Source organism: Hippoglossus hippoglossus, chromosome 11 (assembly GCF_009819705.1).
Source record: "Hippoglossus hippoglossus isolate fHipHip1 chromosome 11, fHipHip1.pri, whole genome shotgun sequence".
In the NCBI taxonomy this organism is placed as follows: domain Eukaryota; kingdom Metazoa; phylum Chordata; class Actinopteri; order Pleuronectiformes; family Pleuronectidae; genus Hippoglossus; species Hippoglossus hippoglossus.
Window position 1 is genome coordinate 8,656,420 of NC_047161.1, and position 138,698 is coordinate 8,795,117.

At 41.4% G+C, this 138,698-nt stretch overlaps 16 protein-coding genes across 28 annotated transcripts in view; 6 read left to right on the plus strand and 10 right to left on the minus strand.

Moving 5' to 3' along the window:
• The first annotated feature begins 788 nt into the window (after positions 1-788).
• On the plus strand, positions 789-4,985 carry zgc:136493 (uncharacterized protein LOC692276 homolog). 5 transcript variants are annotated; one of them, XM_034600611.1, is made up of 7 exons: positions 789-896; positions 1,236-1,349; positions 2,324-2,702; positions 3,512-3,683; positions 4,142-4,320; positions 4,407-4,503; positions 4,594-4,985. In XM_034600611.1, the coding sequence occupies exons 3-7, from the start codon at positions 2,327-2,329 to the stop codon at positions 4,748-4,750; spliced, it is 981 nt and encodes a 326-aa protein (XP_034456502.1). In that variant the 5' UTR covers positions 789-896; positions 1,236-1,349; positions 2,324-2,326; the 3' UTR covers positions 4,751-4,985. The 5 variants fall into 5 exon arrangements, with proteins under 5 accessions (XP_034456502.1, XP_034456501.1, XP_034456506.1 ...); XM_034600610.1 differs by lacking the exons at positions 789-896; positions 1,236-1,349 and adding an exon at positions 1,580-1,626; XM_034600615.1 differs by lacking the exons at positions 789-896; positions 1,236-1,349 and adding an exon at positions 1,601-1,622.
• Positions 4,986-5,719: 734 nt separating this feature from the next.
• On the plus strand, positions 5,720-9,361 carry psmg2 (proteasome (prosome, macropain) assembly chaperone 2). Its single transcript, XM_034600471.1, has 7 exons — positions 5,720-5,928; positions 6,719-6,890; positions 7,318-7,376; positions 7,650-7,768; positions 7,854-8,033; positions 8,583-8,703; positions 8,924-9,361. The coding sequence occupies exons 1-7, from the start codon at positions 5,872-5,874 to the stop codon at positions 9,002-9,004; spliced, it is 789 nt and encodes a 262-aa protein (XP_034456362.1). The 5' UTR covers positions 5,720-5,871; the 3' UTR covers positions 9,005-9,361.
• Positions 9,362-10,204: 843 nt separating this feature from the next.
• Positions 10,205-20,450, minus strand: ptpn2b (protein tyrosine phosphatase non-receptor type 2b). 5 transcript variants are annotated; one of them, XR_004615357.1, is made up of 11 exons: positions 20,219-20,449; positions 19,641-19,731; positions 19,441-19,541; positions 18,387-18,485; positions 16,526-16,669; positions 15,669-15,878; positions 15,397-15,558; positions 13,924-14,132; positions 13,544-13,639; positions 12,846-12,997; positions 10,991-11,128 (listed from the first exon to the last, which is right to left on the minus strand). XR_004615357.1 is itself a non-coding variant. In XM_034599315.1 (10 exons), exons 1-10 carry the CDS (start codon positions 20,273-20,275, stop codon positions 11,107-11,109), a joined length of 1,191 nt encoding a protein of 396 aa, XP_034455206.1. In that variant the 5' UTR covers positions 20,276-20,449; the 3' UTR covers positions 10,205-11,106. The 5 variants fall into 5 exon arrangements, 2 of the variants coding, with proteins under 2 accessions (XP_034455206.1, XP_034455207.1); XR_004615356.1 differs by having other exon boundaries at positions 10,996-11,128; positions 12,836-12,997; XR_004615358.1 differs by having other exon boundaries at positions 10,996-11,128; positions 12,836-12,997; positions 16,526-16,663; positions 20,219-20,448.
• A 1,615-nt stretch (positions 20,451-22,065) lies between these two features.
• LOC117770187 (E3 ubiquitin-protein ligase RNF19A-like) lies at positions 22,066-41,899 on the plus strand. Its single transcript, XM_034599314.1, has 10 exons — positions 22,066-22,221; positions 30,693-31,553; positions 34,855-35,063; positions 35,280-35,424; positions 35,621-35,783; positions 36,531-36,645; positions 36,960-37,118; positions 38,081-38,300; positions 38,722-38,865; positions 38,979-41,899. The coding sequence occupies exons 2-10, from the start codon at positions 30,952-30,954 to the stop codon at positions 39,778-39,780; spliced, it is 2,559 nt and encodes an 852-aa protein (XP_034455205.1). The 5' UTR covers positions 22,066-22,221; positions 30,693-30,951; the 3' UTR covers positions 39,781-41,899.
• Positions 41,900-43,977: 2,078 nt separating this feature from the next.
• On the minus strand, positions 43,978-52,507 carry spag1a (sperm associated antigen 1a). 2 transcript variants are annotated; one of them, XM_034599317.1, is made up of 8 exons: positions 52,068-52,507; positions 50,129-50,228; positions 49,124-49,276; positions 48,130-48,287; positions 45,439-45,580; positions 44,927-45,053; positions 44,689-44,826; positions 43,978-44,212 (listed from the first exon to the last, which is right to left on the minus strand). In XM_034599317.1, the coding sequence occupies exons 1-8, from the start codon at positions 52,417-52,419 to the stop codon at positions 44,207-44,209; spliced, it is 1,176 nt and encodes a 391-aa protein (XP_034455208.1). In that variant the 5' UTR covers positions 52,420-52,507; the 3' UTR covers positions 43,978-44,206. The 2 variants fall into 2 exon arrangements, with proteins under 2 accessions (XP_034455208.1, XP_034455210.1); XM_034599319.1 differs by lacking the exon at positions 52,068-52,507 and adding an exon at positions 50,685-51,517.
• A 2,376-nt stretch (positions 52,508-54,883) lies between these two features.
• Positions 54,884-56,026, minus strand: polr2k (polymerase (RNA) II (DNA directed) polypeptide K). Of its 2 annotated transcripts, none has more exons than XM_034599272.1 (4): positions 55,948-56,026; positions 55,659-55,727; positions 55,202-55,294; positions 54,884-55,010 (listed from the first exon to the last, which is right to left on the minus strand). In XM_034599272.1, the coding sequence occupies exons 2-4, from the start codon at positions 55,717-55,719 to the stop codon at positions 54,988-54,990; spliced, it is 177 nt and encodes a 58-aa protein (XP_034455163.1). In that variant the 5' UTR covers positions 55,720-55,727; positions 55,948-56,026; the 3' UTR covers positions 54,884-54,987. The 2 variants fall into 2 exon arrangements, with proteins under 2 accessions (XP_034455163.1, XP_034455164.1); XM_034599273.1 differs by having other exon boundaries at positions 55,918-55,999.
• A 223-nt stretch (positions 56,027-56,249) lies between these two features.
• stk3 (serine/threonine kinase 3 (STE20 homolog, yeast)) lies at positions 56,250-61,012 on the plus strand. Its single transcript, XM_034599266.1, has 11 exons — positions 56,250-56,430; positions 57,271-57,351; positions 57,490-57,618; positions 57,873-57,987; positions 58,154-58,318; positions 58,426-58,593; positions 58,691-58,828; positions 59,028-59,153; positions 59,250-59,451; positions 59,997-60,190; positions 60,357-61,012. The coding sequence occupies exons 1-11, from the start codon at positions 56,408-56,410 to the stop codon at positions 60,513-60,515; spliced, it is 1,500 nt and encodes a 499-aa protein (XP_034455157.1). The 5' UTR covers positions 56,250-56,407; the 3' UTR covers positions 60,516-61,012.
• Positions 61,013-63,663: 2,651 nt separating this feature from the next.
• Positions 63,664-68,166, plus strand: rida (reactive intermediate imine deaminase A homolog). 2 transcript variants are annotated; one of them, XM_034599268.1, is made up of 6 exons: positions 63,664-63,823; positions 64,737-64,842; positions 65,594-65,648; positions 65,732-65,800; positions 67,265-67,320; positions 67,887-68,166. In XM_034599268.1, exons 1-6 carry the CDS (start codon positions 63,759-63,761, stop codon positions 67,941-67,943), a joined length of 408 nt encoding a protein of 135 aa, XP_034455159.1. In that variant the 5' UTR covers positions 63,664-63,758; the 3' UTR covers positions 67,944-68,166. The 2 variants fall into 2 exon arrangements, with proteins under 2 accessions (XP_034455159.1, XP_034455161.1); XM_034599270.1 differs by lacking the exon at positions 63,664-63,823 and adding an exon at positions 63,930-64,093.
• A 272-nt stretch (positions 68,167-68,438) lies between these two features.
• si:dkey-284p5.3 (uncharacterized protein LOC557830 homolog) lies at positions 68,439-73,833 on the minus strand. The gene is made up of 4 exons (XM_034599267.1): positions 73,444-73,833; positions 70,701-71,096; positions 69,150-69,194; positions 68,439-69,055 (listed from the first exon to the last, which is right to left on the minus strand). The coding sequence occupies exons 1-4, from the start codon at positions 73,532-73,534 to the stop codon at positions 69,042-69,044; spliced, it is 546 nt and encodes a 181-aa protein (XP_034455158.1). The 5' UTR covers positions 73,535-73,833; the 3' UTR covers positions 68,439-69,041.
• Positions 73,834-74,610: 777 nt separating this feature from the next.
• Positions 74,611-77,397, plus strand: rpl30 (ribosomal protein L30). Its single transcript, XM_034599271.1, has 5 exons — positions 74,611-74,720; positions 74,836-74,884; positions 75,346-75,491; positions 76,330-76,460; positions 77,296-77,397. The coding sequence occupies exons 2-5, from the start codon at positions 74,864-74,866 to the stop codon at positions 77,346-77,348; spliced, it is 351 nt and encodes a 116-aa protein (XP_034455162.1). The 5' UTR covers positions 74,611-74,720; positions 74,836-74,863; the 3' UTR covers positions 77,349-77,397.
• A 3,557-nt stretch (positions 77,398-80,954) lies between these two features.
• On the minus strand, positions 80,955-93,087 carry laptm4b (lysosomal protein transmembrane 4 beta). Its single transcript, XM_034599685.1, has 7 exons — positions 92,735-93,087; positions 91,269-91,386; positions 89,154-89,227; positions 88,917-89,039; positions 88,507-88,605; positions 85,765-85,860; positions 80,955-82,543 (listed from the first exon to the last, which is right to left on the minus strand). Exons 1-7 carry the CDS (start codon positions 92,825-92,827, stop codon positions 82,469-82,471), a joined length of 678 nt encoding a protein of 225 aa, XP_034455576.1. The 5' UTR covers positions 92,828-93,087; the 3' UTR covers positions 80,955-82,468.
• Positions 93,088-96,068: 2,981 nt separating this feature from the next.
• Positions 96,069-103,268, minus strand: mtdha (metadherin a). Of its 2 annotated transcripts, none has more exons than XM_034599683.1 (12): positions 102,831-103,268; positions 101,611-101,709; positions 101,327-101,438; positions 100,891-101,058; positions 100,587-100,643; positions 100,277-100,450; positions 99,777-99,857; positions 99,589-99,660; positions 99,357-99,487; positions 99,014-99,124; positions 98,796-98,895; positions 96,069-98,648 (listed from the first exon to the last, which is right to left on the minus strand). In XM_034599683.1, exons 1-12 carry the CDS (start codon positions 103,206-103,208, stop codon positions 98,581-98,583), a joined length of 1,551 nt encoding a protein of 516 aa, XP_034455574.1. In that variant the 5' UTR covers positions 103,209-103,268; the 3' UTR covers positions 96,069-98,580. The 2 variants fall into 2 exon arrangements, with proteins under 2 accessions (XP_034455574.1, XP_034455575.1); XM_034599684.1 differs by having other exon boundaries at positions 96,075-98,648; positions 99,777-99,854; positions 102,831-103,265.
• A 225-nt stretch (positions 103,269-103,493) lies between these two features.
• rrm2b (ribonucleotide reductase M2 b) lies at positions 103,494-107,953 on the minus strand. The gene is made up of 9 exons (XM_034599686.1): positions 107,793-107,953; positions 106,994-107,158; positions 106,642-106,758; positions 106,145-106,278; positions 105,368-105,462; positions 105,107-105,240; positions 104,437-104,541; positions 104,228-104,341; positions 103,494-104,012 (listed from the first exon to the last, which is right to left on the minus strand). Exons 1-9 carry the CDS (start codon positions 107,868-107,870, stop codon positions 103,860-103,862), a joined length of 1,095 nt encoding a protein of 364 aa, XP_034455577.1. The 5' UTR covers positions 107,871-107,953; the 3' UTR covers positions 103,494-103,859.
• A 669-nt stretch (positions 107,954-108,622) lies between these two features.
• On the minus strand, positions 108,623-112,330 carry LOC117770475 (nuclear transport factor 2-like). Its single transcript, XM_034599976.1, has 5 exons — positions 112,227-112,330; positions 110,307-110,427; positions 110,105-110,176; positions 109,903-110,001; positions 108,623-108,924 (listed from the first exon to the last, which is right to left on the minus strand). Exons 2-5 carry the CDS (start codon positions 110,409-110,411, stop codon positions 108,808-108,810), a joined length of 393 nt encoding a protein of 130 aa, XP_034455867.1. The 5' UTR covers positions 110,412-110,427; positions 112,227-112,330; the 3' UTR covers positions 108,623-108,807.
• A 1,117-nt stretch (positions 112,331-113,447) lies between these two features.
• bloc1s4 (biogenesis of lysosomal organelles complex-1, subunit 4, cappuccino) lies at positions 113,448-117,352 on the minus strand. Its single transcript, XM_034599975.1, has 5 exons — positions 116,987-117,352; positions 115,859-115,930; positions 115,633-115,734; positions 114,866-115,000; positions 113,448-114,506 (listed from the first exon to the last, which is right to left on the minus strand). Exons 1-5 carry the CDS (start codon positions 117,302-117,304, stop codon positions 114,408-114,410), a joined length of 726 nt encoding a protein of 241 aa, XP_034455866.1. The 5' UTR covers positions 117,305-117,352; the 3' UTR covers positions 113,448-114,407.
• Positions 117,353-119,728: 2,376 nt separating this feature from the next.
• The window catches only part of pard6gb (par-6 family cell polarity regulator gamma b), a 34,396-nt gene continuing 15,426 nt past the window's right edge, over positions 119,729-138,698 (minus strand). Inside the window, exon 3 of the mRNA XM_034599973.1 lies at positions 119,729-121,383. Within this exon, the coding sequence (XP_034455864.1) occupies positions 120,266-121,383 (1,118 nt within the window). The 3' untranslated portion in view covers positions 119,729-120,265. The remainder of the gene's footprint in view (positions 121,384-138,698) is intronic.

A 138,698-nucleotide genomic window follows, 5' to 3' on the forward strand; every position in this document is an offset into this window, starting at 1 on the left:
ACACACACACACACACACACACACACACACACACACACACACACACACAGACACACACACTCACACACTCACAGGGGTTCCTGTTCTCGACTAGAGAACCTGTCTTTCTTGAAATCTCTCATTGCATTAAATCAGCCCTCAGCCTCACTGTGCAGGTGACACATCCGGACACCTGCTGTGTTACCACTGTTGGTTTATAGCAGCTTCCCACAAATTCACAGCCAGACGACTCCCTCAGCATCAACCCCCAGGAGCTGGTAATGCAAAGAAAACTTCATTTTACACTGTGTGGACTGTGAGATGGTTCAAATGAAATCTGGGTCAATATTCATTGCTCAAATGCTTTTGATCTGGCTATGAGTGACCTCTGTGGTAAACAGTGCAAACATATAGGCACTAAATGTAAAATGGGCATGTTTTAAAAAAATTATTCCATTAACAGCTGTAATGGCACACTAAGCGTCCTGGAGAACTTGGAAGCTGCAGTTCTTCTGTAGATTCAGGCTGCCTCGCTGTCTCTTCATGTAATCACAGGCTGACCTCTCCAGCAGCATCAACCCCCAGGAACTGATAACTCAGAGAAAACTTCCTTAATTCTCACAAAAACATAAATAAATTGATGACACGTTGCCGAGGATTAATGTGTGGTTGCTGGTGCAGCTATCACAAGGAAGCATAATTAAATTAACAAGACTGGGGAGAGTTGGTGAACCATATGTAGTCAGTGTCATGTACTGTCTCTTTATGGACAGTGGGGTGGTAACTGACCCTTGATCCAAGTCTCAGGGCTTCGCTTGGTGCACCAATCATTGCCTTGCAGCTCCGGCTGAACCCAGTTCACTTGTGTTTAATGAATTCTCAGCCTCCTCTCCTTAAATCTTCATCTAAAGCTAAGGGTAGGTCACATTTGACCATAGAGCAGCTAAATGTCTTATTCTGCTCCCTCTTGATCCACAGTGTCGACTCCAGAATCAGGAAGCAGCAGCAGGGCTGAGAGAAGGTGAGAACTATTACTACTCTCATTGAAATTACATTTCAGATGCTATGATCAAATCATTTTCTCACTCATCACTTGTATGTGTGCTTGCATTTGTGCAGTTGACCCACGAGTGTCACATTAATCATTCATTCATCGCAGTTTGGCCTCTGGACTCTTTGCAGGAATGTATTGAGATGTATGCTTGTTGTGTAACATATTAAAATAAATGGTAAAACATTGACATATTATCTTTCAGAATGAGAAGTCTCTACTATATCCGGTGTGTGAGGAAACTGTTGGGCTCAACTCAAGCATCCCAGACTCTTAAAGGGACAAACCTGCACAGATCTGTAAATCGACTGCAAGTAAAGTTCAAATTGCACTGAACAGTTTGGCCATTAGATTCCATTAAATGTACTAATACTGGTACTCATACCTTTTTCATTTAGCTCTGTTACTGTATTTCTTTTGTCTGTCCTAACCTAAAGTCTTATTAATAGTATTATCATCATTGTTGTAGAGTTTTTACTTGTGTTTTTATTTTTCATGTCACTGTTCCCGCTGTTAGAAAGCTTTTATTTTGAAATCCTCCCCCTGAGTACTACTTCCTGGGTCAATCAGAGCGATATCAAAACACCAGCGCGTGAGTGAGTGTGGTCCGGTTCATTCATAAGTTCTGTGCGTCTTTACAAACCAGCTGATTTCTCTGTGAAGTGCGTCACCGGCTTTCATCAGTACGGTTAATCGATCAGTGTTTCACAGAACTGGTTCAACGGGTTCGGTTGTGGCTGTCACTCAGTGACGTGTCCTCATGAAGAGTAGATGATAAATACAAGAGAATAAGATACTGAATGTTTTACCTTGCAGGAGAAACTGTTATTTATTTTTTAAGTAAAACACAAAACCAGTGTATCTGGGGTTTTTGATCGGTTATTTATTTTTTATTCCGACAACAATAATCTGCAGTAAAAGTACAAATAAAACGACAAACATGTACTCAAGTAAAAGTGAACTTTTCTATTTGGGTAAAAGTAAGAACTTGCTTTTAAATATATTTAAAGTAGTATAAGTAAAAGTACTGTGGACTAAACCCTTGTGGCTGCTTCCTTTCATCAGTGATTCTGCTGAATCTTACCTGCCGGCTTTGATTGGATCACTGGAACAATTCCCCTCTCCTTATTGATAACTTATCATTTCTAATAAACTGGAAATATCATTAAATGTAGAAAAAACAACAGGAACATGAAATGCAATATAAAAGTCGACTTAAGTAAAGTACAGATGCATGAAAAATGTAGTTAAGAACAGTCATTTCCAGCTTGTTTCTCTCTCCTCTTGTCACAGGTCATGGACGAGGAGAAACCGTGGGCTCTGATCTCAGAGGTGGGCGAGCAGGGTTATCTGGAAGAAGTCACCGATGTAATGAAACAGCACTTCCACATCGTCTGCCACAGAGACTTTTCACAGAACCCTCAGCTGTACGGTGATAAAATCCAGGCCATGTTCGTGTGGAACGCTCAACCTGCAGCTGAGCCTTCGCTGCTCACCGCTCTGCCATCGCTGAAGGTGGTCGCCAACGGAGGAGTGGGCATCGACCACCTGGATGTGCCGTACATCTCCAGCCTCGGGGTGAAGGTGACCAACACGCCCGGCGTCGTGAGCGATGCCACCGCTGACATGGCCATGGCTCTGCTGCTGGCATCGGCACGGAGGGTTGTTGAAGGTGAGGTCAAAGGTCGACTGGATGGTGATGCCTGATAGTTTTTAGAGCAACTCTTTTATACACAGAGCTAGGAGCTGTACAGGGACATAATTAAAAGAAATCAATTTCAAATCAGAAAGTATACTTTAAAGCAACTTTTCAGATAAAATAAGAGATTATAAAGACTAGAATAAAAGAGGTACAAAGAAATAAAAAGGATAAATCGATTTAAAAATGCATTGAAGGAGAAAACTAATACAAATAAAGTAGGAAGTGTAAATGTTTTAAATAATTAAATAGAAAAAATACAATGACCTGGTCAAGTAGTTTCGTAATCTTTTAAAAAACAGTTTTTACATAAGTGTGTTAAAAGTAAAAACATAAAACATGATGTATTTTTAATGTGCGGAGGGAAAAACACTTTGGTTTGTCTGTGGAAACATTTGAAGATGTATCTAATTAATGAGTTAATAAATGCATAATATTGGTCTTAAAGTTAAGACAGATGTGTTTAATGTATATACGACTTTTTTAGTGATCAATCAGGTTTGGTTAGTTACTCAATTCCAGAAAGATGTTAAAGACTAAAGCACAAACCTCCGCCAATGACTGATGACTATTTTGTCACCATATTCCATGTATCCGCCCATTTATCTGGTGCTGCTTCTTAATGTATTGTCTTCTTCTTTGGGTCGTTTCCCAACACAAACTTTCATGGAAATCGGTTCGGTTGTTTTTGAGTTATCCTGCTGACAGACGGAAAAACGACCATCAAAACACAACCTCCTCAGCAGAGGTGATTTTAAGGGTTTCGATCCTTTTCTTCTTAGGTCACCAAGCAGCCGTTGACCCCAAGACGAGCCATTTACCACTATGCTTGATGGGATTTGAAGTCACAGGGGCCACTCTGGGGATCATTGGAATGGGAGACATCGGATACAAAATAGCTCGGAGGAGCAAAGGATTTGACATGAAGATCTTGTATCACAACAGGAACAGAAGGTAAAGGTTTCAAGACGTTAATTTAGAGACATATTTGTTGAAAAAGAAAACTGAAGAAAAATAGACATAAGTGGAATAAACATAGGATGTGTACAGCAGCTAAATGTACATGAATTTAAATTGTCTCTAATGACGCTAAACTCAAGACCCAAACAGTCCCACTCAAGAATAAATCAAATTTCAATTCCTAAAATAAACTATTCACAATTGTGTTAAATTTGCATATTATTTTATATCAAGCACAACATATCTTGAAACTTCATCTGTTGTGAAGCCAGAAAATAAAGGTGTAAAAAATGTATAATGTTTTTAATGATAAAATGTCAAAATGCAATAATGTACCTAAAAGGGTTTGAAAACTTGTGGATATATTACTGCTGACACCAGATATTTAAAAAATCCTGTAAATATCAAGTCAAAAAGACTGTTAACAATCACCCTTATTTTTGTTTGTCCAGGAGCGTTGAGGATGAGCGAGCGGTGGGAGCGAGTTACCGTCAGAACATGGACGACCTGCTGAAGGAGTCGGACTTTGTGATGCTGGCGGTCAACCTGACCCCTGAGACCACCAGCCTGATCAGCCACAGAGAGATGTCCCTCATGAAACCCACGGCGACACTGGTCAACATCAGCAGAGGTGAGGACGATGTTAATAGACCGAAGACAAACCTATGTTAAGGATGTTTCATTATGTCTAACGTTGTTTTTTTGTGTCTCACTCAGGTCTGGTTGTGGACCAGGACGCTTTGGTGAAAGCTCTGCAGTGTGGGACAATTGGAGCTGCTGCGTTAGACGTGACTCATCCTGAACCTCTACCAAGGTCTTGTCTGTCTCAAAGAACCCACACACTCACATTAAACATACAAAACTGATGGTTTGGAAATGAACTGCTCTTCTTTCTCTGGTGCAGGGATCATCCTCTACTCACTCTTCCTAACGTGCTGATCACCCCACACGTCGGCACCAACACTTACGCCACAACCAGACGGATGGTGCAGACGATGGTAGAAAGCGCTGTGGCTGCAGTGACAGGACAACCCATCCCCAATGAAGTCAAGCCGACATGAAAGTACATCATTTGTCTGAGTGTAGAAGCACTGAATTGTTAGTATTAGTGTCTCAACCAAGAAAAAGTAATGAAAAGTTATTTAAGATTCAGACAACTTTATTGATCCCAAGGACAGCAATTCAACAACATCCAATATGATACGTGTCAACAAGCACAGGTCAACAAACAAACAGAGGTCGGTGAAGGACATCAAGATAAAGATTAAGGAGGTAAAATAAAAGACAATAATTAGATGATAAATAAAGTGTGTTACATGCGTTTATGTGTTAACTGTAACACAAAAAACATAATAAAGCTGCCTGAAATCTTGAACACAATCTGTCGTGTCAGATCCTCACTGTTATTGACTGTTAATACAAAGCTTTCATAATATTTACATTTGTATGCATTTCCCCTTCAGGGTGATTTTCTAAATTCAAATCAAAATCAGTGCACATTTTTATGCAGCAGATAAAATACTGTATTTTGCACAAGTTATTTATATTCTTTTGCAGATAATTTACATATGCACATGTCATGGTGATATTATAGATGTATTTACATAGGTGGATTGTTACAAAACATTTTATTAGTAGTATTTTTTTGTATTTATGTCCTTTTGGCTTTGTATGTATTTTTCAGGATTAAAAACCATGCTGTAAGACAGTTTGAAGATATATACAAGTTATAATGACTATTATTGTTATTGTTATCCTTTTTTTCATTAAGATTGTGCTTCTTTCAGGAGAACACGTGAGTTGCACATCTTCACTGCGCAGTAAATCTTTGCGAAGCTGCGGTTTAACCGTGTATATCCCAGATTAAAATAAAAATAAAAACTAAATCTATGTCGAATATATTGACCACAAAAAACGTATTTAAAGATAAACACCGATTGTGAATGGTCGTTTAACTCTTTATCGTATTTATTTCTACCTGTTGTTTTTTTAAATAAAAATATACATCAGGCATCTACAGAGGCTACCAAAACGGGCGAATCATCAGCAGTGGACGGGGATTGTGACTCTAGAAGGACCGCAACACCGGGCATGAAAATAAAAGTGAATCCAGTCTGAAGAACTTCTAGTTTCAGTTAATTTATAAATCTCCGTGGCTCAGTTGGTTTCCCTGAACAGCGCCATGTTTATCTCCTCAGAAAACTCTCCTCCCTCCCTCAAAGATTTCACCCTCGTCATGGTGAGTCCGACATCCGGAAGAAAACACACAACATTTATCAAATCTGCGTTTTTAACAACCTGAGAACCAACTCAGTATTTCACTGGGAAAATGTCCTGTAGAGTGTCGTGTCTGTGTCTTTGTGTTACATATGGACATATTTCTACTGTCCTACAGTTTGTCTCGTTTGTGCAAGTCATGTAACTTTTAATTTATGTCACCGAGAAACACACATTAGCCTTAAGGAAGTTTTAAAAGTACAATTCATTCGATTTCAAATAATTGAACACAATTGATTCATCCGTTGTTTATTTCCTCAGTTAATAAATGAATTGTTTGGTTTTCACAACGTCCGTAAATACTGAGGAATAGAAATCACAGTTAAAGGTTAAAATGCTGTCAATGAATGAGTATGTTGTATTTATGATGATGGTTAAATGAAATTAAAGTGATTGAAGGTGAAAAAGAATATGAATACATTAACTTTTAAGGAGGAGCCATGTTTTAAAAGGAGCCCTAAGTGTTAATAATAATAATTCTAACCACCCTTGTTAGGTTTGCAATTCATGTTTATTCATCATGAATTCATCTGGTAATTATTTTCTCTGTGCATGTTTTAGTTGTTTAGTTTTTATAAATAAACAGTAAATAGTGAAAAACACCCATTACACTTACCTGGAGCTCAAGATGTCTTCATGTCGCTTGTTCTGTCCAGACCAACATTTTCTTTCCCTTTCCTGCCATTTAAGACAATAAAAGCAGCCACATCCTCACATGTTTTCAAAGCTGCTGTTGTTTGTTCTCCTTCCAGCCGGCGGTGGCTGTCGGCAACGTGGCTCAGCTGGCGGTGGACCTCATGGTGTCCACTCTCAACATGAAACGAGTGGGCTACATACACACAGACTGTCTGATCCCGATGGCCGGGAACAACCCGTACAGCACCTGCAGAGAGGACGCTGAGGAGCTGCACACCCCCGCAGAAGGTGGCGTCTTTAAGCCGTCACTATGTCGCCGCTCTCCATTGAGTCAATGTGCAAATTGAACCTGTGAAGTACACTTATTCATGTCCTGCTAATATAATTAATAACAATGACTGAAGTGTTTTGTGAACATCTGGTTAGCTATCTGCATAAACAGAAAAAAACAACAACACTGATCTGTGTTCTAAGTTTTCAGAGAAAAGTAGCTCTTCCATCTTTTCACTTGATTTGGATTAAGCTGTTTCTTTTGTTGACAAGTGACGATTGCTTTTCATTCTCATTAAATTGTTGTCAAGGACTAGAATAAAAGACTGAATGATGTTTCTTTCACACGTAGATGAAACGGTGACACTTTGAATAAACTGTGAATCAGGTCATCAGCAATGTTATTTGTAGCCACAGAATTAATCTGACTTTCTCTCATCCACAGTTTATACGGCGCCAGAACTGAAGTTGGCGGTTCTTCAGATCAGAGCGCCAATCATTCAGGTGAAACCACAGTCTGTTGCATCAGCTGATTCTGTCAACCTGTTTTCAAAACATTATATTTTTATGATCCAAAGCATTTTGACGTGGAAGAAAGTGACATGAAGAATATCTTTTATTTCTTCTTTTTGTGTTTGACATCTACGTTTTTAATCGTATAAGCTATTTTTTAAGGTATGTTTTAATTTCTATGTATTATGGAGTGTGTGTTTCCATGAAGCCAGACTGAATTATATATTATTATAAATGTAGCTCTAACCTTAATCTTAATTGCAGAAAAAATCCAAAAAGTTCCGTCAGTTGATCGTGTCTTGGATCAAAACCAGCGGCTTCTCCCGGACTGTGATTCTGTCCAGCAGCCACGCCTACCAAAGAGACGACCAACAGATGAAAGGGTAATAATAATAATAATATTCTTCACGTCATTTCTTTCCCTTTACATCTCAAGTCTAACAGAAATTGTATTTGCGTGCGTTGCAGCACTCCTCTGAGGTACCTGGTCACTCCCTCGCTGCTGAAGGTGAGTGCAGACGCCTTGAAGGAGTTGGGCTGGAGGGAAATGGAGCAGTTGCCGGCGTTCCCTGGACTGACGGACGCCAACGCAGAGTCGCGCCTCAGCATCCCTGGAGGAGGCATCACCAAAGGACTCTACACAGACAGGTAGAGTTAAAGAGCTGCATCAGCCGGCTGGTTAAATTCATACAGACCTCAAATCATGGTTGTACATGAATGAAATGGTTTCAGTCAAATTGTAATTTTTCTATGCCTACGTTAAAAATACAGCTGTAACTGATGTTTGTCTATTCAACATGAAACATGGTTCTATATAATTAACCAATTACAGCAACTGAACATGTGGGTTGAGCTGGTTATGTAGTATTCTGGTGTAATACATAAACTCATATTTACAAAAACTGGAGCCATAATTAAAGGAATCAAACAATCCAATGCGTCAGGAAGCTGATCATTTTTCTTTAACGCCATGTCACACAATATTGTTGGTATCTTTTCACCACAAAAACTTTGAAGAGCTATATTACAGATGCCTATACATTTCCAGCTGGTTATGGATGTTTCCTGTATTTAATTCAACATTCTTAAATTACTTATTTAGAAAGAATTAAATAACTGAAAGGATATGTTGTGCTTATAGGTTTTTATCTATATTTATCTGACCGTGTGTGTGTGTGTGTTGGATGTTGTGTTTAGTTGTGTGGAGGATCTTCCACTGGCTGTGATCCTGCTCTTCTGCTCAGAGGGCGACAACATTCCAGACGCTTTCACCCTAGTCAACCACCTCAATGACTGGCTCCACCTGCTGGACAACCCTGTAAGTGACACATTGGCGCAAACGAGACGTTTCATACTGCAGTGTTGTTTATTGTTCCAATAATCCACAGTGCAATAGGAAAACTAACCTGAAGAGACTTGAAAATTGAAAGAAAAGTATTATATCACAGTTACGGCAAAGCAAAAATGTCTATTGACTATATTTAACAACTTTAAGATTTAAAATATCTAATCATTGGTTTGTCTCCATCCTGTTTCAGAGCCAAGAGCCCAACAAATGGAAGATCCCACCGTCCTGGAGTCTTCTTTTTGGCAGCGGCATCCCTCCTGCAATGTTCTAATGCACGCTTGTTTATTTTGCTTATAATAATCCTACAGCAACAACATGTTTGCATTTTAGAAATCTGCTTATTGAAAGGTTTTTGTGTCTGATAATACCGGACGCTGTCTGCTAAAAAAATAATGAATTATTTTGAGTTCCCTGGTCTGAACAAATAACCCCATATTAAATTACACACTTATCAGTTTCCTTTAATTGAATCATATTCCTTAGATGTACAAATATTACATTATGTACAGGGTTTGACCCAGATGTGCACTTGTGGAATACTGTAAAAATGCAGTGTGGAATACTGTAAAAATGCAGTATTTGAATGTTTTTATTTCCCCCAATAAAAGATTTTTACATGAATCCAGTTTGAATGCTTTCACAAAGATAAAAGACTTTGTTTGTATTACGGTCACTGGACCTCGCCTCCACCTACTTAACCGAAAGTGGCTGGCCAGATGCCACGTTTTATTCCGAGCAGTCCCACCTCTCTGTAATTTGATTCCTCTCTACGACATGTTTTCACATCTTACATCGTGGTGACAGAAAATTAGAAGTGAGTCATACTTTGACCCTGTGCTGCTGTTCTGCCAAGTGTGTGGTTTTCCTGCCGTGTGAGAGAAATGTCCTGTCAGCTTTAATGAGGAACCATAAAATGAAAGTTTGGCTCAGAAAAGGAGAACTCCATCATCTCGTCCTAAATTCATCAGTAGCTTTAATACTTTTATTTACTTAAATAACTAAACCTCACTTGTCTTTAGTAAATTAAAAATCCCCTTTGGAGCTCATTGACATTGCTTAACTAAATGACTAAATATGGGAAACCTACTATGCCTCAAAGGCTGGTGAAATAAATGTGTATAAATATAGCACATTTATATAAACACTTAGTAATGCTGTACAAAAACCTAAGTGTAATCTTAAAATTGCAATCTGGGTGCGTGCCGGACTATTTCTTAGCAGAGAGCAGAAACCAACTTAATCAACTTAACTCTCACAACTAAATGACAAACCCAACCTGAACCTCAAGAACCAAGTTCCCTTCAAAAGCCCTTTGAAGGGAAGTCAGAAAATGAAGACTTTCGCCAAAACGTCCTTGTTCAAATAATTGCTGCTGTAATTTACATCCTCCTTTGATGATGAAAGTCTGAGGAGCTGCTTAACACAACATAAGATGCAGATTTGTGTTAAAGAAACAGTGAAACACAGTTTGTTACGTAAACTAGATGATACCAGTTGTATTTATTTTAGATTACTCTAAGAGAGAGAAAAGCTTAAGACAAATTCATTTAAAAAGGAGAACGAGTCATCAAATCATCCTTCTACTGTATTCAAATCTGTGACATCGTGTGCCTTTTTGTTTTTTTTACAAGCAACAAAATAAGTCTTTTTTTACACACATCTTTTAAAAAGAACACTATGTACATCGTGAAAACATTACATGCCACTGAATTTCTCATGTGGGAGGAGGCGGCAGAGCTTGTCGTTTGACCGACCCCCCCCCCCATCACTGTGAAAAACTTCAAGTAATCTCTTATAAAAAATAGAACATTTATCATTTTTGTCTCTGAAAAAGGATTTTCTAAAAATACACATATGAACACCATTACGAATTGGCAATGCATAGCCACTGCTATTGTCTGTCCTAATGTTGTCATTGCAAAGAAGCTTAAGATAGCAAGAGACAAAGCTGTAAATAAAAATATTAAAGCAAAAATAATGTTTTCCTGACTCCGGGAGCCGCGTGGGCGGCGGTTGAGGTGTGGGCTGCGAGGGGGGCTGGCGTGTTTGTCTTTTTTGAATGTGCGCTCTTCAAAGAATGTTAAAGTGTCGGCTGTAAACAGTTCAGAGAGGAGGAGGAGGAGGAGTAGTTATGGGAAAGCTGTGAGGAGGATGTGGGAGTGACATGTTGAATAATGCTGTTGGGCTGACACACGAAAGGAAGCGATGGAGAAAAAAAGAGAGGAGAGCTGGCTGTTGAGGTGGAGATGAGGAAGAGTGGTTTGGAGTCGAGGAAGAGGAGGACAGAGCTCCTTCAGAGGAGGGAGCTGGAGTTCCCTGCCGATGGTGGCTTTGCTGCCAGAGCTGTAGTCGCGTTGCCACAGGTGGAGGTGGTTAGCAGTCGCTGGTTTTCGCCCTGTCACAAGACACAGAATATTTCAAGAGGTTGAACTAGAGACTCTTTTCTACCGAAAGTGTGAGTAAAGCACAAGAGTGATCAAAGCAACTTGTGCCACAAAAAATCAAGTTAGCGTCAGGGGTAAAAACTTTAACCACAGGGAGTGTGAATCTAAAGGGGGGTGGGGGGGTCAGCTGATAGCAGGGGTGGTGGCAAAATCCAGCGTCTTAGATCACTTTGTCCAAATCATTAGATTGATTATCAGTGCAGCAAAAGCAGCCATTGTGTTTAAAAAGCAACATGTCACACTGTTCAGACGTTTTCAGCTGTAAATTTAACCTTTAAAAACATTTCTCTTTATAATCGTGCAAATAATTAGGTTTTTATTATCTGTAAGCTAAACTAGGACTTGTCTAAGGGTGATGTGGAAGAGTTGGTGGAGCTAGAACATTAAAACTACCCTGTCAAGAACTTTCAGACTAGTTCAAGTCAAATATGAAGCAAATATTCCCTTCTCTTCTGTTTCACATCTTTGTAAATAGAGTATCTTGCGTGAATTGATCCGTGTATGAGTTCTGGGAACTTAAGATGAGCACTGCCGTCTTTAAATGAGCAGATAATTAAAGGTTGTAAAAGTTGTAGCCCTAAATATCTAACATGATCAATTACAACAGGCATCAACATAAAGTTTCAATTGTTCAACAGGTCCTTCAGCATATTTAACATCAACAAAACCCATTATAGACCTGACTATAAATCTCCTGGTGACAATCAAACACCAACATTTAAATTCAAACTTCCGCACCGCCACGCGATGACCTCACAACACAACTGTGAAAGTTAGAGGTACCAGGAAAAAACTAAACAGGAACATGCAACAAACCTTCAACAGCTCCAGTTCATTTGATATGATGGACTGACAGCATCAACCAGGACAAGGATTTACTCTTAAATGTTTTTTAAAGGAGACGTATGATGCTCGTTCAGCTTTTTCTAGTGTTTTATAGAAGTTTTTGGAGCTCGTAAAAGGTCTGAAAAGTTAAAGTCTGTGGAAAACACAGATTGTGAAAGGCCTCATCAGTGATCCGGCCGATTCGATAACAAAGCCAAGAGAAGCGAGAGAGGAGGCCGCCATTTCTTACATGACTCTGAACATGAGCATAATATATCTCCTTTAAGGACTTAACTTAATACAGTTGTCAAGGGATCCTCAGCAATTCTACAGTTGTGTCTTATCCACCTTACTGGCCAACAAAATAGTGGTAGTTTCATGTTCAAAGCAGTGGCTGTTGATTGTAAACGTGTTTTGTGCTCGCTCACTCAATAACATTCAGTTAGAAATGTGCCACCAAATCCGACTTTACTGTTTGATGCACTGTGAAAATTAGCATCTTATATTATTCCAGGTGAACCAGATATTTTAGAGCTTCAACAACCATTAAAACCACGAGTGCACACACACACACACACACACACACACACACACACACACACACACACACACACACACACACACACACACACACACACACACACACACACACACACACACACACACACACACACACACACACACACACACACACACACACCATGCTAGAGTGCAGCCAAAATCAACACACCTCCAAACCGCAGGAGCCAAGCGATCACAAAGAGAAGAACAAAACCCCAAGAGAAAAACACAACAGACAGTACACACAGGCGCACACACGCGCACACACACACCTCAACGTACAAGAGTGGGAGTTCTTTTTAAAAGTTGTGGGCAAACTTCCTCCTCTAAATGTGCTCCTCGTGGTTGTTGTTGCTGTCTCAGAAGGGGGTAAAGATACGCTGCCCCCCGCTGGACAGGCCTGCTCTTGTCATGTGCAGCAAATGCAGCCCAAACTGTCCGAGAAGAACCACAACAGCAGAGTGAGACCTCGTCAGAAACGGTGCAGCTTTGGCTGTATTACTGGAACAATACTGACATGTCACACAACAAAGGGAAGGTTTCTGAGAAGTGACATAGTGAGCAGGTTTTTTTTTTTTTTTTTTGTGGAGGTGCAGTCAGCGAAAGAAGTGCTTCCTCAGGTCTAACTTTCTCCTGCCTTTATGAGAACATTAGTGCAAGTGGCAGAATGCTAAACTAGTGGCTTCACTCTTAGTGAAAGAGAGAATTAGAAATAAAATGAAGCCTCAGTTCTGCTACTAGCATGATGAGTCATGCTCTGGAAAGTCTGGATTCCCTCTGTGAGGTTAAAAGACATGAGGCTGGAAATTGACTCATGTCTTTTATGCATCGACATTGAGAGAGTTGTGGAAGACACTTGTCTGACAACAAAAGAAGTAGTGTAATGGTGAATGACAAATCCTCCTGGAATACAATAACAACATGATACCTGGTTCACGAAAAACAATAGGAGGTGGCTTGGATCCAGAGGATGTAATCACCTTTTTCTCTTCTTCTCTGACTCATTTGTCCTGGGCTTGCTTTGGGATGTCTTGGCCGTTCCTGATTTAGAGATACTGTCTTCTCTGCGTCGCTTGCTGCAAAACAATACAAGGGAAATGGGTGAAACAACTCTGTCCAGCAACATTATGACATCAAGAGGAAATGCGATGCCCTCCAGGCACCTGTAGGTAGAGAGAATACAGACGTTATATTGAAAGACGGAAATATTGGTTGAAAAGAGCTGCATTCTGGATCCGATTATGATCACAAATTCAAAGCAAATATATAAAAACTAAAAACTAACTAATGTCCTGAAATAAAATGGCTTTGGCTGATTACAATCAGTGCATCATCCACAGACTGTGCTGAGTGTACTGACTGTGTTGTGCTGCCGTCCAGCTCCTGTTCCTTGCAGGGGGACTGTGCAGGTACTTTGGCGTCCTGCCTGTAGTCTTCTCCTTCCTCCAGCTGACCCCCTCGTTGGCTGCCGTTGAGTCGCTCCGTCGGACATTTGGCCTGAGGCTGAGCGGAGAGCCGAGACTCTGACGACGGCTCCTGGTCTTCTCTGGACAACTCACGCCATCGGTTCTACATGGGGACAAGGACATTAAACAGGGAAGAGGGTCAAGTTTTACTACTGATGCAATAAATAAACACATAAGAATTTCAGAGGGATCCATCAAAGACTTTTATATTGCTTTGGATAATTGCATCAAATCAGGCCACCAGATCTTTATTGACACTGATTAAACCAGCCTACAGTTGGTTGATTTGTTTATAACAAGATTTGGGGAAATTCCTGTGTGATAACGTTTATTTGCCTTATTCTGCAAGATCGAGAAGGTCACATGCTAACAACACTGGAGCTTGAGAAACAGAAATCACTGCTAAGTCAATTCAGGACATTGACTCGTACAAAACACTGTGATCTGATACTTCCTTATTGACTTCTAACATTCTTGACTAAAGTCAAAGTCAAAAAATTATTATCCCATGAAGAGAGGCTTAAAAGGAAGGAAGGCACTGGCAGAGAAAAAGAGAATATGAAAGAATCCCATTGACACATTGTCAGTTTGTGTTTAGATCAGGATAAAGACCTTGTAATATATATGAAAGAAAATTACTATACTTTATAAAGACTAGTGGGTGAAACAAAATGGAGCCAAAGGGGTTAAAAACATGACAGTAGCATCAAATTTCCTGGAAGCACATGTAAAACGTGTCTTTCTCTTCCTGTCTTCATCTTACAGGAAATAGTTGAGGGCAGTGACATAAGGCAAAGATGTAAACACGAGGCTGTGGACAGAGGGTATTTTTCCATTCAATATAACACAAGACATATTTTTGGGACTTGAACCCCAGGGCAATAATTGGTTCTTTGCCTTTGATGCAGGAGGGTTTCAAGTTAAATTTAAGAACTTTTAAAAACTTTAGAAGACTGTAATGAATGAAAATGAAGACCTATGTCAATTACAAGAAATATGAGGGTATATTGAGGAAACTTAATGTAGGGTCTGGTCATCAGTATGAATGTGTCCTCTACTTCCTGTGAGTGAATTAATATAGTGAATCAAATGATCAACTGATTTAAATACCATGCAGCATAATCTTTCTTCTGTAAATCAACCTCAAGCATACAGGTTAAACAGAAACTCCATGTGATACAATCTCTTTTGTCAAAGGGGCATCCTGCTGTTTGGACATTTAAAAGCTGTCCCTGTCACGCACTGCCCTTAAGCTCTATGTCTCCCATAAACAAGGTCTTTGCATCTGTAGTTTCTTCAGGTGCTTGACATGACAAAGTACTTGTATGATTGGTTATATTCTGTGTTGGCGTGTGTGGTGTGGGTACCTGTACGGAGGAGTCTCCCATAATGTATTTGGATCCCTCAAGCACGGCCATGTAGGAGAAGCGTAGCTGGTCAGGGGTCTGGATCAGGCCCATGCGGTATTTCCTCATGTCCAACAGGATGCTTTTGATGTCCACTGATGACGAGTCTTTCCTCTTGTCCATCTGCAGAGGACAGCGGTTAAATTTGACTCAGCCAAACAAGATAAATTCTTAATCTCAAAATATCTGGTGACTCATTTGTTTCAAAGGGAAACTCCGGAGACAAGGCTTACCAGGACCAGAGATGTGTCCACTAATGAAAACGTCCCTGAGCGTCCGATTCCGGCGCTGCAGTGCACCACAGCCGGCCCGTGGTCGGCACCCAGCGCTCTTGACTCCCGCACCTTGAAAAGGAAGTTTAGGAAGGACGCCGGGGATTCTGGGACACCGAAATCCGGCCATGTGGTGTAATGAAAGTGGTAGATCTCTCTCTTCTCCCCTGTCTGTGAAAGGCAAAAAACAGAGGCTATATTAGTAGGTAGAAAACTAAAAAAAACGTATGTATTTGCAGTGAGACTCTCAAGACTGGTTTTATCAGTACTGGCTGTGATCAATGAAAATTATTTTAGAAATGTTTTGACAGTTGAATAAACGTTTACGACAGTTTCACTTTCAATTCATGCAATAAAACAGGCTCTAAAAACTTGACACATCAAAACAGCAAATTGGGACAAGTGAACTTCATTCTTGTTTTTCCTTGTGATCATTCAGGCATTATTTTAGGTAAGGTTTTATATTTTGTATGATTAAAGTAATCATTTACATTTTTTAAAACCAGGATAAAAAAAGAAAAAAGCATTTTGCACAATGTTGTTCATGTTGAGAAATCTGCTCTGCCGCATTATCTGCATCTCATTTGCATTTTCTCACCACCTCCACAACTTTAGCGTGCAAGATAGTGAAACTCGAGTAAGTATTTGTTGAATCTTTCTGAAAGTCAGGGCAAACAAGGATGATTTCAGGTCTAACAAGCCTCAGAAAACACAGGTTTGTGTGAAGCGTCTTGGTGAGACACTCCTGAAGCATTTCAGTTCTCCTTTGCCACCATTTACTGGAAGTTCCCCTCATGCTAAACAATCCTCTGGCCTACATTAATATTCTGCAGCTCCAACACTCTGGTGGTGTAGTAAGACTTGGTATCCTCTGACAACAGCGTGACCACGAAGCGCGTGTCTCTGAAGGCCATCTCCCTCTCCTCAGATGTGGGCCAGTACTGAGCACACTTTTCCTGTGACAGGAGAAGAAAACAGAAAAAAGACAATAAAAACCACCTGATACGTGCTTTTCACAGACATATCGGTATTTGCATATATGCAAGCTTATATTTTACAGAATAACCAAGGCAGAAACACATATTAATGATTTTTTAAAACCTAATCATTGTTATTCTTTTCGTTACATAAAGAAGCACTTAAGCTGGATTTCTTGAAAGAAAGACACTATATAAATTAATTTGATTAGTTATTGTTATTATCATTAATAATAGAAGAAGAAGTAACAATCGAGTCTAGCTTTGACAAAGTTAAGATTCAAAAAGCCAAAATGAATTCCAAAACAATTCCTCATTCTGTAGTACAACAAAAGTACCATTAATCTAACTTAAAATGTTCAGGTTGCAGAAAGTAATCTGTGAATATTGTGCTAAAAACAAATACTGTGACAGATACTTTATGTATTCCAGCAACCAACACCTCACCATTCAGTGTTTTTCAAATAAACAGAACATGAGCAGAGGGTGAGTTGATGATGGTAAGTCTATTATGCAAGCTCCCCTCTACAGGATTGGAGAGCTGGCCTACATAAAAGATCCTTGTGAGGTTAATGACATCAGTGGAGTAGGTGCTCTATCTTTCTTATTTCCAAGAAAACACAGTCAGAGAATCTGATTACGCAGCAAGACCCACTCCAGCTGCTTTACTAAGAGTTCTCAGCTGCTCTGGTCATTTCGCACAGCAGCGCATTGATTCACCCAATCCTCTTTGCCCTGCTCTCTCTCTCTCACACACACACACACACGTTGAGAACAGACCTGTCGGCCACAGTCAGACTGGCTAAAAACAACATCACATTTGGTCTTTGCACGCAGCTCTGTCGTACGTGTTTATTTGCATACAGTGCGGGGAAGTGAGATCAGATGTCAAGCGGTCATTCAAGTCACATGTAGAGACGCGTTCTGATGCCAGGTGTGAACTGACGAACTTAGCGCCGTCCACATGTGATCGGATTACCCCGAGATGGACGTTAACGCAGGCCTGAACAGGTCATCACATCACACGATCATTTGAGTAAAGCTGGGGTCAGATGACTGGAATTTCGGGCCGATTTAACCTCGTGAATCAAGAGGAGAAATCGGTTCTCGAGCCTTGACCAATACTGATGTTTGGCCGAGATCATATGATAGTGTTTTCATTCTTAAACCTCCCGAAACACAATCAGAATCATTGTACTTTCTGAACAAATCAACAACAGCCAATGAGAGACAGCGAGACCAGAGCAGCTGATAATGACCATTTTCTCATCCAGACTCCTTCAGCCTTCTGCTTTTATTTATTAACATTAGAGAAAGTTGTTAGGCTTTTAAAACTCCTGTGGCCTGACCCCAGCATTAAAGGAGTTAAAAGGTTGGAACTCATCCCTCTTCCTCATTCTGTGAACCTGCAGTAAAAACACTGAAATCAGTAATCCTGCTGACAGGACAGGGAAGCTCTGAAATAAACCTTTCAAACAAAAATCAAGGTAATATTTTGAAACAGCTGCATTAATAATTTAAAAGTCATCAGGCAGCAACCTCTGACAAAGAGCCATGACTGTATGAGCATGAATGATAGGTGTGCGATGATTGCTTGGGTCTAATTAGCATTTCTGCAGTCTCTGTGTGTGGGTGTGTGCACGCAAGACAAATGCCAGATGTCAAAGCAGACAATAAACTGTGTGTTTTATTTTGAACTTACTGAGCCTTTCTCTATGACCCTGTTGAGCATGATGATCGCCTTCGACTTCTGCTCCCAGATCATGAGCCAAAAATGGCCACAAGTGTTTCTGAGTGGGCCCTGTGGACAACACACATACAAATTTAACAGTCACATGGCGACGGTCAGACATGATAAGAGTGAGCCAAGAGGCCTTGACAGTATAAAATGGTGACAGTATAAAAACAGTGTCATTAAACAAGTATTGCTGGTATGTCTGGTAAGTTCAGTAGTGCAGACTGAAAAGTGTAAACAATCAAAACTTCGTGAAAGTTATTCGAGGAAATGTTTGCGATTACTCGGGTTATGAATGCGTCAACATTTTTTTAACTCCATTGTCTCAAACTTTGCAACTTCTTTACTTTTAGTGTATGAGACTATGAAGTTTAAAGTAGTAAATAATCATAAAAATGAAAAAGAGCAGAGGTAGTAACAAGTACGGTTTGAGAGATTCAAGGACACAGCATCAGAAGAATCACTCATCCACCAGCTCTATATGACCACATACACAACTTGCCAAAACTAAGCACACTCTCCATCCTTATACAGCAACTTTTTTGGTAACAAATTGATTTCTTAGTCACCACATAATATATCTGCATGGATGATTGTTCCCTCTGCCAAGGAGGTTTGGTTTCCACCCTTTCACCCTTCACTCTTACGAAGAACATGTCTGTTTCTTCGTAAGCAGGATTACTCAAAAACTTCTAAACAGATTTCCACCCAACTTGGGGGGGATGGGGCCTAAATTTTAGCGTGGATGTGGATTAGTTGAAAGGAGGATCACTTAAGAGGAGGATCCATGATTTTCTTATCACTCCAGGTATGAGCAGATACATGTAGTTAAGAGTATAATATATGTTACATTGGTTTTCATGTCAAATAAATAATTTAGATCATCAGACCACTTCTCTATTCTGGTTTTAAATATCTCCTATAAGAAGCAGACAGCCCTGTGTAGGACTGTTCAGCCTTGGTAGGAGGTATGTGCTCTACTTTGTGCTATTCTGGTTATTCCTTAATAAAAAAGTCTTGCCTGGGTCAATATGTAACTTCTCTGGGCCTCCTCCATCAGCACCAGGCTTGCGTTGATGTAGTCATTCTCCGTGTTCTCCAGCTTCACCCGACTGTGATCGACTGCAGGCGGGCGAGAGAGAGGGGACATTTTATTTGAGGAACAGTTGGAAATTGATGTGTGAGTAAACAGTTGGACCTGTCACACAGATGTTTACCCACATGGACTGACATCTCTGTATCTGTTGCGGTTGCGATTCTCTGGATACTTCGCCACCTTGTAGGAGCACTCGTGGGACTGATTCCTGATTTCCTGCAGAAAGGAAACAGGGTGTTTTTAGAAGCGTGGAAATCCTCATTGAGTTTTCTGTCAGGGGGCTCAACTGCACAGTCACACTGCAATCCCTACGCGAACGATGATAGTTTGATAGTGAAGTGACACAGCTCAGCCTCAGATCTGAACATCGTAACCTTTTAACGTTAAGATCCCGCTGAAGAGAATTAACGGTTGGAATTAATCACAACAGCCAGAAAAGTGAAAAGCAAAAATAAAGCAGCTGATCAGAAACAACCAACCAAATGCTCAACGTTAACGACACGGTCGCGTTTACGTTGTCATGTGTAGCAGCAACTTAGAAACATCTCAAACAGACATAAAACACTCACTTAAATAAAAACATCGCCGGTTAACACGCTACATGACAGTTATCGGAGCTAGCCAAAGTGTTAGCTTGCTATATTAACTGCGCGCTCCAGATACCGACTGTTAGCTTTCGTGCTAGCTATGCTAACAGACTTACTAAGTAGAGTTTCTGCCACCGGCCCTCGGAGTCTATGTCCTCGAACTCCTGGTCCATGTTCGCAGCGGGGCTGTCGGTGTTTTCCACGCGGGGTTGGTGTAGTTATCTGCCCGGCTTTCTACCTCATTACTTTCCCGCAGCGCTCCGGAGCTTTTTAGGGTCGAGGAGGCGACGCTTCCCTCTGTTAGCGACCTAAACGGCGACCGAGCAGGCCACGTGTGCGCATGCGCGAAGCCAGGTCCCTTCGGCGGCTGTCAGAGAGCGAAACAAAGATTTTCAACGAGCGACGCGATGAGTCACAGTCCGTGTGAGGAGAAATGAAAGAGTTCTTCTGTGTGAATGGATCGGTTTGTATTCTGACGTATTTGTTCTGATGCTAATGTTTAGTATGTGTCCAGTAATGCAATGCATGCACACATAATGCGTCCCGCTACTCCTCCCGCAGTTTTAGTTTGTCACCTTTGTTCTTTAATAATACTAATAATAAAGAACAAAGGTGACATTTTCTCCTTTGCAACTGTCTAAGTCGACATCAAAGATTCCTATGATCTCTGACCACTGACACTGTCACTCGCTCCTTTGAAGAAGGCTCCCAGCTTTCCGCTGTTTTTCGCAATTTACGAGCGAGTCTTAGAAGGTATTTTTTGTAATAATAATTTATTACACAAAGTTATTCTTAAAATAACAAACTAACCACTTTTTAGCTCCCGGTTTAAATGAATATTATTATTTTGCTTATGAATGTCAGAAAATCTTTTAAAATATCTAACTTACCACTTTTCACCTTCTATTGTATCATAATTTGAAGGCGAGTTTGAGACCAATGGAAAATCAGTTCTCCAAAAGTTCATCATGAACAAATCCTTGATAAACTTCCACGTAATTTGATTATTATAATAAAAAATTGATATTCAATTTAAATTGAATTGAAATATTATTGAATCCATTCATTTCACAGAGCACATTCTGAGGATTTTGCACATTTTCAAGTTCTTCTTAGTGTTAAGAAATCTGTTGTGTATGTCCCTTTATGTATGAGGAAGTACCATGCAATGACCACAACGTGGCAGTGTATCAACCAGTAGATATACAATGGTCAAGTCAGCAGTTGCTCTCAGGAGGAAATATTCCGATTGAGTTTAACAAATTAAAGCACAATTTTGATGGCACTCTGATGGAGCACAATTGTTCAGACTCGGCCCTACGGGACTGCTTCAGCACTACGGCCATAAGGATTTTTAACTCCCCAAATCTGGCATAAAAACTCTGCACCTTACCATATTTGCCTTATATATTGCACTACTTTTTTAGGTAGTGCAATATATATATATATACAAACATAGTAAACATCTTTTTTACTACATATATATATATATATGTATTTTTTTGTTCATTTTGTATATTTATATATATTTTAAATATTCTATTCTATATTTATTTTTGTTCATTTTATGCTTGTGTAATATTTTGAGCATTGCTAGAAGAGAGCCTGTGACCCAAGCATTTCAATTCAAAATAAACAAACACAATCGTACCAATTTACTGTTTGTAACTGTTATTATTTGTCTCTATTTTGTACTATGGCTCTGAGGTGCATTTAACAAGATGTTTACTATGTTTGTATTTCTTTTTCTACCATAGATTCCAAACTGTGAACAAGTCAAAACAAAAGTGTATTTTTCTGGTAGGAGCTTTGAATTTAAATTGGATAATAGTGACAATAACAAGTAATTCAATAATTTGTTTACTGTTTAATTGCAAAGTAAATACATTTTTTTACACTGATGTCTCCTGAAAACTTTGGTGTTTTATAGTGAAAATCCAGCCGGAACCCTGACGCGTGGCACCACAGTTCTCTGCCTTGACAGCAGCAGTCGGGGAATGTAGTCAGTTCGTCCTGCGAAGTTTCCTGTGACACATTCTTCTCCGGGCTCCTGGAGACGTGGAGGCAGCGGAGCTTCCTCTGTAGGGGACGCACGGCGCGAGCTGCTGGAAGCTGAACGGTGAGTGTTTCTGCATAAAATGACATTTAAAGCCAGAAGTCGCCATCGTTTGGTGAAGAGATGGCAACAAACGGGAACTTCCTCCTGTGCGGGGCTTGACGAGAGGCTAGCAGCGTTTAGCATCGTTAGCTTGTAAAGTCCCATCGTCGGGACTACAGGGGGCGGCAGGAATCCTCCAGCTTTTACCCTTCACGCGAAGTGTCCGCTAATTTAGACGCGGGTCGTGTTTTGTTGTCGATTTAATCATCTGACGAGCGGGTAAAAAAAAGCCACAGCTCCGCCAGGGAGAAACTCTCCGGGCAGTTAAAGTTGCTCACTTAGCTCCCTGCTAGCCAAATCGGGTTAGCTTAGCAGGCTAGCTGTTTAGCCAGGTGGAAAGTGTAAACAAAATGTGAAGTGGGACTGTGCCCAGCATCAGATGACGTCTCTTTTTTTTTAAACAGCCTTCTCCTTCATTGTTTTAATCGTGTCACTACTCGTAAAGCAGATTGTGTGTTGGAGGTCAGTGGGCTGTTGTTGGGTTTTTTATTTTCCTGGCTGAGACACAGTTTATCCTCGATATCGTCATGTGTTCGGTTTGTTTGCACTCGCGGTTTAAGGATCAACTTCTTTAAACGTTAAACATGCAAACCTTTTTACTTTTGTTCTTATAAATCTCTGGGTCACTTAACTCTCTTATTCTTACCTTTTATTTGTTTAGCGGTTTTTAACGCATTTGTCAATAATTGTGTGTGGTTAAGGTATAACCATGTAATGGTTTACAAATATTGCACGTTACAAAACACTCAATGTCTTTTGTAGCTGCTTTACAAATAACTGATTCGTTTTTAAAAGGACACTTATAAAAACATTTAATATGAATTATTAATCCTTGTCATCCATTTATGTCCCTTTTATTCTCTTAAATTTGGGTAATTTGTAAAGATTAGTGTGACATAAAAGTCTGTTTTATTTTTTAATGTTAATTACACTCAAATATATTAAGTTAATACTGGTTTTAATTTTTAATGGAGATGAGCTTCAGGTTACATTAATATTTCATTAAATGAGTTTGACTCGTGCTGTTGCTAAACACAAGTATCCTTCAGCAAATGGGAACAATCACCGACATTGTTTTTCTGTTGTCACTTTTATGGCACAGTCAACATGGGTTTTCCTGAGTAGATATCGTATCAACCGCTGGGCACAGTCCGTCTGTATTTACTGTGGGACTTTTACAGCTTGATCGCTTCATTTATCTACGCCGTCCTCACCTGAGCTTTTCTGTCAATGAGTCACGGTGCTTTGTTTCCTGCTAACAACCTGTTACTGTTTAACTGGACCAATCTCAGCCTCGCACTCAGCCAATGATACTGAAACAAAATTTCATGCATAGAAGTTTGGTGAAACTTCAGGATTCGAGTGTAACTGCCGTGTCATCATTTATCACCACATTGCTTAATTCCATGTTTTTTATTTTTGCTGCTGAAAGGACATTTGGAAACATTGCACAATGCCTTATATTGCTTTATATACTAGAATATCAGCCCAGAATTATACTTCTTTGTATTTAAATTCCTGTTTAAGCATTTTAATATACCAGAAACTGGTTTGTAAAGCCATCACCCGCCACCCACTCTCAGCCTAGTTTATGGTTAACTGACCTAAATTTGGTGACCACTTATGCAGGGGCCATCCGGTTCATAATGAAACGTCTTTTTCCCATTTACATGTCCACCTGTAAGATCGATATCAATTAGTAAATTCAGTTGTCAAATTTGAGAAATCCATGTTTAAATTCTTGAGGACGTTCTCTGATGTTCACCTTTATGGATGGAGAAGGTTTTTGCCATTATAGCCAATGAAAATATTTGATCTAAAGCTGTTTTTGTGTAATTCAGTGTCCAACGCTCCTCTGTCATTCATTTGACATCGACACACAAGACCAATGAGTTGTTATGCGAAGCAAACATTTGCTTTTTTGCAATAATCGACAAGCTCGGGGCCGGTTCTAGACTTTGACTGTTTGAGCTAGCAAACATTTGTGCACCAGGAACACATAGCGGACATTTAAACTTTGTTTTTGAATTCTTTAGTTACGATTGGTCTGTAAAATATGTGTGGTTTTGTTATGTGGGACCAATGAGAAGAAGTGTTCTCACAGTTTGTGGTTATCTTGACATTTTTGTAAACCTATCAGTAAACATGAACAGCTGCCCGGCCTCAAAGGCAACTGAAGATTTGACGATTTCAACATGATACGAGCTGACTAATAAGATCAAAAAGCTCTTTTCAGTTTCCCACACATCTCTTCAAATTTTCTAGTTGAATTAATTCAAACACTGTCAAATCAGTGGCTTTGATTAAACTGTGAGACGAGCGCTGTCGATGTCTCTTTCCTCCTTCATGTAGCACAGAATGGAGCAGGGCTGTCACCGCCATCACACCCCCCATCTGCCTCCTACTCCCCTGCTGTTTGGGGTGAAAAGCCTGTTGCAGTAGAGAGCGTCTGGGCGTGTCGTGGTCTGAGTGGGGCGAACGAGTGAGGTCAGGTCGTGATGTAATAGATATATCGTTATTTTGCACAGCCATGGATGGAGTGGATTCACCAACTACTTATTCGGTCTTGCTTGAAAATTAATTTAATCTAGCATTTGGTTCAGTGGTTTTCTGCAGGCAGTCATTATTCTAAATGGCTTGACTGTTCTGGTTAAGACGAGGACAGTTAACCTAAGTCTGTATTGAGTGTGGACCACAGCGATGCCACAGGATGGAACATTTTCCACTGGGTGATAAACTTACGACAACATCGGTGTTACGGATTAGGCCAAACATTTTAAAAGAGAAGACGTGTCCGCTCAATATGTGTAGAGCGACTCGGCTGCTCTGATGTGACTCTGCTGCTGCATGGAGCAGACATTTTCAGTTTAGAATTGTAGCGTCCGACTAAGTTAAGACAATTAGTTGGCCATATATATATATATATATATATATATATATATATATATGCAATTGGCATTTCCTCATACAAACATAAGTCTATTTCTTTATTTGGCACTAAATAGAGAAAATGCAAAATAATAAAACCTCATGTTCAATTAGCTTTTTTATATGATGTACCTTTTTTTTTTTTTAGTGCCATAAACAATTCATTTGCATCATCAGTTGCATCCTCACCATTATTGTCAGTGACATTTGAATAAAACTGTTGCCTCATCGTAATGTACCAGATACAGTGGAAAAGTACCCTCCTCTGTTGGCTTGGAATCTGACTGTTTAGTAAACAGTGCTAAAAGCAGCCTCAGAGGTATTCACTCCACTGTCTCCTGTCCCCACTATGTCCAACATCACACCTTATTATTATACTGGGGCTGACAGATGAAAGACTAAACAGAGATTCATTAAGCTACTTGGTTGTGACGATGTCCGGCTGACAGAAAGTTGGCCTGATGAGTGCAGGCCAGTCTAACAATAACTTTTTATTCCTATATGAACTTGTTCAGAGGAACGGGGCTTTAGAATATTGTAGCAGTTTAAAAACGCTGAAATATAACAGCTAGATAAACAAAAAATTATGTAAAAAAAGTGGAATTGTTTGTTGTCACTTGGCTGTTCCTCTGTACATAGTCGTAATAACTGGCTGCATTGTCATGATCAGGAAGTCTGTCCTCCAGCTGGAATGTCAGCGGAAATTAGTGTACGTGATGAACACTTTGCAGAAGAATACTTTGACTGGTTTGAAGTCGTGGAAGCCGCTCATTTCACGAGCGATTTCTTTGAAACTAGGAGTTTTTCAAAAAAATCCCACCGTCACCTAAATTTAGACTGAAGCGTTGAGAAACCGCAGAGCAGTTTTTTTCTTTATCGACTTCCCACCACAGAGCACTGACACGTTTATTTAACAACTATCAAATATCCTGCTGAGTATTTGTCACAGTTCTTTATTAACAAAAGTTTAAGCATATTGTTGTGTAGGTTCTATTAACATTTCAGATTCTAGTAACTCTCAAATATCGACATTGGATTAAGAAAACCAGTCTTGGACAGGTAGTAATCAAACGGCCGAATCACTGTTGCGTCTCCATTCTACATCCAACATAAGGAACCCAGGTTACACAAGTACCCTAAGGTTACAGTCTGACATATATACTACAACATCAACAACTGAATAGTCACTGTGACTTTCATTTAACTGTGAAATTAAAACATTTTACTTGATTTAAACCACATCATCTTGTTGTTGTTAATTTTTCTGGGACACTGAGAGATGACAAATCTAACTGTTGTGTGTTAATTGTTCAAGGAGACGGGTTTCAGGTCAGCTGAAGGTTATATATATTTTTACTGGAAAGAAATTGCATGCAGATGTCTTCACTGTGAGCCTGTTTTATTTAGGCTTCAGCTCTCCTGTTTACTTTGGAAATGATAAGCCTTGCGTGCAACATTGTTAGTGTGAATATTCAGGAAAGGATGTTTCTTTTGGAGACAGGCATGTTCTGTTTATGGCTTATTAATAGTCCGCAAAAAATTACAAATGGTGCTCGTGAAACTGGGTTAGACACAGCGGCGTGCAGTCATAGACGTGCAGCACAAATTGTTCCATTGCAATGTGGTTATACACCTTATTGTCACTTTGTGAAATTACAGGCGATGGTAACCTGGATTTATTTTGTTTATTGCAGTGCTGGAGCCAACATGTTATTGCTCAGTGGTCTGCAGGGCTAAACTTGTTAAAACCATTACTGCTTTAGACTCAGGTGACACGTTTTGTTGCTATTTTTCCCCTCATCCATCTTGACACACAGATTATAGTGTGACTTCCTAAAAAACCTCAACTTGGTGACCTTGCATTGACCCGATTCTCCAGAAGAAAACCACCGGTTTGAATCATATTACAACGGTAATCATGATAATAGCATCAGCCGATGCAAACTCTTTGTAGAGCGGACGGAAGGTTGAAACCGTTTAATCTGCCGCGGTAGGCTTCGTGCCCTGGGGTTGTCTCAGGAACTGGGACAACATCCCAGTGTGTGAGCCGTGGTTGCATGTGATTGCCTTAGAACTTGAATACATGCATGTACATACACACAAAAACACAATCGCACACTGACCACAGTCACATGGAAAGTCCCAGTCACTCACTCTCAGTCAGTACAGAGCTGAGGCTTTTCCAGTTTAATTACTCCTGGGGAGTGTAATTTCACATCGACTTGTGGGTTGCTTGAAATTGCTCCTCAGTCTTGTTAAAGTTTCCTCTCATGAACGTGATTTGGGGGTTTGGACTTTTATGATGAGCTTTGTTATGATGTGGAATTATAGTGTGAGGACATCATACTGCAAAGTTATCTTCATGCCTCACCAAACCAAGCATCCTCTGTTTCCTTGGTCATGATACAGCTCAGAGCCAGGGCACTCAAGTGTAGATTGTAGAGATCGTTCTACTTGACTGAAGGTATTTAAAGATTAAAGATGTTACCTGATAATCTGAAGATCCTATCTCATAAAGGTTTACAGGCGTCTTGTCTCCACCACGAGACACAATGTGTCCAGTGGCATCAGAAGGTGGTTTCCCACCAAAAGATCCAGGAACATTTAATGTCCTGAGAAACAATGACCTTTTCATTTCCCTCGGGTGAAAGTTCCTCCAGCACATGGTGATTTGTGTTTCCACAGCGGGGCTGAAGTCGTGTGACTATTAGAAGAACTTAGTTGGCTGACGTATTAAAAGCACAATCATTTTTGTGCAATGCAGAAAAGAACAACAAAGCCTGAACTTCTGGTCCATCAGGTCTAAAAACTCCAGCTGATCCATTTAGATTATTGCTGGGCACAAACTAAAAGCAAAACTAAGTGTTTGCAGACATGTAACAGCGCAGAGAGAAAACAGTCAGTTGACATTCGGTGCTAGAAGCCAAAATCAGGAAGTTCATGAGACTTAAGAAAGTACAGCTTCCCGAGCAGGGATGTTTTTCTTTTAGGAGTTGAATCCCCGATGAATTTGATTCAGCCCTCGGTTTCTATGGTATAAACTCTGATAGAGGAACTGAGATTTTCAAAAAAAATTCCTTCTCCTCAGGGAAACTCCGGTATTGGGACTTTTTTTTGCCCCAGGGAGCTTGGCTCAGGGCCCTGATACAACTTGAGTTAAATGATTGAGTGATAATCCTTTATCGTCTGACGCATGTAAAGTTTGTCTTGCCTCACAGCAGCAGCTCCATTTACAACACTAGACATACTAAGGATACACACCATCCAGTCATTTCTTTCACTTTGTTTAACATGGCATGATAGGGCATTAGCCTTGGCGGAGGCACGCACTCTCCAAAGTGGCCTTCTAGGTACTTTTAGGATCGACTGGTGAACAAAATGTGCTTCAGTCTGACATTGTTAAACGATTATTCACCAGCCTTCAAATGTAACTGTGGAATCCTGAGTCATAGTGTTTCTCAAGGGGGTTTTCCAAAAAGTCTTTGACCAGCTTTTTTAAATTTGGTGGAGCAGTTTTGACTTCAAAGTAAAACTACTTGTACCACGTAGTACTACAGTACTGTATGACAAAAGTAAAAAACTAAACAAAAGGATTTGTCTACTGCCTCCAAATGACTTCAGACACTATGTGGACATACTCCATGTGATCTTTCCAGGACAACAGATGGCCGACCACACCCAAGTATTTGTATGACCATAGCCGTTTGATTTTGAGTTTTATTAGAATCAGATGCATTACACACTGTCTGATGTGTCATCTCATCACCACACATCACCTCGTCTTACCCCTATCGCTGAAATTTCCGATGTGCTGACTTTGGTTTTCAAATGTGACTTTAAAACTTTCCTAGTCATTTAAAACATTATTCTTTACAACTTGGCTTCGACGCTAATGGCTCGATGAGATGCAATTATGGTTGACAGGCTTTTTAATTCACGTTTATCTTTAGAACACAGTTAACTATGCACATTCCTCCAAGGCTTTTGGAACGACGAGGCCATTTCTCTCGTTTTTGTTGTACACGGAAGTACAGATATCTTCCTTTTATGCTGGAGGCCATATTTAGTGCTTCTCAAATGTGTCAGCAGCCAGTTTAGATGGATCACATTTTACAGCCAGCATCAGATGGACTCTCGAGTGCACATGAAGTGACCACTTGTGATAAGATCCTGGGGAAACTGATCACTGCTCGACAGAAAAAACCAAATCAACACCTAGCTCTATGTTATTCTATTCTTATTTTTACATGTATTTATTCTGCCCTTGAGCTACTAAAACTAGAATTTCCTCAGTGGGGATCAATCAAGGATTACCTATCTAACTTATTTGGATGATATCGAAGGGGAAGGACACTCAGCTTTATTAAATGTCCAGAGAAGTGAAGTTCTTTAAAAAAAAAACTCTTAACACAGAAGTAGCTGTAATAAAAGTTAACTTCTGCCTGCTTGACATCACGAGGAAAGAAGAACCGCAGCCAGTCAGCCAGGTTTTTAGCTTATGAGACTGAGCCTTTGCGAGATCGCTGCCCCTGTTGAGATTTACTGTCGTCTTGTTAATTAGCCACGTCTTGGTTTCCTTGGTGCACACACAAGCAGAGAGAGAAGTCGGACAAAGTGGACATACTAAACATACATTGAATGTTTCGAACTGGCCTAAAAAAACAAACAGGTATTTAAAGGAAAGTCTGTCATAGCTTACGTGCGTAAAGCAGGTTTTTTTTTTTACAACTGGAATCTTTGTGTTGTAAAAAGGATGATGCAATTTATTTTCAACATCTGTTTGGATTTAAAAACCTTGAAAACACACTTTCCTCTGTTCAGTTGTCTTATTGGCTACTGCAACTAACTATTTATCCTGTTGACAGGTTAACCTGATTAAACGCACATATACTGCACTTTGTACATTATGGCGGCAGCACAGCCTCGGGTGTCACTGATGAAATCCGAGGTTGTGTCCCTTTCTGAAATGCAGGGAATTTGTTTGTCAATACTTGAAGTTCCCTCGTATGTCTAGTGTGGATGTAGGTCTGCACTACAGAAACTCTGCCCCCCTCAAATGATGAGTTATCCTGAAGTTGTTCACATCGTAAAATACGAACATGTGGGAGCACTTGAGTGTAGAGGTGCGGCCGCACAGCTGTGGCCACATCTGAGATCTATCGTGGAAGATTTGGACTTGTTTTGTCCAACACTTGACTAATGCACACTCTGGGGAAAGCCTGCAGTTGTGTATGCAAGCAGGCTAATATGCGTACGTGGGAGACATGCCTGATGAAAATGTCTGCACTCTGCAAAACCTAATTCAAGGGATGTTCTTGCTTTATAGACTTTGCTGATTAGATTTTATCATATCTTAACTGTCGTATCCCCAGGAGAGAAGTTGTTTAGCTTCCTAAAGAACAGGTTTTGCATTTTGTTTCTGTTTTTGCAGCAGCGCATTAAAAGTTAATGCATTTAGCTGTGGTTCGGTACCTTATTTTCTGTTGTTCTTCTGTTTCTCTCAGGTTGGTGTCCCATATCTGAGCATCTACATCCTCGCCCCTGCATCACTGTGGTTTACACCTGGAACAGACCACACCACGGTCTTCAAAACCTCCTATACTAGTTTCAAGCCGCAATGTCCTAGCTAACAGCTGCCCCGCTCCCTTCCCCAATCACCCTGTCCCTTCAAACCCAATCCCTCTCCCCCCTCCGCTCTGCCTCATCTCCTCTCCTGATGTGGTAATTTCTGGTGCTAACACCAACACAGCTCCTTCTTGCACGATGAGCAGCCTGCACCAGCAACATCATGGCAGCACAGGCTCAGAGAGAGATCTTCAATCTGCCACCTCCTCTGTCAGCCTCCCTTCGATTAGAAAGACCCCCAAGAAGCGCCGTCTGTCCCTACACGCGCTGTTTGGTCGGCGGCGGCGACCTGACCGCGACCCCAAGCGCAAGACCAGGCCTCTGCAGACTGGATCTGGAGTGGATGCCGTTGTCAGCACTGAAGTTGTGCAGTCAGAGACTTTCCAAGATAAAACCTCAGAACACTCTATACCGGGCGTAGCGTCAACTTCATCAGTATCAATATCAGAGAACCTGGAGTGCCCCCTGTGCCTGCTGCGCCATGGACGCGACTGCTTCCCGGACATCATGACCTGTCACCATCGCTCGTGTGCGGACTGCCTGCGACAGTACCTGCGCATTGAGATCTCAGAGTCTCGCGTCAACATCAGCTGCCCCGAGTGTGCGGAGCGCTTCAATCCTCATGACATCCGCATGATCCTGGGAAACAGAGCCCTCATGGAGAAGTATGAGGAGTTTATGCTGAGGAGGTGGCTGGTGGCTGAGCCTGACTGCCGTTGGTGTCCTGCCCCGGACTGTGGGTAAGAAAATGGGATTATAAAGTTCACTCGGTGACTAACATATTTGAACAACCTGATTTCTACATAAAAAATTACTTACAAATATGAATAACGCCAAGCAGCAAAACGTACAACAATTTATTTAATCTATTTTATCCAATCTGCCATAAAGGTTTCCGGTCTGTGAGATTATTTCCACAAAATCTTAACATTTCAGAATCTGTGTTCCACTTACCTTATGCTTGATGTTCTGATATAACCAACACACGGGTCCCAAAATAACAGTAAGCAGCAGCATCAAGGAAACTCACAGGCTGTAATCTGTCCTTTTGAAGCTCACCCAGGCTTTTGCATTGATGGCGTGTGTTATAAATAACTCGTAGAAGTGAGAGAGCTGTGTATTCTGTCAGCCGAATGAGTCATCCGTCATTTTTGTGCTGCTAATAGAATGTAGAGGGATTTTAAATACACAAGTATATTTACCAGTGAATAGGGGCTCCGACGCAGTTTGAATAATATGAATACATATTCAAATTGTAAAACAATAAAACAAGTCATAAATAAGCATATTTACCAAAGTGGATTCCGAAGACAGATTGGGGTTTGGTTAATTAGAGACTCGATATGGTCTGAAGGTGTGAATGTGTGTGTGAAAGGTTGTTGATGGACGGATGGATAAAATGAGGTTCTGCAAAAATTCCCTTAGCCACTTTATAAAAAATGCACATTTGACTCGCTTGTTACTTTTCAGTTAGAAATGATTTATTTCTAACTCAGACCCTGTCACATGGAGGTGACGGTGGAGCTGAGGGTCAGTTCAGGGTCATGTGTGTTTGGTAGAGAAGCAGAAGTTTGCTCAGAGCGGCCCCAGCTGAGGCTGACATAACACTGTCCCTGCTCAGTAGGTCACTCTGCTTCATGTTGCTCATTGCCCCGTGTACTTGTGCTGCTCATCCACACTTGCACCCGTCTGTGTTTTTTTACCGCAGGCGCTTGTTGGACTGGTTTAATTAACACTACATATGTATTCATCAGCGTTGTGGTTCAGTCGCGCCCTTTCCCTGTCTTAATGATGGCTGAATTCAGAAATGGTTTTACCCTTCACTCCCTCTCATGGCTTTGTCTCATCAACACTGCTGACCCTGTCTGTTCGAAGAATGGCTCTTTCATAAGCTTGTTCCAGCTCTTCTTGCTCTATTCCTCCACACAGTTCAGCTCTGGCTCCCCGCCCCACTCTCCACTGCTTAATGCCCTCGCTGATGATTCTCGTGTAATTGCACTCATGAGTTATTGGGCTTTGTTGTTCAGCTCTGCGGATATTAACTCCCAAGAATCCTCTGCATGAGGAAATAAATCCTATCTATGCACAGGGAGTCCTGACCTTGCAGTGGCGTCATACAGAAATGTGTTGTTACACTGAAATATATATATGTGAGATAGTTTTAACAGCAAAAGGTCGACTTGGAATCTCTCCCATCCAGTTACAACTGTCAAACACCATTTGGCATCAGTTTGCTTCACCAAGGTGTTACTGCAGACTGTCTGCAAACTGTCTGTACGGAATGTTTTTTAGCTTCAACACACACAACGTCCCCACAACTGGACTGTCGAATGTAATCTAGCAGGGTGGGCACTGTGAAATTATAATGTATTATTAATAATAATAATAATAAAAAAATAAGAAGAGGTTATGTTGAGTAAACTGATCAGTGCTGATACCAGAAACCATGAAACCACCAAAAATATGATGAGTAATTATTATATTGTTTATAATGAATTTCTATCAGAGCATTTTATGTACTCCAATCTTACTTTAGTTTTATTAATTTGTTACAGAGGAAGGAAGACACTTTGTGGTGGCAACCTATTAAAAGAAAATAAAAACATAATTTTGCTCACTAAAAATCAGTGCTCGAGTTTTCACTCTTTTAAAAAAGTGTAATCGAGCTTGTATGCTTTTATAGGAAATATTACATAATGTATGAGCCAAACCATGCAGACATTGACAGAAAGAAGGTCATGATGGGTCATGTTTTCTAATATAAATTCTGAGTCACTGCTGACACACACTGACCAGCTCTGTTATAATTTAACTCACTGTTGCTTGTCTAGTATCACCTGAGCATGTCTATTTGATTAAATGCTTATCTCATTTGAACTAAGATCTTTTCCCAGTTAGAAGGTGTGTGTATGTGTGTAGATGGACCAACAGACGTGGTGTGTGTGTGTGTGTGTGTGTCAGCTGATGCCATCATTTCTATTTGTTCTAAATCTTTTCCAGGGCGTTTGTGCTGACTTGAATACGCAGCTCTTTGTCGCTGTAGAAATGAAAATAAGTCAATAGAATTTTTAGCCGTAGATTCTGTGGTGTAGCATACAGGGTCTGAGTGGATCAGCTGACGGCTTCATACACACACACACACACACACACACACTGGGCCTCTGTCTCACTATAGAACTGTAACAAATTGTCCACTTTATCCGTCCACAAGTGTTTGTTTTTCCTTATTGCCTGGTTCAAATTTTCCCATGATGCCTCTGCTGTGGGAGCCTGAATGGCCACAAGAGTCACAGGGTTTAGCTGAGGTTGTCATTATATATACATACATATTATATTTATAGACCAGGTGCTCTTTGGGCCTTCCCACAGTATCTATGGTGTTTGTTTCAACAACAAAACTTTGAATGTCTCATTTTATCCAAACCAGTGAGACATAAGTCGCTTTATGAGTCAGAAAGCGACTTAGTTCTGCCTTTCATTTTACTATTCAAAAAATAATACGGTCATTTATTTGAAGCAATAATAGTGTGAGGTCATGAATGACTGCTGCAACAATGGATGTTTGTGGTACCTGTTTGTCAAGCTGCGTTAGAGTTGTGTGCTTACAATAATAAAGCAGTTATTGGAAATTCCCTCTCCGCTCCATCCTGCTGTGCAGTTTTCAATAACAGCTTTTCAATTGGGTGTTGCAATGATTGATGAGCGACACCATGGTGACATGCGCTCATGCAGAAATGATTGTGCCCGTATTGATTTACTGTAACAGAGCTTATAGGTGGAATCATCATGGAAAGTATGTAGCAGCTAATTTCCTGTGTTTACGTAACCAACACATTCCTGACGATGTTCATGTCACCAACTGTGAAATCTTGTATTTATGCACGTTAGATATTTTACCCACCCAGTTTAATTCTCCTGCACTGTTCCTGTACTTGTCGTTTTACCCCTGCTGACCCCTGGTGTCGTGCTGCACTACTACACCCGTGCACTCCTACTGGCAACTATTTAAAAAACACATTGTCTGTATTGTTCCTCTCTCAGTTATGCCGTCATTGCGTTTGGCTGTGCCAGCTGCCCAAAGATCACCTGTGGACGTGAGGGCTGCGGGACAGAGTTCTGCTACCACTGCAAACAGCTGTGGCATCCCAACCAGACGTGTGACACGGCACGGCAACAGCGGGCCCAGCACCTCCGGCTGAGGAGTTTCAGGTCCTCGTCCCTCAGCTACAGCCAAGAGAGCGGAGCTGCAGGTAGTTTAGAAATAAAGGCCCTTAATGCAAATGCACATGGACTAACGTGGCCAGTTTTTAGGAATTTACACACATAAAGAATTATCACGCACATCTGTACCTTCAGCTGACGCATCACATTTCTTTGATTCTCGTAGTCGAACATTAAAGGTTTCACAGTACACAATATGCACTGTAAAAGTCTGCCCTGTATTAACCTCTATCATCCTCCTCTAGGTGATGACATCAAGCCATGTCCTCGGTGTGCCGCCTACATCATCAAGATGAATGATGGGAGCTGTAATCACATGACCTGTGCTGTATGTGGTTGTGAGTTTTGCTGGCTCTGCATGAAGGAGATCTCTGACCTGCACTATTTAAGGTGACACAAACATAAAGTTGATGAAAACTGCCCTTTTACCTTTCTGTGTTTCAGCTGACATTTGACTTCTTTTACATTAGTTTAAGTTCTTATTGTTTTAGTGTATAATATACTCTCTCACACATGCATGCATTTCTGTCTCTCAGTTTTCCCCTGACAAATCTTCTCCTCTCTTTCTCTCTCTCCATCCTCTCAGTCCGTCAGGCTGCACCTTCTGGGGAAAGAAGCCCTGGAGCAGAAAGAAGAAGATTCTGTGGCAGCTCGGCACACTGGTCGGAGCTCCTGTGGGTATCGCCCTTATTGCCGGCATCGCCATCCCCGCAATGATCATTGGCATCCCAGTCTATGTGGGCAGAAAGGTGAGAGCTACCTCCAGACAGCTTAGGAACATGTAATAGGGGAACAGAAGGTACAATTGTACTTGTAGAGTTGATTTTTAAAACCCAACTAACTGTGGACACAGAGTTTTTCATTCCAGCATCTTAAAACTTTGTCTGTTTTACGTACTTGATGCCTTTTTGACTTGTTTGTAAACCGAAAGCGAGACGAGGGAAAGAAAGAGATGATTATTTTTCTGATAGTGTGTACAGGAGGGGCAGGCAGGGTAGAAAATAACCGTGCTGGAAACCAAGAGATGTGAAATCACTGAAACAGATTGGTTGACTAAAGGCCCATCGACACCAAGAACGATAACCATAACAATATATTTTAAAGATCAGATGTGGGTGGCTGAGTCAACACCACAACTAAAACGACATCAACAGGTGTGAATCACATTGTGAGAATTGCTTTCACTGCAATTTGATGAACGAAAGAAACACTTTCAGTCAACAGCCCAAAAACACAAATACAAAAGACAGTGAAAATAGATCTGAATTTACTGGGGATCACATGTGAACCTGTTCAACGTGGCAGATGAGATTCTGGAGAGATTCATCATTGAATAAAATGTGTATAATCTAATCCAGTTTGTTATGAAGCCATATATCAGTTTTAAGATGTGAGGAACATGACATGGACAATATGATCTTTTGTTGTTTCGCAGTCACATCTTCTCATTTTGTGATTGAACCCTTTAAGGCAATAAACACATCTCCTCCCCTCAGATCCATAACCGCTATGAGGGCAAGGACATCTCCAAACACAAGAGGAACCTGGTGATCGCAGGCGGTGTGACGCTGTCGGTGATCGTGTCGCCTGTGGTTGCTGCCGTCACTGTTGGTAAGAAAGAAGTGTTTTTGTTCTCTCTCTCTCTCTCTTTTCCCCTCTTGTCTTTCTCCACCATCTGTTTCTCAACTACACTTAAATTATTTACAGGGTTTCGTTTTCTCAGTGGCTCAGTAGTAGAAAGTGAACACTGTGGAAAAGCTTCACCTGGGGTTTTGAATTGAATTGTAACATGTCATCTTTCTCAAAATGTGAAATGTTTTTAGTGTTTGGTGAGGAACATGTTATATACACTGTATTTGGAGTCTACCACTGACCCACAAGGAAACTTCTGCTTTTAAAGTGAGTGTTTACGTTGTGCTGTGTAGGCATCGGTGTTCCCATCATGCTGGCTTATGTCTACGGAGTCGTCCCCATCTCACTGTGTCGGAGCGGCGGCTGTGGAGTGTCAGCGGGCAACGGCAAAGGGGTGCGAATCGAGTTCGATGACGAAAATGACAACATAGGCAGTGGAGCTGCAGCCACAGGTAAGTCTACTGGTAAACCGACGAGGGGAATTTGAAAGTGATATAGTGAGTCTGCCAAATATATGCAATCAAAACATGTTGGGTGAAAATAAAACTACAAACACAGGAAGGTAAATAATGATCTGCTTCTATACGTATCAAGTTGTTCTCTTTAATTCATAAACATGTAGTTGCTGTAGACTGGCGCATGTGACCTTTTTCTTAAGGTCTAAAATAGAAACGGAGTATCTGGAAAACACCGAGAGTTTTTAGCAACCAGGAGGTTTGGTATGTGTTTGCATTGGCATGAAGAAGCACACTTGCGTCAACGCCCTTTGTCTGCTCATGCAGATTATTCATAGCCCACAAAATGCCAGCACTGTTGATGTGAGAAGCCGATAAGTGTTGGGAGTTGTGTGATGGTGTCAAACGACTGGTGCAGTGTCAGTGGTTTCTCCTGTCAAGTGTGTGTTTGTCAGCATCAACCTGGCGGCTGTTTGAGGTTGAGCCCTCTTCTCTCACCTCGTCGGTGCTTGAGGAAAGGGACCACGTTTCTCACAGCTTCTCTGAATGATAATTAAAAATCCACGAGACAGCAGGGAGGTGTGAGACATGGCGGCACTTATTCACACCTTAGAATTCATCAATCTGTTGTTTCATGACTCTAAGTAAAGGCGGTGAAAGTAAAGTCACTGGTTAAAGTTAAAATAATAAACTCAATTTATCTTCTGCTTCTTTTTAGCTTTTTTTTCAGCTTGAATCATTGAAGTCATTGTGCATTTACAGTCACTGAATACAAAAATACTTAAGATTTCTCAAGCAATTAATTGTTTTCCCTCACGGTCATGTGGTGTCATGAGTGTCATGCTTTGATCAGGGTCTGTGGGTTCATAGGGATCATCTGTGAAGTTATTTTTATCAGACACGCCCGTCTGTAAATTCAATGAAATTACTAAATCCCTTTTCCGTCCTTTCCTCCACAGACACGACCTCGGTGGCAGAGACGCGGCTCAACAACCCCAGCCTTGGCGATGGTGCGAGCGTCGGCGGTCTGACGGGCCTGAGCCTCAGCGTCAGCGGGAGCCACATGGAGCGCTGCGGCATGAGCTCGGCTCAGCGTGACAACATGAGCGACAACGCCAGCACCACAGCGCTCGCCGGGACCAGCATCACTGGCAGCCTGTCGGGCAGCTGCTACAACAGGTGAGAGACTCAACCTCATTGTCTCTGCTTTGTTATACATTCTTATGGTTTAAATTACAGCCACGGAAATTGATTGAATAATAAACATGCGCTTGATTTTGATCCGAACAAATGTTATTATATGACTTATTTCATGCAGGTGTATTTAGGATTTTATAATAACTTTTAAAAAATAGCCGTTACAAAGTGCTTCAGAGGGACGGCCAAATAAATTCAAGAAAACAAAACAGCAAAGACAACAAGCAAAGTAATACAATATGGTGTTGAGTCATAGACAAATAAAACATATACATAATTTAAATGTTGAAAAGAAAGAAAGGGGTAAAAGAAACATAAGTAACTTATACATTGTCGTTCAATCATATTTCACTTGAGTTCATGTTGTTGTCTCGTGGTATTAAATGTTTTGTTCTCTCCCCAGGATGGAGGTGCAGGCTGACGTCCAGAAGGAGCGCTGCAGTCTGAGCGGAGAGTCGGCCACCGTCAGCCTCGGGACAATCAGTGACAACGCCAGCACAAAAGCCATGGCAGGATCCATCCTTAGTGCCTACATGCCTCTGGAAAGGTCGGTAGTCAGAACAGAAAAGATATTCCTCCTACAAGCAGCAAGTTTTCACAGTGTTAAAAAAAATCTTATTATAATACTGTTGGTTAAATGTGAGTGGTTTTATTTTGCAGAGACAATAGTCTGGAAGTTCAGGCAGACGTGGAGTCCAAGCAGGAGAAGGTGAGATACTGCAGCGCCAGCAGCAGCCTGGATGAAGCTAGCTGTAGCAGTAGCACCGCTGGTCTCAAAGGAGCTAGCGGTGGCCCGTGTTCATGTCCGTCCACCTGCTGCTGCGCTCAGCAAGACAACCACTGCTGCCCCTCACCTCCCTGGACGAAGGAACCCTCCACGTCGGGGGGCAAAAAGAGCAAAGGAAAGCTCTGGAAAAGAGTCAGCGGCAGCAAGGGAGAAAGAAGAATGAATGAAACACAAGGAGATATGGATGCTCAGCTCCTGGAGCAGCGCAGCACCAACTCCTCCGAGTTCGATTCCCCATCCCTGAGCGGCAGCCTGCCCTCAGTGGCCGACTCGCACTGTAGCCACTTCTCGTCCGAGCTCAGCTGCTCAGACCCCGAAACCTCAAGACCAGCTCATCCCCTCTGCTCCGCCCCCATGGACCCCCACGCTCATCACGCCGCTGCCGCCGCCTTCATCGACGTCGCCCTCACACCCATGCCTGAGGTAGAGAACGACCGCCTGGAGCACTATCCGTCTCAGCGCAGCCACGTGGCCTTCACGCACCGTCTGCTGTCCGCTTCTCCACCCGCTTCGCCAAAAGAGGGAAGCAGCGGGACGTTTCTGTACATCAGCGAGGAGAGCGTCGGTGCCATCGCGGACCCGGAGGTGGAAGAGAGCGCGACAGAGGGCAGCAATAACACTGCAGCAGAGCCTGAGAGCCCGACGAGGATTCACTGTGTACAAACAGATATCTGAAGCTTTGTCACCGGTGCTCGCTCAGTTATCAGCCTTATCACCTAATTTCACTCTTAAACCGAAGCAGCCGATTCTTCTTTGGAAGCTGGTGGTCGAGTTTAATATTATACGATATTTGTATCTGCTGCGAAGCAGGAATATTACGTGAATGTGAGACTGTAGAGTTACAGAGAGGTTTGAGGTGGAGAGAGATTTGTGAATAACCAAGTGAACGGGAGCACAGTCAAGTCAGAGCAGGTCGTTGGGTGCCATTTAGAGGCACGGTGTGTGAAGCTGGAGCAGCAGGGCCTATAGGAGGTAGCGCTGAATGTACGTGGACAGGTGTAAAGCAGGTTATCAGGGTGGTGAGATACTACAGGAGGCTGTTAATCTACCCAGCTATTCCCTGAATTATTGTCTGAATCCAGCCTCCAGTTTTTACCCCTTTCTCATACTTGGAAGAAAAAAACTGAAGCTGGAGAGCAAGTCAAACATCTGATATTCCTTTCAAAAGTAAACTGAGCTGCTATTATAAATAAAGCGTCACCGGCTTTTCTCCTTCGTCACACCTGCAAAAGTCTGATTCCCTCCAGGGTTTTTGCTTGAATCAGGGAGGGAGACGCCATCACTGTGGTCCACCGCTGTGCCACCGCTTCATTCTGTGACTTCTTAATGGTGAGAAACACCACAGGTTAAAGGATTGTTCGACCCTCTGTCAACTCGAGCGTCTAAACCTCAACCTGAGCGGGACCAGTCCGTACAGTAGCATATTGTATTTTTTCCATAATCATCTATAAAGAAGTGATTATTATTATTGCTTTTGTTTTAAAATGTGACCCGTATGGTTTTTGGTCTATGTTTTTGCTTTATTTTCCATTTTGGGAAAGTTGTTTTTTAATGTTAAAGCCCTGTGTTGGGTCCAGTAAAAATGGTTTTGAGTAAAATCGGGCGGGAATTAAGTTGAAAGACTCGAACTGTAGCCCTTCATTTTTATTTGAAGTTAGTTTTTAGACTGTCTGAAGTGGTAAAAAATATTTGTGGTTGCAAATGTAACCAATTTTTCACTACATTTATTTTTCACAGCCATTTTTAGTATTTCATTTAATTTGAGAGGCGTATTAAACAAAAATTCCATTTACATTATTCCTTGTAAACTGAGAAATGCAAAAAAACAAACTTACCGTCTTTATATTAGTGTAGCATTTCTTAAACATCACTTAAACTGGAACACTGTCCAAGTGACATGTATTTGCAATAAAAAAATAAAGCTTTCAAGATGTGTCCGATCAAAGAAACACATCTAGACTTATTTCCAAAAAACAGTTTCTTGTGCCACGAGAAACTCTTCTTTAGTATTAGAGCACATACATCTGTCGGTGGTTTAATATTCACTAATGAATGTACAGTAATAATGTTACAACTTTGATTCTCCCTTATTAACATCTGAATCAAAATATAATTTTTTTTAATCAGACCGCCGGTCTTTTCTTAATGATTGATGCAAATAATTTTGTATTTGATATCTGTTGGACCCACAGTGCCTTTTCAGGGGGGAAAATCCTTTGTATAGCGTTTTTATTTTTACTTTCATTTCCTCGTTCTGTGTGTCTTCAAATGATAAACATAAAAATCATAAGAAAATGACAAATGTGAAAAGGTTTTCCATTAAATCCACTTTAATACATGATGAGTTCAGTCCATGAAGTTAAAGAAAAAAAGACACCAGCTGACCCGACAATGCAACAGTGGAGTGAAATCTAGTTTGGGGGCATTACTTTAAATCTTTACCACCAAAATGTGTGGAGAACATTTCTCTTAAGTAGCCAAAGTCTCCGAGTTGGTAGAGGCAATAAAACCCTTTTTATCCAAAGCAAGTTGCAGCACAAGTATCTGAGTGAGGTGAACTAAACTACTTCTGTGTTCAGCAGCTGCAGGAAATTCCCACCTCATTTATGTGAATGAAAAAAATGTTTGATTCCAGTGAGTTTTATATTATTATTTGAAGACGAGTACCAGGTCTATTTTTTAACTTGGTCAAAATCAGCGTATGCTATATTTCGAAAAGTATATATTTCCTAATTATTTGCTTTATAATGTGCATGTTAATGCATATCCTTAAACAATAAAATCCTCAATCAAGCTTTGTTGTCTATTTGTTTTTTTTTGGACAAAGAATTGTTGCAGCTGGAGCAGTTTTGGTGAAAAGCATAAACATAACTATATTTAATTTTGACTCGTTTCCTTTTAGCTGAGCATTTGGTTACATCTTCAGAACTAAATGAACTTTTAATAAGACGGGCACATTAAAGCGTACACATTGCACTTTATTATTTACATCTGCATTCAATCTATTTACATACAGTACATGCTTTTACATTCCAAGAAGCAAGACAAACAATGTCTGGAACGCTGGAGCCTCGTGTCAAGTGTTTTCACTTATAGTTGTTATTTTTATGCTTTTATTTGGACAACCAAAACCAGAAAATGAGATAAAACCAGGAAGTTTGGGTTGGACATGGAAACGTCGATATCAGGAAGCAGACGTGAAATAAAAGCGGTGGCACATTGTGCTGTATAAACTTTCCCACTGTTGAAAACCCGATCCCTCACACAGGAGATTTTAAGTGTAGTTAATCACTGGGCGGAGCTTTGTTAACTCCAGAGCGGATCAGGTACAGCGAGCGTTACCAGAAACAGAACCATGTCTCTGTGGAGGCTTTTAAAATGCAGTCAGATCATAGACTGTATAAAGATGGACGATACCAAATCATCTTTATCACCCCCCCCACAATGGCTGGCTGCAGTATTGGTCATAAACACCCACCTCCTCCATGTTAGTTGATGGAATGTGGACCAAACTAAAAATTCAAAGTACACAACAAATACATTTTCTCAAAGAGGTTTTCTGTCGTTTTAGGTAATTCTTATCAAGCAGATGTGTGTTCAAGTTTTCACATTTCAAATAACTTTGGTTTTAATTAGTGTTTTCAGGCCCAAAAATTAGAGAAAATGTCATGATTGACAGCCGAGACTGACTTGCTATTGGTCGGGAGCACGTGTTGCGGCTTCGCTTCATGATCACTACTGAGCAGACTCAGGATTCAAATGATGTCAACAGCACAAGATGGCGGCGTCCGTTAATCTTTGTACAGTGGGAGGGAGGTTGACATCAGGTTGTCATCCATCTTTATATAAACCAGCCATTTGATTATTTATCATTTTGAACTCGAACCGAGGGAGCAATTAAAGAAAAATGAAGTTCAGTTAATTCCGACTGAAATTAGGCTCCAAGGAACTTAACACTCATTAAACTTTAAAGCAGAATCCCTGACTTCAGCCACTTAAGCTTCAGGAGTTTAACACTTTTGCTTGGAGTGGAATCAATACTTTGAATCTGTAGAGACGTATATAATCACTGTTTAGTCCTGTGATATGAATGTGTCTTAGGATGTTGTTCTTATAGGATTGTGTGCCGGGTTCTATGAATACAACCCGAACATGTTGCTTTTGTCCTCGTTGGAGTTGGGAGGTTGTGGAGACATTAGTTATAACAGGTGAAGCAGGAGATTTGTCAACGTTCACGACTGAACCTGAGACCTACGGTAAGTCGTACAGTACACGAGAGCATATTTATCTAAAACCAGGAAAAGCGACAACCTCTTGATTGACTTTAACACCGAGCGAATGCACTGAGCTCCTAATCGATTGGATATTCTAACTTAAATGACTATTTTACCATCTTGTAATTCCAGTGAAGTCAGTGGTTTATAGTGAGTTGTTGGCTTGTCTTCTTGAATTAGCAGCAGATGTAATAATCGTAAACGGTGACATGTCTTGCATCGCAGCTGGAAGAGTTTGAACCCTGGTTACATAGAGAACGTACCAGATAATGACCTATTGACCTTTTTACATCTTTCTTTGCCTTTCGTTATCCTGACAATAATTTGTCATGAGCTCAGTGAATCACTTTGAAACCAAACACAACGTCTTTAAAAACAATTCAGAGCAAAACTTTCTTGGCGTATTTCATCCCAACCCGGTAGAAATCTCAATAAGGCACTCGTTATTACACACCCTCTCTTTCCTCATTTGACTCAAACGAAGAACAGTGCTCGGCAGCCTGGTACATGAATCTGTATGTACAGTATATTACATCATAACGAGAATGGTTTTATAGTGCAAGCAGGTCAAGTTTTATGACAATAGCCTTTTAAAAAAAAAAACAAAGCTGCCCTCATTACGTAAGGTTGTGCGCTCAGAAGTTATGGTGTGGTTTTGAACACACGTTGCAGATGGTGCAGAGCTCAAACGGTGGTCGTTCTGAGGAGCCCGTCCCAGGAATGACTTACTCGGGTTGATGGCTTTAAAAGTGTTTTTCTTCCAGGGCTGCTACAGTGCAGTGAGAGTCCACATCTGCTTCGTTCCTTTGCCTCTTGATCCACAAACATCAAACCTACAGAGGACATCAGCAGATGTTAGCCTTCCTGGAGGTTTCATTACCTTCGCCAAGGAGGTTGTGTTTTCATTGCCATTTATTTGTTTGTCTGACTATCAACAGGATTACTCCAAAATAACTGAACCAATTTCCATTAAATTAGGTCGAGGCGTGTGGCATGACCCAGGGAGGAACCCGTTAAATTCTTCAGTGGCTGCAGATATTTTAATTTTATTCTCTATAACATGGGGAGATGAGGCGTCAGCCAGGGGGGAGGTATATACTCTCTGAGCACCCTTCTAGTTTGTTGTTTGTTGTGAGATCATGTGTAACGTACTTGAAATACGACCTTGTCGGGTGTGGGTTGCGGTGAGATAAATGTTAGAGCTACCAACATAAAATCCAGCCAGCAGCAAAGAAATGCAAATCACAGCTATAGTAGTGTGTGTGTGTGTGTGTGTGTGTGCGTGTGTGTGTGTTAAAGGCTCTCTCACCCTTGGTGTGTGTGCAGTGTTGTCCATCAAACTCTGTCTCAGTAAACCTGTCACCGCCTCAAGCTCCTGCTCGGCCTCCCGGACATTTGGATCCATCTGGAGGACTTCCTGGAGGTCAGTGCTGGCTGACAGATAGTCCTGGGTTTGTGACACACACACACAATAAATTAAGATATAATTAGATGTGCAAACGCTGCTGCTCCAATATCTTAAAAAAAAAAAGAAGAGTGGCAGGCACCTGTAAACCTTTGTGAGCCAGTGCTCGTCTGTAGAAAGCTTTCTTGTTCCCCGGCTCCAGCTGCAGAGCAGAGTCACAGTCCTCCTTGGCCTCTTGAAAGCGATTCAGTTTCAGGAAGCAAATGGCTCTGGAATCAAAGTGTCAGGATTTAGCTACAATTAATGATATGTTGGACCAAGCTATCTTCATATGAGCAATCACACATGAATATTATTTGGCCTGGTATAAGCCCGATTTAAGAAGGCTTCTTGTATCCTGTAATGTTCTACCTGTCACACGCTGATACATCCTTGTTTTATTTATATGTTCTCTATTATTAATGCCTCAATCTGCAAAGTCATCAGCTTCTTTCTTATATGCAGGAGTCTATAATTAAAACTACAACCTCTTCTCAAAACACAGGTTACATTTAACTTTTAATGAACTCTAGTCCAGGAATCAACCAATTCTAAAATGTGTGATAAAATTGAAAAGGCTTTAGGTTTTACACACCAGGGCTGTTTCATTCTTACCTGTTTGTGTAGAGTGAACATTCGTCTGGTTTTAAAGCGAGACATTCACTGTACTTCTCCAGAGCCTCCTGGAAGTTGCCGTTCTTCACCAGATCGTTGCCTTTCTGTTTCAGTAAAGTAAACTGGGACTCTTTTTTCCTGACTGTTGAAAGAAAAATGTGTTCAACACTGAACCCGCTGAGGGAAACTGCAGTGATTTAATATCTGTCTGTAGAACAGTCAATATCCCTTTGATTGATCAAAAACAGATGGCAAGATGACAGAACTAGAGCTCATGGATGGATTACACACAACAGAAGAAAATCGTATTGGATGCGTTTGTCTTTAAAGAAGCTTCTCACATCAGGTCAGCACACAAAGTTTTTCATAGTAAGGTCAATAAAGCCATCAGTCAATCAGCAGCAGTCTAAATGAACCAGAGGAGTCAACTCCTGCTTACTGAGCGCTCCACTGTGCTGAGGAAGCCACTATGTCCAATGAGTTGGGGGGGGGGGGGGGGGGGACACACACACACAGGCACTCACTATGGATCTGTGTGTGAAAACTACACACAGATAATCCAGGCTGGGCCTTTATCAATCGACCCAGTTATTGATATAAAGTCTAAATTATTTATCCAGTGGGACCAGACAGCTGACTCAACAAGGTGTCGAATGCTGGCTCATGTTAGTCATACACACACACTGACAATAACAACACGTCTCGGACTTTCTATTCCAAAGATCCCTTTATAACTGAGCAAATAAAACCCCTGAGTTACAGTTCAACACGGCAACTGTTGTATGATAGTCAGTCTTTCCTTAGTGTGCCTGTTTATGAACAATAAAATAAAAAAACCACACACTTGTGGGATGTGAAATAAGTGGCGACACAATAAGCCTCTTGCTCTGGCAAAGGGAAGGATAAACAGAAGCAGGCATCAGGAGAGCAATATAATTTTAATAAAACCCTCAGCTAGACCTCAGCGCTGTGTCTGTGTCTGGTTAAAGCCCAACGCTCTCCTGCATCAGCTTTTTACAAGAAAGCACCAGAGCAAATTAACTTAGGTCCTTCCCTGGTGTAATTCTACAGCCAATCAAGAGCTTCACCGTTGTTTTGTGGGACTTACATTTCACAGATTTTACAGGGAATAATTCATGAATCTTGATTGAATAATATCAGGCATGTTCAGGAAACTGATGTCTTTGAGATTGAATTCAAGGGGACTGAGGTATGCGCTTTACTGAGTATCTATGATTTCATTTTGTGTATTATTTCTTTCCATGTTTTGGTCATCAACATTAGTTAATTAGGATGTTATCACTGTAATTTCAATGTTTTATGGATAAATAAAATGAATGTTGGACTGAAGCTTGTAATCACAAGCTTAAATGTGGTGTTATGTAGTAAATGCCCAAAAACTGATTAGTAACTGGGTCAGAAAATAGATTTTCTTCAGTTTCAATATAGAACTAGAACAAATAAACTATTATCCTCCAGGGAGCATTTTCTACATAAACAGAGGCTATATTATCTTAACGTCTATCTGTTTGTTTTAAACTGTTACAATGTTAAGTGTTGTGAATCTAACTGTAATATTTTAAATAGGGAAATATATCAAATACAAAGCAGTAGTATCTAATAGATTGATAATTAAGTCTTAGAATTCCCCCTCTTGACTAATCAAAAAGGCAAAAGTCTGCCTTATATAAACCGCTTGCTATACATATGGAAGATAAGGTATAGATAATAAAATGGTGCATATTTGCAGTGAAAATAGGAACTCACCACCACGTTGTTTTTAACACTGACAACAAGTTTCTATCTCCCCAGCAACAGCAGTGGGCTATTCTGAGATTAACACTGTACTTGTAGGTGCTATAGTCCTTAAGGGTGTATGTATATGTGTCTGTGTGTCTGTCCTGTCCTTTATCAGTGTTAAGAGTTAAATCCTGTCTTTGGCATTTCTGCATGGTGAATACAAATAAGATGTATGTGCTGGTGTGTTTGTGTTTTTATAGCTGTGTACTACACTGCCTGTTTTTAAATATATTAAATATATATTATGTAATGTATGAGACATGTCTTGTGGTCTGTGTGAGCAGCCGACAGGAAACCTGACCTGGATTGTTCCATTACAGCAGCATTACGCTCTGTGGAGATCGCCTTCCCCCTCTGCATTATTGATTGATAATCCACCACACACACACACACACACACACACACACACACACACACACACACACACACACACACACACACACACACACACACACACACACACACACACACACACACACACACACACACACACACACACTGTCACTCAGCAGGGGTGCCTTCACTGAGCCCATGACCGACTTCTGCTGCTGCTGATGGCTTATGATTCCATAATTCAATGCTATCATTTCAAACAACCTCAATTCATTAGGTAAGATTTGAAAAAACAATACATTATTTCATCCACATAAGAAGAAAAATAATAATCACTTGCATTTTATGTCAAAGACCAGAGAATGTTTTTACCTCTTTTTAAAACCAGTAAATCACAATTATATAGTGAATGCTATAATTGCTTCATGTATGCTGTGTAACATACATGTGTGTGCTTGTGCATGATTGAAGGGAAAACTAGGAGGCTACCACCCCCTTAACAGATGTTCACATTTAAAGCACACGCGTATGTAGTTCACTGGATGTGATGTCACTCACCCTCGTCCTGAACAACCCTCGCGGCTCGAGCCTGGGCCAGCTCAATGCTGACTGGTTTCTGTCTGTGCTGCAGCTGGACAGACAGAGGGACGGCAGGGATCGCTGGAAGATTCTCCCTCCACTCGGGCCCTTCCTCCTCGATCAGCATCTTAGTGATTCTGGCAGAAAAAGACAAGGAGAGCAAAAGATGAGCACAGGAATGGCTCAAGTGTTGGTGAATGTTTGTATTGTATTTGTATTTGAATTAATGCCGCGGCCACTACTAGGTTACGTGATGTTTCTATACTTGGCGAATGGGCGCTCGTCATGTTCCTGAACGTGTTGTCTCAACACAGGGCTGCAGTCCACAGACTAAGTGGCAGCCATCACCGCTACATGCGAGTGTAATCATTCATTTGCTTCCATGGCTGCTACAGAAAATAACAGACTGCCCCATTTCAAAGACTTTTAAATGCAGCATTATTTGTGGTCACAGTGAGGTTAGGAGAAGTTTAGCCCTCGTGCCCTCCTCAGGTGCATCCTTCCAGGGACAGAATTAGAATATTTATATTTTTTCATCTACTCTGTAGTAGAGACCAAAGGTTTCCTGACCACTTCCCATGATTATTAACGCTACAGCAGCGGATTTCAGGAGGAAATTCTGATAAGAACTGCTAGATCCACAGAACCAGACAGGATAATAAGATTTTAAAGGATTATCAATTATGTCCAATGGAGACTGGTGTAAAAAAGAATGCATTCAACACAAGCGTGTCTGTTTGGCCCAGTGGAGTCAAAACATTATGTCTTGAGGTTGATAAATATTATATAACTAAAATGAATGAAAATGCAGTGCAAGCTAAAACAGAATGTGACATTATAATGTGTTGGGAAAAAACACAACTTCCCCTTTCGAATGAACTCGGAAACTGCAACGTGTAAATAGCTCCTCTTCTTTCATAAGGTTACATAAGCCACACGAGGGTGGTTCACTGTTAAGCTGAGTTGAGCTGACCTGTGGACGCTGTCATGAGCCGCCTGCACCCCGGTGTCCATCTGCAGGACGGTCTTATAATCCACGTAGGCCTTTTTGTAGCGCTCCAGTGACTCATAGGCCATGGCCCTGCGCAACAGGGGCTTCACGGAGTAGGGCTGCAGCTCCAAAGCCCTAAGAGGATCAGAAAGACGCAGAGACAGAGGATCAAACCCTCCACGCCTGCACAGGTGTGGCTGGGATGATCTGAAGCTTTCCATTCATAAACATGTGAGGGAGTGTTGGAGACAGAGATTCCTGAAGCCTCCGGAACCAACAGTGACAAAACAAACCCTGTGGATCCAAAACTATTCCATGAAACATTTACAACTATTAAAGATTTTGTGGAAATGCTGAACAACCTTGTGTTTGAGCTTGTGGCTCTGTGCTAAGCTCCGGTCTGTGACAGCCACGGTGATGGTATTATAAACTAAGCACAAAGCAAATGTCCCTTTTCTTCACACGCAATAAAGATCTCCTGTCTGCTATTATGCAATGTGTGGAAAAGTACATTTTAATTTGTTGTCTGTGTATTCTCTTGTGAGGATAAAGTGAGGATCTAAGGCAGCATAATCATGACCTGCAAAAGGATAATACATTGCAAGTAATCCCTTAATGTGTTTGTATGAAATAATAATGTCTGCCTTCAAAAGTAACTGAAAAAGCATTTGAGGTCAATTCTTCTTTAAATGATTTCTTAGACTATTTGAGTAACATGTAAGGAATTCAATGCAATCATAAACTCATTACACCTTTCAAAACACAGTTCTCCATCACTTCTGAATGTCAACAGAAAATTTAATTATTGTTTACCTAATAAAAGAACTACATAGGAAAGCAATGTCCACACACACACACACACACACACAGACACACACACACACACACACACACACACACACACACACACACACACACACACACACACACACACACACACACACACACACACACACACACACACACACACACACACAGATCACGTACTTGGTGCAGTCCTGTATGCAGTCTTTGCTGTTTCCGTCCTTCAGGTAACATGCAGCTCTGTTGGAGTAGAGGATACACACGTCTTCTGGACTATCAATGCCTGCAGGGAAACAACAACAACCACTCAACTGGGAGACCAGATAGAAAAGGAACACAGTCATCAGTGAGCTCAGTGTAAAAACACTGTATAACAGCTTCCCTTGAGAAAATAAAGATGGTATCCTCAGCGGTTTGGACCAGGAGCTCCGGGCTACAGTGAAATCAAGTCAACACAGACAGTTCTATTTAAAATCATTAGACTGTCCAGAGATGCTGAGAGGGGGAACGGTAGACAGATGAATGGATGTGTCCTTCTGGCAGAGTCATTTTCTTCTCTGTCCTTTCTTTCCTGAGCCTCCATTGCGGTTTCACAACACTTAGCAGAACATCATTCACTACGCACTGCTTCAGTCCTGGAACTAACGTCAGCAGTGATCATACTGCTCTAGATTTGTAATGTTTCTACTAAAAAGCACCAAAAAAGCCAATCTCACACATTGTTGTCAGTCCATCTCACCTGAAGCATCCTTCTCTTGTGTCACAATAGGTCGAGTCTTATTGTTTTGTCTCCGGTGCTGCAGAAAAAGCCATGACTCTGGCCAGTTGTGAAAAGTTGGCCGCTTGCTCTGAAGCATGACATTCAATCTTACCTAAAAGCTCCCTGCACCAACCCATGACTTCTCTCTACGGTCAGTGGTTCTGTCTTGTGCCAACATTCCACTTCATTCATCAATCACTCCTCGTGTTTTAGATAATGTTGGTAAATGTTCGGCTAAAAAGGAAAGATTCCCAGTTCTCCAAACAGACCAGTGACATAACTGAGAAGTGACCTGCACATACTATGCTTCAGTTATTACATAGAGATAGAATTGTGCAGCATGCAGACATTGGCATGATGCATTCATAGGACATGGGACACTGTGGACCATGGAGACAAATGACACTAATTCAACCTTTTCCTATAATTCCCTTCCCGATAATACACAGATGCTAGAAGATGCTTCGTTCTCTGACACTGTGCCACTCATCTGTTGTTGTTTCTACATTATAACACTTATTGTCCATCAGATGTTGCTTCTGAAACAGAGCAGATTAAAGTATTTATACTGTAGTACAATCTTTTTTTTTTAAAGTAGAACATTAAATACGCAGCTGGAGAATTCTATCGATTAAAAATTTACAGCAATTTTGTGATTGTTAAAAAAATATTTTTTGCCGTTTGGGCACTGTGATCAAACAAGTACTTTGAAAAAGTCAACTTTGGATTTATAGAATAAAAAATTCATCATATAACAACTACTAGGTTGTGACATTTCACGAACCTGAGCTATTATTAATTTATTTCAAGGTCCAGTGTGTAAGATTTAGGTGAAAGAGATCTATTTGCAGAATATAAAATAATCCTAGTAATGTTTTCACGAGTGTGTTTCATCTTAAATATACGTATTGTTGTTTTCTTTACCCAAGAATGGGTCCTTTATATTTAAATACTTTATATTTACATCGGGAGCTGTTCCTCTCTAAGGAGGCCGCCATGTTTTTTACAGTAGCCCAATCACCTTTTGAGTTTTTATGACAACTGAATGCTACCACAGGTTCTCCCTCATGTTTGGAAGGGGAGGGTGAGGTAAGGGGTGTTCAGCTGCAACATGCTACTCCACCACTAGATGTCACTACATTCTACACACTGAACCTTTAAGAAGATAATAGCTAGTTGTTAGCACGCAAATGGTATTGACACAGACAATGTCAACGGGCTCTTTGCGCTTCTTTTAACCGCTCAATTATGTACGTCAGGCTTTAAGAATGCCCTCTACCACAAATGCCCGAAGGTACAAACGTGTTATGACCACAAGTATCCGTCTCTCTGACGACAACAAACTGCTCATGTCTTCCCCACCTGCTTCAGCACACCCACAAATAGCCTGTGTGTACTTTTCCAGGGCGTCTCCGAACTGTCCGTGTTTATAGAGGTGGTTCCCCTCGTTCTTGAGCCGGCCCAGGTGAGGAGGAAGGGCCCCGGCAGGAGCGTCCAGGTAACTCGTGTCCACCGCAGGTCTGTCCCGCTCCTCCTGTCCTCCGGCGGCGTCTGTCCCCCTCCGAGTGCCATTGGCCACCCCCTTCTGCGAGGGTCTCTGGCCGTGGGGGTTGTCCGCGGCGCCTCCGCCCCGGCTCCTCGTCCCGCTTCCCGCTGAGGCCTGATCCGATCGCGGTGCTCCGCTGCCGGAGGGTTTCTCCTGCGCGTTCCCCATGGCTGCTCTCCCTCCGCAGTGAGATCAAGCTCTTCCTGCTTCTGCCTCAGAGCTGCGGCTTCATCTGAGCCTGTGCAGGGGATTTCTGCTGCGACCGCCCCCTGGATGACACGTCGCGTGTGACGTCACCGATCGGCGGCGATGCAGTGCTGCAGCAGGACAGGACGGATGGGATCACAGACTGTTTGTATGGGACTGATGGGACATGTCTGATGGGACAGATCCGATGGGACTGATTGGACGGATCCGATGGGTCTGATGGGACAGGTCCGATGGGACAGGTTTGATTGGAGAGATCTGATCTGTTACCCTTTTAGTATCATCAGTCGGCGGATACTTAGACAAGGAATGTTCTATATTTTTTTATCTGAAAATCTGGCAACCAAAATTCCCATTGTCAAAACTTGGCAACTATATTTCAAACTATAGCATCAGAGGTTTGTTATTATTCCAAAATGACAGCTCTTGTGGGACTGATGGGACGGATCTGATGAGACAGCCCCAGATCAGATTTCACTAAAAAATCTCTGGGTCTCTCCGGTGGCTGGAGAGACCCACAGGAAAACAGACAGAAAGATTAGAAAAACGACTGGTGGAATGGCCAAATTCAAATACATAACACAATACATATTAAGATTTAACTATATTATAAATAACCAATTATTAATGGGAAAATAAACATTCCACTTTACTATATTGTTTCATGCTCTTTTATTGCCATTGGAGAAGTGAAAGAACCAAATTTGAGCTCCCCATGCCTTCGAAAACAAGAAAAGGTCTTCTAAATAAAACGTTGGCTTTTTAAGCCTTGTAATATAATCCTGTTTATTTATTTTTAATGTTCCTTTTGCCTTATTTTATCTGTAAATAACTGGACTATATGGACTTCAAAGTACTAATGAATTATGAAGTAATAATGCTTGTAAATACTACCATTCGGGCCATTAGTGCAGTTATACTGATGGCTCAGTTCTACTACAAGTGTAGTACAAGTTATTAGAGTATTATGCAGCTGTAACGTTAGCATGTACTGGTAGAATATGTACCTCCACATTATTTTATCTGGCTTGTTGGTGTTATTTGTTCTATGTAAAGCCCTTTATGATATTGTCAAGAAAAGTGCTAAATAAATAAAGTACTATATAAAAAAAGTTAATTATTTTGATCATTAATGTGTATTCATAGTAAAACAAATTATAATGGGTACATCTGTTTCATCTCTGGGAGAAGCACAGTTGTACATGACAAAATGAATGAGCTGCTTCGGTGTGCTTGCTTAGCACAAAGCATGTTGTGAGTATCACCTGTGTTTTCATGAGAAATCAAAATGGCCGCTGTAAATAGAAAAATGTTGTTGTTGGAATGAATCAGATAAATAATGTCAAACTCCAACTTGTGGTAAGTCTTTGTCAAAAATTCTTATAGACTTACATTTTTTTAGCTTGTAGGTTACTTAGATAAAGTATAAGGCTTAACTAATTAATCACTGTAAATCCGTGAGTGTGGCTCGCCATCTGGTGACCTGTGTGTGAGCACCTGCTCCCAAAGGCCACAGATTCAACTTCATGTTAACTCTTCCGGTTAAAGAAGTGCCTGCTATACGGACCCATGAAGCCACTTTAGAGGTTTGTATTATTTAATATACCACGATACTAATAAATTAAATAGACAAAATAAGAGAAACTGTCCCTTCATTCAACAGCACAACAAACCTCTGCTTCCATAATGACCATGAAGTTTGATCAATATCTCACTAGTTTCAACACAAACTTAATATATAACGGTTATATATGCCGTGAAAGGTTATATTTATTGCACTATTGACTGCATTAGTTTTGGTGAAGTATATATATATATATATATATATATATAAACTGCCACCGAATAATAGTTGGACTCTTCTTCCTCAAAAAAGCCACTGGTGGATCTTTAATCTACTCGAAGTTCAAATTAAATAGTTGACAAGAGTTGATTGAAATTAAAAATATTACAAATTATAACAAATCTTCATCAAAATAAAAAACTAAAAAACTTTCATTGTTTGAATGCAAACTTTAACAAACTTATTTCATGTTACCTCATTCAAACTATTGGAAAACACCTCCTAAATGCCCCTTTGCCTCAGCCGCTCTTTCCAAGTGTATAGAAAAACCTTCACATCTTCAGGCAAAGTTAAAATGCCAGTTAGGTTTGTCGATTCTGAACTCCTGTAGAAACATGTTGGTGCAGCATGGCAGGAATGAATAGAGAAAATGTGCAACTGCCAATTTTGCATTAAAAAAACTAAATATCTCAACCTGCATTTTCCTGTTTCTGCATTCATCTATTTGTTACCAGTTATATGTGAAAAAACATTACATCAAAAACAGTGAAAACAGTTTTGTTCTGTGAAAATTGTGTTTTTAATAAACCAAATCTTTCATCCATAACTCCTGAGTAAAAAAATAATGGGTGGAACATAAAAGATTTTCAACATCATTCAGAAATGTCTGAATGTCTGTTTATTTACATCCAAACAAACTACAAAAATTACACACAGCAATAACAAAACAGCTGATCTCATCTTCTTCATCTGGCATCGAAAACAACCACTGAAATCAGTAGTTAAGGAAATGTACACATTCTCGGTTCATACATGATTTTGGCTTCCAAATGTGAGCATTTCTTCAAACCATTACACATCTGTTATCCTTTTAATATCATCAGTCAGGGATACATAGAAAATATTTTCATTTATAAATCTTAGCACGCGCGTGCGCACGCACACACCCTTAAAGGATACATCTCTTTGTCCTCTTCTTATACATGATCCTGTAACCGCACTCTCTGCATCGGATTGGATCACGGGCCTTAATTTCATTTTCCGTGTGACACTCTGCAATTTAAGACAGAATACTATTAGACATAGAAAAACAATGCAGACTCAAACACTTCAAATTGCTTCACATCTGAATGGTGCTAGATAAATAAACCTGCTTTGCCTTAACTTGAATGAAAAACAAATGTTGGTTCGTGCAGTGTGGGCAGAGCTTTATATGACATAACAATAACAACTGAATTCATAGTAAATAACTGGACTATATGGACTTCAAAGTACTAATGAATTATTAAGTAATAATGCTTGTAAATACTACCATTCGGTCCATTAGTACAGTTATACTGATGGCTCAGTTCTACTACAAGTGTAGTACAAGTTATTATGCAGCTGTAACGTTAGCATGTACTGGTAGAATATGTACCTCCACATATGTAGATCATGGGCTGCTGCTTGGGTGGTTGCACATCTTTCGGTGTTTCCATTTTGGATCCTTTAAGACAAAAATGTACGTGTTAGCATCACCACAGCATGCTAACACATATACGGCATGGTTAGCTTGAACAATCACAACCGGAAGTCCCAATGAGACGCAAAGGCCTTTAGGAAATCACAACATGTCTTGGGTGTGTAGAGAAAATGTGAATCTCGTGGGAAGGAATCCACAAAAAACCACTTCTCACCGTTTTAACACATCAACAGAAGCTGTTTACCTCTTTTGCTCACACACCGCTGCCTGTGTGCGCATGCGTACACGCGTCCAGTCGACCTCCAAGCAAAGTGGACTGTGATTGGTCAGAAAGCCCCTCTCTCGTATATGACACATTTTCTGCTTCTGTACCAGACAAAGCCAACATTGTGGATATATAACAGATCAACTTGTATAACAGCGGTTTTTAAATGGGTTTATTAATCGTATATTATTCACGGATTCAAACTTTGTAGACATGGAAGCTGCGGTGTTTTGGTTTCGCTCTCCCGCAGGACAGGGGGCGCTGTGGTGAAAGAGCATCCCCAGACGGCCCATCATCTGACGGACGCTCAGCTGGCCCTCCACCACTTTTCTTCACAACAACGACTCAGTCGACAATGTTCACATCGTGACTAGTGGCCCCCAAACTGTTCTAACTCACCACCAGCCCTCTGCCTTTATATCACCTGAAGCTGTACGACATGGAGCCAGCGGCGCCCAAAAGGTCTGTGTTCATTCTGCTGCTTTAAAACGAGGGTTTAAGCTGATAACTAGCTAAAAGGGCTAACGTAGCTGCCGTCGCTTAGCAAGCTAGCTGGCCGATGCTAACTTCGCTTTACCGGTTTTCTCTCAGACTTTACGTTAAAACGACTCAACGGGTTCAACGAGCCCATTTCACCAGAATCACAAACAACTGTTTTGGAACATCTTGTGGGTTTCAGGCCTGTGTCGTGGTTTCTGTAACTTTTAGTGAGCTGTGTTCTTTTGAATCAGACATGAAGGGAGGGAGTGTGAAGTGTCACAGGCAGGGACATCACTGAAGTCCAGGGATAAACCTCCCTGTGGGACCTGGTGGCTTTGGTTTAGTTTTTGCTCTCATGTGAACACTGGTTGTCTCAGTTCTCACTAAAGAGGAACTGAGAGCTGGGTGAGCTTGTATCTAGAACATGATGAATCTTAAATGTGTTTCCTATCTCAGAGGCTGCTTTACATTCAGTTCTAAGGTTTAAGATTGGGTAAATCTATCTCAACATTTGTCCTTGATAAATGCTAAATGAAATTTTGGGATGAACCAATTAATCAGCGAATTGATGAATAGAAAACACACCATCAATGAATTGCGAATACTTCAATAATCGCATAAGAAATGTATCAAGGTAATTAAATATTCTAAATATCTGTTGGTTTCAGATGATCAAATTTAAGAATTGGCCACACTTCTTTTCTTTTTTGTTACACACAATATCTTTTGGAATCTAACTGATGGTCCAATGAACAGTTTCACTACTTGTTTTCAGTTAAACTATTATACAGAGATTACAAGTGATTTGTTACATTTTTACAGCAAGCTGAAAAAGCTGAGTGAAGACAGCCTGACCAAACAACCGGAGGAAGTGTTTGATGTGCTAGAGAAACTTGGAGAAGGGTAAGACGATGCCGTCATGACTCGCTTCCATTTTAACTTGTGCATGTTTTGACTAAAACAGTTAAATGGACCTATTTTGTTGTGTATTACATGTTGTTAATATGTCCAAATTTAACAATCTGTGATTTTTGTGTTTAGTTCCTATGGCAGTGTTTTCAAAGCCATTCATAAGGAGTCAGGCCAGGTCGTGGCCATTAAGCAGGTTCCCGTGGAGTCTGATCTGCAGGAGATCATCAAGGAGATTTCCATCATGCAGCAGTGTGACAGGTGGGATGATGAAGCAGATTTACCCAAATCCCTGCATTTACTATGTATATGAACACAAAAATTAATTATTGCCCTCAAAGTATGATATTTGCAACCATGTTCAATTGTATTTTAGGTCTAAATTGTATTTAACCATGGTACTTTTAGCTCCTTCAGTATTTACAATCATCTGTTGTCTCACTTCTGCTCTTTTTGTCTGAAACGAAACTTTGTCTTCTCTTTTGATCACCACTGTGTTTTGCGTTTCCTTCTAGCCCTTATGTGGTGAAATACTATGGAAGCTACTTCAAGAACACAGACCTGTGGATTGTCATGGAGTACTGCGGAGCTGGCTCTGTCTCTGACATCATCAGACTGCGCAACAAGACGGTGGGTGCTCACAAAGTTACAGGTTCTAACGGCCTCTGTGGTCAGCCTGTGTGTGATTTATATTATACAGTATATTCTATATTAAGGTAACATTGAAGTTTTGTTTAAAAGTTACATAGGACACATGTTGACGTAACACTGACATTAACCACATTCTTATCCTCAGTTGACAGAGGAGGAGATTGCCACCATCCTGAAGTCCACTCTGAAGGGTCTTGAATATCTCCACTTCATGAGAAAGATCCACCGGGACATCAAGGCAGGAAACATCCTTCTTAACACGGAGGGACATGCCAAACTGGCAGATTTTGGAGTAGCTGGACAGCTAACGGTAACTTTAAAATTCATGTTGATCATTCACTGATTTTGTGAACCCATATGAGGTGATTGATAATTTAGTATGTATTAATGACACCGGTGTTTATTTTCTCTCTGAAGGACACCATGGCAAAGAGAAACACCGTGATTGGTACTCCATTCTGGATGGCACCAGAGGTGATCCAGGAAATTGGCTACAACTGTGTGGCTGACATATGGTCCCTGGGTATCACTTCTATAGAGATGGCAGAAGGAAAACCTCCCTATGCCGACATCCATCCCATGAGAGTGAGTGAAAACATAATTTATCCAAGAAGTGGGTCCTCAACCTAACTTATTCTTTAAGTCCACCTGACTGTCTTGTATCCTCTCTGTGTTTCTTCAGGCGATCTTCATGATCCCCACCAACCCTCCTCCAACATTCAGAAAGCCTGAGCTTTGGTCAGACGAATTCACAGACTTTGTCAAGAAGTGTCTGGTCAAGAATCCAGAGCAGAGAGCAACTGCGACCCAGCTCTTACAGGTTCGAGGAAGACATACGCACGCCTGCAGAGATATAAACATATGAGAGCTTTGGGTGTACACGCTTAAAGACTTGATTCCGTAGAAACATATTTATAAAACCCAACTAAAAGATGTATAGGTATGTGTATTTGTTATCACTCAAAATTAAAATATAGAGCACACAACAATCCTTTTTTTTGTTTTCTTTCAACATCCAGCACCAGTTCATCAACCAGGCCAAGCCAGTCTCAATTTTGAGAGAACTGATAACTGAATCCATGGAGATGAAAGCCAAAAGGCAGCAGGAGCAGCAGAGAGAGCTGGAGGAGGAAGATGACAACTCTGTATGTATAACGAGACACTGTTCCACTCAGAGTAACCGTGGGAAACCACCGTTGTGTATGTGAAGGCTGCGTGTCTAATTGTCTCGTGTCATCCAGGATGAGGAGACTGAGGTGGACTCTCACACTATGGTGAAGTCGGGCACAGAAGGTGCAGGGACCATGCGGGCCACCAGCACCATGAGTGACGGAGCACAGACCATGATCGAACACAGCAGCACCATGTTGGAGTCTGACCTCGGCACTATGGTCATCAACAGCGATGATGAAGATGAGGAGGAAGACCAGGGCTCCATGAGGAGTGAGCGCACACATGTTAACTTAATTATTGGGAATTACATAAGTGGAGCAGAGATGAGAGAAAATATACAATAGTTCCACAAAAAGTTGGTAGGAGAGGAACAAGAGAAGTTCTGAGACAAACCTGTGATCCAGGGGCAAAGTAACAAAAGTTGTTTGTAGGAGAACAGGAAAGAGGATGTTCACATTATCAGGATGGATATGAAGTTTAAAAGTCTTTTGCTGTAGGTCAGTGAGGCATCCATATGTCTTTGGTTATTTTAAAGCACTTCTGTATTATTAAGTGCCAAGTCTGATGTGCTGTTCACAAGTCAGAGCTTACGTTCCTGTTATTTAATGGGTAGTTATATTGTAAGTATGTAGAGTATTTCTTTAAAACCCCAACAATCATAAACTGCCAACATGTTTTAATACACAAATAGTTTGTCTTCAAAATAAAGCTGTTTTCAGTGATTCTAAGAAATAATGTGGATATTGTTCTATTTCTGAAAAACAATTAAATACATTGTGTTAAGTTTGAACTTGATCCTCTTTTCTCCTCCACAGGGCACGCCACCCCCCAGCAGCCGATGCGTCCATCCTTCATGGACTACTTTGACAAGCAGGACTCCAACAAGGCAGCCCAGCAGCAGGAGAACTACAACCACAACCAGCCGCAGGAGCAGCCTGGCTACCACATTCAGTCCAAAAACGTCTTCCCTGACAACTGGAAGGTGCCTCAGGACGGAGACTTTGACTTTGTGAGTAATGTCTTCCACGAGCCTGTGGTGGTATTATTGTACTGAAGGGGGGGTTACTCATAGTGGAAGTCGGTGTACAACAGTGGTAAAAAATAGCAGAAGCATTTCTTGCAGTATTTAACACAACAAGACACTAAATATGACTCCTCTCTTTCCTGTCACCCAGTTAAAGAACCTGGACTTCGAGGAGCTCCAGATGCGTCTGAGTGCCTTGGATCCCATGATGGAGCGGGAGATTGAGGAGCTCCGGCAGCGCTACACGGCCAAGAGGCAGCCCATCCTGGATGCAATGGATGCAAAGAAGAGACGGCAACAGAACTTCTGAGTGATCCTCCCTGTCACCTTCACACCCTGGTCTGGGACTCAAAGCCACAAAAAACACAAAACGTACGTCCTAATGACTTGAAGGAACCAAGATGACCCCACTGTCTTTATTTGAAGTCGACTGCTGTTCTGACATAGTGGCCTGTGACTGAAGAGAGATTCTTCTTTCATTCTGGCTCCTGGAATCCACACTAACAAGCCTTGTTTCTACACTGTGTCCAGATGCTGTTCCTTCAATTTTAATCTTAATTTAGTTTCTGCAGTTCTGTAAAGTTGCGTCTCCTCAAATGAGGCTCAAGTCTGCGGCCAAAGATAAAACTAAGTCCGGAGATCACACATCCGGATGTGAAAATTATTGATTTCCCCTCCTCCAAACAAATTTCCCTTTCACGTCACATAGAAAAGCGTCTTGGGGAGTCACCATTGAAACACACGGAGGGACCTCTACCATGACAACCAGGCCAGCACTACACCAAGCCTCAGGTTCAGGTGTGGACATCAACAAGTGGTCTTTTTTTCCTCAGACTTTCAAACTGTAAATAAAACATAGAGCCTACTTTGGAAATACCTGCAACAAAAAGCTATGGAGGTTCATCCATGACCAAAGACAATCAAGGTGATGCTTCAGTTGAGAATGCCTTAAAAACATATTTGAAACCTGGTTTTCAAAATAAGCAATGTAGTGAAACAACCAAGTCGTGGGGTGGTCGAATACGTCCTCTCTTGGAGACGAGTTGGACTCTGCAAATGTTTGTCAGAATGGACAGAGATGACAAATCGTTTGGTGAAGAGTAGATTGTGTGTTTTCAGTTGTTTTGTGGACCAGAAAATTCTAAACTTATTTCAGTATAGTCTTTTATCATTATTATCATTAATTTAATTTAATTGTTTTCCAATTTGATGTTCTGGGCTTCTTTATCACAGCCAATGTACTTTCAGTCTATACTGACGGATAACATGGATCTTAGTGCCTCATAACTCACACCGGCATCCTTCTGGCACACATTCACCCACTCTACATGAATTTACTTAACAGATGTATTTCTTTTTAATGCAAATCGTCACAGAAAGTCAGAAGAATTATAATTCCCCTTCAAGCTTAAGCATTCCTGAACAACTTATGACTGTTTTAATTTCTGTGTTAAAAAAATGATATTGAGCTGTAACAGTGAAGAAAGCAGCCAGTAGCGTGACTTGTAATTGGTTAATTGGCTGTGGTTCACTTCAGGAGTTAAAAAGACTCAAGTGATTGACTGATGCTGTTTACTTAATGAAAAAAAGAGCGGCTGCACCAGCCTCATATCTCCTGTCTGAGTTTCAGACATTAGATTATTATTTTCTTTTGCATTGAGATAATTTCAGCAAATTTCCCTGCAGCTTATCTGTACGTGGGTTTCAGCAGTTATGAATTCGATTTCCTGACATATCGAGTGTGTGGTGTCATTAATGAAGATATGTTGCTACAACTTGTATTTACAGACAAATATTCAGCGTGTTGACCGACTGATGTGAAATTGCGATGATACCAACCTATGATACATTTGTTCTCTTCATGCAGGAAACATGTTTTCGTGTTGATGTCTGGTTTTGATTTGTCACACTAATGCTAATTATGACACTTTGAATGAATCCAGACTGTGGTCGTCTGCAGGTTGCTGTTACATTTGAATGTTGATAATACGATACTGTTATAAATAGACCTGTTACACTGTCTTACTGCGTCTTATATGATGGACAATGGGCGGAAATGTCAAACTCGTGAATCCAAATTTCACTCACCACTATCTATTAATGATCATGTTTGTACTTGTTTTTGTATCGTTTTTCTGCTTTAACTTGAACCTCTTTCACAATACTCATTACTATTCTTGCCATTGTTTTCATGAATCTAGTCTGCAGCACATTGGCAACACAAGCATTCACTCTATTTATTTAACGTTTCAACCTCTTTATTTTCGTGACACTGGTTTAAATATAGAAGCTGATTTGGCTGTTTAATATTTGGATCCTCTGTCAGATATATTGTGTGTTAGACTATGCATGTTTATAATTATCTTTGCTCTGTAGTGGAATGCTTTTATATTAACTGCACAGGTAAGAGTATTGTTTATATGGAAGATTGATTATTTTCACAGCTTTTAACAATTATTGAATAAAAACTATCTGCTCTGTAAAAAACGAAAAGCCCCGTTTGAAACATGACATTGTTCAGAATCGGCCATGTTCTGTATCTGAAATCACTTCCTTTTTTTAACTATATAGAAACATGATTTTGTCTTCATTTATGAATTGAGGTGTAGGGTGGAATGTAAGCATTTACGTTTGAACCACTTAATTTATTTTGTTTGTAAGACTTTATAATGTTTTGGAAAAGTGCAAGAAATAATAAAAGTTACTTATAGTTAACCTGAACTGCAGTGAAATTATTTTTTATCTTGAATTCATACGTGGAGAACTGAACCTCTGAGCTTGACTCAATAGAGCGTATACCTCTGTCAAGGCTGAACAATTCTGCACATGATTGTCTTGTACTAATAGAAGAATATTAAAGGAAAGTGGATTCTAAAAAACATGTAACATATTTTACTTAACTGTGTATATTTGCTCAAGAGAAATAAACCTCACACAGTAAAATATGGTTTTAAAAAATAGTACCTACCCTGTAAAGCTCTTGTGAAATTTGGATCTGCAAATTTTCTCATAGATATAAGCCCATAATATATCCTGAAAAAATGCCCTAAGTTGCAGTGTTTAGGAAAGTAAAAAAAAAATTGATTCCATAACTTCATCTACATACACACCTTAATTGTATTGGTTCTTTCCACGTCCAGACTCCATTTCTTCAACCCACCAACCAATTAACCAACCACCCACCAATTAACAGACCAAACTAACCAACCAGCTAACTAACTGTCTAACTGACTGACTGACTGACAGACTGACTGACTGACAGACAGGGGTTCAAAAATAACCTCCTTTGGTCATAAAAACATCAGAGTCCACAGGACAGAACACCTGTTGTATCGTAACTCTTTGAGCACAAGCGCACATGTGTTTTTCATTTCCACACTGTTCCCTACAGGAATCGCCTGTAAAAAATGCCGCGTGCTCCTGTCAGCGGACATTACGGTAAAGTTTATGGCAGCTGTTCCTTTTATTCCCTGCTTGTTCCGCTAGTTGTTGCGCAACACGTCATTCACTGCTTCTCACTGTGGAACAGGAAGAAACCACCAGACCAGGAAACATGTCTGCGCTCGTTAGAAAGATCATCAACACCGCATCGGCCCCGGCAGCCATCGGCCCGTACAGGTAGGACCAGAGTGTTAACATGTGCGTTTAAATGTGTTGACACGTGGTGAGTAGGAAATGTTTGAATGGGTCCGATGTGTGATCGGAGCAGGGGCGGATCTCTGCGATCAATAAACTGACCGAGTGTCAAAGGTTAGGTTGCAGCAGCAGAGCAGGAGAAGAGCTGCAGAGTAGAGACACCGGTAGAAGTCACAGAGTAGAAACTATGGCCTCCCTCCGTCGACAGACCCCTTACACACCTAAAGCTCCAATCAGACAGGGAATATACAGGTAAGAATTCACGTGCTCTGAAAAAAACAACTCTAATCTGATATCATATTTAAACAAGGTACCGTTTTGGTTTGTAATAAATAAATGTATATGTTTCCATTTGTCTGAAATCCTAAATCAATGTCTATTCCCATGTCAAGTCAAGTTTATGTCTTGTTCTTTGATTCAATCTGAGTGCAAATGAAGGGGTGTTGCTGCTGTGACCAATCAGCTGTCAGGGGGAGGAGACAGATCAGACTGAATTCAATGTGCTGACCGCTGATCATCTGTTGTTTTCAAGGGGAACAAATCCACCTTCATTCACTTTGGATAGAAGTAGTTGACTAACTTACCTGTTTAGTGTCTGATGTTTTATTCTTATTTTTATGTTATAAAGTCTTACACAACAACCACATGTGTGAATGGGGTCGTGGTATTAGATTGTGAAATGCAGATAAGATTTAAATGAGGGGTTGAGATGTGGATACAACAGAGACAAACAAAGTCTGTCTGCTCAGCATATTTGGTAAAGATCAGTATTTGTGTATTTATGTTTTAATACTTATATGGACCTAGGAGGCTGAAATATAGATAATCTTAACAGTACTTGTAGTAATAAAATAGCGCTACAACTTTTATCGTGTGTGTATGTGCGTGTCTTCAGTCAGGCGGTGGTTGCGGACAGAACCGTGTACATCTCCGGTCAGCTGGGGATGGACGTGGCCTCAGGTCAGCTGGTGGATGGAGGAGTCCAGGCTCAGACCAAGCAGGTGAAGCTCACAGGGACTGATGATGATGATGATGATGATGATGATGATGTAATGATGATGCAAGTAGAACCAAAACGTTTGAAGTACAATAGAATCCTCTCAGTACTACAGCACATGAGAGGCAGCAGAATGACTCGAGGTGACTATAGTTCACATGAGCACTTGTTATTATCTCTGTGAGAGTGGAGACGTTACATCTTATCTCAGTGCCAGGGTCAGGAAACAGGTTGGCACCTCACAACTCAAGAGATAACATTTAATCTGAAACACTTCAAGGCCTCTGAACCGCACAGGGGAGACAGACATAATATACATAATTTTATACTTCTACATACATGTTTGATGTATGGATTTAGCGCTGATATTTATGCTTATATCATGTTCCAATATTTGTTTCAAAAGTTGTTTCATTGGTTTCTGATTTTAACGTCTACAATTTTTTTTCATTCAGAAAGACGTGTACTTCAGCTTGAAAAGTGCTGTTTACATTAAATGTTCATTCTTATGGCATATTTTTGCCATAATACTTCTCCCAAATGAATATTTCAAAAGCCACAACCACATAAAAAATTATCAGAGGGTCAAAGATTAGAATGTAAGTCCTCGGTGGTGGCATCTTTTTAAATCAAACATTAAAATCAAACAGATTGGCTGTTTATTTAAAGGTCTGATCGTCACAAATAAAGAACATGGAGACGTAAAAGGTGAGATTGAGTATTGACTGACCTCCCTCCCCTCTCTCACCCCTCAGGCTCTTATCAATATGGGGGAGATCCTTAAAGCTGCTGGTTGTGGCTACACCAACGGTGAGATCCAAACACCACCAGACGGTTTTATGTGTTTCACTGTTTTTACAACAAACTAAACAACGTGAACTCTTTTGTTTCAGTGGTGAAGACGACTGTGCTGCTCGCTGACATAAATGACTTCAACAGCGTCAATGAGGTCTACAAGACATGTGAGTAAACGTGTAAACACACACGCTGCCTGTAAGGCAATGCAACAGAGCAGAGATTAATAGATTTTGGTTTTCTAATGGAACTGACGTGTTTTCTTCATAATCACGATCTTCTAAATATAAAAAAAGCAAACTCATGGGGGCAGCATTCAACCAAGACAGAACTGCTGTCATGTCATTGGTCCATCATGACAACTTTAAAATCACCTTTATTCACTTTACATGAGACTCTGTGAAGGTGAGGCTGCTCTCTAATAGGAGGAGGTGGATTCCAAGCCTCCATGTCAGGGAGAACGTCAGCTGCTGAAGTGACCTTGAGCAAGGCACTCAGTGTCCAGTGCTCCAGGAGTGATCACTGGTATTTGACCCTGAGCTTTGAGAAGAGAAAACACACATTTCTCTCCCAGGACGTCACTTGAAGTTGAGTGTAGAGCCAAAGCAATTTATCAGTTGGCCAATAAAAAGACGTACTGTTATCTGCGTTTATGTAAATTTTCTGACTTCAAATGATGATTTATGTTTTCATTTTAACATGGAAGAGCAGAATAGTTGTTGAAAAATCCTCCTACATTTAAGTACATTTTAGTTGAAAATCACTGGCATTTTGCTTTGATTTAAAGATTTATAATGTTAAAACAAAACCCACCAATATAATTTACTGATATATTCTAAGTAAACCATGTAAAAGCCTGTAATAATTCCGGCGGCACGCTCCACCCATCCTACCTGTGAGCTGATGAGCTGATACACTGGCTCATATTCCACTGACATCTCTCAGAAAATAGCTGCTGACAGGTTTGGCAGTCAGCTGACAGGTTTGGCAGCCAGCTGACAGACGGACTCACTCGGCTCTTCCTCTGCTGGACGAGAGCAGCGTCCTCCTCACGCTCGGGCCGCTCGTTTCCTCCTGCATCACAGCAGACAGGTGTAATGGAAGCTGCGGTGCCCAGTGAGTCGTAAATGGACACGCGGCGTGCAGGCCCACAGGGGAAACTCAACCCCTCCTGGCGAGCTTCGCTGAACGGACCGTTGCCTCTGCTACAGGGCCCGAGCTCCGTCCCTCCTCCAGACTCTACTCAACCCTAAACCACAGGCAGGGAACTTTCCCTGACCCTGATAAGAGGAGGAGAGCACACGTGTCCACAGTGATACAGTCGTGTTGATTTTGAGTTTTCAGGCTGAAAGTTAAGAGTCACTTTAAATACATTCTAGCCTGCAGCCAAAGTTTTGTCTTATCACTTGTATTTCAACCAAAAAACCTAATTTGTAGATTTATTTCTCTTATAAAACTGTCCAACAATTAGCACTCAAACCTTCCTCATATCCTCTCACAACTACACTTAATCACTGAATTCATTAAACCTCAATCTAGTGCTTAACAGTTTCCCCACTTTTTAACAGGTTTTAAATGGATAGTTTGTAAGTTATAAATTCAGTTGTTGATTTGTGTTGTTTTCTCCCCAGTTTTCAGCAGTAACTTTCCAGCCAGAGCTGCTTACCAAGTCGCTGCTCTCCCCAGAGTGAGTACAGACAGAACCCGTGTTATCACATCAGAACTGCAGCACCCGGTGACCCCGTGTAGATCTGCTATTAACATCCGTCCTGAGGTCCGATCACTCCGACCACATTCGTCTGTGGCCTGGTGCGCATGTGACCACATTCTTTTCGCTGTGTGAATGCAAATGTTTCCTGGACCACATGTGTAGGATGAACTACTCAGCTGATGACCTTTGACCTGCTACAGTTTCACAATGAATCAGAAGTATTTTTTTTACTCTTCTCAGATGAATTAGTCAATTGGATTTTGGCCACAACCTCAGCACTGATTACCAGTAATCACCTCAAACAAGGTGAAAACAACAGAAATGATGGTAGTGATTATTTGCATGTAGAGCAGGGAAGTGAGATCCAATCACAAGTGGTCACAGGAAACACATTCTGGACGCCAGGTGTGAACACATGAACTTAACGCTGACCACCCGAGTTTGGATCGCTCTGGATGGATGTTAACAGGCAGATGTGAGCATACGTGTCAAAATCTTGACACGCTCAGTAAACCACCATGTTTCTCTGTCTCCGTCTTCAGGGTGGACTGGTGGAAATCGAGGCGGTGGCTGTGGTCGGTCCTCTCTCAGACTCCTGACTAACCGGCCCCATCACAAACAAGTTATAGTCCAACCGCCAAGTGGCCTTAGAGTTGTGCTGCAGAGGCCTTGTTGTATTTCCACACGACGCATTAAAGAAGTTATTTTCTGTTGTTGCCTCTGTGGCTGGTTGTCTGCAGCGATTTAGCCTTTTGAGTATCATATCAATGGAAAACTACTGATCTTCACATTAAAATTCTTACAACAACAGAGAACTAAACATCTTACCAGACTTTAGATTGTGGTCTAAGGTCATTTCAAACTGTGCATGAAACCGAAATGATTATTAACATTCCCTCGGCCTCAGTGGACATATTAGATGTCATATAAACCTTCTGTGATGCTGTTTTTGGTTTAATAAACTCACTTTCTCTTAGTTTTGTTCCATTGAAATATTTGAAATAAATGAAATTTGAATAAATAAATGACCATGAATTTGTTATTCTCACAATATTCATATTTCCTTTAGCACATAAAGAAAAAAGTACTTGTGATTTCAATTTATTGTGGCTCTTTTAATTAATTAAGTCAATAGCTTATGACAGATTTCAGGTTTACTTTCCAGAGAGAAATCATGACACATCAGAAACAAAACAAAAAAACTCGAGTCAGGAACTTGTAAAATCAGTGCTCATTAAACCTGCAGCGGGCCAGCTCTTCATATTCATTACAAACAGGGTTGTACAATCAAAGCCAGCACCTCAAATTGAATATTATTTCATAAATCAAATATAGATTTGGCTTTGGTTTCAGTAGAATTATATAGTTTAGTAGAAAACAACAGAATAAACTCTTCAGGTTAAAGTTAGATTACAGACGTCTACTATTATGAATGTAGACATTTTAATGAATAATTTGATTAAACACACTTAAGTGCTGCAGATCTGTTCAGGTTACGAGCAGAACTACAGGAGGGGGAAGAAGGCACAGTGATGACTGAGGAACCCTGACTGAAAGTGGTCACCACAGGGTCTGCATCTTGGCAACAAGGCGATGTCTGTTTCACACACACACATTTACTCATACTTTCACTCACACATACGAACAAGTGAAGAACCCTGCAGGCGATTAATCTTTGCTGGCATCCAGATTGTACTTCACTCACTGGGAGCTGGAAACAAGAAAGAGGGGAACATGTTCAGATTGTACAAACTGTGTGTGTCTGTGTGTGTGTGAGACATTGTTGAAACTGCACATGTACTCACCTGGTGCCTCCTCTGAATCAGTCTCTGTGGCCTCTGCTGCTTTTTCTGTTAAGGAAGAAACACAACAACAGCAAACATGGTCACATTTAAACGTGTGGAGGTTTCCTGTCATCTCTCTACTGTCCACTATCAATACAGGCTTAAAACCCCCCCCCCCCCCCAAAAAACTTGAGTCCCTAATTACAAAAGATTTTGAGACCACATATTTCAGATTTGGAGCCTGGTCTGAAAATTCACGGAGCTGAACGTCTCCTTAAACTGAAACATGAATTATGTCGCCACATTTAAATCCAAAGTTGTGCAATCCCAGCATCTCTCCTTCAATCACATGCTTCATTGTCAGTTTTCCCTCAAAGGTTTGTGATAACAGATTATCTTCAAAAAATATATATAAAAGAAATGAATCCCATCCCTGACTGCTAACACATCCAGAGGTGGAGGCAGTGCCATGTCCGGGTCTGTTAATGTGACACCTGATCCTCCCTCTCCATTGGCTGTGAAATGGAGGCTCAGCGGGACCTGACATCGCTCGTCGCCGGCGGCAGCCCTGTGTGTGTGTTGGCATGCTCCAGTTTCTCTGTGGACTCCAATTGCACCTTATTGACACACACCAGTGACAACAAAGTCTTCGCAACACACACACACACACTTGCACTCTCGGCAGTGGCCACTCAAACACGGCTGTGGTCAAGGGTGAGTCAGGTTGGACACCGTAGGGGGTCGAGAGCAAGTGAAGACAAAGGTCAACGAGAGTCCAAGTTTCAACCTCAACAAGAGTCGGTCCCTTAGCAACAGATCGCTCCCGGTTAAACAAAGTGTCGCACGTAAACCAATGTTTTCAGGAACAATCATGCAAATTAAATTTAAAAAATCACGGGATACCAGAAACATCTTCGTCACTGATGATACGTTTTTCTCTGCTGCCCTTAAATGAAAGTTACACTTGATATATTTTACATAACAACACGGCCTGGAGGAAAAACATGCCACAAAACAGGTTTTCAGACAATCCTCCCTCAATCAAACACCACTGACGACAACAAAATAAAATAACGTAATTCATAAAGTAAAGAAAAAACGTTTCATTAATTCACTGTGACCTGAATACAAGTGCGATGTGTTGAGGCCGCTCCTTTAAGACTAAACAAATCATTACATGTGTGACTTATAAACACATTCCTTTGGCCACTGGTGTGTTCATTAAAGGACAAAGTGGCGCGTGTGTGTGTGTTGTTGGATACCGCCTGGTTACCGGCATCGCGGTGATACCGGGGAGGGACGAGCGGGCGTTCTGTACCTGGATGCGGTGGCAGCCTGTGTTCACTGGGTCACCGTGCAGGAGCTTCCCTGTGCGGTGCTCAGGTTACTGCTGGTCAATGGAGACATTTGCTCCCTAATAAGTTCCTCTTCCCTCAGTGGGACACGTTATTGTTTTATAGCTCTAGTTGCAGATGCAGATCATGATCTCAAGAGGAAAAATAGCCTAATCTCAGGTGGTTTAGACGAATGTCCTTGACCTTTAACAAGGCTTTTCAGTTCACTCCAACCCACCTTGCTCTGGAGCTGCAGCTGGAGGTTCTGAGGAGCTCACTGGTGTCTCAGTGGTGCTGTCTGCTGCTGGTTCTGGTGCTGGTTCGGCTGGTTCTGCTGGTGCGGCTGGTGCTGGTTCTTCTGGTGCGGCTGGTGCTGGTTCTGCTGGTGCGGCTGGTGCTGGTTCTTCTGGTGCTGCTGGTGCTGGTTCTGCTGGTTCTGCTGGTGCCTCTGCAGGCGGACTGGCAGCTGCAGGCTGAGCGTCCTCTCCTGCTGGTGGAGCTGCACTGGTGTTCTCTGCAGATGCGGCAGCTGCAGCAGGTTCATCTGCAGGTGTAACGTCGCCGCTAGCAGCAGGTGTTTGGTCCGGGAGAGTTTCACAGTCCTCGGCTACATTGCCATTCTTGTTGGCCGCCCCTGTCAGTATGAACACAGTGTGAACACAGCACATGAGCCAAACAAGACAGTTTGAAACTCAATCAGATTCATCGTAGATCTAAGACTGCAGTGAAATCTTCAGAATTCTTGTTTAAAACAATCAGGTCTGATCTAAGAATGTCAGGTTTTAAAGTTCTGCAGGCTTCATCTGTGGAATATAAGATTGTGTGACTCAGATATTTTAATTTGAGAATGAATTAGGTTTTGTGCTATAATTTAAGATTAGGGTTAAATGAAAATAACCTTATCTGGTGCCTGACAAATGACTCCTATCAGCCTCCAATGGTTGAACTCCAGTCTCTAACCACTGGACCGTGCAAAGCTTCCACTCTCACCCATATAGAGGAGCTCATAGCATTGGGTGCAGTTCTCTGAAAACACAATTATACCTGTATATCCCTGAAACAACTGAAAGTTAAAATTATGGCGTAAAGAGACAAATAATAGGAGCCACAAAGAGTTAAAGATGATATGGATTGTTGTTAGTAACAGTGGCTCTGTGAACACGTTGCTGTGGGTTATATACCTGTATATGATCTATCACTTATTTTTTTCGTAAGGATTTGCATTGGAAATATTTGAACTAATCTCTAAAGTCTTGACCATTGACATGTTTTGCATAAGGCACAGAGAGTTCCTTTAAATAGAAATTATGTCATGAAAGACCTGAGACACAAAAAAAATATATAGTGACTTTTGGCAATTTTGGCAAAGAAAGATTCTTGCAAATTTGCCTCCAATTTCTGCAGCAAATGTGCCTCAGTAAACACTTTTCTTAAGCCTGTAATTTAACAGTACTATGATACAAACTTTTAAAGTTATGTTTGTTAAGAATAAGTGTGTCCGCTGGGGGTGCAGCTGACTGAAGGCCTCCTCTCTTCAAGTGTTAAACTATCTAGTTCCTCAAAATGAATAAACCTTTGGTTAATAAATGTCATCCTGTTTGCTTTCTTGGAAGTGATAAGCAGCGTCAAGAAAAGGAAATCAGCCTCATGCAAATAGAAGGACACATCCTGATAAATTTCCATTTGACCTCTGAGACAATAGCAACAGTGTCACCAGGTGTAAGCGGTTTCCATCTGACCTCAGATACAGCTGCCAACACGAAGCTCAGTTAGACAGAAAAACAATTTCTCCCAGCTGCCATTGGCCAATTTATTGTGATTCAAATTCATCGAGACTCAGCAGTTTATGTTTTTGTGTTATTTCTAAGTCTTTTATTTTGTATATTTTGTCCATCTCTTGTGTTCAGCGAGACGTTTGTGTGGATACTGCTGTCTGTACTTCAAATTGCCCAAAGGGGACAATAAAGATGTCTATGAATTTGGTCAATAAACCCAAATATAGAGACTTGCAAGTGAAATCTGAGGCTCTGACATCCTCAGCCAACAACAACAACAACAACAACAACAACGTGATACTTTATCGTAACTGAAACTCTCCTTTAGTGTTTCACCTTGCTGGACGTCAGACACTTATTCTGCTTATTTTTAAAGAACTTGAAGTCACATTTATTGCTGATTCAAACAATGCATTACATTTTCCCACACTGTATTTATCAGTCCCTCCTCATCACCACAGCCGGGTCCGTCTCTGAGCCACTACAACAAAGGGGTGCCTAAAGTGGCTTCTCTATTTCCTGTTGAAACTGTAGACTGTCATCAAATCTGCCTTCACGCCACTGTCTCTCTCCGTGGAGGACGGGGCCAGAGACCAGTGTTAAACAATGGCAATACACTTTCCCATCCTGTCCCTGTGGAGCCGTGACTCAGTAAAAATAAAGACACCAGACACTGTACCCAGAGGATTACACTGATGTTCATTTGCATGCAGACTGTGCCAGAGCAGTGTTCACTACAGTGTAACAGAGGCAGCAGTGAACTTCCAGGACCCAGACATCTTAGCATGTAATTCAAGGCATCTACTGCTTTTATCAATACATGTATTGATACAAATACTAATAATTATCGATATATAAATATAATATAACATAATCATAATAAATCCCATCAAACATTGATAGACATTAACATATACACACGATACAAAAAATATGTTATTTTACATACTATTTGTGACACTACAGAAAGTCAAAAAGTTTTGGATATAGGCAATCGTTACTTCCACATATATTTGACGGCATTTTTTACATTTTACACCATTATATTCAGTTAAAAGTCCCTAAAATACTTGTTTGGCCACTTAAAATATGTTTGCAATGAATGGTACCGGTCTGCCTAGATGCAATTATCCAAATATCCCATAACAATTATATGATTTTTTTTTTTTTTATATATATATATGTAAGTTTTAAATCTTACGTCACCTGTGGTGCTGGTCCCGTTGCTCTCCTCGGGCTTCACACTGGGTCGAGTCGTGTCCACAGCTGAAGTTTGGGAGCTGGTGGAGCATCCCATCCTGCCCTGTGCGCACAGAGGACTGGATGAAGAAGTTCAGAGTGAGGGGGTGAGGCTGGAGCTGCGCTGATGACGTGGTGCATTAGATCTCTCTCTGTCCCTGGCAATTGAGAGGAGTCCCAAACTGTGGCCGGTGAATCCCCTGGAGGAGAAACCTGAAAGACTTGGCTGGTCGTGCCGTCAAATTCCTCTATCCTCCCCCGCGTAATTGCGCACCGTGGGTCCTCCTCGTGTCGCGGACGCACGTTTCTAAACAGGGCTTTTTGTTGTGTTCTGTAACTGAGGCTGTTTCCAAGAGGCTGGCGCAGGGAGAAAAATACATTATTCAGTTAGTGTGAGCAGCGGCCACCTCTTGGGGCGGAGAAAGTGAAGCTGGTATTTTCCTCACCAAACCAAAGCAGCAGGTCCAAACATGACCAATTGTTCCCTTGATTAAACATCTGAATCCAGAGTTAATTGGGGAGGGAACAGCAATTTTCACTTATAAGGAAAATCCCTGCATTTATAATTTCACTGAAATACAAACGATTTAGCAGGAAAAACCTAAACTTGACTTGCAGAAGCTCACGACCCCTGGTAGATACAGAGTTAGCTTGATTTATAATTATAATAAAAAACATATGTCGTGTAATGCTGTGGAATAAAGAGTACATGAATAATGGTCAATACTAAAATACACAATAATAACATATTATTAATGTGTTGTGGAGTGGAGTCACCAAGTTGTATTAAATGGAAAAACTCAAGTACAAAACCCTTAAAACTGTTCTTACTTTTAAGATCTAGATTACTATTTTACATCCAAGCACGTGATGACACATGACCTCATCAACAGTACATACAGTAAAATAACTCATCTGACTGCAGACGTATCTGCTCTTTCATTTGTATAAAGTTTTGAATGCAGGAGACTGAGATAAAACATTATTTAATAGAACATTATTTTATTTCCACCCTATTGTTTTATAGCTGTAATTCTTCTGTATCCACTATGGTGTTTATTTCCTCACATTACGGTGTTTGTGTAGTTTTGTGAAATAAACCGGTTTGATCGACTAAACATTCACACACATGTGCAGTGAGCGTCCTGCGCAGTAAACCTCTGCGCAGCTCCTCCGACCAGATAGCGCCGCAATGCACCCTGGTCCTTCCTTTCTCTCCGTGGCCATATTGTCGAGTTCTTACCGTAAGACGAGCTCTGCGTTTTTCTCAATAAAACACCGATTTCCCTGCTTCTGCTCACTCTGTGTTTTCACCCACACGTTAACCAAAGTCTCCTCCTCCCCCCCTGTCGCCCGCAGGTTGGCCTGTCCGGACTAAACCGCAAACATGGTGGCCGCAAAGAAGACGGTGAGTGTCGGGGGAGCTCGGGCCGGGCCGCACGCTGCTTCACGTGGACGAGTTATCTGTCATGGGGCCTGTTAGCCAGCTAGCAGCGCGACAGTCCTCTTAAACTACGTTAAACCGCGTATATTTAAAGTTACGTTACTGCGGCTGTAAAGATTCAAAGGAACACGTCGCTGTTATTTATCTGCTTTATTGTTTATCCGCATGTTCTCCCTGATCTAAGCTAACTAGCTAAATCCAGACGTTAGCAAAAATGCTAGAAAAGTAGCAACGAGTCCTACAAATGCTCTTTAAAAACTAACTTGACACGCCATCCTCGTTGTGTCCACTCGGTTAAATGTGATATTTAACGTCAACATGTCACTCGTTTGTCTCTTTGAGTTCACCGATAGTCGAAGAGGCTAACGTTAGCCGTGTAGCTCAGGTGTTGACCCGACTGTGCATCTCCCTCCCGTTTTGTGCAGAAAAAGTCCATGGAGTCCATCAACTCTCGTCTCCAGCTGGTGATGAAGAGTGGGAAATACGTGCTGGGCTACAAGCAGTCCCAGAAGATGATCCGGCAGGGGAAAGCCAAGCTGGTCATCCTGGCCAACAACTGCCCGGCCCTCAGGTCAGTAGTCACTGCAGTTTACAACATCTGGGCTTGATGCATGGAAAGTCACTATTTAGGAAATGTTGTATACATTTGTAAAGCAAATGTTATATTGGTAACATCAGTGTTGTAAGCAGGAGCTGTGTCAAATATCAGATTCTTAAAATGAAGGGAAGAAGATGTCCATGAGCTATAGTCCAACCCTACAGCCATTATTAACAGTTCATCATCTCATGTTTGAACTAGTTATCAACATCTGGCTGCTTATTGCAGAATTTGGGCTTTTAGTTAGTTGATCTCAAATTAAAACTGTCCATTAGGACATCGTACTGCTTTTCCATTTGCAGTTTTCCAGTGCAGGAGGTTACAAGCCGCCAATAGAAACATGTTTGTTCCAGGTCGCGAATTGCCTTGTTTTTATTCACAATATGGGTCATTTAAAGAAGAGTCTTGATCCAAAGTAAAACCAATGGACGCTGTTAAAGAGTCAAATGGCGTTGGTTCTGTGAGCTGCCTGGACTTCGGTCAATGTATTATTTACATGTCTCACAATGACCAGGCTATGACATTTTACATTATGCAAACTGATTATAATGGATTACATGCTGCGTAACAGAGTTCTGATGTTGGTTGAATTCTAAGTAATAAAAAAACCTTTTTGTATCAACACAAGTTAGTAACTAGAGAGAAGTTTCTGTTTTCTGTCATCAGAGGTTCTAAGATGGATGGATAGTGTTACTTTTCTGCACATTTGATGCCTTTCATTTGTATTCCTTCTCCGTATTAATTAAGCATTTTTTCTAATGTGTATTTGCTGCTGTGACTCACATTACCTTTGTCTCTCTGCTGCGTTCAGGAAATCTGAGATTGAGTACTACGCCATGCTGGCCAAGACCGGTGTCCACCACTACAGTGGAAACAACATTGAGCTTGGTACAGCCTGTGGTAAATACTTCAGGGTGTGCACACTGGCCATCATTGATCCTGGTGAGTACCTGCTGTCCAACACCATATGATTTGAGCCTCTTCTCCTGCTGATTTCCCAATGCAGGGGGTCCATACTAGAATATTAAAAGGGACTAATGGGGTGTGGAGTGTGCCAGTCACTGTCTGGTAGCAAAACTGATGCAGCAAAATTAGCTTAGTGCTACAGGTCCCAGTGAGACTCATTGACACAACTGAACAGCAATTAAAAGAGGAATCACTGACAAACCAGTTTTCAATCACACCACAATGTTTCAGTGATCCATGCTAGAGTCTGCATATCTATCAAATGAGCTAGTATCTAGTACATTTGTGTGTTTATATACATATATACACACACACATTCAGCACATACTCTGTAATATTGTGCTGACTTGTTTACTTCTGTTTGGTCGATTAACTGCTGGCATTGAAACAGATATGTGAACCATGATAGATGATATCCGTGCATCATTACCACTGGAGAGCAACTAAACTTATAACACCTGTTTTCACACAAGCTCATTGCACCTCAACAAATGTGACTTTAATATTTATATCATTATATAAAACACACTTTAATTTCCTGTCACTTGGTTTCCTCTGCGAATTTTTGCGCCTGTTGGCCCTGCTCACAAAGTGGTCCAGTGCAGGACTAGTGGTTCGCTAGATGAACGCCAGTCGGAGCGCTCGGTTGAGCTGCCACTGTTTTCTGGCTGGTTCACGACTGCTCCGTTGGTCACATCTCATAATGTCAATATTACCCATCTACGCTCAGTATATAATTGAGTTAAGTTTTACTGTGTACATGATGATTTATTTCCACCCACTGACTCTTTGTTCATCTTTTCCTCTTCAGGCGATTCTGACATCATCAGGAGCATGCCAGATCAGCAGCAGCCACCTCAGTAGAAACGTTCCCCAGCCCCGTTGTCATAAATAAAGTCGGAGTTAAACAGATCACACTGGTGTCGTTTTTATTTCTAATCAATCCATGAATTCCACACGTGTCTGTCCTGCCGTTGTCCGCCAGAGAGCAGCAGGGTGCTCTCACTCGCCTACTTAGCATTAGAGGCCTGTGTGAGGGATTTCCTCTCCTGCAGTTGTTTACATTGTGAGCCTGTTGACAGAAAACAGGCAGTGATGGGAACTGAATTTTAAACCGCAGCGCTTTCTTCAAAGACTTCTGACAGAGCAGGATGACGGGATTATCAGTTCATGCGTCGACCATCGTGATCCGCTCCACTTGCTGCTCATCACGTCGTCACAGTTACACAACACTGATATTTGAGTGTTTCTTTCTCACTTACATAAACCGTGGGGATGACCCTCAACTGTATCGTCAGCAGCCTGTTGACTGTAATCGAGTAAGGGCACTTCTCTTTCAGAGGTATTAAAGGCTTTGAAGGGTGACAGCCGCCTCTGATGTCGTCCGACGTGTGCGTGTGTGGAGATAGAGATTTATGTATATGCACTGATAAACTTCTGAGAAACCTAGGAGCAAATTCTTTTTTGTACCTGCTGATCAAATCTATCACAATCTTTTCTTTGATCAAAATTAAATTGGCGGTATTTGTAAAGAAAAAACTTTTAGTTTTAGTTTTGAGTCTCATACTCTTTAAAACCACATTAACATATATAAACAGGGTTTGTTTTAGATATTTGAAGCTAAAGTAATTCTGTTACTCCATTACAATGCAAAATGTCTTCACTTAGTGTAGAAGTTTGCCTTTTAAATCCTTGAATGTTGATTTCCTTGTCATAATCACTGCAACAACCCACATCAGTGTGTGTGGGACACTTGTTGGCTGTGGACTAATAGACATGGCGATGCTCCTGCCTACTCGTGTATATACAACTAGTGTTCGAAGTATAACACTCATGTCCGACAGAGGCAGGTGCATCAACCCAGACACGACTGTTAGCTGCCCATCATCCATCGAGTGGTTTGGCCCAGTTTTTCCACTCACTGGTTCCCCTAAGCCTTTTTCTTCATTCCCAATTAAATCGAATGAAACCGCCCCAGGTCATCTGGATCACGTGCTGCAGATTCCCCCGCTCCAAATAAAGGACAATATCTGAGGTATGTGGCAGAAAAAATAACATCTGAATCTGCAAATATGAACAATCTCCACAGACACTCAGCAGATAACAGCCCTTCACATTTGTTGAGCAATTTGGTTTGGACTTATTTTATTAGTGTAGTTTATTTAATTTCAATTGAAATAGTTTGAGTTATAACTCATTTATTTGATCTGTGTAAAACAAAGTAGAAAATCCCAAACACGAAGCAATAAACTGTCACTTCAGTCAATTTAGTTTTCAACATTTCTCACTACAAACTAAATAACATAATTATATCTTAGTGGACATAAGATGTCGTATACTTAATATTCTCATACAAAGTTATTGATCATTAACCTCTACTCATAACAAGGCAAGTTTAGTGTTGATTCTATGTTTTATTATTGTAACTTTCTTTTATTGTTCTTGTGCATTAGTTTCAAAATAAGAACTCATTTAAAAAAACATTTTAAAAGTTTGATTACTTGATTGACTGATAGTTATTGTAAGTAGTTGCTTTTGTCAAGTTAAAATGTTTGTTTGTTGTAAAATCACAGCAGAATCTCAATATTCTAATGATAGATTTTGCCTCAAGTCCTCTTTCACAATCATCCCCCTCTTTTTAAAAATCTGATCTCATGGTCAAACCCTGTCTCTGCCTGCATCATTAAATCCTGCAAGAAAAAAAGAGACTAGATATGACCCACTTGTTTTGGGTTTGTTAGTTTTCTTCCCGCCCCCCCCCCCCCCCCCCCCTCTCGGCCCCGTCCCACAGGCAGAAAAGTAGGTGAGCGTGTCTGTCTGGTCGCCCACTGTCAGACCCAAGGTAATGCCAGCCTCCATTTTGAGGCGGGTGGGTAAATCCTCGCTGATCTGCCAGCTTGTTCATCCGCATGGGGGTGAGGGAGGGATTCTGAATCTCTGTGAGGGCAGTTGGACGCACGCACAGGCCACCATGAAACCCAAATAAACATACACTGAAACTTTACTGTCTCTAACAACTGTCTCCTTGAATGAATGGTTGAATTCAACATGTTTTAATAAGAAGGTTTAGAGCTTTGTGTTCACTAGTTTACCACTAAGAGAGAGAATGTCTGAATTAACTGGAATAAAACATCAATGCACTGGTTCTATAATGAACTGGGATGAATTTCTTGGCACTGAATGAATCCACAGAGTGAGTAAAGTAAAATACAAATAATTTAAAATAATAACATAATTAAACATTATATTCTATGTTCTCTTTATTTTATTTTCCATTTTCATTCAGAGACAATTCAGTAAGTCAGGTTCCTCATTAACAACATGTGATACTGTTTTATTTGTATGTCAACGTTGATGTATGACTTATACGTTTTAAATTAATGTTATTATCATGGAGACGTATTGTTTCTTCTCCTGAGTAAATGTTTACTCATTTCTTCATGGATTCTGAAATCATACTCATGTTTTTTTTTTATCTGATTTTACATTTAGCTTTTTCTTGTATTATATCTGTATTATTTCCGTGTCACGGCAAACCTTTGTACCCTCTCACATGGGATTACAACTGCTATTAATCTAACATGCCCTGGTAGTACGGGTACAAAATCTGAAGACAACAAACAAAAATGAAAGATTACATAATATAAAAGATTATATGCGCAACTGTTTTATGCTCTATGTTAAAAAACGTTTGTCAACAATATAATAATAAATTGTGCAATGAAAAGACCCTGAGAATCTGCCAATCTAAACAATCTAAATTTAATTTGTTCTTTTCAAACATAAATAACTCAATAAATAAATCCAGCAGCAGAAACATGTTAATTTTGCTTTTTATTATTCAGAGTTGAAGACATGAGCTCATCCAGATCCAACAAGAGGGACGTGTGTGAGTGGAAAACAGACGGACAACGGTCTTTGAGCGATTCTAATAAAAAATGAGGCATCAACCATCCACTCGTCCACATACAAGCTTTTTTCCTTTTTTCCTCTAAACTTGACACAACTCCAATCAAATCTGTCAAAGCTCTGCGGCTTCTCAGTGTAAATAAAAATTTAAAAAAATGTTTTGGAAGCTTGTATCCTCCAGACGGGGGGCTGATTTCGTATTAGAACCACTTAGCTGGGAAAACACAAACATGTCGGTTTTGCAGTGGCGCTGACTTTAAAGTGCAATTTTATTTTTCAGCTTTGTTGGATTTGCAGAAGTCATAATTCACACAGGGACAATCATGAAGGGGCCAACAGGGGGCTACGTTACCACCCACAGTATTAGTATCAAGTGGAAAAACTACTTCATGGTACATGTATTTCCAGCTCTAACACGTTATTGAATGCACTATTGCATAGTAACTTGTTTTCTTCTGTAACAAACTACTTGGGAATTATTGGAAAGAACATGATTATTATTGGTTCCATTATTATTTCTAATAATACTCGACTGATTGCCTAAATTGTTCCAAGCATTCGCACTGTTGACTAGCTCCATATAGTGTGTATAGATTGTGTGCTACTATGCAATGCTAAATCAATGCTTTAGATCCCCATCCATCGTCACCAGCACAGGAAATAACACAACATGATATCACTGCATGTGCAAAAAAACAAACATGTCACTACATATAAAGGAAGTTACATCATACAGCTCGCAGGCAAGCGCACACACACACACACACATTTTAAACATACACACGCATACGGTCTGTACAGCAGCACGTCACGCCGTCTTTATAGGAAAATGCCCTCAGTCCAGCTAAGTTAACTCAAATGATCCCATTACAGACCATAATTCAATCAATAATCAAACCGATAAAGACACAGTCAATGCTTCTGCTTCTGCAGCTGCAACTCAACAAGGACACATGTTCACACATTAATGTTCACACACACACACACTTCTGTTTCATGTGTATTGCCTCTTTTTGGATGTGAATCTGTTGTGTGTAGATGTCTGTGTGAGTGTTTACATTAAGTCTCTTGAGATCTCGGAGAAGTACACGAAAAAACGGGCAGGAAGGCAAACTGGAATACATCGTGACTGAATTCGGGTGAACGAGGTTTTCACTGGCAGTCGATGGGCGACAGGTTTTTACAGAAAAGCGTGTTACATGGGTGAGAGGAAGACGTCGTTATTGGTCGAGGAACCTTTTCCGATACGAAGTCCCACAGGACAAGCTACATCAGTACACGGATGATATTGTAACCACACCAGGACAGACAGCCTTTCACTACTCGCTTCTTTTTCTCTCCGTTTTTACTGTTATACAAAAAAAGTCATACAAAAATACCCCAACATTACATTCAATGAAGGAAATTTGTCAATTTCTGAAAAAAGTGCTCTTGCATAACTGATCATGTATGTCGCTTTCCTTCTCACGCTCTCTCTATCTCTCTCTTGCTCTCTCTCTCTCTCTCTCTCTCTCTCTCTCTCTCTCTGCACCATCTCTCTTCAGGTAGTTTGTTTCTATACAAAGACCACGAGGGAGATTCACAGTATCGGGGGTTAACAGTTGGTGGCCAAGACCGGTGGGTGCACGTTTCACTCAAAGAAAAGTGCAAATTAGGTTGGGACAGAGTGTTCAGGGGCGTGCAAGAGTTCTGATGCTGCCAGGAGTCAGCAGCTGCCAAGAGGGAGGGAGGGAAGGGAGGGGAGTGAGGGGAGGGAGGGAGGGAGGGTGATGGTCAGGGGAGCTGTTGGTCTTGAAGTCGATGTCCTCTGGAGAGGACAGAGGAGAAAAGAGGGGAGGACAAAACGTCACAACAAGTAGGGTGGAGGATGGGGGAGGAGGGCGGGGCAGAGTCGATGGCGATACTGGCTCGGCGTCACTAATCTACAATTGGCAGGAATCCAAGCTGAAACCAGCATCTAAGACATTGTTTCTCCTTGGTTTTTCAACATGTTCCAGGGTCCTACTGTCGGAGAGAGATGTGATGGGTGTACGGAGGGGCTGTGGGGGTGAGGGGTCCAGCGGCGAGGACTTCACTCACGCCTCCATATACTGGGGAGGAGGCTCCTTGGGCGGGAGGGCGATGGCTTCCTCGTATGGTGGCAGCAGAACCTGAAATTTAACAGAACAAAAAGGAGGCTCAGTCCAAACCAGTGAATAGTTGAAAACATTTAACTATCCTCCACAAATTAATTGTATCCTATTGTGGGAATCTCTCAGGGATATTGTGCACATATTTATGGAAGTAAATACAATTTACGAAACAGTAATAGGAAGTGATTTCAGACTCAGCCTTAAAGCTAATTTATGCTCAACACTAGATATGTATACGGAAACGGACGGAGCCTTCTGTACGTATTCTGCATTAATTCTGTCCGTATTTGTGCACGTCTTCTGAAAGCTTACAGACAGGAACGACTGACAAAATGGTGCAGTACCACCAGAAATCGTGGGGAGGGCAGTGCAGCTCGTAGTGCAATCGAGACAAACATAGGAGACGAGGAAGAAATGTCAACAATGGTGGAACTTTTTGAGGAGAGACATTAAAATGAGTTTGTTAGAAACTAGAGGAATCTATAAGACAGCATCACAACCTTGTCCAATGTCGACATGTTTGTTGTTGTCGACTCCGCGCTGGATGTATTGCTTAGCAACCACACCAACTTAAAGGACACATGGAAGTATGTGGGCAGTGACGTATCTCTGATTATACGTAAAGGCAGCATAAATGAGCCTCTAGCCACTGTTGCATGTTTCCCCCTGATTCATTCGAGCTCTTTATACTGCATCCGTATAGAATAAATTACTAAAGGCAATACACCCACACACACACACACACAGAGGCCAGGCTACGTTCACCCTTAGCGAAAGTCTTTCTCTGTAAATGGTGTTATAAAACCAGCCCTGCTGCTAATTCAGTGAGAGAGAGAGAGAGAGAGAGAGAGAGAGAGAGAGAGAGAGAGGGAGAGGGAGAGAAAGAGAGAGAGAGAGAAAGAAAGAAAGAAAGTGAGAGAGAGAATATTCTCGGAGGGGATGGAGTTGTGAAACAGCCAGAGAGGCCCGGCGAACATATCACAGGCTGGATTTGAAATGAAGTGGACAAGCAGACTATTATGTAACATGTCCAGAAGAGAGAGAGAGAGAGAGAGAGAGAGAGAGAGAGAGAGAGAGAGAGAGAGAGAGAGAGAGAGAGAGAGAGAGAGAGGCAACGGACGGGAGGAGGAGGGGGGAAAGTGAGAGAGCGAGAGAGAGAGAGAGAGAGAGAGAGAGAGAGAGAGAGAGAGAGAGAGAGATGACCCTTGTGCATTTTAATGGCATTTATATAAAAGCGGGACAGATAAGCAGCTGGGTACTTGATGTGTGATGCAGTAAAAAGCCATTTAGACACACTGACGGATTTCTAATAGTAAAAATAGATGGAGCGTTCTATTCATTCATCACTATGTGTGTGTGTGTGTGTGTGTGTGTGTGTGTGTGTGTGTGTGTGTGTGTGTGTGTGTGTGTGTGTGTGTGTGTGTGTGTGTGTGTGTGTGTGTGTGTGTGTGCGTGGAGGAAGGGAACTCAATGATGATGTTTAAACTGTTAGATGCTGTTTGTTTCTCTCATTAAAATCCATGTAGCTTGTGCTGCTTATTGGTGGATTTAAAAATAAAAAAAATCGGACTTGTATTTTATTACATCATCAATTTTGTGGCTCTGTACTTAAATATTAAAATAATAAATAATATCAGGGTTAGACTGTTTTCATTATAAATTCTGACTGAGGAAAACACAACTTCTCGCTTGCAGCGGACGAAACCCACTGGCACATACCCAGTATTTGCTCAAAGGCCATATGATACACAACGTGATATCAGACCCTGCTGGATTAGCTCCTGCCCGTTGAGTCTGTTTCGTAAGGTGAAAAATACGTCATCAGTGAAGCCGGGCCGCGGCAGCACAAGGACGAAGTGACAGAGCGATGAAGTGCTGCGACGACAGAGGGTGTGAGACAGATTAATGTCTTATGTATCTGTGTTGAGGATTACAGACGGACAGACAAATGGAAACCGTGACTGTGCTAAAGCCTCTCAGAATCCCAGAGTTAACGCTGAGGGACGGACACCCGGGCTCTAAGCAGCTGGCCAATCACACCTCAGGACGACCTACAGCACTGTACTGTACCAACAACACCAAAGTCACGTCACGGACTGACGCAAACTGCTCAACAACAGAATCCAGAGCCTGGACTAGACTGCAAACACTGCAGAGTCTATGCTATTCTACCACTGATACACAATAAAGATGGATTTTATACATTTAATCACTTTTAATAAATCCTTATTTCTTGCTTGCATTACTATTGAGTGACACATGTAAAAACATTTATACCTTTAGGTTCTCGCTCATTAAATTTCTACTGTGGCAAGAATTAATTCCTTTTAAATGACTACCTATGCTGTCTTCACTTGTACATGTATTTAGGGACTGTGGTATTATATCTATTCTAGTGGTTGAACAGCAGGACCCACTAACCAGAACCTCATGGATACTAAGACATGGGATAAAACAGTAGTGTTTGGCCCATATGGATTTTTGGGGGCCGACGCCATTACCGATATTAGAATTAAAGGTTCAGTCTGTAAGATTTAGGTGAAAGGGATCTATTGGCAGAAATTCAATATAAAATAATCCTAGTGGTGTTTTTTCGCTAGTGTATAATCATCTAAATTGTACGACTTGTTATTTTCTTTACTCTAAATTTAAATACTTTAAATTTACATCGGGAGCAGGTCCTCTCGACGGAGGCCGCCATGTTTTTACAGTCGTCCAAACTGGACAAACTAAACTAAGAGACAACTGAAGGCTACCACAGGTTCTTTTTCATGTTTGGAAGGGGAGGGTGAGGTGAGGGGTATTCAGCTGCAACATGCAACTTCACCACTAGATGTCACTAAATTCTACACACTGAACCTTTAAAACAAAATTTCTCTCTATTTTTCAAATCTAAATTGCTGCTCTAAGCACATTACAGCTAAACTAAATGTTATACCTACCTTGTACATTTAGAGGTATCAACTCATTGAACTGCAATAACATACAAAAGTAAATATGGTCTATATTTTAGTATTTTATCATTTCAGTATTTTACATTGGGCCTAGCATTTGCTACACCGTGTTAAAGTTAACGTGCTACACTAAAACCTCTACCTCTACTGAACCAAAAGCTTGTAAGTGAAAACCATTAAAAAAATCAATGCTGTGCAAATGCACTTATATTAAAAAGAGAGGATGGGAGGATTTTCAGTGTGTCCTTGAGGTAAGGGAGCCGGCGGGTGGAAGTGCGGACTCACCGTGGTGTCGTTCGTGGTGACGTAAACCAGGACCTCCGTGGTGCCCCTGCCGCTCACATATCTGTAGCAGTTCCACACACAGCCAATCAGGTAGGCCTGAAAATACAGAGAGGACAAACAACGACCTTTAGAAACACGGTCTCCACTTTTCATTATGATCTCATCCATTCATCAAGGTTAAAGATGATAATGATGATGACAGCAGACATGCATCATATCAACACTTCATAAAGCCTGTGACATGTCAGCTGCATCCCAGGCAGGTAAGGACTCACGGCAATTCAATTCAGTTGTAAAAGTATACGGGCATTTTAATGAGTGGTCCAACCACCCAACGCTTTACCAAAAGCTACTTATCAGGCATTTCTTGCCTCACTAAGGCTGTGCCTGCACTGAGGTTTAGGTTTGTCTGACTTGGCAGAGGAACAGGAGGTTCATTGTGCATATGTGTGAGCAGCCTGCTGCGTCGGTACCTCTGCCAACCGTAAGAGCAACCGCCGGACCAGGAAGCCCAGTGGACTGCTAACGAATCACTTTACCATCTGCTGAGCCGACCTCTTCACTGGGATGCCAACTGTAAACTGAGGTTAACGTATCCCCGACAGTAACGTACGCACAATTACACCTTTAAAGCAGACCACTAGTAAAGTTGATAAAACATATAACAGTGTTCAACTTGTAATTTTGATCATATGAAATAAAAAAAATGTTTTTGTCATTTGTCAAAGGCACAAAGCGTAATTCTTTTGTGTGTTTTTTCAGTGAAATAAGATTTTGTTTGAAAGGTCCAGTAGTGTTTTTTGTCAGAGCTGTTTTCAGACATGAGAAAATGTACGAAGAACTGTTTGTCTTTCACATATGAAGAACACAGCAGGATATTGTCCAAACGTGTTTACAACACCAGCAAAATGTCCGTAACATTCAGACGAGGGGTGGCGCTCGGATAGAGGACACAGGAGGCCGGACATGACTGCTGAGCAAATCTGGTGTTTTTGTTCACTACACATTTGCCTTATTACATACAGCCTCACCAGAAAGCTTCAGGAAAATGTCTGAAAGCAGCTTACGTCAAACAGTTTATCTTTTTATTCATCCAAGCTTTCTATCGACTGCATCTAAATCTTTGTATCTGCTCTCTGTTTCTACCCTCTCTTCTCTTTCCGGGTCTCCTTCTTCCTGACTGTCTTCATCCGTCATTCATGTCACATGCAGTTGAATGGAGGATGTTGGCTGCAGCAGGAACTTCAGCAGGTGCTGCCTCTGTGCCGAGAGCTCAATGCGTCCTTCAGCAGATTTCAGATCTGGTACTTTTCCAGGCGACTGACTCAACTATCATCATGAAAAGGAACAAGACAGGAGCCGATACATTGTATATGCAGCGCATCGATAAATATGGGCTTCTATTGATTTCCCTTGGCAAATGTCAAGATTACGCTCCGAGCAGGAAAACATCTACATTTGATCTGTGATATAAAATTTCGGAGCAATGTGCAGTTAAATGAGCCCAGATACACACACTGTGCAACAAAGCTCTCTGTCTGAGTCAGTTATAACTCTTCTCTCTCTGGGAGTCCAGCAGTTTGTCTTCCAGTGGCTGCTTCCCATCATAAAGCCTGGCTCTGGATGTCTGCCGAGAACATTTCCAATCTGAGCTCAGGGGAGAAACAACTTGATTTGATTGTACAGATGACTGCAACTTCATATCCCATCTCGTCCCAGAGCCCCAGAGCGGAACTGCGCCGGGAGAACCATCCATGCATTAAAGGGGAATTAGCTTGACAGGAGTTGGTTTCCTGTTGTCCCCGACCCACTGCTCTCTGGCTGTGTGATAATCTCATGAAGAACATTGATAATGGAAATGTTCGCACTGGCACAGTCATTATACACGCCATATGGCTCGTACTGCTACGAGATGAGCACAGTGTGAAGCTTAATTGCCCTAATCAAATTGCAATATGATGAGCAGATCTATTAAAAGAGGCAGTTTTAGAGGGAACCGAGTGAGTGTGTGTGTAATCTGTGACGGTGTGTTGCTTACATCATTATATTCTACAACTTTACATTTTTCTATGCATCTCTACAGTGTTAGACATCAGTCACATGGCTGCGTGACATTTAGAATATTGCCTTGCAGTTGTATCTTGTCAGTCAAGTTGCAGTTTATATTCCTGACGGTCCAGACTTATATAATGTAGTGAATAGATGCAAGGACTTTAATGAAAGGCATTAGGTGCATTATTATAATTTGTGTATTATAATTAGCACAATCTTTTGGGTTATTGCTAAGAAATCTCTTTTGTGTGGTCACCTTGACCTTTGACTATGAAATTCTAATCAGTTCATCTTTGAGTCCAAGTGGATGTTTGTATGAAAGGTAATGAAATTGCCTCCAGGTGTTCCTGATGCATCACACACCATAAACAAATCACTCATCAGTTATGTCGTGTTCCAGAGAATAGGATGGATATGAGGGCACAGTGATCTTAGCCTTTGACCTCTGAAATCAAATCAATTCATCTCTGTGTCATCCCTGAGTCTGAGTAAACATTTTGCCAAATTTGAATAAATTCCCCCGAGGTGTTCCTGATATTACGCTCACAAGCATGGGATGGATGCACAGAAAAATAAGCCAAAAACGTAAGGCCTCCGGTGCTCGGCTGTCACCGGCACGGACGCATGAAAAAGACCAACACTAGGAAGACTGGGAGAACCTGGAGTGATACGGGGATTCTGTGGGCTTACCTTGAAGGAGAGGATGCAGCCAATGAAGACGAGGACTGCAAAAACTAGGCACATGTTGTTGGTGGACATGATGTCCTCTTTGTAAGGGAATGTCCCCGGCTGAAACAAGAGAGAGAGAGAGGAAGATAGATTCAAATAAATAAACAGACAGGAAGTAACAATGTGGCCTTTGTTAAATCAGACAAAACACAACCTTTAAATCTTAAACAACTAAAGAGTCTAAATAGATCTGCATAAATAAGACCTGTGAAAATGCCTGGGGCTTTCTTTCACTGAACCAGCACAATATCCTGAATCTATTAAACATTCAATTAAAAAGCCGTAAACTCTTTGTTGAAATGTTTTGCACCGACGAGCACGAAGTTGTTTGTGTAGGTGTTTTATTTGTGAACATGTAAAATGCTCCTCACCAGCTGCTGGAGGTAGTCCTGCACTGTGTTGGGATAAACCACCACACTGATGGCTACCAGTGTGTTAAGGGCAAAGTCGAAGATTTGGTAGCAGAAGAATGGAATGATCCAAGCAGCATGTTGCTATAAAAGGAAAGATAAATAAGACAAATATTGAGAAACTCAAACAGCATACAGTGAATAAATCTGTGACTGATCGTTGTCAGACCAGTGATTGAATGTCTCTTGTTTATTTACCTTGTAAGCACCGTACGTTGCCATGCCACATATAAGAATCATGAGTAGGGATATCGCAGTAGCGATGCAGATATCTGCAGAGAGACAAACACAACAAGGTGAGAGCAGATCATCGGGTTTTCCAGTGAAAGAAAGAAAACAGCAGGAAAGTAACACGTCATTTCACTGGAACCTTGAATCCACTGATGTAATCACAAAGTCTCTGTGAGGATTTATACAAAACAAAGCACCCTGGTAACCTCACTATTTTTAGCATCCAATCTGACTCGGACAAAACATGTTCGACACGTGAATAATTGTTATGCAAGGTGCTAAATCTGACAAAAATGCAACACCCTTCTCAGATTCACATTACAGCCGCGAAAAAGACTGTTGAGGCCCCTGTGGCACTCGAGACAAGATATTTATACGTGTCCAGGTTGGTGAAAATGATCCCACATCACTACTCATCAAAGTCAGTTCTTGCTGTGGGATAGCCGTATCTGTTTTAGTTTCTGTTAACCAGAAAAAAACACTTTACAAAAGGACTTTTGCAAAACACAAAAGGGTGAATGCAACTTCGGTATCTCATCACGACATTGGGTTTTTTCTGTTACAATCAGCAACAGTGATTATTAAAGCAGATACTGTGCTAAGACCCAGGAAATGATGGTTCCCTTTAATCTTAATCCCTTTCCTCACACAGAAACACATGTTTACACATAATTGATATAAACAACACGTGTATACATAAATGCACCGCCATGCATTTCACCCCCACACACATCATCCACAAATTCTATTTTTAATTTCAGGATTTCTGTGCATATAATTATAGTGATATTTTTGACGACAGCTCATCTCCATCCATCCCCACTGTCACTATGTTTGACTGACGCTGCACAAGCGACAACGCTGTCCGAGGGCGAGCCAGTCAAGATGGCCGTTTTAATCCGATGGAGAATTAGAGCAGTCGTTTTAATCAGAGTAGCCAGTGACAGGGTCTGTGGTGTTCCAGAGGCGACTGTGATGATGATAGCTGCCGGAGGGGAAGCACTGAAAATACACATGCGGTCTGATTTGTTCTTTACGGTGCTGAGCCTACTCAGCTGTGTCTGTGCTGACAGCAGCATTCTGGGAAAAGACGTGGTGGGCAGAAAAGAGAGGTGGTTTTAAAGACGCTGAAACACGCGGGGCTACATGGACACGCTGCTGGTTTTAATGACCTCTCTCTGGATATACAACCAAAAGAATACTGTTATTGAACCATGCAATGAGATGATGATGAATGATACACTGAGATTAAATTATTGTAGTATTTGCTTCTGCACTGTTGCTTCCCTTAAATAAGTGAGATGAATCTGTGCTGGAATAAATGGAGACACCACAGCAAACACCAATGTCGGACTTTACACAGACTAACCTCTGGATTTATGTATCAAACAAACAATCAATTTGTCTTTTAATCTATATTTTTTATGTTAAACTCCACTGGAATGTTTGAGTAATCAAACACGACTTTATTTAATTAATTAACATTCATGAAACAGTGAATCATCAAGAGCTCGATGAGAAGAAGCAAAATAAGAGTTTGCATAAGCGGATTATTGGGAACAGGCAATATGGGTTTAAAAAGAACTACAAAATAGTTACAAGCCATCTGGGTGAAATCTAAAACTAAAGAACAGAGCAGACCTTCGCAGGAGGAATACAATCTGGAGGACTCATCTTAAATGGGTGGGTTGAATAATGGATAAACACTGAAAATGCTTCTTTTAAGTCTGCAACTAACAATTATTTTAATTATTTAGTCAGTAACTTTTGCCCATCACAGTTTCCCAAACCCAACGCTAATGTCTGTAAGTTAAATTTTTTGTCTCACTGGTCTAAAACCCAGAGAGAATCACCTAACGGTTATAAAAACCCGACAGATCCTCACAGTGAAAAAGCTGGAACGAGCAAATGTTTAACACTCAATTATCAGAATGGCTGCTGATTAATTTTGTGCTGACAAATGGTTTCATTCATTTAAGATAACAAACTGCTTCATTGAGGACATTTAACATAATCTATCATCCCACGAGATCATTTAAACCAAACTGGACATGCAACAATGAGGGGATTAGCTGCACTCACTTGCATCGTCCATGACATCGATGTCAGTTCCCAGCTCAGAGCTGGTAAGGTGGTAGCGGTACTGAATTGGGTCGTTGAGAGCCGACAGCAATATGAGTAGGACCACTGCATTGATGAGCTGTGGGAAAACATTGAAAAAAAAAAAAATCGATATTAACAATATATTTCATAGTGAAGTTGCCCATCTTTAAAATCTTGGGTTGATTTTCCAGGCACTAAGTTTATTATACTTTTAGAAATTCCTTTCGTGCATGTGGCATTTGTTAAATCAAATAAAAGACAAACCTCAAACAATGTAAAAGTTCATAGTAAATCATAATTAGAGATACAAAGATCCTATCAGTGCAATTGTGGCTACATGTAACAACAAAGACTGTTGGTTGTATTTCTGTTTTCTTTTTTTTTATTTCGTATTTACTTATGATAAAGTTTATGAATAAACTGTAAATAATCAAGTCTTCGTTACATTACTTTATCATCAGGGTTAGATAAACCACATCTTAGGAATCATTGAATACAAGGGACATTCACCATCTTGTCCTTTATTATAAAATCAGCTGATATATCACTTTAGTATCGGAAACCTTTTTGGTATCAACAATCAATCCCTTCAAAAATATTCATATCAGGCTCTAGAAAATAGTGGAAAATATTATGAACAGAATTCAACTAGACATTCAATTAACCTGGTTTGTTGAATCAAGAGCCCATAATTGAATTTAACTTAAAATCCTAACAGAAGGAGACATTGCTGTAATGTTCAGATGCAGTTGTGTTGCAGCGTTTATCCAAACAATTATGATGAGAACAAAAACAAGAGCAGAGTCTTCTACTTGTTATATCTCTTATATCTGTGGAGGTATTCCTTTGTGTGTTTATCAGACCTCTGCTCACATTGGGTTAGAAAGTCAGTGGACTGCCGCTCACTGAAGGTCAGGGATTTACCAGGCTTACTGAACTATGTTTAAAACTTCAGGTGATCCCGTGGGTTAAAAACAGAGAAGTGACTCTATATTTAACCTGTTCAAGTGTAGGACGAATCAAACAGGGATTCACTGCTGAGCTTTTTACATTCCATCACAACAACAACAACAACAACAGAAATCAGCCAAAAGGGAAAGAAAACAGCATGGGAGCAAATTGTGAATTCTAAGATATAATATAAAATAATAAATACATGAGAATAACCGTGAAAAATCATGTATTATCACGGTTAAAGACCAAAGAGCAGAGGCTGCAGTTCAAATGTGTTGTTTTGATGTGCAACAGAGGACATTGCTCAAAATGGCAAATGAGAGCAGAAAAACAGAAAAACAGCAGCAGCAGCTAAACTTAGCTTCTCTTCGCTTTAAACCCAACGACAGCTCGTTCTGTCGCATCCCAGCGCTCGTGTCACATTATGCGGCCATAACTGCAGATATACGAGTCTGATACGTGGGTGATGAATGGTGAGAAACGCCACTTACCATGTACCATATTCCCAGAATGATGGTGCCCGTCCGGACATGGCAGCACAGGCAGCAGCTCGTCGAATACCAGCGGTCCCACGGCGAAATCATCTTCTCTGCTTTGTGTTTGTTTTGTTATCCTGCAACGACTTTTCAGGCTATTTCATGAAGGCTGCGGAGGATTCAAAGACTCGAGCCCCTGCGACGAGAGAGCGAGAGAAAGACGGGAATGTCTGCGTCCTTGGTGCGATGGAGGAGGAGGAGGAGGCGGAGGAGGAGGAGGAGCGGCCACATCCAGCGTATGTTCCCCACGTCTCCGCGAGCGGACTCCCGGAGAACACACGGCCGCTAATCTGGCTCATCCCCGGGTCATGTGACCGGCGGAGGATTTGAGGGGAAGGATGGAAAATGTGTCAGTGACGGGAAACAACATGTCGGTGCTTCTCTGGCGTCTTTCTCTCACACACAAGCTTTTACTTTTTGATTGTTAGTAACGAAGCATTTTTTTAAAGTTTCCTCCATCATGTTGGGGGAACTGGAGTTAGGACAGGGCCGGATGAACCTCCCTATGAGGGGCCTGGGGCAACGATTGTTTTTGGGCCCCTCTTAAACATCAATATACAGTTTCATTATTTCCTTAGGGAGGTTAATTCAATTTATGATCAATTACTTAGAACACAGTAAGGAGAACGTGGGAAACCACACAAAATGACAGATTTAACAGATTTTAATCTTAAAATCGTCAGAACACACACACTTGACAATTTGGCTAGAGCGTAAGACCACACATTTACTGTTTGTAGGAAACAATTTCACAGTGGCTTTCCAGAGAAGATTCTTCTTATTCAGTGTGCGGTTGGCAAAACACTTGTAGGTGCAATTACTGCCACTTTCTGAACAGTCTGAGAGTGGAAGACCCAGAAGAAACACAAATACAGAGGAGTATGCATAATCAGGTTGGTGATGCTTCCCCGTCAGCTCACTCTCAGTGGCTATTGGTTTCTGTCTGAGCCGATTATTGTAAATATTAAACATGTTTGAATGTGAAGCATGCAGAATGTGGGAGACAGGGAATCAAACCACCTGGTTAGTGGACGACCCGCTCAACCTCCCGAGCCAAGGCCACAGTTAGAATGTTTCACAACTAGTTATCAGATGACAGTTCCCTCAAAGGTGCCTTAAAACAACTCCACTGTCCACACAACACTTGTGCTCCAATGAAAATCGCTCATGAATCTTTGTAGAGGCAGCTTTTTTAGGTTGTTTCCAGTGATGAGACAAAAGCAGATGTGAAAGTCACATGTCACTATGGATTCAAACACAGCACTTACCATGTGAGGAAATTTGCCAATGGCAGCAGTATTATCTGTCCCCAATGTAGGACTGGGTCACCACTCAGTCAAATTGGATTTACTGTAACTTTGTCTGGATCTGTGGGAACATGCGACCTTCATGATTTCCGCAGATACGGTGTTGACATGTTGACACGATCAAAGATTGATGTGTTTCATTGCAGCGTTAGAACCAGAAGCCGTCTCTCTCTCTGTCAGTATACACATCCCGCCCCCGGCCTGACAGATGGGCCGGTGACCACAGCTCTAAGCTCTGGTCTGTGGACCGCATCATCGTCACATTAGGGGATTTTCCTCCACTGCCATGACTTAGCAGCCTGTCACCTTTTTAAATGCAATTTGAAGAGCACACCTCAAACCTATGGTGCTTCCTTCCAGCCTTAATGATTTTCCATACAGCAGCTACAGTGAACATTTAAATGATCAGTTAGACATATTTGCGTAACTATTCGGAGGGATCTGACATAATGACCGGAAGTTCAAAGCCCCATAATCCTTTTTTCCCAGACCTGCTGGAGAAACATAAATCCCACACCCAGCGTTTGGGTGCACAGATATGTCAGTTGGGCTGTGTAACGTCACCACGCTTCATTGACTTGTTTTAGGGATTATGTGGGTTTTAGATACAGCGACTTCAGATAGATCTTTTTTTCAATACAGCATTAGCAGGTGATATTCATAGCAAGGCTTTGAGTGACCACAGGGCCTTCCATTACAGAGTGACCTTCATTATTTATACATCTGCCTTTCGTGCACTCATGCAAGAAACAAACAACGAGCGAGGCAATCCATAAGCAATGAAAAAAAAAAAAAAAACGTGATATCCCTCTGAAGTAAGGCTGAATGGAGAGGGACCCAGAGATTGTGAGAGATTAAAAACTGGTAAATCCGAAATGAACAGAGATAAGGGATGGAGAGAGAGAGATGAGGCGAAGGAGGTCAGGCGCTGTAAAGCGTGCCATGCGACTGCCCCCGCCATATTGACTGGGGCAGTGGTTTGGCCTCGGGATGGGTCACTGCGACCGGGGCCGAGCTCAGGCCTGGCTGCTGACACAAATTTGCCTCACACCATATAGTGGATCCTCGTGGTATTAATCACAGATTCAGGATCAGTTTGACAGAAGACCTGAAAACAAAATGTCAGTGGACAGGGAGACAGCACCGCTTCATATCAGTGTTGGTCGTGGTGAATTCTGCTAATACAACATGCCTCCAATTAATACCTGAAGGTTAGTTTGGAAAGAAAACATAATTTTAAGTGTTAAACCATCACTGTTCCATCAGAATAACAACACATTTGATGTAACTAGCCTGAGGAGCACTGGTTGTTAAACTCATTAAACTAGAAATCCGGCCGTGTGGTTGTATGTCTCTACAAACCAGTGCAGTTTCAGTGCACATTCATTTTTTCCAGACACATCTGAGGTCACTGGGACCTTTGACCACTGAAATCTACTCAGTTTATCAGTAGTGATAAAGTAGTAGTGGCAAAAAAGGGTTTGTGAGGTCAGCCTGACTTTTGACCACCAAAATCTAATCATTTCATCTTTGAGTCCAATTTAATGTTTGTACCAAATTTATAGAAATTCCTTTGAGGTATTCTTAAGATCTTGTGTTCATAAGACCACAAACATGTTTTGCAAGGTCACAGCGACCTTGATCTTTGACGACCAAAATCGGTCCATACTTGAGTCCAACTGAGAGCTTTCACCAAATGTGAAGATATTCCCTCACAATGTACCTCAGATATCATGTTCATAGGAATTGCATCAACATATGTATGAACAGATGGAAAACCCCAAAACAACATGCCTCTGGCTACAGGCTGTTGCCAAAGTAAAGGCAAAATACTTAAAATTATTCCATTACATTCAAATGCTCTGAGAAGCCTTTTAAGTATTTTAAGTAATCAATCCATGATCTATTCCGCGTATTCTTTGAGGGTTAGAGATTCATGCTTCAGTCCCTGAGAAACAAGAAATACAAGCCTATGACAAAGTGATATCAAGCATTTCTGATTTATTTTTCATTTTTACCAAACAAACATAGAAATATCATTTGTTTCTCCTCATTAAACAAAATCATTCACAAAAAAAGACAAGTATATAAATACATTGATTGGATCATTTTTAATAATCTGTAAAAATCAATCCAAAAAAAATAAAAGATGCCTGAAGCCACACCAAAAAAATCATTTTGTTCTATCTGGTCTACAAACAATTATGTACCATGGCCAGCTGTGGCGCTCTCCCTACCAACAACAGACTCCCACAGAAAAGCTGCAATTTGTCTCCTTTGACAAAGCTATTACACTATATACATTGAGTGGTAAGCTATTCCAGGAGCAAGTATCAATAGTTAAAGCAAGAGATCATTCCTTGAATTTCATGTAGAGAAGAACTATTATCAAAGTCATGCACGATGAAATTACTCCTGACATCAAAACTTGCAATTAGATGGAAACTATTTTAAAAAAGGACGCAAATGTTATACATCTACAGATTAAGGCAATGGAATTACAAGAAATTCCTTTTGTAAATGTGTAATTGTGTGTGTATATGAGTGTGTGTTTCCTAAATCCAACTGCCATGTGGAATTAAAGCTGCTCCATACCATATCTCTGTGTATGTTTTCATTCTCAATTTACACCAAGAAACAAAAGTTACAAGTTTCACATTCCACAGAAAAAGGTAGTAAAAAAAACCCAAACAATCCATTGACATCAAAAGGAAATCAATGCAGCCTTTTGCACAGTGCAATCACAGAACTGGAAAAAGCCCTTACAATCTGTACATATGGCATGGCTTTTTCTAGCACAAAAAAACGGAAGATAGTATCTCTGAAAAACCAGGAGAGAGAGAGAGAGAGAGAGAGAGAGAGAGAGAGAGAGAGAGAGAGAGAGAGAGAGAGAGAGAGAGAGAGAGAGAGCAGGAATCGGGTTTCAATCTCTAGAAAAATCAACGCGCAGTCTCGTCAGATGAAGACGGACAAGCTCAGAATGGTAAACGTAAAAGGGACAATAGTCGATAGTGCTACTGCTCTCTGGGATCATCACACTACTCCTGAACGTTACACTGCCTCCTAGTGGTTCACATCCGTTACTGTGCTCTCGGCTGAAGAGTCCCAGTGCCAATTCAGAATCTGTTTTATAAATTAAGCTAAATTATCTGATGAATTTTTACTTTTTCAGCATTTTTTAATCAAAGTTTCACCATAATATGGTTAAATATGCAGCCGGTGTCTTTGCTATTCCTCTCCCCAAAGAGGCAGAAGTGTATTTTACCACAGTTTGGCAAAATTATAAGTGTTTGGATCCAATTATTACCCTTTAGGAGTGGTTGTGTAGATTTTCCTATGGCCAAGATGGTTTTTTCCCTCCAACCACTGTGACTGACACTGAATTCAACAGGTCCACAGTTCCAATTCTTCATCTAGGAGCTTTTACAAACTAAACAGCAAACAGTCGATAATTTGTAGTTAAAAGATATCAATGAAAATTAATTTAAAGGTCAAGTTTGGATGTATTCCAATCGTCATCGTGTGTACATAGGAAGTGTTATGGATAGCTGTAAAAATGACTTCTTCATACAAGTCGTGTAGCAATACCTTTGAGAGCCAACAAGTAAATAGTCTAAGTGCTGTAAAGTTCAGCCAAAACTGATAGGAGGCCTCCAGCAGTGTATGAACATGTGTACAAGTTTTTTTACATGTATGTTGTCCTGACAACAAACCTACATGCAACCACCAGGAAGAATCCCTCTGCCAAAGCTCAGCAAGGAAAATACATCAATTTGGATCATAGTAACTTAGCTGAAACCTCATATTAGCTTTGGGTAAACGGAAAAATGCATGTTTGTACAGTAAAGACGAGTGTGTCTCATAGTTGCTCTGTGATGGTGTTACATCCTGGCCAGAATGAAGAGGAGGGATGATTACAGCGACCGATAACTGTCAATATATGTACAAGCATGTAAACGTTGTATTTCAATAAACCTCAGAAAACTCCCAACCAACCCTTTTAGACGGATCTGAGACTCTATCCGATGAACACATTTCAGTAATTTGATATACGGGCAGCAACATGAATAACAAAAACAAAGTGCAACTCATGGGGAATAATAAAAATTGATGGTTCTCTTTAAAATAATAATTAAAAGAAAAACATGTCTGTTTCTTTTTGGATTAACAATGATAACCAAACACTTTTGATGCCATTAAAAAAACAACTACATAAACATGTACCTACACTGCGGGTCTAGCTGTCCTGAAACTCCACTCTGGCTGCAGTGTAGCAAATAGTGCAAATTAGTTAAGATTTCAGTCCACAGGACCAGATTTCATCACTACATTTACCCAAGCAGGTGATATCTACTGTTTATTTTCAGTTTTGTTCATGTCACTGGTAAACTGTTAATGTAGCTCAGAAACAAACTCTGTACCTAGAAATTATTGCATGTGATATATTTAATAACAATCGTTTGCATATGTTTAGTTTTAACCTGTGATGTGAGTTCATGTTTCTCGTCTGACTTTTTTCTTCTGCGAAGGTTTCAGAGGCTCCACGCTTTGCTCGGACATCTCTGCAAGTAAAATGAAAAGTCAAAGTAAAAATTCAAGTTATATTTAGATCCATCTCCAAATAGATGGTTGGAACATTTCTTCCCTTTTTAATGTTTTTCTGCACAGTGAGAAAAAACAGATTCAGACTCAGAACTGTTGAAACCTACTCTGAGCGGAAGATATGCTGGGATTCGGCTTTTTGGAGGCCATCACGGGAAGCTCTTGGGGTTTGGCCGCTGCGTTGACCAGGGGTGCTGTGCTCACCACCTATAACCAAACAGATGAAATGACATTCCCATTAAAAAAGGGTAAATGTCTACAGTGCAGCAGTTTTATACTTTACTCCCACATATTAATCTGAGAGCTTGAGGTTTAGTTTTCTTGCCTGAGCCTCGGATGCAGCCTCCTCTTCTGCTTTCTTCTTCTTTTTCCTCTTCTTCTTGGACTTTGCTGCTGCCCCAGAGGAATCCTCGGCATCCTTCTCATCCTCGGATACCTGCCCAGACAAAAACAAATATTCAAATATTTTCAATTGAAAAACAATATCTCTAAGTTCTAGTCAGAGAAAATGGCCAGAGCAGATGAATCAAGCAATTAAGAGGTGCATTAGGGATTAACACTAAAAATGCCATTCCTAAAGCCTGTCACATGTCTTCAAGAGTTTAAGGCCGCGATTAGTGAAAGTTTGAACAAAAAGGGATGTGGAGGCCCTGAAAATAGAGCAAGACCTTGTTGGGGGCAGGCTGTTCCTTCAGGGGAGCGGCTGGTGTCACCAACACAGGAGGCTCTTCATAGTTGCCCCAGTGCTCTGCTGGGGCATTCCAGTCAGAGGTGGAGTCCACTGCTGCTGCCAGCCCGTCTAAAAAAACATTACAGCAATTAACTAGATGGAATTCAGATCAAGGGAATTGCTTGAGAGGGTTTGGTTTACAGTACAGGATGGGCTTTTGAAACACTTACTGTAACCAGACCATTCATCATCAACGGTTGGGTTGCTCGCCCACTGCAGCTCCATTGAATTGGATATTGGGTCTATGAAAGACAGAGGGGAGGTAAAAACATTAAAACAGCTACGACTGAAAATATAAAAGCATTTAAAAAAAAACACTGATAAGGTGATAGAGCTGGCAGTTAATCACAATACAAACCTGAGGTGTTGAGTCTCCGCATGGAGAAGGACACAGGGTTGAGTTCAGTCTTTATGCGACCATCAATGCCACTCCATGCTGCTGGCACAGAAACACAGAATAAAACACATGTGGAATACAGTCCAAAGATGTATTTATTCTATATGATATATTGTTTTTAAAATGTTTGGACAAGAATGATCAACTTATCAATATAACCTCCACTCAGCCGTTCTTTTTCTTGCAATACCACTACCAGCTAATGGCTCAGTGGGGCAGGATATTCTAACCTCATTTTCCTTCCTCATTTTTTATTTTAGCAGTAGAAGTGGCAGCATTTTATTGTTTTGCTGTAGCATGTTGACTTGTTCATCTTTACAGCCACACTTATGTTTTAAAGCCAGCATTCTGAGAAAAGCCACAACAGTAAAAAAGAAAACAATGCTCTTATGCTTGTTTGAATCTCCTGCTGCAGTTACTGTTTATATTTGAGATGCAGAAAAGTTCTGCCCATGTTCTACCTTGTGCTTCCTGTGTCCAGCGCTGGGGCTCAGCGGGGCCCCTGTAATGCGGAGCAGAGGGCACGTTCCTCCACTTGGTTCCATCCATGGCACTCATCTGACCCTGAATCTTCAAAGAACTGTCGGTCCATCCTACGCCGTTAACTGAAGGCTCCTCTCGCCGGCTGGAGGACACTGAGGTGGCAGGCACACAGGAAGGCAGAGAGTCAGACTGGGGCAGTTTGGTCAAGTAGCAACAATCTTAAAATTATTTAAAAACATTAACAAAACTTAACTCAGGAAAATAAAAAGTCAGGGAAAAGGAGAATACCTTTAATAGCTCCACTGGCTGTATCCACCTTTCCACTGGTTCTTGGAGGCAGCGACTCTGAAAAAAAGTGTGGGCAAAAGAAAATTGCTTGAGTGTAATTCAACAAAGCCAGATTATTGTTTATTTTGACCATGAGTGAAAATATCTATATATAAAAAATGTTCATACAAATTTTTTTTAGGCATTTTAAATGAAACTACATTTGATATACACTCAAGCTTTCGATTACTTCTCTGGCCTTGTATACAACACAAATCCCCCATTTCTACCATCTACACACAGTCATCGTTTGTTAGATGAATACCATGGTTTCCTCTGTGCTTCTTGGCGTTGGTGGGGGCTGTGGCTGCAGTTGTTGTCACATGGGTTTTGGGGGCCTCGACACCTCCTGAGCTCCCAGAGTCCTCAGGGCCTTTGTCCTTCCTGCGCTGCTGCTTCTTCTCACGGTTACTGACTTTGGTCTCCCATGCACCTGGGTGACAGACAAAAAAACAACAACAAATGGTTAGATGTCTTGGTTCGTGCAAGGGAATGAAAAATAAATATTTTTTATAGTTGATGCACAAGGAGCCTAGCAACAACAACTAAAATGGAAGATTCTTGTTGTGAGTAAAACAAAACTGGAGAGTTCTAGTATGCTGGAAATAGTGAGAACATGAATAGGCGTAAACAGGATATAGCTGAGCAGTCAGTTTCAAAATGAGAAGTTGCGAAATTCCCCTACAACCGTTGAGTCTTACCATCCTCAGGTTCCTTTGAATCATTTGTAGACACATACTGAACTGGTTTCACGTCCGTCTTCACTTTCTTCTTGTTCTTTTTCACCTGCACAGGGGCCTGCACCTCACGGACCTGGGGACAAAGACAATAAGTAAATTGGTTGGGCGCCGACAGAGGGGCTTAAGCAATATTACACCAATAACATAATTGTTTCATAAAATATTAGGACAACTCAGGAAGACTGGAAAAGGAAAAACAATTCTTTGGGCTGCTCTAAGTTATGGCAGCAGAATGTCAAACACACCTTCCCCGTTTTGATCTTCGCGGCCTGCTTTGGAACCACCGCAGTCACTTTGACTTCCTCCTGAGCGACAGTCACTGGCTGCCCATTAGACTGAGTCTTCTGTGGGAGAAAGACAAGAAATCTCATTAACAACGTGATGTTCACAGATTTTACTTTCAAGATGGATCCTAACACTATGTCTGTCTGCAGCATCCCTCGCAAATGCACCTTGAAACTGCCCCATAAACAAAAGGAAATATTAACAAGGGCTGGGCGATAAAACAATAACACAATATAATTTTCATCAATAGCAATAAAACGAAAGTCCAAATCATATCGATATTTTTCTTATTCGTTCGGCAAGCATAGTGAAAAGGTACACCACACACACACACACAGTCTATGGTTGCACCTCACAATTGTAAAATAAATGGCAGTTTATCAAGTGTGTCTTTCTACTCATAAGGAATACGATTAAAACAACAAGCTTCACTAAGGATCAAAAATCAAAAGGTCTTTAAACTTGAGATAAATACAAATGTAGAAATTCATTGTGATAAAATTGTTTGTAAATCGACTGATGGCCCTATCGCCAACCCCCAACATCAACATGACATCTGAACTACAACTGCTTAAAGACGGCTCATTGAAAATCATAACTTTGTTCAAAGATCAGTTTATTAATCAGACATTATTCCATCATGTGTTAACTACTTGTTTGCTACTGCTCAAGTAAAATTCTGCATTATTATAGCTGCTGTCTTTGATTTTAGATTTTGCATCACAACTCTTGCTGCCTGTGATTTCTTTAAAGAGACATTGTATTAATTTGCTTTTTGTCTGAGATGTTTTGTATTCATTGTATTTTGTGAAGCTAGTTAGCGTTAGCATCCTTTTCCAAACCAAACCCAGTGATTCGCCGGATCTCGAGTCTTTAATTTTCCGTAGTGGGACTAATTGAGGATAATCTTGTCTTTATTTAAGTCATGAGTACGTACATCACATGACGGGCCCCGTGTAGCTTAGTGTATAGTGAGTAAACAAGCGAGTGGAAACCCTAATGAGAAGTAATAGTGTGTAAAATAGCTAGCAGGTTAGCTAACAGGCTATGAAACGATAACCCTGGAGTCTCTTTGTGTTTACATGTCAGAGGAGGAGATGAAATTTGAATTGAGCGAACTGACTGAGCACTTTCCTTCAGCCTCCATTGTTTCTAGCCATCGCACTTGTTTCAGTCTCACCGTGACTCGACCGCTCGTTACCGCAGCCTGCGGAGCCCTTTCCCCCGGTTTCTTCTTGTTCCTCCTCTTCGGTTCTTCTGGCTTCGCAGCTATAGCCACGTCGGCCTTGACGGGCTCGCACTGGGTCACCGGGGCTCCTCGCTTCTTCGCGGCGGCCCCACGGCCGCAGACGGCGGCCCATGACAGCGCTAGCAGCAGCAGCAGCCCCGCCGCGGCCGTGGACAGGACGACCCACGTCGGGTACAGCTCGGGCTTCAGACCCAGGTCCACCCCGAGCTGAGCCTGGACGTAGCCCTGTCCCGACGACAGGAGCTCCTTCAAACGGCCGGAGAGCATTTCGGCTTTTTCCAGCGCGAAGCCTCGCATGTCCCCTGCCATCTTTCCAAATTACGAAAATGCTAGCTAACTGTTAGCTACCATAGCCTGCATCCGTATGCTAACGGAGGAGTGGCTAATCCAATCCGGTTATTATGTGAAATATCAGTAATGCTACCATTAGCATTACATCAATACATTAGTTACGGATGTGTTGTGGCCATTTTAAAGTCTAGATCTCTATAATGTAGCTAAACCATATTAATCACTAGTCACCAAAATATGAAAATAAGGCTGTTGAATGAACAAATGATTCATGATTTACAACAAAGATACAACTTTCATTTTAGAAAACATTTTATTGATCATTAAAAAAACGATAAGACATTTCACCATAGAAGCCAAAATCCCCGATCTTTAAACTCCATACAATATAATCTACATATTTACCATCCTCCAGCATCAGGTGAGGTTTGAAATGAACCTAACTCATTATTTATATTTGACCTAACCTCAACTGTGCCAAGGTAAAAAAACATTCATTGATAGGGCATCACCATATTCCACTTTGTTGACTGTATCGGCTGCTAAGTATCCCAAGGTGTAATTCTCAATCCCTTTAAAAATGTATGCTTTATCGGTTTCTTTAATTTCTTTACTGCATAAAACAAATAAATAATAGGTCAAAGGTGATATGTATGTAACAACTCAGTTTCAGAAGTCTGCATCCAGTGTGAATTCACAGTCCTTCATGCTCGACATGACTCCAAATCTCTGATACTCAGCCACTCGTTTCTCAAAGAAGTTGGTTTTCCCCTCCAGCGAAATGGCCTCCATGAAGTCGAATGGATTTTCCGCTTGGTAAACCTTGAAAAAGAGAAGGAAGTAAAAGTTACTTAACAGTATTGCACACAGTTAATCAAAAATGAGCACGGTATAATAAAGTATGAAATGAATGAGGCTTCCACAGTGAGGCTTCAGGGTTACTTCTGCTTTAAACAGCATAACTTCCCTAGCATAAAGAATGGAAATGAGAAAGGACTATTTTTCTTCCATTGCATACAAATTTAGATAGAAATTACCTTATCAAGTCCGAGGTCAGCGAGCAGCCGGTCAGCCACAAACTCAATGTACTGTTTCATCAGACAACCGTTGATTCCAATGAGATCCACTGGCAAGGCCTCTGTCAAGAACTCCTGCAACACAAGACAGGGTGTGATGGTTTATTCACAGATACTATTTGTGTTGTGCTGTACACTATAATCCATGAGAATTATTTGTCCAAAACTACCTGCTCAATGCTAACAGCCTTGGTGATGATGTCCTTCACTCTGTCCTCTGATGGCTTTTTCTGCAGGTAGCTGTACAGCAGGCAGGCAAAGCTGCAGTGCAGCCCCTAGGAGACACATTGATACACACTTCAGGATGGCTGATGTTAAAACAAACAAGAGCCTAAACTGTTTTCATAAACAAACTGTGACTGCTTTTACTACCCAAACTGAACCAAGGGCCCCGCTGCAACTATGTTGCACAATGTTTAAACAGCAAAATGTGGTTTCAACAGCTGAAGTAAACATGATTAACATCACGAGTGGTGAATGCAGCCAGTAATACACCACAGTTACCTCTAACAACAGCTGAGGGACATGAAATGATGAGAGAAAAACTTGCAAAGCCGAAGCTACATACAGGTGTCTGAGAAATCATCCAACATAACGGCCCTCCTCAGAATTATGCAAATTAAATCCCTGTTTTAATCTATGTGTTGCAAGATGTCATATTTTACTTTAAGGTCAATTTTGAAAGTATATAAATAATTATGTAAACTCCATGACTGCACTGAGTAATATGTATTGAGTAGCCTGACATCACTTTGAGATTTTTCGTAACTGCCTTCGAATTTAAGCGTACCTTTTCAACAGATAGGAAAACGTGTCTTTTAGTTTGTGAATTCCTCTCACCTCATCCCTGCTAATCAGCTCATTGGAGAAGGTAAGCCCGGGCATTAAGCCTCTCTTCTTCAGCCAAAAGATGGCAGCGAATGAACCGGAGAAGAAGATTCCCTCCACAGCAGCAAAAGCCACAATTCGCTCACCTGTGGGCAAAAAGTCAAACTGTCATGTATATTATCTAGCCCCAATAAATGAGAAGAGTCACAAGGCCAGTGTTGTCCATTATGTTCCGTATATGATACACAGATATTAATGTCATGCCTTCCTTACCAAATGTGGAGTTGCTGTCGTTTATCCACTGTATGGCCCAGTCTGCTTTTCGTTTCACACACGGCATGGTCTGAATGGCATTTAACAAGTGGTCCCTAAGACACATAATTGATTTTAAACATTTAACATTACTTGTTCAAAACAAGCATAAAAGCACAGTTACTATAAAACTATGACAACTTTTAATGTACAATACTGAATCATAATGGATACAATTTTTTTACTTACAAACATTTATAAACAGATTAATGTCTGAAGGAAGAGGATAAAATGAATGTAAAAGATTTTTATTGTCGAACATTAAAATATGAAATCTTTTTGCTTCTTATAGGCAACCTGAAATTGTTGTCTGTGTATATTGATACAGCTGGTACAGCTGGGAATGCAACAGAAAATAACCACAGTAACGTAGACTTATCCTGTGCTCAACAGGTGCAGATCTCTTACAGTTTGTTTTGAATCTTCAGAGAAATAGATATACAAGATAAATTGTCTGTTTGTGGTTATGCACTTACACCACATTGAACAAGGCTGTGACATATAATCTTTGCCATCTAGCCTTTACTGAGAGAAGAAATTATTCACACTGACTTAGTAGAGTGTCAATATGTTCTCATTAGACCTTATATACCTCTTTTTTTATTGAACTATTTTACAATCTGCTGTTGTACATTAAGACACAATTTATTTAACAATGCCTTCAGTTCACCCTTTTCATAATGTTAGACAGAACCACTGAGCCACCACCAGAAAGTACTGGACCAATAAGCCACTGACCTTTCCTTCAGGTCCCTAATGTAGGTGTTGATGAGCATGCTGTACATCTCCGAGTGAACAGTCTCTATGAGGATCTGGAAGCTGTAGAAGGAGCGAGCTTCAGGAACCTGCACCTCCTGACTGAACCTCTGCACCTGTTCGATAAAACACAAATGCATCAAGCAAAAATGTTACTCTGGCACATCACTGAATGCAAAATGATCAGTTAGATAGTAAAAGTAAATAAAGTAAATCTGTGACAGTTATGACATAAACAGTTGATTGGCACTGAACTGAGGCAAGTTTCAGTCTAGTTGCAATTTATACTATTTATGCTATGAAACATCTGTTATAAATAAAAAGCAGTACATTTTGGCAGGGGAAAGATAGTTTTACAAGTGACTGTGGAAGATAACAGACCTGGGTTCATTTACTGCTCTATCAATTCATTATACATTTAACAGGTACTTTCAGGAAGATCTTGTGCTCTCTTTAGATCCCTCTAACACCTCTCTCACCAGGTTCTCATTGACGATGCCATCACTGGCAGCAAAGAAGGCGAGGATGTGAGAGATGAAGTGTTTCTCTTCTGGTTTCAACCGGTCCCAGTGCGGCAGGTCTTTGGATAGATCGACCTGAGAGACACAACATGAAGAGTAAATCGGTGTCATACACTGATCAAGTTTTGACATTGATAACAAGCTGTGGTGGACAATCAACTGGGAGTAAGCTTTGGATTTGTAAATGCAAAAATGTAAATATGATGGGAGGTTGCCATATTCCACTTTGTGTGGTAATTTATCAGAAATTTTAATTGAAAAGTTTATCACTATTGTTATTTGTGTATTTTCAAAAAATCGCTGTACCCACCTCCTCCACCGTCCAGAAAGACGCCTGTGCCTGCTTGTACATCTTCCAGATTTCGGGGTACTGGATGGGGAAGATGACAAACCGTTTGGAGTTCTCCTGGAGCAAAGGTTCCTCCTCTGTCTCAGAACTTTTTTGGCATTTTGGACTTTTATCTTTGATGCCATTCTGCGGAGAGCCAGAGCAAAAATACACGTGTTAGGATAAGATCATCCTTTATTATGGGGAAATTTGCAATATTACAGCAGCAAGAGTCAAAAACAGGCATCAGTAAGTAATAATAAGTAAGATGCAATACCCAAGTTCTAATAGTAAAAATAATAATATATAAATACAACATATTTATAACCCACATTTAATTGATTTTTACTGTTTAGACGTTTTTGTGGACTGTACCTTTAATTACCAAAGATGCTACTGCGCCTGCGCGATAGTCTCGTAACACCCACAACAAAGGCTGTTTAACATCTACATCACACATATTGTGCTTTTTAGAAAGTTCTAACAACACAATAAACTATCGTGTCATCCTCCATTGACACTTTCGAACGTTTTGTCTCCATTTCAGCAGCTGTTGTGTCGCCGTCACACTTGAAACACATGTGAGCTAGCTAACAAGGAGCTAGCTTCACAATGACGTTAGCCCACAAACCTTCGCTGCGCAGGACACGCGTAGATTTTCATTAAATACCAGATTCTCACTTAAAAAACCGCAGAGTCCAGTCAGAGATGACCGTTATCCTCAGTCTACGTTCCTCTGTCTGAACTACGCACTGTGTCTCTCTGTGTCGAAGCTGTTTACCTTTAGCTGGAGGTCGTCAGGCTGAAGGTGTATATTCATCAGAGCCTTTTCCTGAGACTTGTTCACCGTCGGTGTCATTGGAGCTGAGGTCGGTTCCTCATGCAGCTGCAGCTCTGTCGGTTGAACCGTTTAAAGAGACGAGCCCAGAAGGGGAGCGCGCCCCTAACGGCCACATGCCATGCTGCACTACACAATCACAATCTCTGCACAAATACATCTCTTAAACAACACCTGACTAGACTCATTTGTGACAACACAGGATCAATTCATCGCACTGCAGTCTTTGTCGCGATCAGCTGCTTTTCAGACATTTACTGAGCTCCACTGGTCGTCCTCCAGACGGGCTGAGAACGCAGTTGTCCCAGTGAGAGCCTCCGGACTTTCTCCAGCCAGCTCCCCATTAATAAAGACCACAGGATGTCCCAAAGGAGCTGATGTGAGAAAACAACAGAAGATCCTCAGCAGGATTCACAGCGAGCGAATGGGCATGTTGATGACGAAAAGGAGGAATACATGTATCTCAGGATGAAAAACCAATGCCATAAACATAGAAGACACCAAGATGTCAAAGGTTGGTGATAAGGGCAAATGCTGGTGTCAATGTGCTTATCTCCAAGGCAGATTTTATACAGAACATCTTGCCTTTGACGGAACTTTAGAGATTTCGGTGTGGTGGTGAACTGAGCTGAGAATCTCCTGCTGCAGTGTTTGTGTGTGAGAGGCAAACTCCGGAGCAAGTTCTGCGGACATCCTCTGGAGTTCATGTCTGAAAACAGCTATAGAAGAAAATGCAGGTATTTGTCAGCGAAAGTAAAGACAGGACGCAATAGTTCAAACTAATAAATGCATTTATTGGACAGGGATGTAGTTCGACACATCTCTAATACAAACAGAGTGTTCATAGATTTATTGTAAACGTGGAGGAACTTTCAATGCAAGTTCCTTTCATTTTGAAATATTCAATTTAACTTCACCCCAGTGTGGATTCGGGGTCACATGTCAATATGCGTGGGAGCTACACCGGTATGTTGTGTATCCCCAACCGGAACACATCGTTTGTGCAAGCCCAATTGTCGTTCTGGTTCTTCAGCATGAACACTTGATGGAAGGCCATTGGGGGATGATCATCTATCTGTTGCAGAAAATGTGAACACAATTGTGAGAAAAAAGCTGTAAACGTTCAATAAGGCAGAAATCCTGCGATATTCACGATGACATCATACGGTTCCTGCAGCTCAAGTCGAAGTAGATGCAAGACTTTGAGAAGCCACTCGAAATTAGATTTAATACCAATTCAGAACAGCATGGAGGTGTGGTTTGACTAAACTGGGAAAGTACCTGGCGTCTGCTGGCAGGTTGGCTTGGCACTTATTCAATATTATGATTTACTTTGTCTGAAACTCTTCCTGCACAAAATACACCAACTTGTTTACACAGGAAATGGTACCAGTTTCAGCCTTCTTCTTTGTTCTTTGTTGAAAAGCAAATTTTCATTTAAATGGGCACTTTTCCCCGCAGAGCCGCTCCTGACCCACCCTTTTGAATCTTTTTGTTATATTATACTTCTTATACCATTACATTATTATTCTATTCATCATTAATATTTGTATTTTCTGATTTGATTGTATTATTTACCAATTATACTTCTAGTCATACCAATTCCAGTTATTAATCTAATATTATATTTGGACAGTCCTCATCACTTCAGACTTTCTGAGAACAAGTCCCCAAAATCCCAAAATCTGCAAGTGCAGTGAAGTCGGGACATTTGGATTCGGCTCCGAGCATCCTGGCTGACTGTCAGCTAGTTTGAGATTTGCAATTGCAAAGTAAAAACAAAAACAAATGACTGATAAAATCTTACTTCCTCAGAATTTTTAAGACTTACAACTTGACTTGAGACGTATTAAAACCAAATTGAGGGCTTTTGTTTTTAGATAAACAAAGCCTTTGGAAACGTTTTAGGGATCTGCAGGGAACCCTGAAGATATACATGTGTGCAGGATACTTAATAGTCTGCAATAAAACATCAACCTGCATTAAAGCACAAATACAATGTAGGTTTTCTATCACTGCAAAAAGATGCTTTGACTTAAATCTACCAGCTTACCTGTAACTGTCCAAACACCATTATGAGGATGCAACTATCTACTGTGGGTTGAAAGTCTTGTCCTGTGATAATGTGCTTTATGTTCTTGAAAGGCAAGTTCTGTGAAGTGGAAACAAAGGAGTGAGCAAAAATAGTTAATTTAAATTGTATCTGTTGAAATAATGAGGCTAATTAAAGGCACAAGAAAAAAAACTATACTTACTATTAGTTTGTTTGCGATGGCTTCCCTTCCGAAGAAGGTTGTTCCTTCCCACGTCAGACAAGCAGTACTAGACTAAGAGAAAAGTTTGTTCACATCAGAAAGATTTTTGTCCACAATTTGGTTTGCAGCAAATGTTAATGACATAGCAGACGTTTAGTGCAACAACACAGACGTTACATGAATGGACAGCGAGGAAACTCACATAAAGGTCACCCAGGAGCATCCTGTTGGTAGTGTCAAACTGGGTGTAATATAATTGGACAAAGCCTTCTCCGATCCTTTGCCATAATTCTGTCTCACTAGCCATGTGTAACGCTTAAGATCTGAAAGAAGAAGCAGAGTCTTGTTACCAGCAGTCAAGAGTTGTACTGGAAAGCAAACTGTTCAAGGAACCCATCATGATGAAAACGTTCTCTAATTCAAGGTTTTTGACCACCCCGTAGTCACACACACACACACTTTTGTTGATTTCTCTGGCCGTTTTCAGACATGACCTGTGGGTAAAGTCCGGAGAACTGGGAGTTTACCCAGTTTCAGACATGTACAACGCAGCGGGAGGTTCACTGAACAGAGGTGTTCTTGGTCCAATAAACAGCAACAAATCCTCCACATTTTTCAGGTTAGAGTTGGTGCAGCAGCAGAGGCAGAAAGTAACTTATTAACTCCGCTGCGAAAATCACATTTTCTTTACGACACACAGACGTCGGCTCATATCTCCACAAACTCTCTTGACATCTTTGTCAGTGTCTCCTGTTTTTTCACCCGGAGACATTGGTTTTCTTTATGTTTTTTAAATTTTGGGGTCTTTCGCGTGTTAGAAGCGTCATCAACCCCCTCACCCGCCCCGCCCCTGGTGAATGGGGATACCCTGCCAGGAGGCCAGGCGGAGAGAGTACATAGATAATGCGGAGCCTCTCTCTCAGTCATTTGTGTTCACACATGCACCTCCTCTGTAATTTTTCCCGAGGATCTGCAGAGTTCAGAGTATGTCTGAGAGCAGCTTCAGAGAATCTTGGGGATCTTGATTAAAAAAAATCACGTATCTTAAGAGACTGATATCCATGAATGTAGGGCTGAGCGATAAAACGATAATAATTATCGCGTAATAACTTTCCCTCGATAGATATATAAGACATGGTCGATAGAACTCATTCCATCCATGTTTGGTAGACAACACCAACAGCCAATGAGAATAGCACGGCACCGAAAACACAAATTATAAACTACACACAAGTCTATTATTCTTACAAGTTGCTTAATGAATATTCACAATTCTATCAATGTGAATTTTCCTTGCTAGCTTCATCATGACCGCATTAAAAAGAAGGACATTAGTAAAATAAGAGATTTTTCTTGTTCACAATTTAAACAGACCACCCACAACTCACAATTTCCACATATACACAATTAGCTGTTCTCCTGTGTTGTAAATAAACAAATGGGAAAATATATGACTTAAATCAATTATTGGATTTTCCAGCCAACAACTCAACATATCTGCTGGTTAAAGCTGATCCGATGCATTGTTTTCATAATGGTCAGTGTCATTTCTGATCGTGTGGGGCATATCACAGACGAACCGTACAAGCAATCTGAACACACCATCTCTGAATTAGGAAAATATAGCTGTCGAAAACCCGATGAACTGAGAAAATAATCGACGGATTAATCGACAGTGAATGTAATCGTGAGTTGCAGCTCCAGCTTCACTCCTGTAGGTGGAGATCACGCTAAATACCGCTACGAAACTAACGCTGGAAGAGCAACGAGTCGACGGCGTTGTTTTCCACAATTTGGCCTCATGGACGTAAACCAGTGTGAACGGTAGCTCGCTTGAGATCGAACAAATCGATCCAGGTTCATAGGAACTTGGTGTCGCGCCAGTTTGGGGCTCAAAGTGTCTCGCGGCTGCACACAGCACCGCGATAACTTAGCAAGCGACGCAACTTGCGGCTAACTAACTTTGCTGTTAGCACGCATGTTAGCATTCCACCCGGAAATGTGTCAAATGTCCCCGTTAGCGTCGCCTCGGTCAAACCGTGTCGCCACGGAGGTGAGTTGTAAAGTCATCAGTCGGTAAAAGAGTTGTATTCGCGCGGAGAGGGCTGTTGTGTTTGCTTACTTCGGGGCAGACCGCCGGTTCGTCAGCGTGGAGACAGATCCAGACAAACCGAGGGCGACGAGGTTCCCGCTTCCTCTTAATTATGACGCACTCATGACGTCGCCCACAAACTAACCAATAAGGGACTATGATCCCTGAGAGTAGGGCTGCCCCGAGTCCTGCCTGTCAGGAAACCGCAGTGTTTTCGAAAATTGTCTGATACTTCCACCAACACGATCAATACCCGGTTAAAGATGACTGTGGCCGAGAGAGAACAACTCAGTGCAAATTAAGAAAATACATGCAAGTGTAAAAAAAACCGTGCAAATTAAGAAAAACCACAACGGAAATGTTTCCAGGGGGAACCCAAAAAAGTGACGAACCTGTCTGTAGTTCGATACTTTATGAAGTTCCATCACCACTGACGAGTTGCAGACTTCAGTAACTTCTTTCTGTGATGAGCATCCAGAAATAGTCTTGCACCTTTTCTTTTGGCATCACTCTCACACCAAGAAGGACCTCTGTAAATTTATTATTGATCGTATTTTCAAAGAATTTTCATTATTTTGGGAAAATGTGGCCTTCGGTCTTGTTATTTATTATCCATAAAGGCAAATATAGCAATAAAAGACCCTGTTTTATAATTTTTCTGGAAGACGTTGAACAATATGTAAACCTCATTCCCAAATAATCCAACAAAAAGGCTCTTAAAGCTTTGAATATATTTAAATTCTACAGGATATTTATATGATTTATATGTATATTGTACAACACCTCTGGCTTGTATGTTCCTGTTTGTTATTGTTTACAATCCCATGTATACTGGTTTCTTGTTCTGTCTAAAACAAAAAAAACATTCACAAAGCTTTGAACTACAGCCAGGTTCATCACTTTTTGGGCTCCCCTGGAAACATTTCCATTTGTCGTTTTTCGTAATCGCTTTTGCTTGTGTTGTGACTTTTTTTGCAGCGCACGTGTCGTCAAATTGATGAAGTTGTTTTTCTATTTGCATGTGTTGAGCTCTCTCAGCCACCGTGAGCGATAGACGGTGTTTAGGTCTCTCAGTATTAGTAAAGTATCCAGGATTTATACACAGACTCAGTGGTTACGCTGCCTGTGATACCTAACTCAGCGCGAGAGTCAGATAAATTGAAACTAAAACAAAAAAACCCACCAAGACTGAGTAAAACTAAGAATAATAAACCAAAAAAGTAAATATAATAACATAACAAACACAAGATAAACTTCTTATATATAAATCTTTAATGATTATTTTAAGAACGTGAACCAAAAGCAACACTTAAACAAAAACATCTTTATTATTAACTACTTTGGCAAATCATGAATCAAATAACGAATCATCGCTGATTTGTTGAAAAGGGAAAGGGCCACGTCACACCTCTGAGGCGAGATTTTCTCTAAATTCCTCCATCCATTGTTATGAAACTCACTCGCTCGCAGCCTCATCGCCGCCCTAAACTTTGATTCATCTTCAGATAATCCGACTTGTGAAGCCGACACAACTCATCAGTATTGTGCTTTTTTTTTTTCTTCTTTTTTTTTTGAAAAGGTGCCATCAAAGATGTCGACGGGATCATCCGAGGCCAACGACTGCAGGCTAACAATAAAGTGAAATCTTCTGAAATGGAAGACATTAAATGCTTAACTGGTTGAGATCGATATTGCTTGGGGAGAGCAATAAGATGCTGGAAAAACAGATTAATTCATAACAGCGTGCAGGCTTTTACAAATACTAGTAAGAGGAATGTAAAATATAAAAAAGCTGGGTTAATCCGTCGTGTAATACGTCCTAAGATCTTTACAGCACCTCCTTTTGTACCTTTGTTTACAGTGGGACGACTTTGACCTCCTGACTTGTCACATTTAACAACGGACATTTCCTTCACAATTACTGAAAACAGGACTGGACAGAAATAAGACCCTTATAGGCACTTTATAAAAACCAGTTTGCTACAGTTCAGTGTTTGTTGCTGCCGAGAGAACGACACTCAAAATCTGCAGTGTCTCCACACACTTGACTTCCAGTGACTTGTTCAGAAATGCTGCTATTGCTGTGGTGAGGCCGCCGCACTGACAGATCCACTTGCGATGGATGGCAGTGAAAGTTGTCTCTAAAGTTTTTCCACCCAAAACAGGCCTCTTGAGGTTAGAACCAAGTTATGTGTTGAACGTTCCGGCGTGTCACTGTTCTGGCTGTGACGTGAAATAATCATCTGTCCGGAACACGCTGGGGATTTCTTGACACTGATTTGGTGCTGGTCTTCTCGGGCTGGCTGGTTTCTGTCAACGAAGGGAAGACAAATTAATCTCAACTGCTGAGAACAATGTTTTTGTTTAACAAGGAAAGGGTTTCATCTCTCAGGCTACATCCACACGACAATGTTTTAGCTTTAAAATGTTTCACTGCTGCTATGTTGCTTATGTTGTTTTAGTTGGAAAACTTCGGGCTGCATTTAAGCATCAGTGTGCACGAGGATTGGTGTTCGTTTTAAAATAAAAACGTATTAGCATGGATGTAGGAGAAAAGACAGTTTCACACCACAGTCCACTATTTATCCCACTGTTCAAATGAGACCACGTTAAATTCATCGATACACACAAAGCAAACTGTGTAAAGCTGCAGATTCACAAGCTCTCACATTTAGGAAGCCTGGGACACTCATTGTGCGGAAGATCTTCTTGAAAGCGCCCGGTAGTGTTCCTACTTCTCCCTCTGCCTGCATGACCTGCTCCTCCATGGCGTTGACGTTGGCTCCCACCATCTTTACGAAGGCCTGTCGACAGCAGAATAACACGGCAAAAAGATGAGAAAATCTTAATTTTAAGCAAAAATATTTTGCGCCAGGAAACTAAATTCCAAATACTCTCACACACACATGTAAAACAAAAGGCTTAAAAGGGCCACTTGCTTATTATGGCTGGATAATTTCAACAATGCATATTTTCTTAAATTGCAGAAAGAGAGAAAAGACATTCTCACACTGTATGTATTTTTTCTTTTTGCAAATTTCCCCATTGTGGGACTAATAAATGATAATCTTATCTTATCTTGTTTTGGCTCAGCGGTCTTGGTCTCAGTTAGTTTCCCAGTGTGTGTGAAACATTAGATTTAAAAAAAAGAACTTTCCAAGACCAGTGTTTATTTCCACTACTGACAGGAGAAAACAGGAAGTGGTTGGCTAATAAAAAGTGGTTCTAGTTCACATTATCTTTACCACTCTCTCCTCTTGTGAGGAGGATATCTAATATATCATATTACATCACATGTTTCATTAATTTCACAATTCTTGTTGGTGTAGTTTCCTTCACAGGAGGCTATTCACTGGATAAAGTGTGTTTTACAAAAGCACCAAACAAATCATTTCATACAAAAGCAGCGTTAACAGCTTGAACTGGGATCACTTACCTCTAACTTATCAATTCTTTTGTATATTTGTCTCATTTCATCAGACTTCTGCTGGATTTGAGGTAGGTTTTCATTCACTATCTGGGAGGTATCGTTACGGATCTGGAGACAAAACACAGAAGAGTTACAAGAGACAAATATACTCATTAGGTTTCAGTGCATCCACAACAATCTTAATAGTAACAACACCTAGTCTTTTATTGTTTCATAGCCTTAGCTAACTCACCATATCCAGCATTCCAACAAACTCATCTACTCTTGTCAGCATTTCTTCCAAACTCTTCTCCAAACACAGGATCTGGAGGAGAAATCATTGGAAGAAGAGAGAATGTTGTAAAATATCAAACACATACAAACCATGTGGAAACTAAAGCTGCTGACCCCACTCTGAATCAAAGGAGTCAACCTTGGAACTCAATGAAAGGTCCTTAAATTGTTTCAGCGAGGGCCACAAGGCCAAAAACACAGGGGCCTTTGTGTTGTTACAGAGTCAGCTCCCTCAGTGCCTGGTGTCATGCATATCCACTTAATGTCAACTGCTGAGTGACAGAGAGCCGGTCATCATGAGTAACGCTTAAGGAAACACAGTCAGTACCTTCACTCTCCCCAAGCAAGCCTGTTTTCTTTATTAATATTATTATTTCAATGGATTTTGCTCCAGATGTCCTGCAGCCCTTTTCCACAGGGATTTTATTTGTGTCATTCCACAATCTGGTTCTCAATCATGGCTTACAACTGATCTATAAAAGATGAGGAAGTGATAAAAACATTGATTACAGCCTAAAGAAACATCTCTAATTCTAACTATTTTGGCAAATAATGAATCATAGCTGTGACCATCACAGATTTAAGAGTCGGGGCCACATCACATCTCTACAGTCTGGTTTTCTCCAACCTTCCTCCAGCCATTGTTCACCTATGACAGTTGCCATGTTGATTTAAGTCCACATCTTTAATGACACCTAGTCCTTTTCAATTAAATCCAGCAGCCCTTTACCAGAGGGAAGATGCTTATGGCTTATGGCAGCTTAATTGTTCAGTTAAATTACACTTTCATTGATTTTGGTCCAAACGTCCTGCAGAGGGAAGATGGTTGAGTGGAGACAGTGGAAGAAGTGCCATGCTCAAGGGGGATCTTACATAATCTGGCAACCCCAACAAACTGTTCTCTATTATTGCTTATTTACAACTGATCAATAGAGGATAGAATCATTGATCACAGACAGTCAAATTAAAAAGGTGCATCAGAAACAAAGTGGCACCACACTTTGCTCGTGTTGACATGTTATCCCTCACAGAACCTGGTGTGTGTTGTGTGTGTGTGTGTGTGTCTGTGTCTGTGAGCAGCACCGACCTCCTCTCCAGCGGCGGCCCTGATGTAGGAGGAGTAGCTGAGGGCGGTGTGTCCCAGCTCCTCGTCGTCCTGCTCCGGGTCGTGCCGGCGGGTCGCCCCGGGCTCCGCAGCTTCGTGGAGGCTCGGGCTCTCCGGGACGACGTTGGCCGCGGCGCCGAAGCTGGGGCTCTGCGACACGGAGCCGCTGCTCAGGATCTCGCTGACCATGGACAGGCTGCTGGCGCTCTGCGACACGATGCCGCTGTCCCGGCTGATCTCCGCGCTGGACTCCTCCAGCGGGGACAGCAGGCCCACCCGGTCCACCGGACGATGCTCCATGGCTCCTCTTCCCCGATCTACTGCCGTGTTTTCACCACCGCGATGTCAGCTGACCCGGTCACGTGTGCTGGGGAGACGACGGTGCATCACGAGGGTCAAAACAGTGGACGGCACAACAAGGCGCTGAGAAAAACTGTCAGTGTCAGTTCACTGTAGATTATATGTACATGTTTATTACATGTGTGATTAAAACAGGTTTCGAAACCCGGACTTTATTTCTACAGAACCGTTCATGCAGTTGAAAAAACGAACAAAAACGCAGTCATTAAAATAACAGCTATAATAACCCCCAAAACATTAAAAAGTCAAATAAATAGACAAAACAAATGGTATAAAAGTTAATACTATTATACTAATAATGGTGATAATGCAATTGTTTATTTCTGTGCACAATCAATTGTTTTTATTGTGTATGATGGACACTGAGGAGGATCAATGTGTTTACATTTGAATTTATTACAATTTTATGCATATTCATATATAAATATGCAAATAAACAAACAAACATACTTTTGAAACAGGAGAGGCACAAACTGATGATGACGCGACTGAAAGTTTGCAGTAAGTTTGTCGTGTTTTAAAAATGTAGCTTTATCTCTATCAACTGAAAAAAATATTATTGACCTATTGTGACAAATACATTATAAACATTGAAAGAATTGCAAACGTGATTTATGTGACCCTGAGGTTCATTGCCTGTATTGCAGAATCTCGGCCAGCAGGTGGCAGCCAGAATCACCGCAGTGGGTTTGAGTTGTGTGCACAGGTCTGATGCAGAAACAGAAACTGGTATGACTCCGGTTTAAAATGGCTTGCGTTTCATTTCAGTGCACAGCATATCTAAAAATATAAGTTTCCTGTCAAATTAGTTTATTTGGAGAGAAGATGCAGGGATGAAATCCTCTCAAATATATATTGAGACATGGTAGAAGAATCACATGGAAGTGTTTTTCCACTTCAAACTTAAACATTTTCTTAGTTAAGATGCAGTTTATTTTCATTTAATTTGCCAGATAAGCATCACTTAGCAACCGACATTTCCTTCATGTGCAGGTCGCCACATGATTGACAGTCACTGATAGCAAAGACTAATTATGTGACTGACAGGGTTTCGGGTCTCCCACTGAACCCACAATCTGCTGCTCGGCGGTGCAGATCACAACCGAGGCAGAGCAGCTGGATGTGGATGATGTGTTTTCTGTTAGAGCAGCGTCACATGCTGGGTAAACACAGCAGACAAACATTCATTAGCAGCGAGGTGAAAGGAGTTGGATGCTGCTGAAGGGCCTCTGACCCACGACAGAGCTGCATTCCTCCTGCACGTCCAGGTCAGGTACACCGGCTGCAGCCAACAGTCAGAGGATGATAAGAAAAGTGAAATTCAACCTTCAAATTCTCCATCTTCACTTTCTGGTGTCTACAGCGAGTGATTCTGGGTCGAAACTTGACCCTCCACTCAACCTGCGACAGGCACGGGCTTGTGGCATGAAGCTGTAGATTTGCATGTCTACAGTGAGGTTAAAGCGACAATAAGAGACACTACGATAATGCTTTCGTTTGCCCTCAACTGTTCACCATCTTTGAATAATCCACTGTGAGCAATTTGTTTGTTGTTTGCTTGAAATGCAGAATGGCAACAGCTCAGTATTTTCCAGAAAGTCACACCCTTGAGGGGAATGCATTATCGTAAAAGATGTCGCGAAGCTTATGACATGTTTTATGGTTTGGAATTCCCGTCCTCCAGATGCTTCTGCTGGTGAAGAATTGAGAACTCAGAGTCTGACTATGATTGTAGTGAAGAGCTAGAAGAAACTTGTTGTTCTGAGGGGTTGAAACCTAAAATGCTTGTTTGAGGCCGTTTTCCCTCTGAACTGTACATTTTATTCAAGTAAAGCTGAACCCACTGCATAATGTTTCTTTGCTACTAAAGTCTGGTGAAACAAATTCAATTAAGTAACATTTATGCACAAACAACTGTGAACAAGCTCTGCCACTATCGAGAAATGGAGCCAAAATATCCCAGATACAAATGCAGCCATTTTGCAGCGAGGTGTAACACTTTAACATACAACGACCTAAAATGACAGAAACCATCGTTGAGAAAAGATTGTGTATTTTGACCTTTTAGTTTGAATTTGTATTTACTCTCTTAACTTAATCATTTTTTTAAAGTCACAATATGTAACTGAATATTTTCTGATTAAAAACCTTGAATTGGCCATTAAGTGGTAACAAAAAAACAACCAAAAAGTCATAGTACTCTGGTATCTATCAGATTGTCTTACCACCAGAATTTAGCAAACTATCTATATTTTAATTCAAAATTCTACTCAAATTTAACAATTGCGGCTATTAAGAGGCTCTTGTGATAATAATAATTAAGAATCATAGCTTTTTAATTACACAATACAGTAAACAATAGCCAAATTGTGAGACAGAATAATTTATTGGAACAGATACAAGGATTTGATCACAATCATCAATGCATAAAAGAACTATAAAAAAAAAAAAAAAAATCATACTCTACACAGCATTTATCAGAATATAAGAAATATAGATTTACTCTTTAAAAACATCCATAAGCAACCCCAAGTTGGTCCCAGTAATAAGAATGAAAGGTCTTTATAAAAGTGGTCACTAGCAGGAGATGTCGTTCAGAACTATCCGATACAGTGGACTCGCCTAGAAACAATTATTTGATCCGATGCTTATTACATACATACGTACAAGTTTTTTCATTTTAAGACAAAAAGAACCTTAAAAATATAAGAAATATACACAGTTTCCTTGTGTCATGGCTCGCAACTTCCTATTATTATTATCTTGTAAAAACAAACAGAAGTTACTCAACTTAAAATCTGACAAAACCCACTTGTGCTCATATTTATCCGCTTTCCAGTTTGAGTCTCTGAGCAGTTTGGGATGTTTATGTCTCTGAGCGCGTGCGTGTGTTTGTAAGTATTATAGGGTAATGACGGTGCCATCCTCCTCCACCCCCCCCCTGGGCAGCGCAAGACTGTGTCGTGGGTCCGTTTTCAGGGAGCTGAGGATTTTGTGCAGGCTGCCGTTGCTGTGGCGGAGCGCTGGGTTGCTGCTGTGGTGCGGCGGCTGTACGTGGTGGTGACTGTGCTGGGACTGTTGGTGCAGGCTGTGCTGCAGGTTGAGGTCTCTGTGAAGCTGGTAGCTGAGGCTGCTGTGCTGCTGTTGGTGGTGGTGGTGCTGCTGCTGGTGCTGCTGCTGCTGCTGGTGGTGGTGGGACCCTCCGTTGAGGCTCGGCTGGGAGCGGAAGGAGGCGGTGGAGACTACCGATGAGGGGCGTGTGGGAGGGCTGGGAGGCGCAGCGAGGCCTGGAAGCGTCGTTGGCGTCTGCTGGTGTGTGCGAGACGCGCTTGATGCCAGGGAGGCGTTTGACCTCTGAGACGGCCGCTTGATGCTGCTCTCAATGACAATATCTGTATCTTCGTCACTCTCCAGGTCATCTTGGTAACCGTGTGCTCCGGAGGACGTCGCTCCCATGGAGGCCACAGACAAACTTGGATAACCGGTCGATCCGCTGCTGTCAGACGACTGGCCGGAGCTGCCCGATATCCTGCTGCTGCGGACCACGTTATTGCGCTGGTTCACGGGCTTGACCGTCACGATCAGGTTGTGGCTGTTGGCGATCATCATGTCCGTTACCTGATCCAGGGACTTCCCAGTCACTTCGATGCCGTTCACCTCCAGCACCTCGTCGTTAACCGCCAGCAGCCCGGTGCTTTCCGCCAAGCCCCCGGGCACCAGTCGGGATATGAAGATGCCGGGGACTTTCTCCAGCCCGTGTGGTGTCACCCGTACGCTGGTTCCATCTCGGATGTAAAAACCCAAGGGTTTGTCTGATCCGTGGCGATACAGCCGGACACGACGGTGAGATTCGGGGAGGATGTCCACATCGATAATGGAGGAGACGGGCCGGAAGTCCTGGGGCATGCCGATGCGGATGTGTGGCCGTTTGCGGTTGATGTCGTTGTTGCGCAGCGCGACCACTGCCTTCTTCCTGCGCGTTATTGTGTTGGTGCCAAAGTTAGCGTAGTCGACCTCTTCTGCAAAGACATAAAAGGAGACAGGTAAAGGTTAGCGTTAAGTATTCAGGGTTGAAAAACGGTCTTTCACGTGTTACTCGTTTCCAAATGCAACAAAGAGAGAAGAAAAATTGCTAAACGGTATAGAAAAAGTCTGAGAGTCACAACAAGCTGACAACATAAAGGTTTCCATACTTGAACTAGAAAACCTGTGCACACGAGCGCTCCAGTGTTTGCCTACGTCTTTAAATCAAACCACCTGCCCCACAAACTCAGGAACCTTTGCTCAAACTATGCACAGATGTACTTGAAAAGAATTTTCCTGCGAGAAACCTGCTAATCATTTATACAGATTTCATTCCACATGTGACATTAGCACAGTTTTTATTACTGAAGCCATAAACAAGGCCCCGGTGCTTTCGTCCTGAACCGGGTCCCTTTTGGAATGAGGAGTCCAAACTATGCATCAAAAATGACATGTGAGCATGTCAACTATATTCACACACTGCTACTACTGAGATGCAGTGTGTGTGTGTGTGTGTTTGGGTAAAATGCTGAGCTTGCAGAACATTCCTGCCTGTGCTGACAGAGGTGACCCACCCTTTTGCTACCAGGCAGTAGATGTAGGGATCACCAGTGGGCCTTTGTGCACTCACTCACTCACTCACACAGGCACACACATGTACGAACACAAACCTTAAAAACAGACAAAAATACAGATTTAGCTCTCAAGTTATACGACAGGAACTAGCTGAACCAGTTAACTCGAAGTAAGACAAGATAAAACACGGTGCAAAGAATGAGCTGTGAGGCAAGATCAGTGGGTTAAACACAGTTCAAGCATGATGTTGCCAACCAAAGATTTACAGCAATCAGTGAAACAATGAAACCCTTCATGGAGGACGAGATCATCCTCACACTGAGAGACTCACTTCTGAACGACGACATATTAGCTGAGATGGAGTTGCATGGCCAAAATAAACAAAGGTGGATTGATTCCCTTAAGGTGTAAAACTTGAGGAAAACAGCCATGCTACTTTGTTATTGTTGGGCGTGTGTGTTGGAGTAAACAGGAAGGCATGCATATCCCGCTGGACATGGGACTTAGTAACAGCCCGACTCCTACATGGTTGTAAAATGCAGAATTTAACTGCACAACAGCAAAGTAAACAGGATCAGCAACACTTATACACACGTTCTACAAGGCTGATGCCGGTTGTTTTCTCCTGGAAGGGGGTCATGTGATAGGAGCCTGTCAAATTAGTGAAGGCTACATCCTGAACGTAAAGACTCAGTCAGCGAGAGTCTACGTCATTGTTTCCAAACTGCCCCTCCAGACTAAAACGCAACCCCGGAGTCTTCAAACTTCTTGTGGACGCCAAGTGAATCCATAGCAGAGATGATGCGTTTTCAAACAAAAAGTGAGGATGTAGCATAAGAAAAGAAAGACTAAATGCATTCTGTTGTGGTTCGGACAGAGAAATGTGTGTGCGCGCGCTCCTTGATTAAAAAATAACTTCATAGCTCTCTAATCTTCCCCTCTCAGGCAGACAGGAAATCTGGACACAGCGAAGCCCGATGTGACAGGAAGTGCGGGTCCCCAGGCGGGAGCATCAGCTCCTAAACTTCCATGGCACAATGATGACTCATCTTTGCCCAACTGTGTGGGACACCTGCTTTATAAAAATGATAGTGTGTGTGTGTCTACTGTAATATTCGATCCAGTCAAAGTTCACTGTGGAGGGAGAGAACATCGAAACAAATACGGAGACTCGGAGCAGAGCCAGCTGGCCACTCGTCCCTCCGGCCTCAGAGGAGCGCGCATGTCTGCCATGCAGCTCCCTACGCAGTGCTGACTCATTAATATACGTCGTCTTCCTCCACCACCACCTCCTCTTACAGGTCCTGCGCAGAATGCCGACTAAGCAGGAGCCTGCTTAATTATAGCTTTGGAGAAGAAGTAGAGGGAGTGTTGAGGTTCTGGGGGACATGGTGGGAGTTTGGGTCTGTGCACAATGTCCCGGGGCAAGTCCTCAGGTGAAAAGAAGCAGCTTGTGGAGGACAACAGTCACACCGAATAGGCACAGGGGGAACTGGCGATGACTAAATAAGGATGATAAATGATTGTTCAGCTGTTTTCAGACAGGCCTTTCACATGTGAAGAAGCCAGCAGGTAGATTGTCCGGGTGAGACGCGTTTACAACAGCAGGAAAATGTCTTCAACATTCAGGAAAGGGATATGACGCACAAATTCTTATTTGTCGCGTGTTACAAACGTCATCAACACTTCCTCTCACTTGCTGTGTATTTAAGACATTTTTCCAGATATTTTACAAGGAAGGTGGCGGGAAAAGTTCTGGAAAATGTCCGGAGTCATTGACTCCACTTAATGTTGTCGACTGCTCATAGACTTGAGCCAAACTGCTGAGCCAAAAGCACATAACACCTGATCAAGACAAAAGTCTGGAAAATGCCTCTTGCAAAGGTATCTGGGCATCATCGAATTCATGGTATTCTTAGTTTTCTACACATGTTGTGGCAGTAGTTGATTTGATTGAATCCAGACGAGGCATTTGCAACAGCACTGGAATTTCAGCCACAAGTGCAAGTTACGCTGATGGGAACCACATTGGAGGGGAGTTGCAGCAAAGTCTCATTACAGGTCTATGGTGCAACGCCCTCCCTCCTTCCACACCCTCACCTCAGTCCGAAACCGACGGCACGCCACACAGCCGCATCACATCACCAGCGTGTTTCAGTACGACGGATGATCTTTCAGTCAGAAATCCTGTGTGTACAACTATAATTATGCTTTGTGTGTGTTATGTCTCACAGCTGTTTTGCTAAATCCCATAAGGTCGTGTCAGTGTAATTTGTTTAAATAAAGCTATGAACACAAAGGCATGGGGTGTGTTTGATATACAATCAACTAGGAAAACCGCATTTAAAATAGGTCTATGTATAAAATCTCCCTCAGTGGTGTTCAATTAAAAACTACAACAAATGAAAATACAAAGTTAAAGGAGGTGGAAAGAAAATGAGCCGAGTAAACCGACCGATACTCATCAGATATCACCATGTAGGGACATCTGTCACCTCACTAAAAAGGTGATTTCCATTCTTCCTGTAACTATTTATATAATCACATAGTTTGAATGTGAGTTCCAGGTAAAGAATGAACAAGGTATTCAAACGATGGAGACAGCAGCAGGTGGAACAGGTTCACATTCACGAAGCACTGATGTCATTTTGTGCTTTCCGAAAAGCTAAGATAAGATAACAACCACCTGTTATTAGTTTGACTATGGGGAAATCTGACGTGTGGGGGAAGGGAATAGTGAACATAGACGCAAAGGTAAAAAGTAATAAATAGGTAGAGATTGAATATAAACACAAAAGTATTATTGTGTAGTTAAATCAGTTAAAAACCTCAGTGGAGTGTGGATATATTAGCATGTGGAGACTGTGACAACAGCAGGAAGGAACGACCTGTGACACCTCTCCTCCAGAAACTTTGGGTGAATCAGTCAGAAGAATTAAAAAGGAATAAAGTTAGGAAACGAAAGCGAGAGAGCGAGAGCTGCTGCAACAGGCTGCCACTATTGAGTAAGCTGAAGTACTACACTTATATCCTTTCAGTGCACTAAGAGTAAAACAATCAATCAATTAAGACATTTATTCAGCAACTATTCTGGTAATCGATTGATCGTTAACGTCCTATTTCAAATCAACGATGCCGAACCTGCCTCATGATTTGAGGTTTTGTACTAGTATTTAAGAAACCTGGAGAGTTCACCTTGGGCTCTGGGAAATTGTGATTGGCATCTGTCAAATCAAGAAAATAACCACTAAATGAACCGATGGAGAAAATAATTGTATGTATGCTTGAGACTCCTCATATTCCCCTGGTAAGTAAAACCACTGGAGCATTGTGGGATTACAGCATCTGGAGGTGCCACACAAATTAAAATGTTGAGTCATAGAAGCAAACTGGGCCAAACTCTGTCTGTGTCTATGAGGTGTTATATTCAATGCATTCATCAGGCGGAAACCATTATATGTTCTCTGTTACTGATGCAAATACTCGATAAAATTGTGTTCATGTTTTGTACAAACTTGCATGTGAGGCCTTCTGTAGGGATTTAATTATATGTTCATAAGTAAGAATGAACTCTCAGGTGTCCATGCCACACACACACACACACACACACACACACACACACACACACACACACACACACACACACACACACACACACACACACACACACACACACACACACACACACACACACACACACACACACACACACACACACACACACACACACACACACACACACACACCAGAGCTAGACGAAGTGGGCATGTTCCGGCCGATCACACAAAAGGTTATCGTAACAACTCCTGACAACCCTAATCCCGGCTACACTGAAGCATGATGGGTAAGCCGATGTGAACCCACTGATCAAAGCCCACTGGGTCACTGCCAGGCATCTGCAGGCTCAACAGCACCTCACAACCAAAGCCTATTAGAAAAACTCGGTTCAATTAGGTGCTACTCAGTGTTTCCACATGGTTATTTACTCTCAGATGTGATCTACTGATCAGTCTATAGAATATGCGTTAGATGATGCACTTTTGCCGTGCACAGCAGCTGTTTGCGTTTATCCTAAACTTCAGTTTGTTCTTGGGGAATTCCACTAAAACTCCAGCTCATAGTGATGCAAAATGCTGACAGAGACGGAAAAACATTCGTTCACTTAAATCACATTAAACGTCTGTGGTAAAGAGTATCAGCGAGGGGAATGCGAGACTCTGACACGGCTGCGCGGATAAAGAGGGAAATCGACACAGGGATTTTCAACATTGCCGTGTTTTCCAGCCTCGTGAGTGTAAATCCTAAAGCAAGGTGATTTATTTAGGAACACTCAAGCCTATACTAGAAAACACCAGGCTCCAGAGTGTAGCCCACTGAAGGTCAGAGGGAAAAGATCAGAGGTGAAAAGGCGGCTTCTGGGTGACTTGTACATTCTACTCTCAGTCGGCGTGTGTGTCTGTGAGTGTGTGTGTGTCTGTGCACGACAGTCGAGGAATGTGGGGGTAAACGTAGTTGGAGAAGTGTCCATACAAGTTGAAGACATTCAGAACACGGCCATTAAACTTGCCAGGATACTGTTAAAAGTAATGAGCTCCATTACTGGCATATTGATGCTCTTCTTCACAGCCACACTTTGCATCAACTTCTATGAAACTATCAGACGATCATATTCAAATTAGTTAGAAAACGTAACATGCAGCCTGCTGGTATGATACCAGTGGCTTCAGGAGGATGAAGCTGGTTTCTCTGTGATCCCTGGTCGCTGTCGAACGCCCCGTGCCGTTTTCGAGCTCGCAAAGCAAAAGTGGAAAAATAGTCTTTGTTCCGCCGCGGCCCACCTCTAGTTAAGCAAAGCTGTGAAAAGAAAGTCCTACTGCTTTCCATCTCCCATAAAAAGGCAGGAATCTAAAGGGTTTTATGATCAGCCATTAGGGCCTCCACACACACTTGTTCCTGGCAGCTCTTCTTACATCCACCGCTGACTCGACACACAACTGTAAACACGGACTGGAACGACGACAGCAATCGACCGACACAAAAACACACACTTTGACATTTTGACACAGTATTTCACATCCTTGTTATGCTTTGTTTTACTGCAGATGCAATGTAAGTAATACACACAAAGATCAACACAAACATTGCAGCCATGTCTGGTAATAACAACACGGACCTTCACACTAATGATACTTGAAGAGGTGTTTGGGGCCGACTTCATGTGTGATATTTCACACAGGACTCTGTGAAAGTTGGCACTCCCCATGTTAAGTGTTTTTTTTAGTATACCTGTGTTGGCAGAGGGAAAAACACGAGCGGCCACAGCTAAAGTCAGACTTTATATTAATTTACTGGTGATTTGACCGTGTTGTCTCAGTAGATCTAGAACGTGCCTGTGCGCCACTTCACATGTATAAGAAAGGAAATCTTTGTGCTTAGTGGGAACATAATGTATCAGTCTTTATAAAAAAATCAGCTTAAAAAAAGAAACATACTGCTAAAATAGTATAGCAGTTTATTTTATTACCATTCAAGAGCTATATTGTATGATGGCGTATTAGGGCCACTTAAAAGGAAAGAAATTGAGAATAAAGTCATGATATTATGAGAATAAGCCTTGATACTATGAGCATGTGAGACTTGGGGTGAAGGCGACAACATCAACACTCTGCTAACAGCACTCGGGGGTGTGACCAGTGACCCCGCTGCTAATGATATTTTTACCCAGTGATACGTCCCAGACACCAGCAGCGCAGCTCAGGAACTTTACAGTCAGACGCCTTCACAGAGGCAATAACTACTGTGGTGACAACAGAGCATGCAGAAGAAGCCGACAATACACTCAGCCAGAGATATGAAGCAGAGAAAACTATGCTTCAAATAAACTGTAACTTAAGCTGCTCTCAGGTAAGCACTTAGGTCCGGACATTTTCCTGACATTTTCTGGAGGGGCTGTATGTAAAAAGGCAAATGTCAGAGATATTGTTAAATTGGACAATTTCTGGAAGTTTTGCTGCTAGTTTGAAAACAGCTTACTTCCATTGCCATCTTCTCTAACAGGCTAAAAAATATGTGAAAAATGCCCATTAACCAAGCTGTTGAAAGGTTTGTTTTCTTGGGGCACGAAAAGTTAACATGTTGGGATTTTTGCTTTCACAGGAGAGTGATGTTAAATTCATCAGTTCACTGCAGTATTCTCAAACTACAGCCTCCAACCTCTGGCTTGTTGCTATGTCTGCAGCATATTCAGCTACAGTCCATCTATGCCAGTGACATTCCTGCACCCCAACTACCCCCCCCAGCCCCCATCACTGTCTCCGGCCGAGCGTGACAAAGTGCTTAGTGACAGGAGAGACCACAATCACTGGAGAGAGAGAGAGAGAGAGAGAGAGAGAGAGAGAGAGAGAGAGAGAGAGAGAGAGAGAGAGAGAAGAGTGAATAGTGCTCGACCCTGCTGCCTTTTGCATTAGGTCACTGGATGCTGTGGCAGTGGGCTTCATTCCTGGGCCCCACAGACATGCACACACACACACGCACACACAGCTGGCAGCTCCTCACTTTCAAAACCACCAGGAATATGGCACAAAAGTAGAGCGGGATGAAACAGCACATGACAGAGCAGAGCCGTGCAGGAGAGGCAGGCCATTAACAACAACGCTGGACAGAAGCTGTTCACTTCCACCGAAACATTTTTCTCCTTTACCTACATTTGCATTTTTTCCCTGTTTGCATTAGAAAAGACAGTTTAATGAAATGCAGGACGCTTTGTGCTGCTTTCTTCTCATAGCTTGGGGTCAGAAATAGCTGGTTTTCATGTCTCTCCAGTGGTTTTACACAACAGATCCAAATAAAAAGGAAAAAATGAGCTGAACTGCACATTTCTACGTCTCCTTCCCATGTAATGGAGCTGCAGTGAATACTTTAAAAAAGGCTTTTCTCCTCTAACACACTTCCTCTTAGCTGCCAGGTCAGATTTTCACCTTTGTTAAAAAAAAAAATCAAATGCATGCACGGAGCCACCTTCCAATGGGACGTACATGTATGTATCGGACGAATCAAAAACAATCAGTATTCCTGGACGTCTCGTCTCTTCCGCATTGGGAGACGGCTGGGAAGTCAATCTGTGTGTTTAGGGGCCGTCTCCTGCCAAGACGCTCGGCTAGTACTAACATGGAAAAAGAATCCAGACAGAATAAAGATGAACTTTTTTTTTTTAAACATGCAAACATATTTCACATTCTTGGAGGGGTGGTGGAGGCAGGGCCCGGGTGGAAATTTGGAGAAGCTTGATAAACGTACGTGGTTGCAATCGACGACTCCGCCTCCCGAAGGTCGAGGAATTTAGAGGAAGTTTCTGCTCTTGTGCATTATCTGAAAAGTAAATGCTTTTCAGATGATGCACTTGAGAACAATTTATAGGTATTTGTTCTTGTACTTGAGTATTTACATCTTATATGACTATACATTGCAAAAAGGAAATATTGTACATTTTACTTCACTGCTGATGGCTTTAGTTGGTAATTACCTTCTCAAGATTTAACATAGAAAACATATCAGTTTATAAAATGTGATGCATCAATACTCATCTAAAAAAAAAAAAAGAGCCATTCTGCATAATTAGGACTTTTACTTTTGATACTTCTAGCTAATAAGATTTAGATTTACTTAAATATATTCTGAATGCAAGATTTTTACTTGTAATGGACTATGTTCCATTGTGGTATAAATACTTTTCCAAAGGAGTTTACACATATACATCTTGCAATGGGATCACATCAGCCACAATGCCCGTCAACAAGTTAACAATTCATTTTATCGAGTCATTACTACATTGTTATGACCATGAGCACCTTTCATTTTGATCTCAATCACACACCTGTGAAATGCATCTTGCACAGTTGTGATGCTAACACAATTACAAAATCTGTCCACAGGCAGACAGCCGCTACTCAAAACTCCCTCTGTGGTCGTTCCTGGGACATGTCTGCCGTGATGAAACAGACTCACAAGGTGAAAGCAACACCAACAACGCTGGTAATAAAAATGGGAGTCCGGGGAGAGTCGGGTGAAAGTAATCGGCAAGACGAGAATGAGACAAAACTCTTTGCGCACTCCTTCAATCCCTGCACTCATTTCAGTAACAGTCAGCGCGGCACACAGGGGCCGGGCTGCACATCTGGGACAAGTTAACGGGAGCTGCCTCGTCTGCTCGGCTCTGGTTTGGTGTGTGTGTGTGTGGTGGTGGGGTGAGGAGAGAGTCACAGGTTTAAGATTCGCTACAGGTATCACCATCCTCCACACACAAGACAGTAATAAGGCGCTATCGTGACATTGCATAGTCTTCCATTCATTGCCTGTACACTCACCCTAGCTCTCTGACCATATCCACTACCTGCCTAATCCTAACACTAACACACACACACACAGACAAGACCCCACACAAAACCAGCACACACACACACATCTGTGGGGCCAAATGACAGGGGGGGGACAGAGGTTAAGACGGACAGAGGAGTATTTAAAGGAGGGAGAAGGAGAGTGCGTGTGCGTACGTAAGGAGATTAACCTGTGTTTGTGTGCTGACATATGACAGAGGAGGGGAGAACATCAAAGAGGGAGGACGAGGAGAGCGATGGAGTCGACGGCTCTTGCATTCCTCAAAATGAACAATCCACACGCATCAAGCACCCCCCCCCCCCTTCAAGAAAAAACGGTGCTGGTGGGGGGTTCTCAAACCCTTCCTGCTTCCTCCTCCTTCAACTACTGCTCCTGGTTCTAATGCAGCTGCCTCTCTGCCGCCGCTCATATGCATGTTTCCAACCAGGAAAACACATGCTGTTGATTTAAGTTCCACCAAGTCTCAGCTCCATCTGGCCCACAGGTACCAGGGCTGCCTGCTCTGCTTAGTACCCATGCAAAGATATAAATAAACATCCCTGTGGAACACAGCGTTAATGGAAATCTTGGACTCTTTACTTAAAAAACAGCCATAACACAGGGGGTACATTTTCAAACTGAACAGTGAGGACTCAGATTGACTCAAGAGTAAACATCAAAATACTTTCTTGCAGCCATATGAGTAATAATATAATCTATAAGCATTTTGGCAAAGACGGGATGAGAGGAAATAGAATCTGGCAGTGTTGTGGGGACACAGCAGCAGACTTGGACGGGAGTCACTGCCACCTGTCTGGCCGTCTGCTTGTAAAGTGTGTGTGTGAGTGCACAGACGTAAAGATAACACACACACACAGAATTGCTCTTAGGCCTCGTTCAGACCTATAGAATTAACATCCATCCTGAGAGGTCCAATCACAAGTGGTCAGCTCTGAGTATGAGTGTTCACACATGAAATTAAAATGTGTCCTGAAGGTGTCTCCTGTGACCATTTGTGACCGGATCTCACTTCCCTGCTCAACATTTGTGTTCCCAGTCTGAGTTTAGATGTGTCCGATGACAATGTTTGTGTGTGTGTGTGTGTGTGTGTGTGTGTGTGTGTGTGTGTGTGTGTGTGTGTGTGTGTGTGTGTGTGTGTGTGTGTGTGTGTGTGTGTGTGTGTGTGTGTGTGTGTGTGTGTGTGAGAGAGTCAGGAGGGGCTAAATGAATCAATGTGAACAGCTATGAAAAAAGATTTTACTAATTTAAGAAAAGCATCAGTCATTCAGTGAAGGTCTCTGTTGATATTGTGGCTGAGGTCACAAGTCAACATATGGACACTGAGAAGTGTTAAAATATGCTTGATTCATTGTGAAACTGAAGCAGATCAGAGGAGGTCAGTTGAGTAGTCGATCTTTCATATGTGGCCATGGAATGATTTACATTCACGCAGCGAAAAATAATGCGGCTACATATGCCCGCAGACGACCTCTGAATGTGGTCTGAGTGACGGGGATCTGTCTGTTCTTAGTGCAGACAACTTTTGATCGGATCACTCAGGATGCATGTTAATATCAGGTCTTAATGCCCCTATAAATTATATGTTTCCTCACAACCCCTTTCTTCAATATTCCTCTTTTCTCATTCACAGCCAATATAAAACATTTAGAAAACAACATAATATTCCCAATCACTGTGTAAAGTCTCAGTTCCTCTCAAAACACTCACAAACCTCAACAGAAGCTTAGCAGCCTTCATCAAATAATGTTTAATGAGCCCCAGACTGAACGGATTTGCCCTCCATTGGATTTTCTTCACGTTGCTTAATGAAGAGAACAATGTTTACGAGTCCTGTGTGGATATTATTCATGTATATGTGCCCGCACTGCTCATTTGCAACGGCTTATTGAGACAGTTTAATTGTTAAGAAAATGAATAGAACCCAACCATCGTTTTAGTTAGAGTGTTGAAATTACTCGTGTTATTTAAATAGCCTTGCATCTAAAAACAGGGCAAACTGAAAGAGAGAGCTAAAAATAATAAACCCACATGTAAGTAGGACGCAGTGGCCTCTGTGGAGGGGTGGGTGAACTCAAACGTTACAATACTGTATAAACCAACTGATACAACTGAACCACTGTATTATCTGCTGCATTTCGCTGTCGAACAGTCTAAACTATATCTGGAAGCCAAATATATGAACTGACACATCGAAATACTGTAGTTATATGACAATATTATACATAACAACTCATCAAGATGCCTCAAAGCCAGTTTCATTTTTATTTATACTTAAGTGCCGGCTTTCATGGAAACAGAAAGAGAAAGACAGGGAAAGGGCGAGACTGTGTCCGTCTTCACAGAAGGTGTCTTGCTGAGAGGGTCTTACATCAACCCACAGGAAAAGTGATCCTTTGTTATGAAGCTGCCTCTGGAGACGTTCAGCTCATTCACACCACGGGCAAGAATAATAATCCACCCCGTTGCAACTCGACTTATGAGAGGCCAGAGAAAATGTTATCTCCGAAGGCAAATGAGATCACTTTTTGTTTTTATCCTTACCCAAGCAGACAGATAGTCACAAACACACACACATGCTTCTTATTCCCTTGGCCCTTAGCCTAACGTTAACCATCGCAACCACATGTCTAACCCCAGAACTAACCCGGACATTCTTGGCTGAATTTCAGCCTCTTGCCCACTTTTGTAGTTGATCCACATTGACATGACTATTCTTAATCCTCTGAAAGGGATCCAGCATGAGTTTTGCCCAGCTATGTGTTGAACACTGCCGTCAGTGCAAGCTCCCTCCATTGACCTCTTTTCAGTCACGAACAAGGGTCAGTGAAAAGCCCCCTTTCTGGCCTCCAGGTGAGGGCCCCCCGTTCCCCGGAGATGCAATCGGGTAAGTCCTTTTGCGAGCCTGGACAGGCCCCGTTCCCATCCTCCCCTGCACCTGAAAACACCAACACCCGCTCTTGCACAACCACACAGCATAACAGAATACTTCCTGTGCATGGTGACACATATCCTTGGTTCTTCCTGCTCCTGCTTTGCTCCACTGACTCCATTTGTGGTTTACTTCATCAAGTCTCTGTGTCTTTATCACCTCTCCCACACACACACACAATCTTGTACTACTATCTTGGTAAGGACACTCATTGGCATGGTGCATTTCCTAGACCCTTTAACCATCACAACTAAGTGCCTAACCCGTACCCTAACAGCCGTCTAAACCAACAGTCAAATGAAAGTGGGTCAGAAAGTGAGGGCCGACCAAACTTCCTGTAAGTTCTAGGCTCAAACTGGTCCTAACAAAGATATCTGTTCAAGTACACACACACACAAGGGTTTTATGCAGCTATCCTTACTAGGACTTTGCATCGACTTCCATTCATTGTGGACAGACAAACCAAAAACCTTATCCCTAACTTTAACAATGCAAATAACGTCCTCGCTTTCCTGACCCTAACCTTGCCACACTCCACATGTTAGCCCTGACCCTAACCAGGACCTCAGAAATTAAGATTTGCCTGATGACGACAACGCTTTGGTCCCCATGAGGTGTACAGGTCTTGACAAGGTCAGTGTTTCAACTGGAAATGGCCCTAAAGAGGTAACAAAAACAAGTACACACACGCACACTCACTCTCACACTGTCAAAACTGTCTATGGGAGACTTTCCACATGAGCTGTCAGTGTCCATTGTTACGGTGGTTCTATGGGACACAGTTCATATCAGCAGACAAGAGTTGGGGCTCATTCCTCCCCTCCTCCATTCTCTTTCCTTCCTCTCCTCCCGTCCTGAACTGCTGAGCTGGCCTGATTCGAGCACCAACTCGGGGGAGGGTGGTACGAGGGGAGGGCTGTGTGGGAGAAGGGGCAGCGTCTTCTCACGATGTCTTGTCTATCCCTGCCAGACATTTGTGCGTCACTCCAAGAACTCGCAAGACTGCTCGTAAGGGGGCTTTGGGTAAAAAAAAAAAAAAAACTTAATTTATGAACGTTTATTAAGGGGTAAGCTGAATATACCAGAGCGGCATTCATTTAAAGTGAGGCTCAGTGGCAGACAGTAATCCAGACAAGTCCACCTTTATGTGACTATGACTAAAAGGTATGCAGTAGGGGGTGTTTTTATAATAAAAGTCGGAGTTACTCACTTTGAGTCCTCCTTAAACAAAAAAAGAGACCTACTATAATACACACTATAACTATTTTGCCCAATTTCTTTCAGCATCAATACTGAGCTGATGCTGAATCCAAGATCTATTAATCTATTAATCAAAAGTATTTAACAAAATGCAGCCGAGGACAAAGTGCTGTTCTAAATCACTAAACTGCTCATTAAAGATAATCTGGCTCCACAGGAAACCAAAGTAAATGATTAAAACCAAATAAACAAAGGCCAAATGAGAACTTCTTCCAGCAGCAATCAATAACACACCGTGGACAAACCACAGGTTTAGACACGTGCTATAGATCCTCTGTGTGATTCACTTTGATGTTAACCTAATTTTCCTGTGGTTATTGTCATGCTCATTGCCAGGTCTGGTGATTTGTCACGACCAATCATAAAAACCTCTGGCTTCATTCTAGCCAATCAAAGCACTGAATGGCATGTTGAGGCTGAAGAACTGCCAGACTGGTACAGGGCCTGACAGCTTGTCTCATTGTTTTAGCCTCGTGACCTATATATGGCCGTACTTCTAGCTGGCTGTAATTGTTCTTTTAATTCCTCCAGCTCACACACACACACACACACGGGATATTGTTGCATAATCCACTTCACCCCCATCGTCTGGAGATTAATAGCTAGAATTTGTAATTTTCTCTGGAAATTGCTATCAGAAAATGTGATAACTCTAAAATGCAGTCTCTTTTTTCCCTTAAAAACAAACAGAATGGCCCCAGATCTTGTCAGCGTGGCACCAGGGAGATATTAGAAGAGTAAACAACCCTAAAGGAACGGCCAACTCCCTCTCAGCAAATGCACACATGTACATTCAGTCTCCATCTTCCACTGAAAAAAGACAATTATTTATCGACTAAAAAAGGAATGAAATTGTTAACATGCATGAACTAGAATAGCACTCAGTAGTCCCTTTATGAAACCACATTTAAATTCACTAGATCTTGGTTTCTCTTTGGATAAGCACCAAATTGCACACACAAATATTAATCCCCTAAAATATGCCTGGCATTTTTCATCAAAATCCAAAAATTATTCTGAGAAATCAAGGAAAATGTTGAAAAATGCCTCGAAGTGAAAATAATTCCTGGATCCACCCCCAACCACACCACCAGCCAAGCCCAATTTAATGTGGTCTTTGCCGATCCATATCACATCCTTCCGCCAAGTTTCGTAGTAATCCTTTCAATCTTGGTTACAAACAAACCAACAACTAAACTAAAGGACTAACTTGAACCAATTTTGTTAATTTGTGTATTACCAATTTTGGTAAGCAAGTTTACCTATTCAGTGTAGGGATCCAGAGGCTCCAATGACCAAAATCCAAGAAATACACAATTAAATAGGGTTATTGGACTCATATTGTCTGTTCATACAGACCGAAGGACACAGTCAAGAGTTAATAGTAAACTTGTACACAGCCTACATCAGCCATGTTTGCACAGGCTTTTATGTTAAGTGGATTTAGTTCTGGATGGTTCCCGCCTCAGGGAGAGTGAACTTCAAATGGGGGAAAATAAATGACTTCACATGGGGTCGAATACATCTGATTGGTTTCAGGGGACACAGGGCGTGTTTGTGTGCTATGTACAGATTTATAGCATATGACCCATGTGCAGCAGCAGGACTATGCACATCAGACTCATTTCAAAAGGAACCTGGGAAGTTCAGTGCCTTACATTAAATTTAGTAATATAACAAAATTAAAAGGAATGATATATTTAAAAATGCACTAACTAAACTTTAGGTGAGCTAACAACCGTTTGCATGAGCTTGTTTTTGTAGCCGAGACACAGCTAACACAAAGTGAGCTGGGTGGCTCTAAAGCCAACCTTGCCAGTGGTGAGTGTGTTCGCTGCAGATGAGCCGCCGAGAAGCAAAGTCAGTCCCTCCTTTGTAATTATGGACTCCAAAAATAACCCTTTGCAGAGGCAAGGTTGATGGTGTGCTAGCTCGCTCTCATGGTTCGACTTGCTTACGCCAGAAAGCTACATGTTGTTTCTGAGGTCGGAGAAGCAGGAGGCAGATGTGGTGCCAGTTGTTTGGCAGATAACAATTCAACTGGAGCGATCCAAAGTTTAAAAAAATGTAATCAGGAGAGAAAGAGATCTTACATTTTTTCAATAAAAACAAACATTAAACTGTAACTCATCTCTGGTGGAGTTGGACAATAACCCCCAAAAAATTGTTAAAACCAGATTGAAACAACATCCGGTATTTTTATCTGATGTTACTCTCATTTTAAGAAACCCTGTTTGCTTTGAGGAAGTGCGGAAAACTTGGATTTCCTCAGTGGACACAAATCCTTTGCTCAAACTTGTTCACCACATTAGCATATATGAATTAGTGTGTTTTCAGATGCTCGGGCAGAGCATGCCTGGCCTTGTCCTTCAAGTACAGCTGTAATTAAATAGGAACTGCAGTGAGCAGTCTCACGGCGATTCCTTCTCTGCACAAACCAGCGACTCCTCCCTCAAAAACCCACTAACACCCACCCAGCGTCCATTCTCTGCGCTCCCTCTAACCCCAAATCTACACCCTCTTCCCCTCACTTTGCTCATGGCTCGGTTCTAAACTTGGCCTGGGAATTTTCCACTGCATTCCCTTATTCAACCAGTCTCAGCATTGTCTGGACTATAGTCTTGGCTAAAGGAAAACCATCCCTCAACTGTTATTAACCATAAACCGGTGATATTAGATATTTCTCAAGCAAGAAAAATGGAGAATCAAAACTCACGCCGTTGCTCTACGATTACTTTAAAAGGAATAACTCAAAGTTTGGGAAAGTCACCTTTGGGCAAAATGAGACGCTAGTATCCAAGGCTACACTTTAGCTTAGCATAAAGACTGGAAACAAGAGGAAAACAGAAATCCACCTACCAGCACCGCTACGGCTCTCATTTGTTCAATGTGCACAAAAAACGAGACGCTAGTTTGTCATGCTATAGCCATGTATTATAAGTGTGGTATCAATTCGTATCTATATCTCAGCAAGATTATACAAATAATAAAAAAAAAAATACTTTTTTTTTGTCAATATGTCAATATTAATTTTCTATAGGAATCAAATGTGAAATGCAATAGAAAGGTTCCAAAATAAGATGCAATTCTATTGTGTTGATAAACAGCTGTCCTACGAAGTTAAAACAGGAGTCCAACAAGCCCTGCTACTTATTTTTGTGACAGTGTACAAACAAAACACACAGGGACCAAAACCTACACACACAGTTGGAAAGTCTGGGTCGCACATGTCACAGGATCTCGTTCCAATTTCCAGCCATAAAGCAGCAGAAAGAAATAAAGGCCCTGAAGTATTTCAAACTTGTTTTTCTGTCTTTGAAGGTTCTCGCTGCTGAGGAGTGGCTGCAGAGCTGCTGCTGCTGGAGGCTGAGGAAGTTGTTTGTTTGTCCCTGAAGGACTGGCTATATTCATCACAACCAGCATACAATTTCCAAAGCCTGGGCCCATTGAGATGCAGCGTGAGGTCAGTTTCAGCCGCCGAGGTTTTTTTTGCGAATCTGAGCAGTCATAACAAAAAGTTATGTCAAGATTCTGAGGCATTTCTGAATTGAGAGCAGATGTGTTTGTTGTTCATTTTTTTTTTACCAATATGAAGACCTGAAAATCTCCCCTCAGGAAATTTGCACATCAAACACATGGAGAAATCTTTTTGGCAGTTTTGTTAGAGGGATGTATTTTCTACTTTTTTGACAATTTGTGATCATCTAATCCCACCAAGGAGACATTGGTGAAGTAGGATTTAAAAAATACAAAAATAGAGATCTATAAAATGCTCCTCAACAGTGACAAACAGAGCGGCGAAGTCCCACGACACAGACACTCCTGTCCCGCCATGTCTGGAAACTTCATTGTGGGGGAGCGGCTGCTCAGTTCAAAGTGGGGTCGTAAACCAAAATGAAGGCAGGGACTTAGGAAACACAAACACCAATGTAGTTTTGCCAAACACAACAGCCCTCAAAGGTTTAATTAAAAACACAGGACCTCCTCTCCTAGGCCTCAAGAACACAGAGGACTGAAAATGTGCGTCAGCTGTGATTTTTGACACATACGACGCATGTGTTTGCAGCAATTGTGTGTGCATCCTCTGCAATGATGCGCTTTGTTACGGTTAAAGCAGAAGACTGCAGTGCACAAACACACAAGTACAAAGTG

Bases quoted from the DNA above. Each gene is read 5' to 3' on its own strand.
- zgc:136493 (XM_034600611.1), top strand. From the start codon at position 2,327: ATGGACGAGGAGAAACCGTGGGCTCTGATCTCAGAGGTGGGCGAGCAG. The intron at 2,703-3,511 runs GTGAGGTCAAAG...TTTTCTTCTTAG, and splicing joins GGCACGGAGGGTTGTTGAAG to GTCACCAAGCAGCCGTTGAC. The intron at 3,684-4,141 runs GTAAAGGTTTCA...TTGTTTGTCCAG, and splicing joins TATCACAACAGGAACAGAAG to GAGCGTTGAGGATGAGCGAG.
- psmg2 (XM_034600471.1), top strand. From the start codon at position 5,872: ATGTTTATCTCCTCAGAAAACTCTCCTCCCTCCCTCAAAGATTTCACC. The intron at 7,377-7,649 runs GTGAAACCACAG...TCTTAATTGCAG, and splicing joins TCAGAGCGCCAATCATTCAG to AAAAAATCCAAAAAGTTCCG. The intron at 8,034-8,582 runs GTAGAGTTAAAG...TGTTGTGTTTAG, and splicing joins AAAGGACTCTACACAGACAG to TTGTGTGGAGGATCTTCCAC.
- ptpn2b (XM_034599315.1), bottom strand. From the start codon at position 20,275: ATGGACCAGGAGTTCGAGGACATAGACTCCGAGGGCCGGTGGCAGAAA. The intron at 16,670-18,386 runs GTAAGTTCAAAA...TTTCTTCTCCTG, and splicing joins GGGTCATAGAGAAAGGCTCA to TCACAGGAAAAGTGTGCTCA. The intron at 11,129-13,543 runs GTGATTACATCC...GTCTTGTGACAG, and splicing joins TCAGAGAAGAAGAGAAAAAG to GGCGAAAACCAGCGACTGCT.
- LOC117770187 (XM_034599314.1), top strand. From the start codon at position 30,952: ATGAGCAGCCTGCACCAGCAACATCATGGCAGCACAGGCTCAGAGAGA. The intron at 35,425-35,620 runs GTGACACAAACA...CCATCCTCTCAG, and splicing joins TCTGACCTGCACTATTTAAG to TCCGTCAGGCTGCACCTTCT. The intron at 36,646-36,959 runs GTAAGAAAGAAG...TGTGCTGTGTAG, and splicing joins GGTTGCTGCCGTCACTGTTG to GCATCGGTGTTCCCATCATG.
- spag1a (XM_034599317.1), bottom strand. From the start codon at position 52,419: ATGGGGAACGCGCAGGAGAAACCCTCCGGCAGCGGAGCACCGCGATCG. The intron at 49,277-50,128 runs GTACGTGATCTG...TGATCCTCTTAG, and splicing joins TGCATACAGGACTGCACCAA to GGCTTTGGAGCTGCAGCCCT. The intron at 45,054-45,438 runs GTAAGAATGAAA...CTTTGATTCCAG, and splicing joins TGTTCACTCTACACAAACAG to AGCCATTTGCTTCCTGAAAC.
- polr2k (XM_034599272.1), bottom strand. From the start codon at position 55,719: ATGGAAACACCGAAAGATGTGCAACCACCCAAGCAGCAGCCCATGATC. The intron at 55,295-55,658 runs GTACATATTCTA...CTTAAATTGCAG, and splicing joins CATGATCTACATATGTGGAG to AGTGTCACACGGAAAATGAA. The intron at 55,011-55,201 runs GTATCCTTTAAG...TACTGATTTCAG, and splicing joins TAAGAAGAGGACAAAGAGAT to TGGTTGTTTTCGATGCCAGA.
- stk3 (XM_034599266.1), top strand. From the start codon at position 56,408: ATGGAGCCAGCGGCGCCCAAAAG. The intron at 58,319-58,425 runs GTAACTTTAAAA...TTCTCTCTGAAG, and splicing joins GAGTAGCTGGACAGCTAACG to GACACCATGGCAAAGAGAAA. The intron at 58,829-59,027 runs GTTCGAGGAAGA...TTCAACATCCAG, and splicing joins CTGCGACCCAGCTCTTACAG to CACCAGTTCATCAACCAGGC.
- rida (XM_034599268.1), top strand. From the start codon at position 63,759: ATGTCTGCGCTCGTTAGAAAGATCATCAACACCGCATCGGCCCCGGCA. The intron at 64,843-65,593 runs GTGAAGCTCACA...CTCACCCCTCAG, and splicing joins TCCAGGCTCAGACCAAGCAG to GCTCTTATCAATATGGGGGA. The intron at 67,321-67,886 runs GTGAGTACAGAC...CTCCGTCTTCAG, and splicing joins AAGTCGCTGCTCTCCCCAGA to GGTGGACTGGTGGAAATCGA.
- si:dkey-284p5.3 (XM_034599267.1), bottom strand. From the start codon at position 73,534: ATGGGATGCTCCACCAGCTCCCAAACTTCAGCTGTGGACACGACTCGA. The intron at 71,097-73,443 runs GTGACGTAAGAT...TCATACTGACAG, and splicing joins CAACGGGACCAGCACCACAG to GGGCGGCCAACAAGAATGGC. The intron at 69,195-70,700 runs GTGGGTTGGAGT...CTTCCTTAACAG, and splicing joins AGCTGCAGCTCCAGAGCAAG to AAAAAGCAGCAGAGGCCACA.
- rpl30 (XM_034599271.1), top strand. From the start codon at position 74,864: ATGGTGGCCGCAAAGAAGACG. The intron at 74,885-75,345 runs GTGAGTGTCGGG...CGTTTTGTGCAG, and splicing joins TGGTGGCCGCAAAGAAGACG to AAAAAGTCCATGGAGTCCAT. The intron at 76,461-77,295 runs GTGAGTACCTGC...TTTCCTCTTCAG, and splicing joins ACTGGCCATCATTGATCCTG to GCGATTCTGACATCATCAGG.
- laptm4b (XM_034599685.1), bottom strand. From the start codon at position 92,827: ATGATTTCGCCGTGGGACCGCTGGTATTCGACGAGCTGCTGCCTGTGC. The intron at 91,387-92,734 runs GTAAGTGGCGTT...GTTTTCCCACAG, and splicing joins TTCTGGGAATATGGTACATG to CTCATCAATGCAGTGGTCCT. The intron at 88,606-88,916 runs GTGAGGAGCATT...CTCTTGTTTCAG, and splicing joins AGGACTACCTCCAGCAGCTG to CCGGGGACATTCCCTTACAA.
- mtdha (XM_034599683.1), bottom strand. From the start codon at position 103,208: ATGGCAGGGGACATGCGAGGCTTCGCGCTGGAAAAAGCCGAAATGCTC. The intron at 100,644-100,890 runs GTATTCATCTAA...ACTTTTTTTCAG, and splicing joins GAAGCACAGAGGAAACCATG to AGTCGCTGCCTCCAAGAACC. The intron at 100,451-100,586 runs GTATTCTCCTTT...CTGCCACCTCAG, and splicing joins AGCCAGTGGAGCTATTAAAG to TGTCCTCCAGCCGGCGAGAG.
- rrm2b (XM_034599686.1), bottom strand. From the start codon at position 107,870: ATGACACCGACGGTGAACAAGTCTCAGGAAAAGGCTCTGATGAATATA. The intron at 106,279-106,641 runs GTGAGAGAGGTG...TTTATCGAACAG, and splicing joins GCATCGTCAATGAGAACCTG to GTGCAGAGGTTCAGTCAGGA. The intron at 105,463-106,144 runs GTCAGTGGCTTA...TATGTGTCTTAG, and splicing joins ATTAGGGACCTGAAGGAAAG to GGACCACTTGTTAAATGCCA.
- LOC117770475 (XM_034599976.1), bottom strand. From the start codon at position 110,411: ATGGCTAGTGAGACAGAATTATGGCAAAGGATCGGAGAAGGCTTTGTC. The intron at 110,177-110,306 runs GTGAGTTTCCTC...CTTTTCTCTTAG, and splicing joins TGCTCCTGGGTGACCTTTAT to TCTAGTACTGCTTGTCTGAC. The intron at 108,925-109,902 runs GTAAGCTGGTAG...TTTCTGCAACAG, and splicing joins TGGTGTTTGGACAGTTACAG to ATAGATGATCATCCCCCAAT.
- bloc1s4 (XM_034599975.1), bottom strand. From the start codon at position 117,304: ATGGAGCATCGTCCGGTGGACCGGGTGGGCCTGCTGTCCCCGCTGGAG. The intron at 115,735-115,858 runs GTGAGTTAGCTA...TTTTGTCTCCAG, and splicing joins TTGTTGGAATGCTGGATATG to ATCCGTAACGATACCTCCCA. The intron at 114,507-114,865 runs GTGAGAGCTTGT...CTTCGTTGACAG, and splicing joins GTGTCCCAGGCTTCCTAAAT to AAACCAGCCAGCCCGAGAAG.